The following is a 144,179-nucleotide window of genomic DNA, read 5'->3' as shown; positions in this document are numbered from 1 at the left end:
ATAGAGCTTCATCTGGCTTGGGAAACTCTTGCTGCATGATGAAACACACTTCAGTCACTTCGAACTTCCTCTTACAGTGTGTGACGTCCAGGCTTTCCAGTGCACTTCCCCATATCTAGATGTGTGAGGTCCCCTTGTCCTCAGCATTCTCGGCATAGCACACAGCCTCCTTGGCATATTCAATGGCAACTAGAGAAGGATAGAAGTGTCTCCTGGTTTGGTTACTTCACTTTTATTAATGCAAGATTGAATTTCTTGGCTTGTAAGGAAACTGTAGGTAACTAAAATTCCCAGGAGTTTTCCCTATAAACTACTATTAACCCAAATCTTAGTCTTACCCAATCTCAAACTTGTCACCAAAAATAATTTTTAAGTACCATAAATAAGTGTTGCCCTTGTTCAATCTGATCTGGAGTTTCCAGCTCGTCATTCTCATTTGCCAAGCTTTTTCAGAATTTACATTATGCCATTACCATTTGCTTGCCTTCTCAGCTTTGCACCAAATTCCTCTTTGTCAATGACACTTCCTTTGTCTTCAGCAAAGTAGATGGTAAAATGCTGGGCAGAGAAGCATTAATATGGAGCCCTGCCTTTGCGACATCACTAGGAATCTCCCTCTCGGTGTAACCAGCCACACGCCCACTCAACTCTCCTATTCTCCACTTTCTATATTTCTATTTCTGAGCATTTCAGTGGCAGTTTGTCACATGTCTTGCTGAAATGAAGATATCCAATGTCTATAGCATTCCATTTCATACCTACCTATTTAACCGATCTCATTTTAAAAAAGAAAATGGTTGGCATGGCTTGTTTTCATGTCCTTGTTGACCCATCTGCAGCCTCACCTTCTTTACCTTACCTCTAAAAGGAGGCGTGTTCAGGGAAAAATATTCCTAATTCAATCTATGTTCTGACCCTCTATCAGGATCTCCTGAAATCTTCTGGCAGAATCCAGGCATCCCCTCTCTTCTGCAATATGTCTTCCTTCTTTTTTGATCATAGCCATTACCATGGCAGTATTAGTTTTCAAACCTGACTTTGTATCACAATCACCCAAAGGGCTTGTTCAAACACAGATTTCTGCATTCCACTCCCAGAATTTCTTATTATGTCCGGGGTAGGAGCGATACTTTGCATTTGTAACAAGTTCCCAGCTGATGCTGTTACTGCTGGTCTGAGGACCATATTTTTGAGAACTACCAACCTAATATATCCCACCTCATTAAAAATATATATATCAATGGTGCTCTCTTCCTCCTGGAAGCATGGCCACTCCTTTCCCTTCCCCCTCTCCTTCCCCCACAGGCACGCATCTCCTAAACTCTAGGGGAACCCTCAAGACTTGCCACCGGGGGAGCAGTGGGCAGGGGCAGCTCATCCCAGGCAGACTCTCTGAACCTGTCCCCAAGGCCTCCTTTTTTTCTCTGACTCTCCAGTGAGCTGACAGCAACACCACCTTGGCTCACTTCTTTCCCGTGATGTCTCTAGAGAGGCAAAGCAGGCCCGCCGAGGCTCTCGCCTATTGCTTCTTCTAAGCCCTTCCTTGCTTCACTGTCTCCAGCTTTAATAAATGTACTCTCAAAAAACAAAACCCAAAACTCTCCTCTGATTTCACAAATACTTCCAAAGATGGTGCTCCAGTTCCTTCTTTCTCTCATGAACAGACTTTTTCAGATTATTATCTAATCTTACAATCTCCATCTTCTCACATCATATTCACTCTGACATCATGGGAACATCTTTTAGCAAGCTCACCAATGGCTTTCTTTCTCTCTCTCTCTGTCTCTCTTTCTTTCTTCCTTTTTTAAGATTTTATTTATTTGTTTCTAGAGAACAGGGAAGGGAGGGAAAATGGAGGGTGAGAAACCCCAACGTGTGAGAGACACATCAATCCATGGCCTCTTTGCAGGTGCCCAACTGGTGACCTGGCCTACAACACAGGCATGTGCCCTGAGTAGGAACCGAGCTGGCAAACCTTTCACAGATCAGCATTCAATCCACTGAGCCACACCAGCCAGGGCACCAGTGGTTTTTTTTGTTGCCAAATCCAAAGAACATTTCTCTGCCCTACTCTTACCCTGTCACTCTACTACATTAAGAATGATTTCCTTAAAACGCTTCCTTTTTCTTACTAGTTTCTCAGATACTATATTCTTTTATGTGTTGCCTCCTAATTCACCTGCTTCCTATTCTCTTTCGCTGGCTCCCCCGACTCCACCCCAACCCTGAATGTGGAGTGCTTCCAGTGCTTGCAGGCTTGGTTCTAAACTTTCTTCTCTATCGTATTCTTTCCCTTGGTGATCTTACCTAGTGCCCTGATTTTAAATAGCACAGTTTCTACATTTATACTTGTCAGCCAACACCTCTCTCCTCAACTTTAGACATATGTGCAAGCAGAGATCCAACATCCACTACTAATGTCTCTCAGTCATCTCAAAGTTAAATCTTTAGTTATCATTTTAAGCCTAGTCCTCTCCCAATTATCCCTGTAGTAGGAAGAATTATTGCCCTCCCAAAGATGTCTACTTACAAATCCTACAACCTGTGAATGTTACCTTAGGTGGCACAAGGGACTTTTCAGATGTGATTAAGATTAAGGACCTTGAGTCGGGAAGATTATTCTGGATTATCTGGGTGGACCCAGTATCATCCCAAGGTTCCCTAAAAGGGAGAGAGGATAGGATGGGCAACAATGAAAAAGAAAACTAGAGATGTGGCAGTGTGATTATCTGGGTGGCCCGATCTAACACTTAAAAGCACAGAAACTTTCCCAACTAGGGCTGCTCCCTGCATCCCCTAACAACCACTAACCACCAATTTACTTTCTGTGTCTATGGACTTACTGATTCTGGATATTTCTATAAATGAAGTCATACAATATGTGCCGTTGTGTCTGGCACCTTTGCTTAGCATAACGTTCTTGAAGTTTATCTACATTGTAACATGTATCACTACTTTGTTTTTTGTTAAACTGAATAATATTCCTGTGTGTGTGTGTGTGCACAGCAATTAGTTTTTTTATTTGTATTTTTCTATTACTATTTATCTCCCTTTATTCTTTACCCCCCAAAATCACCACACTGTTGTCCATGTCTATGAGTCCTTTCTCTTTTTTGCTCAATCCCTATCCCCCCTAACTCCGCCCCCCCCCCACTCCCACCAATAGCTGTCAGCCTGCTCACTATCTATGAGTCTGTCTCTATTTTGCTGGTTGCTCAGTTTGCTCATTAGGTTCCACATATGAATGAAATCATATGGTATCTGTCTTTCTCTGACTGGCTTATTTCACTTAGCATAATGTTCTCTAGGTCTATCCATGCTGTCACAAATGGTAAAATTTTTCTTCTTTTTTACAGCCAAGTAGTATTCTATTGTGTAAATGTCCCGTGGTTGTTTTATCCACTCATCTACTGATGGACACTTGAGATGCTTCCATATTCTGGTGATTGTAAATAATGCTGCGGTGAACATAGGGGTGCTTATGTTCTTTTGAATTAGTGTTTTGGATTTCTTCAGATGTAGTTAGTCCCAGAAGTGGGATCATTGAGTCAAAAGGCAGATCCATTTTTAATTTTTTGAGGTATCTCTGTACTGCTTTCTACAGTGGCTGCACCAGTCTGCATCCCCACCAACAGTGCAAAGGGTTCCCCTTTCTCCATGTCCCTCTAGCACTTGTTTGTTGATCTGTTTATGATGGCCATTCTGACAGATGTGAGGTGGTATCTCATTGTGGTTTTAACTTGCATTTCTCTAATGATTAATGACATTGAGCACCTTTTCATATGTCTATTGGCCATCTGTATATCCTCTTTGGAGAAGTGTCTGTTCAGGCCCTTTGCCCATTTTTTAATTGGATTATTTGTTTTTTGGTTGAGTTTTCTAAGTTCTTTATAAATTTTAGATATTAACCCCTCTTTAGACGTATCAGCGAATATGTTCTCCCATTCTGTAGGCTGTCTTTTTATTTTGTTGATGGTTTCCTTTGCTGTGCAAAGATCCTTTAAGTTTGATTGTTCTCATTTGTGGGTTATTACCGCTTTTTTGCTATTGTGAACAGTGCTACTATGCTATGAACAATCATGCACATTTATGTTTAACAAGTCCCATGTTGGCATTTGGGATGTAGGCAGTGATTTCTAGAGCATGAGCCATATTTAGTTCTTGCCTATTTCTGATGGTCTACATATCTCTCATGCCCCAGGATTTCTCAGAGTCATTGAGAGTAGATTTATGATCATACCTGCTTAATCACTGTAGAATTCCTAATCAGATTGTTTACTCTAGATTCATACAGCAGGTTCCATTCTTAATAGGGCTGGAGACAGAACTGGTGGTAGGCAGGAAGAAATTAAGAAGAGTGGGTAGGTGTAGTTAAAATGATGATTAAAAAAAATGCACATTACAAGATAATCAATGTGCTCATCTGGTGATAAACCCTGTTTCCCTGAGAAGTGCTAGTAGCTGCCAATATTTCCTGAGTTAAGCATTTGGAATCCCTTGGTGGTATGTTCAATGCCATCTCCATTGTTAGAAAATTTTAATCTGCAATTAGATATATATTAAGCCATTAAAATATCATTGCATTTTAATGATTTGAATCTATAAAAATATGTAAATTAGTAATGGCTTATTAAACTTTATAGTTTCGGGTTATTTTACAAAAAAGAGCTGTGGATATAAAATGTTAGGGGGGGTGCCTTTTGTGCGTTTCTTTACATCTGTCTTCATTGAGAAGGACAACAACGAAAGTGTTTGTGTAATTAATATTTTTTTAAATAAATATATTAGCTATTATGAACAGGAATGATTTCCCTGAAAGCTGAGTACCAACAGTTGTTTAGGTCTAAGCACCCTATCTCAATCCCTGGCACTCTGTTTTGTGCTTTGGAAAGCTCTACTCAATTCAAAACATAAGTTTGGAAAAGGCTTCCTCCCTGGCACCCTCTGAGAGCTGTCGTGATGGTGGTGACTTAAACACTATTTCCATAGCTACGCTGGCTTCTAGACACAGCTGAAATGCATATCAACAAGCTTGGTGTGAAAATGGGAAGGGAGGGGAGAAAGCGGAGACAGAGGACACTAATTTCCCTTCTTTGGAGTAGGAGGTATAATGTCTTTATAAGTAATAATTAAAAGAAAAACAATTACTGGAACCTTATCTGGACCATGCAGCTGTACTTCCTCCTTCTGCATCAGCCGTGTTTCTAAGGTTATGACAAACCATGAAAATTGCATCTTTAGAGGAATTTTATTCCTTTTCCTATGATTTGATTGAAGCAGACAGCTACATTTTGTGTATATATAATTAGGCAGTAAAATAGGCTTTGAAGGCAGGTTTCCATTTAGTATGTGAGTCACACGCTCAACAGCCTTTCATTCAACAGCCAAAGACTGATCTTTTTAATGCCTCCACTCGCTCAACATGTTTTCTGAATGCTACATCTCGCACTGAGGGGGAAAAAAAGGGAAAGGGAAGAAAATCTGCCTTTGCCCATATTTCTCTCTTTTTTCATCTTCTTTCCAAAGGCAAAACAATCTGAAAGGCCAATCTAGAAAGTCTTTGGTGATTTAACCTTACAATGAACTGATTTTTATCGTCCTTTTCCCAGATTGTGGTCGGGGGCTCCCGTGGCTGCTGCACCAGTTCTTGGCGTGTCTAATCCCCCTCATAAAAGGCCATTGTGGCAGCAAAACTGAGACCAATGGCTTTTTCATTCTCCACCTCTCGGCTCTCCACGGTAATGGCACTGGGTCTCCTCCTCGTGTTTTTCTTTCAGATGCATAGTTTCCCCCCTTAACAAGGTTTTTTGAAAAGGGAGGGGGACCAGAGAAGAAAAGGAACACCATCCCATTTTCTTAGTGCCGTCTCCCTATGGGGTACTAAGTGCTTCCCCCCCTCGCACCGGACTCAAATTAGGAAGAGTATTTGAGGTGCAGCCTGTTTTGTGAAAGAGGTTTTTCCTCTGAGGTTTCAAGTACAATGGGAACAACCCTGGTTGTACTTTTTTTTTCCTTGTAATAGAAATCAGGCCAACCCACTGTGCATCATCAGGCCTTATCTGATTAAAAAGCAGACGCCTATTAATCTCTATCCTTTCATCTCACTCTATACCATTTGCTATCTGCTGTCCCATTCTAGCAAACCCAGAGACGGAGAGAAATAATATCCAGCCACTTGGCTGATTTATGCAAGTGATAGTTTGTGTTTGTAGAATGCCTTTCATCTGAAGACCTCAAAGGGCTTCACGAACATTATCACGGTGCCTGGGCCCAGCTCCAACATAAAGAGCCTTGGACGGCCATCAGCATGTAAATCTGAGTGTCTAGAGTGATTAGTACCCTGGTGACCAAGAGCAATGAACTAGGGTCTGATTTTTGATGTGAAATTCGATGTCCATGCAGGAATTTCAATTTCCAGTTCAGGCCCCGTCACAAGATAAACCACTCAGTATTCAATTTACCTCCTGAGATGTCCCCCTGGGGAGTCTACTCCCCAAGATGAAGGGCTTTACATGACAGGCAGGTGTATATATTTCTTCAATTGGCCTAATCTAATAAAGCTGGACATGATTTATATGTGCAAAATGTTGCCGTGTTAAATAATTCAGAATGAAACTGCCTTTTCTAGTTGTGCTACAAATAGATGTCAATCTGCATTTGATGATGCCTGTATCCCATAGAGAATTTGGACAGACTAGGAGAAAATATATTCCTCGTGCTGGTCCTGAGGAAAAACCCTGGGGATAACACTCCTAACTGAGCCCCATGAATTTGGCCCAAACCCAGTGACATTTTTCAAAGGGGGCTCTTCTTTTCTGGTTCTGTTTGTGTGATGAGTAAGAGTAGCTTCCTTTGAAGACTGGGGCACCTATCAGGATTTCTATGTAAATCTAACACAGAGACTTCCCTTATTGTAACACATGTGTCTGTTCATGATCAAGGCCTCAAGAATAATCAGCTCCACCTCCTAAATTTTATATTCCTCTTCACATTTCTACCCTATTTCCTAACTCACACTCCCTCCCCATTCTAATCTCATTCCCCCAGCCTGTGGATTTTTAAAGGTTTTTTCCCCCCCCACAAAAAAAAAAAACAGTATCTTGAGCCAGTATTTTTTATTGTAGCTTCTCTCAAATAAGATCATAAAGTTTGCATTCATCATTTTCATATTAGTCTTACAGACAAAATAGGGGTCATTAGGTTGTAAAAATAAGACATCCACATTTCCACAGCAGTCTGCTTCCGAACTTCAGTGATGGTGTGCATTTACCATCGTCCTCTCTCGTCTGAGGGTTCACATTCCACAGTTTCATTAGTAAACAATCCAAAAATATTAAGTGGGAAATTCCAGAAATAAACAATTTTCGTTTCATATTGCATGAGGTTCTGAGTAGCGTGAGGAAATCTCATATCACCCAGGCCGTCCCCACCCATGATGTGAATCATACACTTTCCCAGCACGCCCACGCTGTACGCACGCCCGCACATGAGGCACTTAGTAGCCAGCTTGGTTATCAGACCGACTGTGGCAGTATCACAATGCTTCTGTTCCAGCTGCGTCATGGTGTCTACGTCACTCCCCTCACTTCCTCTCATCACACGGGCATTGTGTCATCTCACATCATCTCAGAGTGTCACAGGAAGGGTGACTGTGGTACGATAAGATGTTTTGAAAGAGAAAATCCACATCACATAAATTTTATTATAGCATGTTGTTATTGTGCTACTTTATCATTAGTTCTTGTTGTTAATCGCTTACTGATGCTAATTTGTAAGTTAAACATTATAGGTATGTATGCATGTATAGGGGAAAATGTACTATATATAGGACTTGGTGCTGTTTGAAGTTTCAGGCATCCCTCATGGATGAAGGGGGTCTCCTGTGTTCCATAAAGCGTAACAGGCATTATTTCCCAACTAGAGCATCTTTGCTGATGAAAATGAAATGGCAGCATTAGGAAAATGATTCAGTCAATATAGGGAGATTTTTGATAACTTCAGAACTTCAGCTTATAGCATCGCTTAGCCTAATTTTATCAATGGATATGGTAAGCCAAGGAAATATATATCGTGGACCTTTATTAGTGAGCTAACCAAACCCAGCAGTCAGGTGTTCATCCATTGTCAATAGCTGACTAGAAACCCAGCCTTGTGTTACATGAAAGAGGCTGCGGCCAGTGGCCGAGGGGAGTGAACCCCACTCCATGGGCCCTGTGGTCACAGAGAGCCAAGAGAGGACTTTTCTGGGGCTGGTTCCATTTCCAAGGGCAGTGCTTAGTTATTATTCCCTTTAATGCAAGCCCACTTTTTGTGCTTATTTTCAACAAAATGTAGAGAAATATTCTACATTTAGGAAAGGAAGATTTTTTTAATTTTTAATGAAGGAGTGAGGACAGTCAGTATTAAAATTTCTCCTACCCCATGAACTTCCCTCATGTCGTCCTTTTCTGTTTTCTCCTTAGCATTGTTTTTAGTTTCAATTTGCTGTAGCTATTTATTTATTTTTAAAGTATATTTTATTGACTATGCTATTACACTTGTCTCGTTTTTTTCTCCCCTCTATCCCCCTACACCTCACCTTCCCTCCAGCATTCCCCTCCTTTAGTTCATGTACATGGGTCGTACATATAAGTTCTTTGGCTTCTCCATTTCCCATACTATTCTTAACCTCCCCCTGTCTATTTTGTACCTACCAATTATGCTTATTTCCTGTACCTTTTCCCTGATTCTCCTTCCTCCCCCTCCTTGCTGATAACCCTCCATATGATCTCAATTTCTATGATTCTGTTCCAGTTCTAGTCATTTGCTTAGTTTGTTTTTGTTTTAGATTCAGTTATTGATAGTTGTGAGTTTGTTGTCATTTTACTGTTCATAGTTTTTGTCATCTTCTTAGATAAGTCCCCTTTAACATTATAATAAGGACTTGGTGATGATGAACTCATTTAACTTGACCTTATCTGGGAAGCACTTTATCTGCCCTTCAATTCTAAATGATAGCTTTGCTGGGTAGAGCAATCTTGGATGTAGGTCCTTGCTTTTCATGGCATTGAGTATTTTTTTTCCAGCTTCTTTTTGCCTGCAAGGTTTCTTTTGAGAAATCAGCTGATAATCTAATGGGAACTCCTTTGTAGGTAACTATCTCCTTTTCTCTTGCTGCTTTTAAGATTCTTCCCTTATCTTTAATCTTAAGTAACTTAATTATGAGGTGTCTTGGTGTGTTCCTCTTTGGGTCCAATTTGTTTGGGACTCTGTGAGCTTCCCGGACTTCCTGGAAGTCTATTTCCTTCACCAGATTGGGGACGTTTTCTTATTATGTTTTCAAATAAGTTTTCAATTTCTTGGCCTTCCTCTTCTCCTTCTGACACCCCTATGGTTTGGATGTTGGAATATTTATAGTTGTCCCAGAGGTTCCTAAGCCTCTCCTCATTTTTTTGAATTCTTGTGTCTTCATTCTGTTCTGGTCAAATGTTTATTTCTGTCTTCTGTTCCAAATTGTTGATTTGAGTTCTGATTTTCTCCCCTTCACTATTGGTTCCCAGTATATTTTCCTTTTTTTTTTTTTTTTTCACTTTGTGTAGCCTTCATTTCTTCCTTTATTTTGGATCCATATTCAATCATTCTGTGAGCATCCGGATTACCAGTGCTTTGAGCTCTGCATCTGATAGGTTCACTATCTCCTTGTCACTTACTTCTTTTTCTGAAGTTTTGATCTGTTCTTTCATTTGGGCCATATTTCTTTGTCTCAGCACACCTGTCATTGTGTAAGGGGCAGAGCCTCAGGTGTTCACCTGGGGAGGGCAACCCACTTCACTGCACCTGTGGTGCTGTGTGTGCAGGAGGTGTCAGAGAGGGAACAGTGCCACTTGCTCGGCTCTTGCCCCACTTTCAGTCACTTCCCTCACCACCCTCAGGCAAATTATGCCCTTTGAGGTGCTTCCCTGGTGCTGAGTCCTGGGTGAGTGGGCTTGTGTATATTCTAGGACCCTGTGGGCCCCTCCAATGGACTTTCCTGTGAGACTGGGAGTTTCTCCCACCACTGCCACTGCCACAGGTTTTTACAGTCAGAGGTTTTTGGCTTTATTTTCCTACAGTGGAACCCTGGGTTGTGTGGTCACTCCCCAGTTATTTCTCCTGGTTTATTTGCTGTGACTGTGGGGATCACCAGGTCTGCCAACCGCCACATATCCTTTCTGCCCCGCTGCCCAGCTCTGCCGCTCCTACCAGTCTGAATGAATGTTTCTTCTTTAATTCTTTGGTTGTTGGACTTCCATACAGTTAAATTTTCTGGCAGTTCTGGGTGGTTTTTGTTTTTAAATTTGTCATTGTCCTTCTTTTGGTCGTGGGAGGAAGTGAAGTGTATCTACCTGTGCCTCCATCTTGGCCAAAGTCTGCTCTCTATAGCATTTCTTATTACCTGAGATCATATTTATTTACCTGTTTACTTACTTATTTTTAAACTTCACTAGAATATAAACTATGACAGCAGTGAATTTGTATATATAACAGATATACCTGGGAGCCTGCAACAGAGCTTAGAACACAATGGATGCCCAATAAATATTTGTCGAAGGAATTAATGAATGAATATTGGTAATATGGTGAATATCTAAAAATAGATTCTGCTGAACAAATAGATCAACACTTGATAGATTGCTAATTTTTCAATTCTATTAATATTTAGTAGTATAGGAATGACCTTTATTTTGATTGTTTTCTTATAACTATCAATCCACTAGAATTAATTATAAGCTAATGTCCATTAATTCTCTATATCCACTTTATCATATACACTCTAAAAATGAAAAATAATATGAATATGAATGACACCAAATTAGTGCAACATGCTAAGGTGAAGTTGTAATTCTGAAACAAACTTTAAATGTAGGTTCTTGGTAGTTTATAGTATTCAAATGTACTGATTTTTGTGTGTGTGTGTGTGTGTGTGGAACTCATACCCTGAGCCTCTTTCAACTAGCCTATGAATGAGGGACTGGTGTTGCTAAAGCCAACACATGTCCTCATACTGTCCCTTCCCTTCTTTGTAGGTCATGGGCCACAGCAGTTGAGCATGTGGACTTGGAACTTATGCAGGCCAAGCCCTAACTCTCCCACTGTGCCTCCATTTCCTACTCCCCACAATGGGGTAATAGTTCCAATTGCAATTATATGTGTATATATGCATATACATGAGGGAGAGAGATTTTTTAAAAAGAACTATGTACAAAACCTAGCATTGTGCCTGGCACATAGTACTCCATAAAAGTTAGCTATACATATATTAGTAGCAGTAGTAGCAGTGGTAGTGGTATAGTCATTATTATCTTATTGCTTATTTCCAAGCACATTTTGGTTAGCCAGTCTTAACTTCTAAAACAATTTTCAATCTTTTCCATCTCAAGGCACACATAAACTAATTACTAAAATTCTGCAGCCCCCCAAAAAACATGTATTATATTTTTTGCCTACCTTACCACAAAAAGTAGGTATAATTTGGATTCATGCATACCAGATGGCTATTGTTGTGTTGGCTGTTGTCATTTCTTTACTTGGCAGTCTAAGGAAAAGAGGTCAGTGCCCCTGATTAATAGTCAGATATCGCAAGTTTTAAAAATTATTGCAATGCACCAGTTGAAAATCGTTGTTCTAGATTCTACTCTATGTCTACATTTATCTCCATCTCAAGGTCTCCCTTCAGACAGCCTGCTCTTTCCTTTGTAATTTATCTGGCCCACTTCTGCTCTTTTATTGGGCAAATGTGCCTTTACGCACGGTTGTCCATGAGCTTCATTTAGCCTCCTAGCTTTGCCATTATCGCCAGCATCATCCATTTTGCCCATCTCTGAAATCCCAGATTCTTAAGCCAGATACCACCTTGAGCCAGCCTCTCATTCTGATGTTGAGAAATGGTTTCAAGAATAGCCCTGAGTAATCATGCCACTGTCTCAGATGTGTGGTCTTGGACAAAACATACGCAAGCTGAGTTTCTATGTTTTCAGCTTCAAAATTAAGGGAGTTGGATTAAAATAGTCTCTGAGGTCTTTTCAATCCAAAAATATTTGATTCTATCTATGTAATATTTTCTTTACTCCCATACCTGCTTGGGTTAAATTTTCAAAGAATTTGTACTGTAGTAAAATGTTCAACCTCACTTTGTTTTATCAAATGTTAAACTAACTGATCTAGATGGCATATTCGCTATTATGTCTTCATCTCAACATGTCCCGATAGCTATCGGTTTCTAATAGATCAGTTTCTTAGGCTCATATGTATACAACTGTTTTGACTCCTCTACCAATTCATCCTGGAACTAAAGTTTGAGTGTGTAGTATTGGCACACCGATTATACCCACTTGTAAGATCCACAGCAGTCAAGATGGAATATCATCCAGCTACAGGTTTATTTGATAGTTTCACTAGTCAAGCTACAAAGTAAAAATGCACTGCATTTACAGATGGCTTGGCGGTTTGTAAGTATATTCATATACATTAGCTCCTATGACCCTCTCGAGAAACTAATGAGGTAAGTAGAGCAAGCCTTATTGTCCCAATTTATAACAAGAAAAACTAGGGCACAGCAGAACACTTATGTGGCTTGCCCTAGGCACCCCAGTTGATTAGTGGCATCTAGGACGAGAGCTCAGGATTCTAACTCTAAATCTAGAGTTTTTTCCATGGTGCCCGGCCCCATTCTCAGCCAGCTCGCTCATTCCACTAAGTGCAAGGGCAAAGCACAAAATTGGTCTGTGGCTGTGAGAGATCTGTTACCCACTAACCACATTGTTTTGTTTGGGCAGAATTAGTCAAGGAATTATTATACAAAAATAGAAAAGCATATATATATATATATATATACATACACACACACACACACACACACATACATGTCTAGTCACAGCTTAAGCTGTGTGAAAGAAACATAAGAGTACAAAGTACCATCTGTCCACCTGAAGTGTAGAAAGGCAGATACATGTAATGAAGCACCAGAGAAAACATGTGAAAATCTATGGAGCACTAGATCATGCAGTACACAGTACAAAGAAATAATGAAATCAGAGATGTGAAGATTTATTTGGGCTGGAAACTATAGTGTGTTTAGGTTTGCTTTTTTAACCTTGGAAGAATTGTATGATTTGGATTGAGGAAGCCAGTGAAAGGAATAGTGAAGTTTAGGTAGTCATAGGGTGTTGGTTTTAGGAAGACAACTTGGAATCATTAAAAAAAAAGGGGCGCAGGAGGAGGGGCTTTGGACTCACATAGACCTGGGTTCAAATTCAGGCTTGATATCATTGTAGCCTTGGTAATAGAAATGACCATTCAAATGTCTATTTGTGCCAGGTTTTATGTTACATGAATTATTTCATTTAACCCTGTGAGCAACCTTGCTACTCTCAGTGCCTGAGAGAATGCCTGGCACATAGCAAGAAGAGCTCAGTGAATGTTTGTTAAATTATTTAATACAAGAGCATGGTTCTTATCTTATTTATAAGGAAACACAGGCTCAAAAAAAGTTATATTACTTGCACTGAGCCACACAGCTAACAAAGAATAAAAGTGGGACTTGAACAAAATCTGTCTAATGTAAAAAGGGGGATAGATACTCTTCTGGGTTGGTCACGGGTTACATGAAATACTCTGGCGGAAGGCTGAGTAAATGCCTGGCACACAAAGAGTGCTTGAGTAAATATTAGGACAAAATATCTCGCAGAAGTAAACTGATATGGGCTAAATGAGGAACAATAAGGAGGGCAGTTGCACAACTATTTTTGGCTTTTCAACAGTTTAAGGCAATGTGTTCAAAGTTGATAGAATTTCAAATGACCCATGTAAAGCAAATATTTGATAAGATGTTTGCTTTCATGCTCAGCCACGGCCACTGTTACTTAGTTTTTTCTGCCTAATAATTTTAACCTTAAGCATAAGAGAGACAATTGAATGACTTTTCCTGGAATAGTCTCCATTTTCCATATTTAATAGTGATTTAAGAATATTTCCTATAGTGGTATAAAGTGTCACTTGATACTTCCAATTCATATAACACCTTAATAACTCTTTAAGGTATTGAAATAAAAAAATAAGCATCTTGTAGACAACCTACGTATCCAATGTTAGTCTGTTCAGGCTGCTGTAACAAAATACTGTACCCTGGGTATCTTATAAATAGGGGACATTTGTTTTCTACAGCTCTAGGGGCTTGAAGTCCACACCACTGGATTCACTGCCTGATGCAAACCCACTTCCTCACTGAGACTCTTCCTCATTGGTGGCTGTCTCCTCACTGTAACCTCACGTGGGGAGCAGGGCAAGCCAGCTCTCTGCAGTCTCTATTACGAGGGCACTAGTCTCATCCATAAGGGCTTTACCTAGGACCTAAGCCTCTCCCCATGATCTCATCTTCAAACACCATCGTATCAAGCAACAGAATTTCAACACATGAATTTGGGGTGTGGGCACATAAATATTCAGTCTACAGTATCCATCGATTGGAGAATTGACACAGTAATATACTATTTCCATCCTAAATATATTATATAGCCATAAAAATAATGAGATCATTTATATGTACCAAACTTGGTAGATCTTTTTCATTTATTTTTAGGTGAAAAAGTATTGACTAATTGCAGAAAAGTTGCAATAGAGCAATTCCAGTTGTAGCAAGGCAAAAAAAAAAAAAAGAAAAACTCCAAACCCTCTATATATCATGCATATGATTGTAAATTCATGGGAAAAATGTGTGGAAAGGTACATGGTAAACTATCAGGAGAAATAGCTACTGGGGAAAGGAACATGGTTAAGAGGATGTTGACAGAAAACATATGGCTTTTTGCTTTAGGTCCCTGTATTTTATCCTTAAAAAAAAACATTCCGAAATGACCATGATTATTTTTTATTTCTTTCATTTAAAATTCAATAGGAATTATATCAATATAATGTCCTAAACATACTTATATAAAGAATATAATGAAGAATAATTCTTGCCCTGGCTGGTGTGGCTCAGTGGGTTGAATGCCGACCTGTGAAACAAAAGGTTGCAGGTTTGATTCCCAGTGGGGGCACGTGCCTGGGTTGCTGGCCGGCTCCCAGTTAGGAGCATTTGAGAGGCAACTGATCGATGTCTTGCTCACAAGACATGAGGATGTTTCTCTTCCTCCCTTTCTGCTCCCCTCCTCCGTCTCTAGAAATGAATATATAAAATCTTTAAAAAAAAGAATAATTCTTTACATAACTCCCGCTCACCCAAAATCTCAGTGAAATGACAGAAAATCACCTTTAAGACTGCTACAAAACGTGGGTTACCATATATTTCGAGAAATTCCTGGAAGACAGAAACCAGTAGGAGATAGAAACCAGGATGAAAGCTACTACGAAGGTAAGATTGGGAATCTCAAAAATGGCGAGTGTGTATATGATGCAACAAGGGTCCCAGTGTAATCTTCAACGCACCTGAAAAACCACATTCGAAAACGTTTTTCTAGCAGGGCTCATCGCCTTGTTCCTTTGCCACAGCATCTGAACACCCAGAAAGAAAGGTTTTCTACTTTCAGATTATCACCCTAACGGCTTTTGAAACATAGTGAGAAGTGACTGCGTTCACGTTGGAGAGAAACGCTATGAAACACAAGGTCTCCTGCAGGGGGGATACATGTTGAATACAGTTTCCTTCTCTTTCTTTTTATATAACATTTGCTCCTAGGACAAAACCTTGAAAACAGGCCTCTGAAGTGGTAGTTGTTATAGGTGTGTGCCGCAGGCAGCCCCCCAAGGAACTTACAAACGCTAAGAGGAGCTCCCAACCTAGAAGATAAGCTACAAATCCATTCTTCCTTCCCAGATAGCACAATATCATCAAACATTTGAGGAAAAACACTTCAAAAAAGAGGTTCAAAATTTAGGATGCAGAAGAACTAAGGCCTGATGGAAAAGTCTTAAATTATGGAATCATGTATTTAAACTAGAAGAAAATATATTATTTTGAAAGATTTGTCCTGGCTGGTGTGGCTTAGTGCATTGAGTGCTGGCCTGCGAACCAAAGGGTCACTGGTTTGATTCCCAGTCAGGGCACATGCCTGGGTTGTAGGCCAGGTCCCCAGTAAGGGGTCACATGAGAGGCAACCACGTATTGATGTTTTTCTCCCTTTCTTTCTCCCTCCTTTCCCCTCTGTCTAAAAATAAATAAATAAAATTGAGAATATATATTGTATATACAAAAAATGGCTGATATTAAAAAAGAAACATTAACATTCAGAATTAAAATTTATGATTATATTGAAATAAAAATCTTCAATAGGAAAAAGAGCAAAATGGATATACTGTGATCCAATTAATGAGCAGGAAAATTGAACCCGGTGTTTTTACCAGAATATAAGTCAAAAGGACAATGTAGTGGCTGAATTGTGTTCCCCCAAAATTCATGTGTTGAAGCCCTAACCCTCCGCACCTCAAAATGTGGCTATATTTGGAAGATAAGGTCTTTAAAGAGGCAATTAAATTTAAACTAGGTCATGTGGGTGAGCCTTAATGAAATCTGAAGAGTGTCCTTATAACAAGAGGAAATTTGGACACACAAAAAGAGATAGCAGGGACGCATGCCCGCAGAGGAAAGGCCACGTGAGGACACGGAGAGAAGGCAGCTACCCGCAAGACAAGGGGAGAGGCCTTGACCATGGGCGTTTGGTCTCCAGAAGTGCAAAAATAAATTTCTGTTGTTTAAACCACTAAGTCTGTGTTATTTTATTAGGACAGCCCTAGAAAAGTAATATGGACAAAAGTCTGGAAGGTATGAGAAAATAGTTAAGGTATATCCAGAATTTTACACATTTATTCAATAAGATTTCTACAGAGGCAGAACAGAGGTAATGGAAGAAAGAATATAATCCACAGTGATTCCCAGCCCTGGCCGGTGTAGCTCAGTGGGTTGGGTGTCACCCCTCACAAAGGGAAAGGGTCACCGGCTGACTCCTGCCAGGGCACACACCTGGGTCATGGGCCCAGTCCCCAGCTGGGGCGCCTATGAGAAGCAGCGGAATGATGTTTCTCTCACACGTCAATGCTTCTGTCCCTCTCTTTCTCTGAACAATAAGCAAATAAAATCTTTAAAAAGAAGAAGAAGAAGAAGAATTCCCAGAACGGAAGACAAGTAAGAGCCTGCTAATTAAAAGACTTGCAAGTTTGCTGAGCAAAACACATTAAAAGAAGACCCATAAGGACACACATTTTGAAATTTAATAAACAAATCAGAAAAAAAAAGTAGTGAGAGCTTCCCTGTCTACGGTAATCTACTTGTAAGCTGAATGCACAAGGAATGTTGCAGCCCAGCAATCATTCTTGATGTCTTCACTGACTCCCGTGGAAAGAATCAAAGTTTAGAAATGGATCAGAATCTAGAAGCTATTTTCTAAAAATCTCTTATTTCTTTGAAATAAGGAAATTGAGTCTCAGAGAGATTAACTATCTGGGTATTTTTTAAAAAATAGTTTCAAGTGCTCCCTTTGGCGGCACATATGCTAAAATAGAGTTTCAAGTTCTTCAGTGCCCTCCCATAGACCCCCTTGGGGTGGGATCTATGCGCCCTCCCCTTGAATCTGGGTAGGCCTGTGGCCACTTCTACGATGTTTGCCACTGTTCTCGTGTTCCCAGGACTGTCTTGGATTTGGCACTGCAAATCCCCAAGGAAAGCAGGTCACCAGAAAGGTGACTTACGTGTCTTCCAATGTGGGATCACTCTGTTTACTGGAACACTCACATACGGAGTCTGTTGTGAGGCCACCGGGCTGGACTGGCCTTGTGTAGTATTTTAGTTGGCAGTCCCGGTGAGTTCAGCCCTGCAGGCCTCTCCCCAAGGTGCCCAAAATGTGCCCAAAGATGTCTTCCGCACTGCAGACCAGCCCTCGCGCCAGCCGCGTGCTACCACAGGGCTTGTGTTGACACTACGTGGGACAGAAGAATTCATCAGCAGGGCCTGATCTTATTACTGACCTTCAGAGTCACGAAATATATGAAATCAGTTGTTATTTTAAGCCACTAAATTTGAGGAGCTGCTTGCTGAATGGAGATAATTAGAAGACTGATTGAAAAGATGGGGATCCTCAGGTGTCTTCAGTTCTGGTGCAGAGACTGGTCTGCCATAGAAGAGCATTGTGATTGTTTTTTTCTTTCAAAATTAGTGTACATTTTCTTCTTAAGTCGAGCCATAGCTTTCTAGGGATTAGATACAATTATTGGTCTATATAGTAAGTCAATATTAAAATGAACTGTCTTTCGTTTAGGAAATGATTATAAAGATTTTTTAAAAGCAGGTATTTCTGGCTCAGAGTATATTTTTGTATGAGTTTTCATCTAATCAATGAAAGAAACCAAGTAGTAAGTTGAACAAGAAAGGTTTAATATAAATAATTATTAACTATAACAGGGGATTATAGTAATCAGAGACTGGCTGGTAAGAAGGTGAAAGGAATTTTAAGAATACAGGAATAACAGATACACATATAATATCAGAAATAACAATATAGTGTAGCCACTATCCCTGGTGTGGAGGTAAAGATCCAAGGAAGAGTCCCCACCACTCACTCAGAGCTCGGATGCAGACCTATCCGGAGGCGACACCACCTTGGCTCACCGGATGGCAGAGAAGCCACTGTGGCGCCCTGCCAGCAGAGCTGGTAAGAAATGGCCCCTCAGAAAACTGCAGGAAACTCACCCACGAGTGTGTTGGAGAAGGCTGTACCCAGGGATGTGTCTCAGAAAGGCATGAAGCTGCGATATGGTCAAAGGAAGCCCCTGGTCACTATACTCCACAGGAAATGGTGCCGCGCTGCAACAGGGGTGTCAACCCTTTGACATCTCCGGGCCACCCTTGGGAGAAGAGTTGTCTTGGGCTACACATTAAATACATCGTGACATGTAATCACAAAAAAATCTCATAATGTTTGAAGTAAATTTATGATTTTGTGTTGGGCCACATTCACAGCCAGCCTGGGCCCCAGGCAGCCTGGGGGCTATGGGTCGGCTGCAGGAGCTTCAGTGCTGAAAAAGCCACCAGAGCTGCAGGAGCCCAGCAAGTGCCTCTGCTGAACCAGGAGGCAAGACCTCCTCCTTCCACAACGGTTCTCTAGTGCTCTCCACTAACAAAGTGTAACCTTGTGCCGGTTGGCAAGAAGAAGTGCTTACCAGGATCAGATCCACTTTTACAAAGCAGGCAAAAAGTACGGAATCTGAGTTGAATAGCAAAACAAACAAACAAATAAACATGTCATAATTATTAACTATGTACATCAGGGTTTTACTTTAACATATCAGTCTTCCCCATATCAGGTTCTGTAAAGGATTAAGCAGATGTTTCCAAAAGGTGCATATTTTCAATTGTAACAGTCATGTTTAAGTATCAAGCGAATTTTCTGATTATAACTTTTACGTGTACCAAATCATTAAATGTTGCTCCTAAAATTATTAAAAACCCCATTAGTGACTATATATAGGCACAAGACTACTTCTTACTTTTTAGAATGATAGAAATATTATAAATTAGATATGATAGTTGCAAAATTCTGTAAAACACTAAAATTCTATAAATATACTAAAATTCATTAAATTGTACTCTTAAAATGGATCAATCTCATGGTATAAAAATTATACCCCAGTAAAATTTTTCTGAAAATCAGATACTAATTATATGACAAACTTTTCAAAGTTTGGGAAAATGGGAATATCCATGGGAAAATGCATATATATTTACAGGTCTGATTGAAACTTTAGGTGACCTGTTTTTCCACCACTAATTCATTTAATAGTTTTCATACTGTTTTCACATAGTACATGCATATCCATTCCCTACATTTTTGCCCTTGTATATTTTTCCACAGCTACAATATTTCATGACTTCCATAAATCTTTTCTCATCCCTCTCGAAGGTAATACATCGCTCCTGATTATTTTTTCCATTAACATATCTGAATGTTTAAGGACAGATTTTTAGAATATTTTTATAATTGTCTTTAACACATAGTTTGATACTGTTGGCAGCAAGATGTTATTTATCATCGTAGGAAGTGTTCTCTTTCTAACTATTTCTTATTTTGAATTGAAATAAATTTTCTGACAATGCCGCTGAGGTTACAGATGATTTTTATTTTGTTTTCTCCTCAAAACAGTCTTATCCTGGAAGTTATCTGTGACCTGGGGTTACCTGAGGTTTCGATAACCCAGGTCCTGGAACCAGACATCCTGGGCTCTGTTTTCCGATACCGACTTATGCCCCAGCTGAGCCAGCAGGGGCATCTAGCCCACAGCCCGCGGCCCACGGGCCACATGTGGCTCAGGATGGCTGTGAATGTGGCCCAACACAATCGCAAATTTGCTTCAAACATTATGAGAATCTTGTTTTTGTTACTGTTCGTGTATTTAATGTGTGGCCCAAGACAACTCTTCTTCTTCCAGGGTGGCCCAGAGATGCCAAAAGGTTGGACACCCCTGGAAGGGATACCAGAAGCCTAGTAATTCATTTGTTGTTTATAGAGTAAAAGGTTAATGACTTTGTAGAATTATGTTCATCTTAAGTGACTGTCCAACTTTAAAATATATAGTTGAAAGTAAAATATAAAAAATGAGTCCTTTTCAAGATTTAACCAACATTTTTTTTTGTATTATCAAGTCTAGTACAGTGTCTGGAATAAAGTATGATATTTAAGTGAATTAATAAAATAATAATACAGAATCAAGTATTGAGATTTTAATGTGAACAGCTCTACTTTGCCTCAAATGTGAATCAATGACAAACATTTACCATATTTTTCAGACTATAAGATGCACTCCTTCGCAAATTTGCGAGGAAAATGGGGTGGGTCTTATAGTCCGAATGTAGCCTACCTGGCTTGCTGTGTGGGGGGTGGCGGTGGAGTTGGGTCACAGGTTATTAAATATTTTACCATATTTTTTGCTTCAAAAATTTTTTTCCTCTTTTCCTCCTCTAAAACCTAGGTGTGCCTTATAGTCCTAAAAATATGGCACTTTTAGTGTATACATAGCTATTTGGGGAAAAAAACAAAAAACCTTTCCTTTAGACAAATATAACCCAATCGGATGTAAAGTTGGAAAGTAAAGAAAAGCCCTGAAGTTCCTCCTTATGTTTGTCATCTAAACCCTGTTGAGAAAAAGAGAGACTAATTTACATCAATACACCATTAATTTTCATACTTTGACAGGATAAATCTGTTCTAATATCCCAAGTCAAGTTTCTTTCTCCTTAACTCATCAGCTTCCCGGAAAGTTACTGAATATACGGAATTATTAAGAGCTGTAGGTGTTTGAATAAGAAATTCTAATTATCTCAGCCTTTACTCATGGTAGCTATCTCACTTCCATGGCCTGCTGAGACTGTTCTGAGTTTCAATGATGTAGGTACACGCTGCTGCCTGAGTGGCAGTCACCTGGCTGAAGCAGCTCCCTAGGTCTCCATTCACTTGCTCAAGTTTGAGTGTCCTGTGCTAGAAGTGACTGAATCTGCCCCTTTCCCAATATGCTCGGCTAGGGTCTTCGTTTGTCAATGACCCTCTTAAACGTCAACTACTCTCTCTACTGACTCCTTTCTTTCAGCAGGTATGTTGAAGGCTGTTTCATATTAGAAAAATACAAAACGACAAGACTTTGTTCAAATTACCCTTGTCTATTCTCTTTCAACAACAAACTTCTGAAAAGAATGAGCTTTATTTAATCTGGTTGCTCCCCAACATTTCAGTTTTGAGCAGACTTGTTTTTGCTACCATTTTACTTAACATTTCTCCCGCTATGATCAGTAAGTCTTTCTTCAAATAAAAACTAATGGAGGCTTTCAGTCCTATATTTACTTGATTCCCTGGTGCAACTGGAATTGTTGATCACTCTCTTCTTTTCAGAGGTACCACTTACCTCTAGTTGTTTTTTAGTGTTTGTTTTTTAATCCCTCTGTTCATCATTCAAACAGATATATTGTCTACTCCAAACTTGGATGTCGGTGTTCCACAGGGATCCCATTTTTGACCCTATGTTCTATTTGTTGACATTCATTTTTGCTTTGATTAACATGTTTTTGTTCATAAAGACCTATCTTTCAACAGGTTTTCATCCATAAAGACCTCTTCCTGCTCTGGATAGTTTATTTAATTTGGTTTAGACTATTCTTGTAGAATTTTTACTTTCTAAATAGAAGTTTTCTAAATTAAGAATTGGTTTAGTCCATGCTTATTATCATTTTTGTTCACTCTAGATATACTCGGTGGCTTGAATATTATCTCAGTGCACCCTGAGCTGCCAATTAACCACTATTGTCCCCTGAATTTGGGAGAAATTCTTTCTTCTATTCTCACATGTAGAGGTTCTGTATAAGTTCAATAACTTTACAAACATTTTGATCATTACAATTTACAAGAACTTAGACAGGTATGCATGATATAATTCACTTCTTTCTGGACCTTTACTCATATATATGTATGACTGTAAACAAACTTATAAAAGATTCAAGCATTTTCCATTGAATCTACTACAGCAAGTGTATTCATTGCCTTGTGATAGATTCAAACTCCTCATTATAGGGGATAAAGGCATTCCTTTAGTCCAGTCTGGCTGACTGCACCTTTGTGTCCATTATAAAAAACTACCCTTTCTTACGTTGATACAGCACAGAGACAGGGCACATAGCTTGGAGAGCAGAGCATAATAAGCTGGATGCCAGCTCCCATTTTTCCCTCACCAAAACACCTTTGTTAGGGCTCCTAATGGCCCTCCCTAAAATAAATCCTCTATGCATAGCCACCATTCCTCCCCTCCAGGGTCCCTGTGGTCTAGCTAAGCTGAACTAACACTGCTGCTCTCCTATTCTGGTTTTGCCTCTAAACCTGTGTTCGTGGTGTGTCCTGACCGGCATGACCTTCCGTCTTCATCCTAATGTGGCACAACAATTTAACCTGTTTTTTCTTAGAGCCTGTACTGATTCCTTATATAAACCTAGCTGGTCTTCTTCCAAAAAGTAATATTTTTTGTATGTATTATCACAAACCCTTTTTGAGTTTGTTAAGTATCGTACGTCAACTACAGAACTTGAAGCATCTCAAGAGCAGAGATGATGTTTTCTCTTTTGTATCTTCTGTGAATGGGTAAACACAGTAGAGTTTTGTTGAATGAATATCTCAAACTTAATCACAGGAAATGGGTTAATATTTGTAAAATGCTTAGCATAGTAACTTTCACAGAGTAAGTGCCATACAAATGTTTGTTAAATAAAATGAAAGGTTGATAGGACATGAGTTTGGGTTTGAGAGGACTATTGTTATTATAATGAATGATAATTGAGTTCATAATTTATTTATACACTCAGAAATACTTTCCTCTTTTATCACTAGACTTTTAGTAATGTGGAACCATGGATAGAAACATTGCTTTCTTTTTATATTCTATTCGTTTCTCTAATTATATAACATTTCTCTCACAGTGATAGTTAAATCTCATTATATTTAATGATTTATCCATTTTCTGCTATAACAGTTCTATCAGTGACTCCTTGTGCTATAATCTCATTATTTCACAAAATTATATCCTATTTGTTAAGAATAGTGACTATTACCATGATTTCATCTTCTTCAAATACTCTTTTTAGTTTCAATGTCATAGCCTTTTTTGTGAAAAGATTAAATATTTCTTCTCTTCAGTTAGCTTAATTCTATTCAATGTTGCTTAAGTCATATAACATATTTTGCTGTATGTTGCTATTTTATATAAAAATTTAAGTCTGTGTCTGAACTGTTGGTTTCGTTTTTACAACTCTTTTTTGAATAAGATAGAAAACATGCACTGAAGAAATCTAAATCACCTAATTTTTTCTTCCAGTGTATAATAAACCTGTAAAAAATATTGAATCTTCACTCCTTAACTTCTACATGAGATTGATTTTTTCCTTTCTTGATTGAAATATAGTTTGTATAAGAAACGTATGAAGTGTTCAACTGAGTCTCCTAAGTGCATGTTGAAAATATAAATAGAACATTATAGATTTTCACCATATACGACCTAGCAAGTGAATTTTAACTCAAACAAATAAACAGGTAGGAAGCAAGCTGAGTCTGCCCCTTGTTTCGTGTGCACTGCAATGTCCATGGGGACAAGTTCACCCTGTTGGGTTAATGCCAAAAACATTTGAAAGCCAAAGGGTAAACTGTGTTTCTGAATAGCTCCTTCCCCAGCTAAGACCTAATAGCTTTTCTCTTTCAATTTTTAATATAGATATTTCTAAATATATTTGTGTGTTACATGAAGAATATTATCCCAATGTACATACTACCAGTTTCAAAAAATGACCAGTTGTATGTCACTTTTAACCTCATTCTGCCACCCATTATGGTATTTTTTTAATGTTAAAAAATTTCCAATTGAACAATAACAAAAACTTATTTAGAAAAAATCCTGAGTCTTAGGTGCCACTTCTCTGCTTGGCATAATATTGATCTGTGGTAAAAAATGACCACATAGCTTTTCTTTGATTGAAAAGCATAAGTTCATTATTCTTTTGGGAAGAAAAGTCGTCAGTCTAGTGCAGTGGTCAAGCATCCAGGCACAAGCTAGACTTCCTGCATTAAACCTTGGCTCCACCAAAATTTGGCCATGATACCTGATCAAACTATTTGTCTTTTATGAGTCTCAGTTTCCTCCTCTGATGATAATAGTACTTATCTCGTGGGTGCACTATAAAGATTATATGAGTTAACATGTGTGAAAAAGTAAAAAAGTTTTTGGAACATGGTAAGCCACACCTATATGTCCCATTATTATTCACTTTCTTGAATTAAAAACCTCTTCTAAATTTGAAAGAGTTGTGCATCCGTAAGGTAGGTGTTGTCTTTAAGGATGATGATGTAAAGACTTAAAACGCCTTTTAGAATAATAGATAAGCTGTAACATCTTAATTATAAAAAAATAATACATTGTCTCTTTTGCTCCTGAAAAATAGTTCTATATGACTACTTTTCAGGATTAAATTAAAAGTGCTCTAATTTAATGTTTTAATTTTTTAAGTCTCAGAGAAAAATTCTAGTTGGGACAGGTAATGTTAAGAATACTAAAATTAAAGCATATGTTAAAGTAATTTGTTCATTTAACTTTTATGGGATTCTTCTAAAATCCAAGGAAATACCATGAGAACACAAATAAACAAAAAAATTAAAATATGGTCAGAAGAAGAGTCCCCAGCCATGGCCAGGTAGCTCAGTCGGGTACAGAATCATCTCTACATGCCAAGGTTGTGGGTTTGATCACTCCATCAGGGCACACACAAGAATCAACCAATAAATGCGTGAATAAGTCCAACAACAGGTCCATCTCTCTCTCTCTCCATCTCCCTCTCTCTCTCTTTCCTTCCCTCCTCCCTCCCTCACCCTTCCTCTCTAAATAATTATTTTTCTTTTTAAAAAGAAGAAATATCTCCATGTATCTTCAGTTGTTAGCAGATCCCCAACATGCTCATTATGTGTAAACGTGTTTTAAAAAAAATACAAGGTGCTTCTTTGGCTGATTTTAAAAATCTTAAAAAGGGAAGACAGAAGGAAAGAGTAGAGAAAAATGAAGGAAAAGAGAAGGAAGAAAGGAAAAACAATAATAAAAAGAAAAGTGCTTACACTAATTCGGAAGTAGAGGGTCACAAAGCGGGCTGGCATGGAGTGTATTTAAGCTATAGAAACCTTAATATAATGGCCCAGGAGTCAACCAATCAGGACCCTGAGAACCACATTTCCATAATGGTGATTGGCTGGTGGGCCGGAGGCTCAGCTGAGCTGAGTGGATGGGGAGGAAATGTTCGGCTGAGAAAATAGCAAAACAACTTTCTGGCTTTCTGTTGTTTATTACATATTTTCCAAATGATTGTGGTGATTCATCCTTTAGGAAAGTTTGTTTGGAAAACAAAAGAAGCACAGTTGTTCACAACAAAAGTGATATTTAGTGGCCAAAAGAGCTGAATGTAATGGTGCTCCTTTATTTTTCTTTAAAGTTTAGTCTCCTGATTTTTCCAACCAAATGTGTTAAGACCAACTGGGAGATTTATTAGGGTTGATTTAAGTTGCAAATTAGACGGGGGTTACTATTTCTGATAAGCCACTTGGCTTTATTAATGTGTTGGCTTTGTGAAATATGCATAAATGGAATGAAGCTTGTGAAGTGCAGGGAAATCCTTAAATTCTAGCACCAAGAGTATTCAGGTACTTCCACAGTTAAAGGGGTTCTGCTACTCTTCCACTCTTCCAAAAGAAGCTATATTAGCGGTTTTTTTTCTTACAGCTATAGATATGTGAAAGCTAGACCCATTTATCCATACATTTGGTATTACTCTCACAATTCTTAAACGTATATAAATCCACTGTCATTAAGTCATAGAGATTTCAAAAAATGACAAAAGGGGGAGCAGAGAAAATGAGGAAGAAAGAAAGAGCAGAACATCCGTATCCTGCAGCCCTTTGGCTCATTTCTGCTTGGTGCCTGTATTTTGTTGTGGTTGTTTTAATGCCACCCAGGGCAGTGACAAAATTTCACCTACAAGTTTTAAAATTTATTTTACAATCATTCTTTCCACAGACCATCTTTCTGGAAATGAGAATAATTCTGTAATGCAGATTAAGCAGAAGTATTTTTCAGTCTCTCCCAGTGACCATTCCTTGGCTAGCTAACAGACCAGCCATTCAGAAGCAATTTTCTTCAGGCTGAAATTATGTGCTGACCGTAGCAGATCACTTCCCATAATAACCCTTCCCCCCACCCAACGCTAAATACAATCTGTCTCCTACTCACTGTAATAACGTGCAAATGACTGTAATTTCGCAGACAAGAAACAGCCCAAAGTGAAACATGTCTAAACAGAGGTCGATTTGAAAAATCAGGGCTATTACCTAAATCTGTAAAATACATATTGTAATAAAACCAGCAATAGCAATCTCCAATAAGTAGTTTCAAAAAAAAAATGTAGCTTGTGTTTTGATCTTCTTTATGCACCCAGTCTCCACTGGCATAAAAGAAAAATCCTTTTCCTGAAATGGTTTCATTAGAGGCGATGTAAATGGCCTTATTTCACTGACCAATTTGCAGACCTTGCTTAGGCACCTATTCAGATATAGTAGCCCACACCACACCACAAGGGCCCGGGCCAAGTGGAGGTAGATTTCAGACACTTAACACTGACCTACATTGCAGTTCTCTCGATGTGAGCAGTATACAAATGTTTTCCTTTAGAAGAATGTGCTGGTTTGCAATATTTTGCTAGGTTCTCTAGAACTCCAGGGCATAAAGGGGACGAGATACACTGCTTCCCCTTGATTATTTTAATGTTGAGGATTGGGACAGAGGGAGAAGGACCTCCTTTCACTATCTAGTTCTTTACTATTAAAAGTCATTGTAGCCTTAAATCAAAACATGGGAAAGTTGCTTTATGTCATTTTAATCTGTTTAGGTAAAATCATGTTATAAAGGTTTGTGAAGACATGCATTATTCTCCTTCCCTTGGCTGCATGGTCCCTTTGTTATACTCTACAGAATTTAAATTGAAGGTGAGCTAATAAGGCATAGACATGACGTGAAAAGTCAACACAACTGTGTTATACAGTGCATGTAACTGTCCATATTCACAAAATGTATCTTCGAATGCCTGTGAGTCTTCTACGGCAGGGTGAATGAACACTGTGGGTGTCTTTCTTCCCTAACACGCTCCTCCCACCCGCAGCCAGAAATGTTTCCATGTGCAGGGTTCTCTCTCTTCACTGGACACTTTCTTCTTGGTACTTTATTTTGGTCCAGTGATATTTTAGGATACTGCAAAAATGTCCAATGTTTGATCAAGAACACTGGTCACCTCTTTTGGGTGACACTCATCTAGAGATGGATATTGTTACAAATACTCCAAAGAAACCTGAATTGGAATTAATAAGCAATTGTGAGAAAGTAGAGTTTTCTTCCAAGGGCCTTTCAGAGGTAGGAAGTTAGGATGGTACCTGTAGCTAAAGGCAGTGAAGTTCTTCTAGTGTTTGTGTGGGTGTTTAATAAATCCCCAATTCTATATTCCCTAAAAACCAGGGTGGGTCTCTTCATAAGCAAGCCTAGACAGATAAGAATTTTTCTCCACAATCTTTCTTGAGCAATCAGAAAGTTTCTCATTTTGTCTAAATTAAGTTCCTCTGTCCATAAATTAAGCCCATATCCAGGTAGGTTTTATGTGTAACTTTATTTTCCCCCTTTTCTCCTTGACCTTGAGTAAATCTATGTTAATGTTAGCATAGGTTTAGAAGAGCTAGGCCCAGGTATAGACAGAAATAAAAATCCCAGAAATTATTTCTTATCCTTAATAACATACCGAGAATCAGAGGAAACACACACACACACACAAAGACACCAGGGTTTCCCTGTGTTACTGCTGGAAGCAAAGTCCTCCTCAGCATTATGTAATTCTGCCCTTCAAAAGGAATACAAATCTTGTGCCAGGACCTCCTGATCACCTGGTAATTGATGCAGTAAGTGCAGGGGGCAGAGCTGCTGGTGGTGGTTATTGGATATGAAATAACACTCTTTACCTGCTCATACTCCTCCTAACCTTCTAGACTCATTTCCAGACAGGTCCTCCCCTCAAGCACATCCTGTGCTGACACACACTAAAATCTAAAATCACCAAGTGCACACGTTACCGAACAGTGTAGTAGGTATTTATCAAATATGTGCACATGGATATTAGTAGGGAGACAGGGGTATTCTGTTATCTTGATAAGAGATCAACATGAAACTGTCTTTTCTAAAATATAATTGAGCTTACCAATTTTGTGGAGGGGGTGGCTTCGATTTTCTAATCTGGTAATTATCTTAGTGTCAGTCATCAATTAGCTGATAGCCCTCTGATGTCTCTTGATGGGCCCTTTTGTCGAACAACACAAAACAAACACACGCAAAGCTAGGGTAACAACCGTGGTTTATTCAACTCTTTTGGAAGAACTTGGAAGGCAGGAGGTAGGGGTGGGTGCAAATGGAGTGTGGAGATGTACTGGGAGGAAAATGCATGAAGTTATTGAAATGGTTTGGTTAAATATGTGACTGAGCTGGGTGTAAGCATTAATCATCGACCAGCTGGGTTTGTCCAAAGGGGTTAGGTCAAGATCATTTGAGTATTAGGAAGCCTACGTGTTGTTTTTCCCAAGGGAGTATGTTGGAGGAGTGCTTTTATCCTTTTCCAGCTTTACCAGGCATTATTTTCTATGCTTTTTGAAGTCTAGTTGTTTTAAGAGCTATTGATTTGTTCAAACTGATATAACATAGGGGGTAGCCATGGACTTCCAAGGCTAAAATGTAGATGATATTTCAGGGACACAGAAAGTGTCCAAGAGTGATCTGGTCCTTTGAGGAATCACCCTTCCAAAAGAAGAAAAGTCAGAAACCACCATATGGTGCTGTATTACTGTCAACAGGACCTACACAAATTGTCAAAGCTGTACATTAAAAAAATATAAAACAAACATCAAGGCAAAAATGAAGGGTAAGTGGATATCAGATATCTAATTTGCCCCATTTTATTTGTTAATATACAACTTTGATTTGAATACAAATCTATTTAGGGAGATCTAGGGACTATTATAGTTTGCATCCCTCGAGTTAATGTACCCCAGAAAAGAGTGGAAACTGCTCTTTATTATTGTTTGCAGCACCAAATCTAGTTCCTGTTGGATTGCAAAACAACTAATTGGCATTTGTGTGTGTGTGCGAACTAAATATACTGAAAGGTAAAACAGTCAGTAGACATTACTTAAAACATGACAAATATTTTTATTGATCTACAAATTTATCACTGAATATTTACATCATAAGTGATCTTGTGCTAGCAGTAATTCACTCTATAGGTCCATTTGACTCCGTTAAGACAACTCTCTTAGATTGTAATTGTCATGTGGAAATATACAATCCCAGTAGCTCTGGGATCTTCAAGGCTTGGAATCCTGATGCTTTCTATTAAATCCAGAGCACCGTTTGACTTTAGAATTTCCATATTATAGCTCCTTAAGTACTAGAAAATAACAATAAAAATAAATAAAAGTGTTCTAAAGGCTTAATATATATAAATACATTAGCTGAAGTATATTAGCTGTTACAGTACAATACTGAACTTATTTCATACTAACCTCTCTTATCCTGTGACCTCCGAGTCCTATTAACTTGGTTGCTGGCATTTGTCCCACAATAAATTCTAAAATATTTCTCTATTCCTGGCGGATTGCCCTCTGCGTAGTCAGAGGGTTCTGACATCCCCCTTCCCAACGTAGGGTTTGGGGGAAGGTGCATGCTGACAATCCGTGGGGTTAAATATGCCGACTGGAACTGTTTAATAGGTTAATCTTCCTAGCATATTTTATCCCCACAAATCGATTTTAAAAAATGAGGCCGGCCCGATGTGTGAATATGGTTGGCTGGGTCCTTATTTTATTTTGTATTTTGGGGGGAGCTGGCTAGGGCCAGGTGGGAAAGATTTGTTACTAATTCCAGGGAAGAACCATTCACTTAGTGGTGGTTAAATGGTTGCCAGCTTTTGCACGCCAGTGCTGGTAGAGCAGAAGACTGGAAACAAAAGGGTTACTTGTTTCCCCACCACCGCCTTTACCCCCAGATCGATTTTTCTTATTTAATCAGCGAGTAAAAAGAGAGACACAGGGAGGGAAAAAAAATGGAAGAAGGGCAAAGTGGTGGGGGAGGGTTGAAACCCAGAAGCTGCTATACAGAAAAACAAGTCTCGGGAGTTCACGCTGCCGAGTCCTTGCAACAAGGAAGGCAAGGCAAGAAAACGCTCGCAGTCATTTCTACACAGCCAGCCCCCCTTTTCTCCTCGCTACGCGCTAGTGGCTCATTTGGCTTCCCTCTGCCACCGAGAGATCACATACATTATTTCCCCCAAGATAACACAATCAAACTCGTATTTACCGACATCCTCTCCTCTCAGCCTGTTTGAGATTTGTTTTAATAAATAAGTGTTTTACGTGAATGATGTAGTAATTGAAACGGGCACACCATTTTCCCCCCTTCTTGCTGCAGGAGGCTCTTCTACCCCAATCTGGATGGAAAATAAAACGCTTTGTCTCCACAACAACCCCCCACTGCACCCCCACCCGCTCTCAGTGTGTGTTTTATACGTGTGTATTTCTCAACCCCCTACAGTAGCCAAGAGAAAGCAGCTAGCCAATGAGAGAGCCCAGTTTCATAAAAGCTGCTCTCTGATTGGCCCGATGCGAAAGGGCAATGGGAACAAAGAAAAGTCCCTTTCAGGTATAGAGGCTGAGAGCTTCTTTTGCTCCACTCCCCCTGTGTGTGTTGTGTTTCAGTCCTGATTTCAGTGTTGCAGAACAAGCTTGTGTGTGTGTGCACCAGGGGGATTTTTGCTTTCTTTTTATTTTAATTTTTGCTTTTATAAAAAAATACACAGGACAGTCTGTGACATTTGATGGTCCATCTTCTTTAATAATAAATTTGTTGAAGAGATTATAATTTCCAAAATAAAGCGGCTGCAACCAAACACATTCAATGCAGTTAGAAGGAAAAGGTCAACTCGATCCAATACAGACCGTAAGTACGGTTGCGTGGTGTGTCTCTATATAGCACTTAGCGGGGACTTCATGCAGGGGAATGTGCGAGTTTTATGCATTGAAATGAGGAACTAGTTACAGGGTTTGGCTTTTGCATTGAGAACAACAACCCAAGAACGGTGAATTTTAGCCAGTGGAGGGTGAAGCATTTGTAACTTCACACAAATTAAGCTTGACTGGGCACTCGGGGTAACTTAGAGTAAATTACCTTTTGGGCTCTAACCCAAGGAGAATAAAAGTGCCACAGTTACATATCCTGCTCCGCAGTGTCCATTCTGGGGCTCACCTCCTCCCTCTCCTGTTCTAGCTGGGCAAGACCTTCCAAACCGAGCCAGGAAAATGGGGGCAAGCGCAAAAATAAGACGAGTTCAGTCTCCTGTCACATCTAGTGTCCAATAATTTAATACTAAACAAGGAAATAGTCACCCATTACATCTAATGGTTATAATGACCATTTTCCACCTTCTTAAAAAAAAAAAAAAACAAGCAGCAAAAACACCACTAAGAAAAGAAAAAGCCCCACCCAACCCAAACAAACCCACAAATAGTAACAATGGTGTGTTTATTACAGGACCTGGCTTGGGAGATAGTAAAATATTTTTCTTTGTTTAAGACAGGAGGGGTCCCCTAAAACCAAAGTAGCTTAGGAAGTGCCCTCCGCCTCCGACTACGCGTCCCTATCCCTGGCCCCTTGGGAAAGCCTACAAATTGGAGATAAGTTGAGGAAAGGTTTATAAGGTGTTTCTTTAAAACATCTGCTTGCTCTTGTGCTCATTACATTTCACTCCTTCCGAACTTCCGAGAGCCTAGATCTGGGAGAAATGTTTCACATTCATAACTTGTAGCTGCGCCCACTGCAGGGGGGGGGGGGGGGTCGGCGGCGGTGGGGGGAGTGTGTGCAGGGGGAGGGGAGAGACCTTCAGCTTTTTTTTTTTTTTTTTTTAAAGACCAGATCAGTATTTTCTTGATACGCTTGTCACCATTTTTGTTCTCACGACAACCAATTGAGCCCTTGATCCTCACGTGATGTGAAAGGCTAGCACTGTAACAAAATCGCTCCTTTTAGATGGTTGGTTGTTGCTAACTCGCCCATCCCCCCTCTCCCAGCCCCGACATTTCCAGCAAAGCGACTCTCCACTTCCAATCCATCAACAATTCATTACTGCTTTTAGCTTCCAAAACGCCAGCTAATTAAAAATACTAAGCCAAGCTCTGGGGCCATCTGACTAAACACAGGAGGGGGTGGGTGAAAGAGGAGGAGAGAAAAATAAATAAAAGGGAGACGCATCGTTTGCCGCGACTGTAAACCGGGAAAACTGTCCTGGAAAAGGTGGCCTTAAAAAAAAAAAAATCTTTTTTTGACTCTAATTATCGAATTACCGCCTGACTGATTGGCTTGAACGACCGCGGATTTTCCCCCCTCGGGGACTATACTAGGAACTCGGTTCCTTTTTCTTAAAACAACATAAAACAGGAAAACATCACATCCTTTAGGTTCCGAAGGCTGAACCAATTTTAAACGCCGTTATTTTCCCTTCCCCTCCCCCCGCCCCCCGCCCGGAGCGAAAGCTGTTATAACTGGTTTATCAGCTCGTGGACCATCTGCTCCCCTCCCCCCTCCGCACCTTTCTTTTTCTGCGCTGGCTCCGCTTCTCGTCCCTTCCTTTCTTCCTCCTCCTCCTCTCCTCTTCTTCCCCCCTCCTTTCCTCTTAAGTTAGTTCAAGAAATCAAATCTGTCAGGACGGCGGAAAAATGCCACTTCCCGACTAACAGGCGGAATCCAGCCCAGATTTTCAGTCCTTTCTTCTTCTTCTTTCTTCCCTTTCACTAATTTATCCCGATGTTAGCACATTCTGTCTTGTTACTAGCGGACGCCTGTAGGTTTGCTACATGGGATCATTACTTACTGATCACGGTGACTCTGAAGTCTGGAACTGAAGGCGGAATGAGAAGTTGGGAAAACTTTTTTCTCTAAACTCGCTCTTTAAAAAAAAAAAACTATTATTCTCGATGCTTGTTAAGAGGAAAAAAAACCTTTGGTGCTTCTGTTGTGAATGTGAAACATTATCTTCCAGCTGTACAGTGACACATTTTTTTTTTTTTTTTAAGGAGAAAAGGACTCCTGATCCGTTTGCCAAAAGGGGGGTGGGGAGGTGGAATAATGTTATCGAGTGATTATTCTGGCTGAGATGTGTTGTTTGGTTTCTTCCTTCTTGATCATTTGGTGTTTAAGTAAAATGAGGCACAGGCTTGTTTGCCGAGTGGAGTGGGAAAGGCATTTTGATTTGCTGGCCTAATTAAAAAATGATAAAGGATTAAAGGTAAGCAATGTCTGTGTGTGTATGTATATTTATTTATTTTTCTTGACAATCAACTGTTAAAAAGGGGCTGATCCCTTTAAAAACCGTTTTAACTGATCTTTGTCAAACACACACTCATTTGCGGTCATTGAGGCCACCTTGGCGCAGATCACTTAAAGTGTATGTCTTAATCAGCCTCCCCGTGCAGTCGGTAGCACCGTGCTTAACAGATTGAGCCAGTCTGTGACCTAGGACTGTGGTAGAGTTGTTTAGATGTATTTTTTCTAATTGAAAGGCAGATATTTCACTTTTATTTAACACTGTCTTTTCTATAGAGAAATGCTCTTAAAAGATGTGTATGTATTTCAGAAAAATTGTGTAAACTGTCGGGGAAGAAAAGATAGGAGGGGTGGGGATGTGTATGGGGGGGTAATTATTGCTTGTTTTTTTCTGTTCCTTACTGGGAACAAAAACCAGATTGCCCAGATAATTTGTAAAAAAAGAAGTAATACATTTAGAAATAAGGAAAATTTAGCCACATGATTCTGAAACTAGCCTCAGAGAACTTCCAGGGTCTGTTTTTTAAAACTGTAAGATCCAGGACATGTTCAGGGATGTTTAAAGCTGTGTCCTCCCTCTCTCTGGCCTGAGTGTTCAAGCTGTGTATCCGGGGCTGAGCTATCACTTGTATGTGTTAGAAAGAAAAATCTTAAGCTCTTTTCTTTCCTCTTTTTTTTTAAACCTTTCTGAAACTGACTCAGATCCTTAAGATAATTTAATACCTTAAAAAAGTGATTATCTCTGTGTTGTCGCTAAAGGGACTTTTCTTCTTTAGCTACTGTAAGATGCTTACTGGCATGGGTATGTTTTGGGAGTTTGGTTATTTTCCTTTAGACTTGATATTGGACTGTGGAGACAATACATGAGCCACCTTCCTCTCCATCCTTCCCTGTACCCTTTACTGACTCCCCAGTATTAATCGTTTTTTATTCTGGTAACACCCAGACAAGAAATATTCGACTTTTCCCCCCTTCACAGGAAAAGGTGGACCTGGACTGAAGGGTGTAAAATCCCTGGACACATTCCTGGGCAGGAAAAAGAAGAGGAAGATTAGAAGATTTTTTTTTTTTCCCTAAGAGAAAGCCCAGCGGAGCTAAACGAATGTCCCCTCATCTCCAAAGGAAAGTTCATCGGATTTTTATTCTAGAGAGCTCATCTTCAGGATGTCAGTGAACATTTCTGCTGCAGGAAAAGGTGTGGATCCAAGTACAGTTGATACTTATGACAGTGGCGATGATTGGGAAATCGGGGTTGGAAATTTAATAATTGATTTGGACGCCGATTTGGAGAAGGACAGACAGAAATTGGAGATGAATAATTCCACCACCACCAGCAGCAGCAGCAACTCGAAGGATTGTGGAGGTCTGGCTTCCAGTGGGGCCGGTGCTACCGCAGCCTTAGCTGATGGCCTAAAATTTGCTTCTGTTCAGCCTTCTGCTCCCCAGGGGAATTCACACAAAGAGACCAGCAAATCAAAAGTGAAAAGGAGTAAAACTTCTAAGGATGCTAATAAATCTCTGCCTTCTGCTGCCTTGTATGGGATTCCCGAGATCAGCAGCACTGGCAAGAGGCAGGAAGTCCAAGGGCGCCCTGGAGAGGCAACTGGCATGAATTCAGCGCTGGGTCAAAGTGTGAGCAGCGGCGGCGTCGGCGGCAACCCAAACAGCAATAGCACCAGCACCAGCACCTCCGCTGTCACCGCAGGGGCGGCCTCCTGCGGGAAAAGCAAAGAGGAGAAGCCAGGTAAAAGCCAGAGCAGCCGAGGAGCCAAGCGGGATAAGGATGCAGGGAAATCCAGGAAGGACAAGCACGACCTGCTTCCGGGCCACCCGAACGGCAGTGGCAGCCAGGCCCCTGCTGGGGGGCACCTCTATGGCTTTGGGGCCAAGAGCAATGGAGGTGGCGCGAGCCCCTTCCACTGCGGGGGCACTGGGAGTGGCAGCGGCGCCGCTGCAGGGGAAGTTAGCAAAAGTGCCCCGGATTCAGGGCTCATGGGAAACTGTATGTTGGTAAAGAAGGAAGAGGAGGAGGAGGAGAGCCACAGGCGAATCAAGAAACTGAAAACGGAGAAGGTAGGATAAAGTCGCCTTCCTAGATCTCCCACTTTCCTCTTTGTGTGCATTTGTGTGGGTGTGTGAGGGGTTGTGCCTTTGTGTGACTTTTACACTTTTCAGTTGTGTTTTCTGATTCCTTGAGAGATTTCTATTACGTGAATCCTTTCCTTGAAAATCTGGTGTTGGGGAACGTACTTGGGTGCAAGGTTGAGCTCTTGCTTGTCCTACTGCTGGTGCTGCTGGTGCTGCTGGTGCTGCTGCTTGTGGTGCTAGTGTTTGGGTCCCCAGCGGGGAGGGCCTGGGTGTTCTAAGTACCTTTTGCCCTGCGGAAGGGCTCCTGGCCAGCCAGCCAGTGGTGGTGTGCTTTTAATAGAAAACCAGTGCATGTACTCACTTGACTCTTGTCCTGGTTCCTCCCCTAAGGAGAACTGTCTTCTGTTTTAATTTACACGTCCTAGTATTTATGGTAATGTGTCCTTAGGTGCAGGGTTCACCGTCCCTCCCTGGTGAGGTATGTCATGGATGCTCACTTACAATCCAACCTCAATCATTTTTTCCCCCCAAAAGTCAAAGGATCTCTTTCTAGGATGGGTTGCATTTATTGGTCCTGAATTAAACCCCAGCCGTGGTGTTCCTGGGTCATTGGTTTCATAACTGGAATGAAGTAGAAAGACTGGAATGATTTTTTGGTGGCTGCTAGGTAGGACTTCAACCCTTGCTCCCTCGCCCAGTTTTTAGGTGGAGATTTAAGAGTGTTATTTAGATTTCTAGCTTGCCTGAGAGCTGAAAGGTTGCTTTAAAAAAAAAGTGAAATAGACTTGGCAGATTGGTGTTCCTGAAATGTGCCCCACATAGCTAGAGGATACTAGAGCTACACGTTGCATTTAAGCAGTGGGGATTGCGGACTTAGGTGATTTGGACCCTTCCTCCCATCTCTGTTTTTGTATTCAAGTCCAGTTAGGCACTGCCTTCGAAAAATCCCCCCCCCCCCCACCGTGTTCTGCTGCTTGGTGCTGGGTGCCTGTGACTTCCTGGTCTGGTGATTGTTGTGCGTTGAGTCATGTCCCAGGACTGAAGGTGTTCTGTCCACTGGGTAGGTTGGGGGTGAGCTCAGGGTGTGAGTGATGTTTCTATAAAACTTATCTTAAGATCAATTCTGCAGGTTGTATCGAAGCAAAATTCCTATCAAGTGTTTGTGGCGTGGTTATTTGGAAATACGCTTATTAAGTAATTTGATTTTTGCTCTTTCTCACTTGATCAGAATTGTAAGATGTCTTGGGGTAAATTTTTTGTGTACGGTTTATTCACTGCTTTCTACTTGAACCACTACACTTGTGTTCGCATGTGTATTCAAGACTTAAGTTGGAGTACAGAATGAAGTTTTGATTCAATGATTTTAGAAGTTGATGAAGGTACATTGAAATGTAGATTATGCCAGAATCACACAAAAAACGCTCTGAACACTTCTTTTTGTTCATGACCCCTTGATCAGGCAATATTTTCACATTGGTGAATTTCAATGGAATTTTTTAAATTTCAGGTTTTAATTCTTAAGTTTCAATGTGTAGTTTCACTTAATTTCTGCTAAAAGGCATTCTGAAATCTCCTTATTACTTAGTACAGTAGGGCATTTACTTTTGTTGCCAATAGTCTTCAAATTGCAGTTCTAATCTTCTCTAACTATCTAGATGAATTGCCCTAATCCAATGCTCACAATGGCTGTGGTTAAGGAGTCAGAGCCATTTGATTGGATTCACTGCTGCGTGGAATGTGGGAGGTACTGCCCTTTTGCATTCCCCTTAGCCTTTTAATCTTCCAGCCAAATGTTCACATTCAACAATTTTGTTTAGCTGGCAATCGGAACATTTCAGTATCGCAAAGCCCGCTGTCATGGCAACTGAGATTAGAGCGTGGTGTCGGCTCTCCAGTGTTTTGTGTTCTTTTCACTTTCCAGTCACAGAGGAAACTGGATGAAGAATGGGGAAATTACATTATTCATATCCATGTAACTCATCTTCAGTCAGCGCAGTGTAAATGTGGTAATATGAATTACATAAATGAAGAGCAAACAAGTCGCAATGGTTCTGCCATGGAGGAGGGGAGAGAGCTCAGTGCCTTGGGTCCGTTCACTCCACTGGCAGCCGAGGCACTGGGGTTGGCGCGGGGCGCTTCGGGGATGGCCCGCAGGGGCTCAGATCCTGCAGTGTGGGCCATCCTCTGTCAAACTGGGGGGGGGGGGCGGCTCAGGAGCACCGTTCCAGCGGGCTTTCCTCCCCACCCCAAGCCACCCCACCCCAGAAAGACTTTTCTTAAGAATGCTCTCTTGTCCTTGGCACACAGATATGGCACTCTCTGCGCACATGCTGCCCAGGGAATGGACACTTCATTCCCCTGACTTGTGGGTGCCTAAATTAGACTTCAGTTTAGAGGATACTGACTAATGGCCGGAGGGATACATATCTAGGAGGTTAGGAGGGAAAGATGTAGTGGGACGAGTGTCACCTGACAAAGACATTTCAACACTGAGGCATCCTGGAGACAGGTGTTTTGATACTAGGTGTATAGGGTTTTAATTTTGGTCTTGCCAGATTATGTGAATTTGTGAAGGGCCAGTACCTCAGAAGTGAAGGTGATTAATTTTCAGCAATCAGATGTGGCTCCTGATGGGCCACACATGAAAACCAAAGGGTGTGCGTGTGTGTGTGCGTGTGCGTGTGTGCGCACTTTTTTTTTTCTCTTCCTGGTTCACAGGAGATTCATAAGACTGGCTGTCACTGGTTAATTTTCACAGCATGCTTAAATGTCTATTTTTGGTGTGTTTATTCTGTTTCTTCACCACACCAAGTCATGTAAAACATGATAAATTGGACCTCATGAAACCTAATTAAATCAATGAGTGTTCTACTCCTTTATCTGGAAACCACAAGTATGTTGTAAAAGTCGCCACTCCCTTAATACGTGAACAAAATCAAAACATGCCATAATTCTAAGATGTTTGAGCTCTATTTCTATAGCCCATTTTGTGGTTAAGCCGCCAGTGACATGTCTGAATAAGTAGATTTGACGGGTTGGCTTTGGGTTGTTAAAGCCTGCTTCCCCACCGCCCCCCTCCTTTCTTTTGAAGCATAATAGCCTGTGTTGAGGCTCTGCTGCATGGATCCTCCTTAGCTGTCTTAACAGTTTTGACTTATCAGGCACAGGCATTTAGCTGGGCTAAATGGTTAGCATTACATAGGTTTATTTGATCGCTGGGAAATTCAAAAACACATAGGCGACTTTTTCAGATCAGCAGATACTTAGACGTGGTAGGCAAAGGAGAGCTTACAGTTGTGTCTCAGGGTTCTGACTACTCAGTGCATGTCCAGAAAGGAGAATTGTTTCTCCAATATCATACTGCTTTCACTAAGCTGATCCTTAACAGCCTAAAGGTGGTGTCTGCAAATGGATCTGTCTATAAAGGATATCATTCATTGTATTTTATTCTCTTGTAGAGGCCTTTTAACACTTCACTAGGGAATTCTGGCACATTTTCTGAGTGAGTGTGAGCAGTTTAAGAACTTATTCTGATGAATGGGTTTTGTGACGATATGCCTTTCCCCCCAAATATAGTGCCCCCTACAAATTCTGCTTAGAGAGTGCAGTTTATCTACTGTGAAATAAAAGGGCAGAAAGGTCACTTGCTATAATTGAAGAACAAAGTCCATTGTTGTTGGACAACAAACTGTTTTGAAAGCTTCACAAGGGATTTGGCTGTTAAAAACGTTGGTAACTAAGAGTGACTCCCAATCAGCATGGATCTGGCTCCTTTTCTGTGGGCTTCCTCCAGGGGTGATGGGGCTTTTGAGGTGGGTGCAGAGGGGCTGCCCTTTCCCCCGAGACAGTTTTCTGTGAGAACCCATGCAGCCTGGAGGATGTGTGTGACTTAGGCACATCACTGAGTCCTGAGCAGGGTATTTGAAACTTGCTAGGTTTAGAGAGATTTTAAAAATCCAGGCAACTGATCACGATTGAGCTAAAAGAAGATAAAGAATGTTTAGCAACTTTTAATAACTTTGCAAATAGTCTGTAAAAAAGGGGTGGGGAGGAATTGATTGTCCAGATGTCACAAGGTTAAGAATGCTCTTCAAGTGAAATTGCTTGGCTGCAAGATGGTTTTAATTAGAGTGTTATAAAGACTTATTTTTCCTAAGCAGCATTTTATAGTTAGTAAATGAAATGTATGCCGAAAGTGCTAAGCAGAAATCTCCCTAACCACAGAGGTGTTCAATAACCAGATTCTAACAACATAGAAAGTACCATCTGTTCTTCGTTTTCAGCATGAAAAACAAGGATTGAATGGCTGAGATTTGCCCCAATTTTGACTGTGTCTGTGTATGTTTTTTTTTTTAATTTAAAAAAGTTCACCTGGTACTTCATAGAAACTTGAAATTGCTGTAATATGAGCAACACTGTGAAAACACATGTTTCTACATTTATTTTAACTAGTTCCACTTTTATTTAAAAAGATTTCCAGAAGCCCAGCCATTGAACATTTTCTAATGGTTATTCAGTTCCTGCAGGCAATCACAATGAGAGGTCAGTTCTTCAAAGATCTCACCATTTAGTCAGTACCTGAATTATTCTGTCAATGTTCTCCCTGGAGGCAAAGGGGGGGCAAAGGCCCTCATAGGGGAACTCTGGTCAGCGTTTATCGGTTAATCTAATTGTAGGTGATAGAGCTGTGGACTGGTGTTTACTATACGGAGAACCTTACTCTCTTTAAGAGCTGTAGTCTGGGACTGTTGATAAGGAGGGATATATTCTTTTCATGATGATAACTTTTTGAGTCCTTGACTTGTAGAAGCTGAGCTTTTTGGTTCTGGTTTTAGTTAGAGCCCTTGACTTGTAGAAGCTGAGCTTTTTGGGTCTGGTTTTAGTAAGAGCCCTGGGTAAAACATTATCGAGCCTTTGTTTGAGGTATGTTATAGAGGCTAATGACTGGGCTTGTGCCTCCCTGAGATAAATGACATTATCTCTGAGAGGGTTGACAGGAAACAGACGTGTTAATGGTGAAGCTGCGGGGAGGATTTGCTCGGGTTCTGACAAAAGAGTGGAGAAGGGACCCCTGGTTGTGGTCATTAACACATAATGCATTCTTGCTCTTCCTAAGAGGCCCTTGATAATTGGAAAGCTATTTTAGTCACAAGCACTTAAATCATAAATCTACTATTCCTAGTTCCTCTACATTCTTAAGAGTAGCAAAATAATGTGTTTTTGTTAACAAGTGTGTTTTTTAAAATGGTGGCACTTGTGTGCTGGGTGGCAGTGACATTTGGGAGAGCTGTGCTCTTGTCTTTATCAGATGGGATCTCTCTTCAGTCTTTCATCATTGCTCAGGCATCCCTTTGCTTTAATAAAGAAAAAAGAAGTGAGCCCAAAAGCCAAGAAGAAATCATTTTCATACTTGAAGATGTCTCACAGGAGAGGGATAAAATCTATTTTTTGTAAGTGGGGGGAAAGATTTTGCTCAGTGATTTGAATTTGATGAAACCTGCCTTTTGAAGTGTATGTTTAAAAAGTCATGGGTATAATTGAGTTTCTATGCAGTTTAAACTCTGCTTCTTGAACGGAGATAATTGCCACGTTGAACACACTCTAGAGGTGTAGAAGAGGTGGAAGGATCATGCTATTCTATTCTTTAACATTGAACACGGGAAGTTTTTCATAGTAATTACTGTAGCGCAACCTAGTTTTGATTGCCAGCGCTCTTGAACTTGCCAGGGATCTGAACATTAAGGGTTTTGCTTGAATACTAAACAGTTTACTCCTAAATTACATATTTTTAGTGTAACATTCTCATAGAACATGGAAGCCAAAACTGAGGAATACCTGGCCGTCCTTCATAGCAACATTATGGTGGAAATAACCTTTCTTCGCTGGGTTTGTTGTCAATAAATAATAATTTCCTCTTAATCTGTACATTTAAGGTTGTAGATAAAGAGAACAGGAATGACTTAGGTCATCATTATAGACTAACATAGGGATCATTACTGGTGCTGTGTGACCCTGGTATTGCATAGGTGTGTTTATATAAATGTTACAATTGCATATATAGATTGCTGGGTTGGGAGTGGATTGAGAGTATTGCGTTAGTATGGGCTTTCTTCTTTTTTTTTTTAAAAAAAAATATCCCTGTTGATTTCATGTTCATTCTGCTGCAGGGTAAATGAGTCCATTTGTGTCAAATTCTCTCTCCCACCTGAAGTTCCACTAGTGACCTGTTCTCTGTTGCAAGTTCTTTTTAAGAACTTCATTTAAGACAAAGGTTTTGGTAACTGTAACAAAGTTTTTGCAACTGAATGAAAGATTGTTAAATTATTCAGTCCATTGACCAGCAGTTGGGCTTAGTAATGTTACTTTGAGAGGTCTAAGGATATTCAAGACAGTGAGACAGACACATTGCTTCTGAAGCTGAGGTCTGTATATTTTCGAAGGTTTGGTAGAACTACTTTTGGGTTTCACCTGAAAACCTGAAATGGTCGTAAAGCAAATACTTCTTACATTTGGATAAGTCAGTGGGCCTTGAACTACATGGTACTCATCTGATAGCCAGAAGGCTTCTCTCCCAGACCTGGCCACCCCTTCAGTGAAGCTAAATGAAAATTTAAAATATATATATTACAGTTGTGAAAGAGAAAAGAGAAGGGTGTTTTGGTTACAGCAAATGGGTTCGAAGGGATGAACACATAGTACTTCTGATTTTTCAAAGCTGCTCTCTTCTTTCTCCTCCCCATTTGATTATTATTCATTGTGACATGTAGCTCCACTGGGTGGGTTTTTTTTTTCTTTTTGCCTCCTGGGAATCCTCATTGTCAGCTAGCACCTTAAGAAAAATGTGCCTACAGGGACGTTTAGGCATATTCCAATAATGCCATATGAATGTAGCTTTTACAGTTTAAAAATATATTGATTATATTTTGTGTTGTACATAATGATTTTAGAAAGCAGATATTTAGGTTGTGGAATTGGCTTATTATGTTAACCGGAGAGCAGATGGCATGTTGCCACAGACGTATAATTTTACTTAAAGGGACTTTTAAGGTTTGATGTGTTTTCTTTTCCTCTTATTTCCCTGATGGCTTCTTTTTATTGAAGGGTAACTTAAGGAGACCTGGTAGCAATTTTACTGCCTTCCCCTGACAGTTTGAAATAATAGCTTGGTCTTTGGTTGCACTGATCTTCTACCAGTCAACTTGATTCTGGTTTTTGTCATGTGGCAGTGGATTTAAAAAAAAGAAGTGTTTGTAGTATGTTTTAAGAAATGGACTCTTTTATAGGCTTCAATTAGCAACAGACGACAAAGTCACAATCGGTCACACTTTCATAAACTCCTAGAAGTCACTGTTTGTGTGTCCTTTTGATGAGAGAAAACGCCTGGTTGGTTTCTTGGGAAAGTACATCTGGCCCTCAGGCTGCCTTAGGTGCACCTTTTTGTCTTTCACATTAGTCACCGAAGGTGCAAAGGTCACGTTTAAGTCGTTCCTAGTTAGGTTAGCAAGCCTTCCCCAATCTGAAGGGCTGTAGTCTTTGGTTGCTACATGCACCACAAGTTTGAATGCGCTTGGAGTAAAAGTATCATTTGTTTCTAATGCCTAGATTTTACAGTTTTACTCATTCTTCCCTTAGAACATCATTAGGATGAGTTGGAAAGCATCTCCTAATTTTTTTGCAAAGTGTGCATAAGCCAGACCAGATTACTTTTGGATTTCCTGTCACCTCCTTGGCTGATTTTATGGATGGCTCATGTTAAAAGCAACAATAATGTTTGAATTGGAAGGGTTGAAGCCTTGGGTTTTTATTCTCATGGAGAACTGTTTATTTGTGTGTGGTTCACCACAGTACATGGATAATGCTATCAAATCTGTGCTTTATTATAGGCTTATGCCTAGCACAGCAGCACTTGAGTTATGTGTTTCTGCGTTTCAGTTTTTTTGCCAATTCTTTTGTGATGGAAATGAAATTAGAACTGAATCTTTGCAGCCAAGGGGAAAATAGGCACAACAAATAGAAATTGTCCCTTGAGCCAGTTCAGAAGTAAGCAGTGGTGATTTAAAGAAACATTTTTTTTCGAAGTTAAGCAAAACATACAGAAAAGTGCTTCATTCAACTTTCCTGTGAGGATTGCTGGACGATGAGCCCACTCCGACAACTAGGCTTTATCCCTTTATATTCTTTCACATCTTAAGTAACTGATTGGAAAACAGCAATTCACATTCCCAAACACTGCAAGCACTTTGAAGGTGGAATCTGAGTAAGTAATATCGTTTGCTTCTGCTCCCCAAAGGGAACAGCACGATTTTAAAACAGAGCAATGGAGCTTTTCCGCATCAAACTCCATTTGGCCAATTGCATTTACATTCCTTGCCCAAATCCTTCACCAGCCTTTCCAGTGATGCCGCAGCAGATGCCAGACACTGAAGTAGAAAGCGAGCAGCTGTTCCCATTACTCCATTGCTGTATTATCCTCCACAATCTGCTTTCTTTTGCTCTCCCCTCCCCCACTGTGGAAATAAAGAAACCTCTCCCCTCTGACTTTTGTGTGCTCCAGTTTATCAGTCTGCAGGTTTATCTTATCTGCACCCGGGGTTTCCTTTGAGGGCCTAGTTTATTGTTTCCCAGCGGGAGCCTAAGGAGCCCCCGGAGCCCCGGGGGTGCAGCCCCTGAGCCGTGTGCTCCCTGTGCGGGGCGGTGGGGGTGCGCCGCCCGCGGCTGGGACGCGCCCTCCTTCCCTCCCCGGACCCGTTTATAGCCCTGAGCGCTGTAAATCTGTCAGCTCTTCACGAAGCCCTCACCTCTTTCTTCATTTGCTCCAGCTTCTAGTTTGACAACGTTCCCCTGAGGCGGAATTCTAATCTGCTTCCAATTAGTTGCAAAATGTGACTGAAATTTCCACATTATGACTGCTGTTTTACTTGCACGCACACATCTAGAAACAAATTAATGCTCTTGAATATTTATTTTTTTAAGCCGTTGGATTTACTTTAAAGAGGAAGAGTTTCCAACTGTTGTGGAATAACTTCCAGGACTTGTATTTTCCCCTCAAACCCTTGTTTTACTGGAAGTATATACCAGGCCTGTCCATAAAGTATCCAGCCACGCAGTATGAAAAAGAGACATTTATTGAAGAAATGAAAAGATACAAGAAACATTGAACATAGAACAGTGATGCCTCAGTCCCCTTCCAAGTAGTCACCTTGGGACCTCACATGGTTCTCCCAGTGGCCATCAGCTGCTCCATCCTATTTTCCTGAATCTCATTGGTGATCTGAAACCTTTTCCCTTTCAAAGGTCATTTTAATTGTGGGAAAAGTCAGAAGTCACAGGGTGCCAAATCTGGGCTGTAGGGGGGCTGAGTCTTTTGGGTGATTTGATGTTTCACCAAAAAACTCTGCAGGAGACATGAGGTATGAGCAGGCACGTTGTGGCGATGAAGCTGCCAATCACCAGTTGCCCATAGCTGTGGCCTCCTGGATCATCCAAATAATTTGTGCGCCAGAATGTTCAAGTTTAACACAAAATTTGATGTAGATTTGTGGCTCTACTTGCTCAGTCATTTTGAATGCCCCAGCCACACAGCACAGAAGTTCACTCAGTATCATCTACCTCCCCCACCGACCAGTACAGTGAAGTTGTCATTGTTCACACATGCTCATTCCAGTCCACTCTCCCTTGCTCCCTTGGGTGTTGCGCAAACCATTCTTATGTTAAGAATGGCTGGATTTTTTTTTCAGACAGAGTATATTTGTCCAAAACACAAAATACTTGTTGTCCAATTGTAAATTCTTTCATTGGATATTCGAAAGCTGTAAATTCAAATGAACAAATTGGGTGATTAACTGGCTTGCCATCTACAAGGGCCTCACACTATTAAAGATGTCATGATGGGCTTTAAGTGTGTTTAGCTAAAGACCACATCCTTTAGAGTATGCCCTTTGAAGCTATTGGTCTTCGGTTTGGGCTGCAGTAGTTATGGTGACTTGTATTCTCTAAGCAAAATGACCGGCTTTCTGTGACTTTACATAATGCACTGTTAGAAGAATGTGCTGGGCCCTGGGCTTTGGAGGTCATTCAGCTTTGAGGGAGATCATTACCCAACTCTGTTTCCTCCTTGTCAGTGATTTAAAAAAAATAAAGATATGGAGCCCTGGCTGGCGTGGCTCAGTAGATTAGTCTGTGAACCAAAAGGTCACCAGTTTGATTCCCAGTCAGGGCATGTGCTTGTGTTGCAGGCCAGGTGGCCAACTGGGGCGTGTGAGAGGCAACAGATCTCTTGCACATCCCATGTTTCTCTCCCTCTTTTTCTCCCTCCTCTAAAAAGAAATAAATAAAATATTAAAAAAATATAGGTATTGATCTGCCCAATTGTATGTAAATATTAGAGTTCTTTAAATCGTGTTTGCTGAGAAGGTCAAGTTTAGCTGAATTTACTACTTGTCTTAAAAACTTTTCTCATACATTGGCAAATTTGAGTGCAAAGGCAGTGGGTCTCTGGCTCAGTATTTGCAGGAAGGAGGTACTCTGAAGTTAAAGACTAAACATTCCAATGTACTGGTGTGTTTTGTAGTAGCAATCAGTCCTCACCATCTTGGGAGATTGATCTCAACACTCCTAATAGCCTCTAAGGAGGTGTGAAGAATTTTACTGATGGTCAAGTGGTTATGTTGATCACATTACTTCGTATCAGTCTCTAAATAGCACTTTCACATGTAAATAGATCAGTTGGTTTTTTTCCCCCAACATCGCTGTCACATTTCATCATAAAAGCTCTATAATGATTGATTTATTGTGTCCTTTGTTTACATGCTGTTTTCAACCTCTGTAACTCAGAGGTGTAAAGTAAATTTATGTCACTTTATGTAAAACAAAATATTTTACAATTATATTTATTATATTTAGGATTTAAATTAAATTATTTTCTTTGAAAACTTTTAGCTATGCCAAATTCCACAAAATTCATAAATAAGAGCTCTCTTTGTACCACTTCCTTTCTTACTCAGTGACGGGTAGTAGAAAAAATAGCCAGATTGAAACCCTTAAAAATTTAAAATGTGGGCCTTTAAGACTGTAGAGACCTCCTAGGTTTAAAAAAAAAAGGAACTTGTTGCCCCACAGTGAAAGGCTCACAATAGGCACAATTGTGCTCGCCCCGCAAGTCCTGGGGTTCACTAATTATCCTTTAATGAGGTCAGTCTGCCTAGGCTTTTTCCCTACCTTGGGAGGAAAATCACACAAGACAGTCGGAGTTCAAGTGGATCTTGCTGTATTTGCAACTTAGCATAACTGCTTTGAAGGTCCCCAGGGTGCTTAATTGGGGCTGGGCATTTTTGTTTTGGGGGAGACTACACACAGCTCCCCATTGTGCAAGTAGAAGCCACTGTGCATCTTGGAAGCATTACGGGCTTTTGTTGATGGTGCATAGCTTTATAAACTCCAAATGAGCTTATTGCCTTTTAACCATTGGGAGCACTAAATAATGGAAGAACCTAGAAGTCTCTGGGTTGGGTAGCTGCCAAGCAGTTCAAAAAAAAAAAGAAAAAGAAATGAATGGTTTAGTTGTAAGGCAGACCATTTGTTTACAGATTAAGATTTATTCTGTCACCAAGTCCTGTGAACCGGGAGGTGAAAGAAAGAAACTGTAAGGTATAGGAAATTAGTGCCCAATGTTATGTTTTGTGATCATGCTCAGCTGTTTTACCCATTTTTCACAAAAGAAGAAGGAATGAATGGTTTAATGGTGAGAACTGCCTGGCCAAGTGTACTTCTTAAGCTGTAAAAAGAGAGGGAGAGGAAGGTGGAGGCAGGTTGTCATTTCTCTGCTGCCCGGTCAGGAAGCTAAAAATGGGAGGTTCTTCCAACCGAGAGAGGGGCAATGGCTGCTGTTGAATTTTCCTGTTTGTTCGAATGACTGGGAATGGTGGTGGGGGCGGCAGTGATGGTGGTGGGGGCAGGGAGTGGAAAGTAGAAAGAAGATGTGCAGCAAAGAGGGTGGTTGGTGGGAGAGCCTTTGTTAAAATGGCTCTAGACAGCACACTTCTCGTGAGTAACTTGTGCCCTTTATGGAAATTCCTCACTATTTTGTTAGCTAGAGGCCCTGGCACTAAATAGAGAGGAACTCTCCAACAAGGACTGACTTGGAAGTTGTATAGCATGGGGGTGGGGGGAGTCTAAACAAGGGAGGACAGTTGCCAGGCAGCCAAAATTTCAGGATGCCTTTTTTTTTTTTTTTTAGGGCTAGATTCTACCTAACAATAGAAGACCAAAAGTCATAGCACTTGTTCCCAATGTAGTTGTAGTCTGCCCTTCCAATCCTTTTATAAATAGCAGGTTTAAGGAAATCACTAGTAAAGTGTTGTTTTCTGGAATTAATGTTTTCAACACTCCCCAATTTAGTTTTTATTTTTCCATTAATCTTGGGGATGAAACCCTTTATCTCAAAGGGCTCTTTTGTGTATGAACTGTCACCCTAATGATAACTCGGGATGCTCACAAGTATTGTTTCTCCATGATGTCTTTTATTCTGTTTGGCCACAAGAAAGCAGAGCCCATTCCTTCTGGAACATTAAAATTACTTGTGTGTTGCTTGATGCATATTAGATAAATAGAATGTTTTAGTATGTTAAATTGTCTTAACATGATCTCGTTTTGTTTTTCTCTTTACTAAACTCTAGTCCTTTTATTCGGTATCACAGTCCTGTTGAAATAGCTTGAGTTTTTAGCCTAAATCACGGCTGATAGCTTCATTTTATAGACCAGTTTTCTTTTTCTTTTATTTTTTTTTTTTGAGGCATGCTGGTGAGCAAGAGGTGGCTAAAAGGAACAGGGGAGCAAGAAGGGCACAAAGATTTAGGCTTAAATGGATTCAGCCCTGTCAAATGAGTGACTTTTTAATGGGCTGTTTTCCCTCCAATGGTTTTTTATTCATATTTTTTATATCAGTGAAGAAAGAGACTGGATTTGATTTGTGAGCATCCAACATAATTTTAAAAATTTCAGACTTTTAAATCTTACAAGATTTAGCACTTTTATAGCCATTGAGTAGGCTAAATTTCTGCAAAAATTTTTTTACTACATAGGAAAATCCCTGCCAATGCTCACCCAAATCTGACTTCTTTGGGTGTCGCTTGACTGTTAGTTAGTGTGGGCTCAACCGAGGTTTACTTAGCAAGCCAACAACAGAGGTGCCTAGATAGAAAGCATAGCTCATGTTAATATTTGGGAAGAGCCTAGAGGCTTTGCAAGCTTTTTTACAGTTTTAATCCCTCTGGGAAAGAAAGTTTTTGTTTTGTTTTTATCACATTGTCAGTGTTTCCACAAAGTGCATGTTTCAGAGGGTTCAGAAGACCACGTAAACATACCGTATTGGAGTGGGCGTAGTCCTCCCGGGCCCAGGTGTGTGTAAGGCACAGGGAGTCGGTGCTGCGCTCCCTGGGTGTTAACAAGGCACCACTTGCATCTGGTTCCTCCTCTCTAGCCTCTCTGTGGGTGCTATTGAAGGGGATGCTTTTTATTGCCCACATACAACATGAAGGGGAAAATGTTAACCTTATAAAGATGCTCTGAAAATGATTTTTATAAACCTGCTTACGGCCAAGTCTAGTGCTTTCTATCTTGGCTCATATTAAAGGCTTAGTTAAAGTCTCCTTTCAAAGGCCAGCTGAGGAACCTGTAAGCCTGCTATAAATTCACGTACATTACTTCCCAGTAAGCACCAGTGTTTCCCACTCATTCACCCAGAGTTAGTACAGCTCTGGAGTTAGCTTCCAGCAGAGAATCCCGTCCAGGTTTAGACTGATGGCAGTTCTGTGATAGCTACTGTTACTTACCGGTGATTAGTGACAACATAAAATCACTTGCCCCTGTTGCATTTTGGCTCTGGAAGCTTATTGAATCTTAAATACGTTGAATTTTCCTTTTCTAATACTTACGGTGAAATCTGAAGGTGTTCGAACACTTCTGTGCTTTAAAAACAATCTAGAAAATGCCTGGTTTGTTCAAATGACATTTGCGCTGGTGTTCAACCCATAGATACAGATCTCTTCAGATCACCACCGGATCTTGGGAGTACACTGGGGAAGTTAAATGGTGGTGGGAAAATGGGTGCTGTTTTATCTTTTGTCTGTAAAATAAATTCTGAAGGTTTTGGAAGAATTTCGTTTTCGATCTGTTGCGCCTCACTTTGGGATCTAGAGTGATATTAATTGTACAAATATTCTGTGCAGTGTGGTGTGGTTGCCTGCATGCGATTTGAGCCTGAATGTGCGTGTATAATTGGGGAGATTATTGGAAAGAGAGGGTTGGACTGTGGTAGATGTGGTTTAAATTCTAGCACTGAGCATGGCATTTACTTTCTCAGCTTACCCACAAAATCTGTGACTAATTTGGTGAATGTGAAGATTTTAGTCCAGATGGTTAGGTTTAATTGTAAAAACTGGAAAAATTTCAAAGTACCCTTTGGGGGGAGTGCGGGAAATACCAACGAAACAACAAAAAAAGAATGGAAAGTAACTACAAGTTACTAAATATAGCATATTTGTATGTTATGTGTTTATAAACACACATAGACACTTAATGTATGTATATATATCAGCAATTTTCAACCTTTTTCATCTCGTAGCACACATAAACTAATTACTAAAATTCTGCAGTACACCAGAAGATATATTATCTTTTTTGCAAGGGTAACAACAAAAGAGGTATAATTTTGATTCATTCACACTGGGTGGTTATCGTTGTGTTAGCTGTTGTCATTTTTTTTTTATTTTTGAAATTTGACCATCTAAGGGAAGAGAGGTCAGTGCTCTGACTACAGTCAGGGTTGTACCTTTTAAACAGTCTTGTGGCGCACCACTGTGTCCCTTGTGGGGCGTGGGCTGAAAAGAACTGGTACATACAGAAGTCAAGGAGAAGCTGGAAGACTGTTCTACTGGGTTGCATAAACAGATAGGGTCAAGAAGAAAGTTATTTTTAATGTTTAATGATTTAGTATGTCTGTTTAAAGTGATTTGGCCTTCCCTGGGCTCAAAAATAAGTTTCCTGTCAGGTGTGTGAAGAACTTGCCACTTTCCTGTCACCCACTCTCTGCTTGGTTAGAGCGTTGGCAGTTACCTCAGCAGACCTTAGGGAATAGCACCCTTGCCCAGGCCTTGGCTCACGTCCCCTATCTGTGATACTCTCTGAGGCCTGGGCCAGCCTGTTCTTGTGACACTGCAGCTGTGAGGCTCAGAGTGTGAGTCACTTTGCAGAGAGGGTGGTTATGTGGTGATTAGTGTTTTCGGAACACCAGCCTACTTTTTGGCATCCATTTATTCTTCACAGTTATTGCATTTGTTGGCCATGCTGGAGTGAGTACAATGATCCGAGCTGATGCTTTTAAAGCTATTCAAGACCTTTTGCTGGTTGCTGATAGAAATTGGGCCCTTGCCCTGGCTGGTGTGACTCAGTGGACTGAGTGCTGACCTGTGCCCTGGAAGGTCACAGGTTCAATTCCCAGTCAGGGCACACACCTGGGTTGTGGGCCAGGTCCCCTGTTCTGGGTATGTGGGAGGCACTGATCCATGCTTCTCTCGCCTGTTTTTCTCTCCCTCTCTTTTGCCTTCCTTTTCCCTTTCTCTAAAAATAAATTAAAAAATTTTAAAGAAAAATTGGCCCCTCTTGTCTTTTAGATGGGGACACCACTGACCTGAATCTTGGGCCAATAAACTAGATTTGAACTTGGTGGCCTAATAGGGCTCTGTACTGAACTGTATTTATACTACCTAGAATTATAAGGTGAAATGGAGGGAAGAAGAATAACATATCATGGGCAGGAGAAGGTTAGACCATGGGGCTGTCAGTAAGATCTGCTTTATTCCGGTGGAATGCCTGGGGTTTGTGGCACAGTGACGTACAAGACAAGCATATGGATACATTTCTTACACAGGAACGGGAATATGCCCAAATATTTATACATAAACACATTTCATAATATTTATCAAATGTAGAGAAATTAGTGAAATTTATATGTGTCGTATTTACCATTTATCTATTGCTTTAATATTCGGTTATCGAGTTCTCAGCATTTTAAAATGGTACTGGGAAGAAGCTGAAGCCATCTCTCGTGGTGAGGAGGAGGAGCAGGAGGATGAGCAGCGGGCCGGCTGTACCTGCTCCTGGTTTTCAGATGGTGGACGCGGTGCAATCTAGGCCAAGAGCAGGTGCTTCCCCATGAGCAGTAAGTGTAGCTCCGGGAGGATGTTATTGTCAGTAGCAAGGGAGAGTGAAATAAACAGAAGGTCAGCTGCCCCGAAGCGGACGTGATCCTTGCTTTGATCCCCTTGGCTAAGTTCCTTTTTATAAATATCTTTCTTTTACCTTCTGATGTGCCCCTGTCTGCTTAGGCTCTAATTTGTATCCGTTTGTCAAGATCTTTGTCCTCCATTAGCAGTTTGTGGAATGACCCTCATGGTGATTTTAAGAAGGTGCCACTGCCTCATTCGCAGTGGACTTTTGAAAGCTGAGGGAACGGGGCTCAAATGCGGGGACTCTCTTGGGGAAGAGGCAGGAGTGCTTTTAAATGGTGTCTTATATCACACCTTTTCTGCACCAGAATCGTTTTCTTTGTCAAGCTGGTTTTGGAGAGAGCCTTTTCTGTAGACGTTTCTTAAGATCTTTGAAGCTGGCAATAAGGTGTAAAGTGATGAGGTTGAAGCAGGGTCTGACATCACTTTTTTTTTCTTTTTTAATTTTACAGTGGATATTTTAAGGGACTTTTATAACTAACAGAAGGAATGAGGTTCCAGTAGGGACCAAATAGGCAAATGAGCCCCTGAAGATTGATGCTGCTATTAAGTTATGGGATGAATCAGACTTGAGAGTGGTATGATTGTCATACATTGCTATTTTCCTTCTTTATTAACACATATGTTATATAATATAATGTAGACATATACATTTATGTGAGTTGTTTCCTTCCACTGCACATTTCTAATATACCTGAATAATTTGATTTGAAGAATAGAAATAATAACAACAATGTATTAACTGAGAAGATTCTGTGATTCCGTGAGTGCACCTGTCAAGGTCAAGGTGGAATTTCAAGGATACAAGTCAGAAAGAGAATGGGTATGATACACCCACTGGTGTGCCTCTCACCTCCTCTCAGTTCACAGCAGCCTGGAGTTCCCCGCAGCAAAGGAGAGGGTTGTAGTGCTGAGAGAGCACACAGTTGTATAGTCTTTGTTTTGGAAATCTGGGCACATGTTAGGTAGCAGTGGAGAAGAAACTCACTGGAAAAACAGAGTGGAAGAGTTTACCTACTTGTTGTGAATTTCAGTTGACTTTTCTTTAAGACCTTGGACACGAGGAACTGGGTGTAACAGATAGGGTTGAAACAGGGTTTCATGTAGCTGTGGGTTTGATGCCCAATTATAGAGTACTGAGTCAAGTGTAAACCTGAGATGAGAGAGGAAAAAATACATTGAGCAACTGATGCTGACTTGAAGGGAATCAAAGCCTGGACTCTCAACTGATTGGCTATTTGCGCTTTTTTCTGGATGAGCTTCCTAGGCACCCTCTCGGCTGACTGCACATGCTGTTCTGTCCATCCAGGTAACACACTTGCAATGTGTTTTGGACAGGCCGTGTGCAGATTGGATTGGGAGTTGGGTGCAGGCCAGATCACGCAGGGCCTTTGTGGCCATGATAATGACTTTGGATTGTAGTTTGAATCTGATGAAAAACCTTTACAGAATTTTGAGCAAGGGAGTGACATGATATGGTTCATTTCTGTGCATTTGCTCTTGATTGCTGTGTGGAGAATTGATAATAGAGAGGCAGGAAGAGAAACAGGGAAGTCAGTTTTCAGACTTTTTCAGTAGTCCCAGAGAGAGGTCGTCAAGAAGTTGGTGAGAAGGGCTTAGATTGTCTAAGGTCATGGGGACAGGACTTGGTTATGTGTTGTGAGAGGGTGAGAGTTAAGGATAACATCTCCAGTTTGGGGAGTGGGTGGAATCAGCAGTTGGAGCACACTTTTGATGTAGTCCATGGCTGCCAGGTGACGATGCCCAGGTGGATGGTGCTGGAGGCACCAGATTGGGGGAGGTGGGACTTACAGCTTTGGGGCTGGCAGAGGTCACTTGGAGAGTATTATGGGAAAAGATGAGAACCCAGGCTGAGCCGTGGGGCACTGGGGGAGCCAGCGTTGAGTCCACTGTGGAGGAAGAAACCCAGCCAGTCTGGTGTTTCTGGCAAGCACACAAAGAAATTCTAGCAAGAAGGGTGTGATCAGATGTGTCAAGTGCTTCCAAAAGTCGGGTTAAGACCAGACTCAGAAGACTGTTGACTTTGGAAAGATGACTGTTGTTGTTGATCTTACTTAACATAAGTGGTTCTGGGTGAGAGTTGGGGGGGGGGCAATAAAAGTCTGATTGGAGTACTTGGATTTTACATGGGAGGTGAGGAAAACGGAAAATGATGTATAACACACATTTTCTATAAAAGACAACGTGAGGTCAGGGAGTATCTATGTCATTTTTTAAAGTAGGATACTCTAATAATAGCCTATTTATTTGTTGATGGGAATGATACAGGAAAGCTCTTCCTACCAGAGACAGGGGCTCAGGTGCCTTGCAGTAAGCACAGGGTTTGGTTGGCTGGCCCGCCCTGGGGGCCTCTGCAGCCAGGGTGGGCACTCTGTTATAACAGGACAGAAGTCAGAAAATATGAGCAGATGCAGGAGCGGTGGGAGGTTTTGTTGGTGGAAAAATAAAGTTTTCATTTTTATCAATTTTATCATTTTTAGGATATTGTTGGTATGTTAAGGGATTCTTTATAATACACAATTGGGGACAATAATTAAATGTCCATTCCTTTGTGTAGTCCCTGCCTCTTCCTGCAGTTTAGGGTGCTTTGACTCTCTTGTGGTCTCAAGATAGACACATTAGAAAGGGGTAGGTGTCAGTGAGGGTCTCAGTTCGTCCTTCATTCATCCCTTAGCAAGTACTTTTTGAATGCTCACTATATGCCAAGCGCAGTATGGGTCTTGGAGATACAATAGTAAAACAAAGTCTCTGCTCTCATGACACTTATATTCTAGCTTATTCAGGAGAAATGAATATATTTTGACAGCAGTTAAGTGCTGTAAGGGAGAAGCAAGCAGGCGGAGGAGTAGAGAGAGATGGTGGGAAAGGAGAGTTTGTATTTTGTTTATGTTTGAGCGGGAACCTGGCACTCAGTCCGGTGTCAGGGGTGCATTCTGAGACAGGCGCCATCAGGCACTTGCACTGCTGTGCGCGCATCACAGAGTGCACTTGCGCAAACCCAGCCGGCACAGCCCGCTACTGCAATTGCACGTACCGTACTTTTTCACAGGACTGGCCGTGCAGTAGATTTGTTTGCACCAGCACCCCCACAAACACAGCAGTAACGCATTGTGCTGTGATGTTAGTACCGGTACAGTGGTGTCGCTAGGTGACAGGAATTTTTCAGCTCCATCGTAATCTTTCAGGACCACTGTTGCATAGGTGGACCGTTGTTGACCGGAATGTTGTTACGCGTGCCTGACCCTACGCGTAAGGAGGCATTTCTCGACCCAGGGAAAAGCCTGTGTACAAGCCTGGAGGAGGGCGTGTGCCTAGTGTGTTTGAGAAGACATCAGGGTGGCCGAAGCTGAAAGAGGGTGACAGGACAGGTCTGGGAGATGAAGTCCAAGGAGGAGCACGAGGCCAGGCTTCGGAACCCGAAGGGCCAAGGACACTCAGCGGTGGGAGGGGCTGAACGATTTTGAGCAGGGCGGCACCAGGCTGCGAGTGATGGTACCGATGGAAGGGTCTCGGTGTGGGGAGCCTACCCGAGGCTTTCCTTCCCGCTCTGTCCCCAGGTCTTTTGATTTCATTCCAGTTTCTAAGTGGTTAAGGGCGATGGGGGTGTTATCTTGTGTGAATTATATCAACTGATTTCAGGTGCAAGGTCATAATATTGTTTTATTTCCCCAAAGACAAAATGGTATCTTCCTCAGAGAACAACAAAAAACAGGCTATTACTTTCCCAGAATGATGTTTTCCAGGTGTCTTCTAATTGTGTGCACAGCACATACACACACGGTGCATGGGTGCTGTTGTGTTAATATACAGTTGATCATTACTGAAATTATGGACAACAGAAATTGCAAAGATGGGGAAGTAGCATAAACAGAAACGTCCCCTCTTCTCTCACCGCACTGGAGCTCTTGCACAGTCCCCAGGCACTTAACACGCCTCCTGCTTTGGAGTCTGGTCCAGAGTCCTGAGAAACTAGTTGCATTGATTAGAATACTTTTTATTTGACTTAAAATTTTTTAAAGCAGTACGTAAGTTGATAACAGTTTAAATTAGACTAAAATATTATATAACGAAAGGTCAGTTTTACTCCCCCCTTAGAACTGCTCCCCAGAGCCAATGACTTTTAACAGTTTGGTGTGCCTTGAAATAGTCTCCATATATTCAAGCATTTATACTGATATTTCTTGTATTGTTTCACAGATCAGAGCATGTTAAAGAAACATCCGCACCTTGTTTTTTTCCTATCACTGTATGTCTTCGATGTCATATGTTACCTTTCTACCTTCGATTCCATAATTTGTTTAACTGATCCTCTACTAGTAATATTTAGGTGTTTTCCAGTAACCAAGCTATTTTGGTGAATATCATTTTGAATGTATTTCAAAATTTAATTGTCCCTCAACTTGATTTCATCCATTGCATTCTCACCAGACAATGGAACATGAATTGCCTGCACGTCTACAGTCTAATACTGTGAATTATAATACTTTTGGTTTTAATTTGGGCTAATCCGAGAGTTTTAATTTTAATTTTTAATTAAATCATTAAAATTTTTCCTTTTTATGTTAACAAGTCACCGTATTTTTTAATTTTCCTACAAGTTGACAGTTTCTAACCTCTAATTTTCTTGTGAGTTGTTGGCCATTTCTTACTGATTTTAAAGTATTTCAGTATGTATAATTAAATCACTTTTTCATGTTTTGCGGTATTTTTTATGTGCTTGCAGATTTTTTCCTCAGTATTTTTTATTTTGATTCTGTTTATGCTAGCTTTCCCCACTATGTAAATATCTTAAATTGTGTAGTCAGGTTTACAATTTATTTATTTTTATAGCTTGTGGGTTTTGTATTGGTGTAGAAAAACTTTTCTCCAAGATTATTAAACATTTTTCCTTGTTCTACTTTGATGGTTGTTGACTATTTGTAAAACTTTCAACTTGGAGGTGAGTATGATTTTTATCTTAGTGGCTTTGGAGTTATATTTCAATACAAATAATTTCAACCCAATCTCCAAAATCATTGAACCCTTCATTTAAAGCATTGTTTTTCTGCATCTGAATCACTTGAAGAGTTCTTAATGTTTTTCCTTTCCCCAAATACCCAGTCCCAGGTTCCCTGCCCCCTTGGGATTCTCTGCTCTGCAGGGGGCCTTCTTTGTGTGCTTTTGGAGAGGCTTCAGATAACTCATTTGATGATCTCTTTTTTCTCTCTCCCTCAAAGGCAGATGTTAGGAATAGTTAGTAGAATTTCCTGGGTTTTTTCTAAGGTGCTTTATAGAACAGTCACCACCACATTGCTTTAAATATGACTTCATTAAGTGTTTTACAGGTGGTTAATTAGTGTACTTGGTCAAATGGGAGGTGGAGCAGGAAGGTCTAATGATTTGCAGCTCCAGCCCTAGGAATATTTACAGCCAGATAAGTACCCTTAGTAGTGTTTCCTAGAATCCTAGAGCAGAGCCATCCTGCACCGTGAACTGCTGAAGTAGTAAAGATGAGCAATGGCTTTGCTTAGTTAGCCATTTGGTTTAGTAGCATGTAGATAATTGTCTTGGAGGCAGGCGGAAATGTTCGGGAGTGCATAAAGCATGAAGCTTTTAAGTATTACCGCCATGGGTCTGAACCCATGGTCATCTCGTCTGGTCAGCTGAACTTCAGAAAAATTGCCAGTCTGCAGTCATGCCCGCTCGGTTGGCAGACCAGGGCCAGTGTACCCTGCTGAAGCTGGTCACCTGCGGCCTTCAGGTAGATTGATTGTTCCTGAAGCAGACCCCCTGACTTGTATTCCTGCCTCGGTTGTGGTCCAGGGGAAGAAGCTCTGGAACTGGGAATTGGGTGGGTGTTCTGGCTTTAACTTCTTTTACAACCCTGAGCAGAAGCCACTGTTTCTACACCTTAGTTTCTTCTTGGACTACATTTTCTGAGTGTCCTTTCAGTTTCAAAAAGAGTTGCGATTTCCCCCCATTCCCACTTATTGCACTGGAGACAAGTATATTGTATCTACATCTCTCTGGTTTTGTGCTGTTGTCTGTGAATGCATGTTTCCCTGCCAGACAGTGACCCTGCAGGGCATGGGTGCTGGCTTATTTATTTTTATCTCCCTAGCACTTAGCCCTGCGCCTGATTCTAGGTAATGCTCAGTAATTAGGTGCTGTGTTGCAGGGAAGGGAGGGCCTCCAGGCTGGCTGCTCCTGGCCCACATCTTCTGTCTTTCTGCCCCGTAGAGATCATAGGCAAAAAGCATTGCTGGGAATTATCTGGATTTCACCTATCTTACATTTATGTGGCATTTTAAATTCTTTAAAGCATCTGTGTAATTGGTTATGTTGCACCTGCTTTCCTGGGTCTGGTGGAGCATGTCTGTTGAATTTTAAAGAATTAAGATAAAGATGCTTTACCCAGAAGGGTTCTGCTGTGTCAGAATAACAGAATGTAGTGGCATCCTGTTTGCGGCCTGATTTTTGTCTGATGATTTCTCTGCCACCCACGAAACCCTCAGGGCTAAAGTGGAAGGCTAGTCTTGAAAAAAAAGTCATTACCCAAGTAAGGGAGAAGTGCCTATTATAACTTACAGCTTAGGTGTGACCTTGGGAAAATTGTCTAAGCCAAGTTAACAATCTAATTTGTTTAAAAAAAAAGAAAAGCAGCCAGCTCAGGTGTTTGGCGTATAATGAGATCTTAGGAACTCAGGGATGGAATTTGGCCCCTTCATCTTTGGCGGAATTTGTATAAGAATTTGGAGCACAGCCCATTCTGACAGCTCCGGTCTATCGTCATTGATTATAATCATATGTCATTAATAGTCATAACTGTTGTTAAACACAACAGTGGTTTGATTTTTACCTTGAAGTGGCCCATTAAACTCAACATGTTATTAAATACATTTAAAAAATACACTTGCCAATATACATTTAATAGATTGAAACTCTACGTGTTTATTGTGAAAGCCTTTTGCACCCGAGCTGGAGCTTGCTGTGTGCGATGGCAGGGGCACCATGGCGGCTCCTCTAGAGTCTGTGGTGCACAGGCGCAAACACATGGCCCTCCACCTGGTTTTGTCTGCTCCGGCACCTTGTTTCTTCTACCTGGAAGCAGCGCCAAGCTCTCGCTGAACTGTTAAGGAGCAGTTACATTTGTACTTTCCTAAAATTATAATCGGCCCTTTGAAGGCAACCACGAGGCTGATGTGGCCCCTGTTGAAAATGAGTTTGACATTCCTGCTCTAGTGAGTCATGAGCTTTTCTGACGTTGAGAGAGCTTTTGCTGGGAAAAAAAATAGGGAAAAGAAATCTTATAATCGGATGAATTGTGGAAGATGATGATGGCGGCGGTGCCCGTTAATGAGAACTCGAATGTTGTTTGGAGGGCAGTGTAGCACAGCATGGGATCATTGCCGTCTGAGGTCACCCCCCAGAGTAAGTTTCCTAGGTTATTTGCTCCGAAGGCTATTTCCTTTCTAATATAAACAGTGTATTCAGTAATTACTAATCTAGCCTCTAGCTGCCCAAGGAATGTTTGTTGAATTCATTAACACTGTAAATTATGTGCAAGTATTTCCAAAGCCATATCCTGTTGATGATCACTTCAGCCTTCGAAGGTTGTCAGAGAACATGTTATTGCTCTGGTTTTACAAGTGGGGAAAACGAGGTGTAGAACTAATGCAGTGCCTTTACTTAACAAACATGTAGAGAGTATGCTGTACGATGAAAGAGAAGCACCACTCTGCCCTTGACTTTATCACCAGGTCCATGCTTCCTAACTCTGTTTTAGGGTAGGATTTTATTGAGCATCTATGCACTCTTTCTCTCCGGAGAAAAGAAAAAAAGGAGTATGCCTGTTATAAAGCTTTCCTTCTATAATTACATGGTTCCTCAGACTCCACAAAGACTTTGAACTCTGGTAAAGAATCTTTGATTTAACAATTGCTTGTCAGCCAGCCCTCGAATTAAGTGACTTACTTAGGGGCCAAACAGCTTGACTACTGAGAAGCAACAGGAACCCTGTGCTTCTTTTTCTTCCCCTAATGTTTTTCTCACGACCCCATGCTGATTTTGAAATGATGAACAACAAATGAGATGTTAGGAAAACATTCTGTATATAGCGTTCTACAAATAAAAATGCGAAGAGATGTCTAAGTGTTAGCAGGGGAAACCCAGCCTGTGCACCGTGCAGTGTGGCTTATGTCCATGTCCTAGGGAACCTGCTGGAGCCCTGCGAGGCCACTGGTGCCAGCTGTTTGGTTTGATCGGATCATTTACCAAAACACAGCAGTCCTCACCGGTATGTATGAAATGAATGCTGTGCCTGTGGCACCTAGTGGTGCAAGTGCTTTCTCTATGTGGGTTGTGAGAGCTGGTTTAATTCTAATTACAGAGCTATCAGTGGGGATGTATGTCCGTCGTCCTGAGATGGTTGGAAAGAAGGAATTTAAGTACTTAAGGTTAGAGGTCACACATTTTGATTTTTGTTCTACATTGGCACAAACCATATTGACTTGAAGAAACTAGTTAATGTTGCAGGTTAGTACTCAGTCACTTTTAGCTAATTAAACTTTTCTGGGTAATGGAAATATAAGCAATATCAGAGGTGTTATAAAATTTCTGATTTTGAGGGTGGAAACAAAGCCAATGTATAGTAATTTAAAAAATAATTCAATCTATGACTCCATTTGTTTCATTCCAGCGTTAAAAAAGGGGTATGAGGAAGGCTTGCCTGTCTTTCTTCACCAAATAGCAGTTTTGCAGACCCTTACAAGTTCCCATATGTTAGTGAAAAACATTTTCCAAGAAATTGGCAGCCCTGCACTTTGTAGCTGATGCCAGCTTCTTCCTTGGGCCAATTTAACAGAAAGGAGAGGGGAAAAATGCCTTGTTTTAGTGGCTGAATTACCCTGACAAGCTCTCACATCGCCCCTCCCCTTATTAATATTCTTTTTGATGTGAGCTTGTAAAACAGAGGATTGGCTGTTAATCTCCACGATCTCAAGGGCTTTTGGCAGTGGCCCATAATTGATGTGTTCACATGGCTGTTGTCTGACTACTAATGATTAGACAGCAGTGTTATCTACCAGCTACATCAGTGTTGCTTATAAATCACACTTGATAAAGTGCAGCTTCATTTCTTCAAAGAGTCCGTACATGTCTACATACTTTGATAGAACTGCCAGAGGCATTTCATGATTCTATGACAGCTTAGATTAGGTTTATTTTTCATTTCTGTTTGACAAAATATTAGACTTTGTAATGCTTGTGAAAGAATTTTTTTGTTCCTCTAACAAGGCACTCGGAGAATGATGGGCAGAGAAGGATGACCTGCTGCCCACAGGCAGGTGTGCAGTTGGCCGTACCGTTCTGAAAGAAGAGCGGAGGCCATGGGGTGGGGGAAGTTCTGAGAATGTGGGTCTGCACTCAGATTGTGACGTGGCTGGGGCAGGCCGTCTAGAACCCTGAAACTGCAGCTAATGTTCAGTGACACTGTGAGCTGATCCCATGCATCAGGGTATGACTCCGCTTTACAGAAGGGCAAGGGCAAGCAGGAAGGTTTTACAAGAGGAGGTGGTAACCACCCCAGAAATTGTATCTGTCGTCCTACTTCTGTGCCCACATGGGGACACTTCGCTGGCTACAGACCCATCCATCTGCCCAGAATTCTGGGCACTGCAGAGACGAAACCAGGTCGCACATTGCATTTCCATGGTGGGCTTTGACTGGGAACTGCTGAGTCTTGGGCCTTTATTCTAGTCTAAACACCGTGTCCTTGAGCTAACTTTCCTCATCGATAAAATATACACAAAGAGAGAAAATCATTCTGCTGCTCATCTCCTTGTGCACTTTTGCATAACCTTGGGGTGTGTTATCCCAGAGCCCGTCTGTCTTCTTGCTAACATTAGTTAATAATCTTCAGTTATTTTTTTCTAGGCCAAATGGTAGATGTCAAAGAAGTGGTTACATTATTCGATTTCAAGAACTGGAAGTTTTTGCCCTGGCCGGGTGTGGCTCAGTTGGTTGGCTGGTGGGTTGTCCCAACCAGTGGGCTCGCTGGTCAGGGCACAAACCTAGAGTGCAGGTTCAGTCCCTTGTCAGAGCGTGTGTGAGGGCCAGCCAATCAATGTTTTTCTTTTACATTGACGTTCCCCCTGCCCTTCCTCTCTCTCTAAAATCAGTAAAAATAATAATAAAACCTATCCTCAGGTGGGGATTAAAAAAAAGAAATGTAATTTTTTAGTAGGTTTTACATATCGCTTTTATAAGATGTTCATATATTTTAAGGTATGTCAGAGGTTAAATATTTTATCAAAATATACAACTTTCATATAGAATAAGATTATATGGCAAAGATCGGGAGTTTTGCTAATAAATTGTTATCATTATGAGTTCCTAGAGTTCTAGAACATAAGAATGCAGAGAATGCATTAACACCAGGGTTTTCCGAGACAAATCTCCTTTGTCCAACCTGACAAAAGAGAAGTTACAGGACATCTCAGAGTGCTTCCAGGTTTTTATTTAAGACTTAAAGTTGTTAGTTAAAACAAATGCTTGCTAGATGTGCCTTTTTTATAGTATTGGTCTTTTACATAAATAAAACTGTTTTTTCCAGTTTAGCTTGCTACTTGTATAAGTAACCTCACTTCTAGGTGCCAGATTGATTCCTTAACTGCCTAACAGTGTCTTTGACATGAGTATTCTTTTCCCCTAGTAAATTTTAGGGCTGTAATTAAAATAAGCACTATAATGAAGTAATAAATATTTATTGATAAGTATTAGCATTGAAGACCAAAGGTACTTAACTAAGCTGCTTATCTTAAAATGATTTGTGGTTGAAGAAAATGCCCTCCCCCTTTTTTAATTTAACAAAACTATTTAAAAGTAAGTTATTTTGGTTATGGTTATTGGATTTTAATGCAGTGTGGAAAAATATTCATGATTAACTTAGAGAACACAGTCTTTAAGTGATGTAAATGGAATCTTCATTTAGTTTTCATACATAAAGCAACTGTATTAGAGTTGATAATGTAGCTGTAAAATATGAAAAAATCTATTAAAAGATTGAGTATGGTTTTGATTTTATAAAATATGTGTGCACATGTAAAGGTTGGATGGTACTGTTAGAAATAAAAAATTGGAATACTTTAAAGGATTTTTTTGCCCTCTTTAAATAATCTTTTCTCTGAAAAAGTACTATATGCATATGTGAGTTTTATGAAATGCATTACCATCATGGGAAAAATAGGTAGGCAGCCTTCAGTTTTAAAAAGATACCAGTTCGTGACTGATGATTTAAACCACGATACAAATTAAGTTAACTTAAACTTAGCTCAGTCTCATGCAAACACTGTTTGCAGTTGTTTATTGACTAACAGGAAATTACAGTAATATTAAGGGAAGCACAGCAAAAATATTCATATAAATGTGGAAACTTTTGCCCACAGGATGCATTTAGTTTGATGTTAGTATATAGAATACTTCCTCTACCATCTGCTTTATTTATTTATTTGACAAGTTATAGTGTTATATTTAACAGGTTATATTTATTTATTTGGAGAGGTTATAGTGTCCATTTTAAAAGTTGTGGACACCCATTTATTTTGGAGCTGGCCTCTTACATTCGATGTGACCAAGCTTTAGAGTAGGTTTTATTTAATAAGTAAGGGATTGGGTGAATTACCCCTAATATCAGTCTTAATAATTTGTGGTAGCTGTCTAAAATCTGTTCTGAAACAAGACAGTTAAATGAGATATTCTGGAAATAGGGCTGCTCAGAAAGTGTGGCCTGTGTCTCACCCTACCCCACGCCAAGCCCTCATTCCTTTTTGACCCTAAAGAGTGAATAACTAAAATGGATTAATGACTATATAGTAAAAATAGTCATATTCATTTTTATTTACTTTTTGTGCATTCTTTTGACACCATTTTCACAGTGTTTAAGTTTTTGAAATAATCCCTATGAAATAGCTAAGACTAGCATTCTTTAAAAAAATAATAAAACAAGGAACATATTTTATTTTTTTAGGATTTTTTATTGTTATTCCATTACAGTTGTCCCAGTCTCTCTCCCTTTAACCTCCTTTGCCTGGCCTGCCTCTGCTCCCACAGTCCGTCTCACACCATGGTCCATGTCCATGGGCCCTTCATGCGTGTTCTTTGACTTGTCCCTTCCCCTTCTTTCCACCATTAACCTCCTCCTCCCTTCCCTCTGGTCACTGTCGGTCTGTTTTGTGTTTCCATGTCTCTGGTTCTGTTTTGCTCATTAGTTTATTTTGTTCATTAGATTCTTCTTATAAGTGAGATCCTATGGTATTTGTGACTGGCTTATTTCACTTAGCATAATACTTTCCACTTCCATCCATGGTGTCACAAAAGGTAGGAGTTCATTCTTTCTTTCTGCTGCATAGAATTCCATTGTGTAAATGTACCACAGTTTTTTATCCACTCATTTACTGCTGGGCACTTAGGCTGTTTCCAGCACTTGGCTATTGTAAATAGTGGTGCTATGAACAAAGGGGTGCATTAAGTTCTTTTGAATTGGTGTTTCAGGATTCTTAGGGTATATTTCCAGGAGTGGAATTGCTGGGTCAAAAGGCAGTTTCATTTTTAAATTTTTTGAGATTTCACATGGTTTTCCACAGTGGCTACACCAGTCTGCATTCCCACCAACACTGCACTAGGGTTCCCTTTTTTCCACCTCTTTGCCAGCACTTCTTTGTTGATTTATTAATGATAGACATTCTGACCAATGTGAGGTGATATCTCATTGTGGTTTTAATTTGCATCTCTCTGATAGCTAGAAATATTGAGCATCTTTTCATATTTCTCTGGACCTTCTGTATGTCCTCCTTGGAGAAGTATCTGTCCAGGTCCTTTGCCCATTTTTTAATTGGATTGTTTGTCTTCCTGGTGTTGAGTCATATGAGTTCTTTATATATTTTGGAGATTAGACCCTTGTCCAATGTGTCATTGGCAAATATGTTCTCCCATATAGTTGTTTCCCTTTCGTTTTGATGATAGTTTCTTTTTTTTAAATTTTATTTATTTATCTTTAGAGGGTAAGGGAAGGAGAAAGGGAGAGAAATATCAATGTATGGTTGCCTCTCATGCATCCCCTGCTGGGAACTGGCCTGCAACCCAGGCATGTGCCCTGACTGGCAATCGATCCGCAATCATCTGGTACGCAGGCCCTGCTGAAACCACTGAGCTACACCAGCCAGGTCATGACGATGGTTTCTTTAAGTCTAGCATTCATCATGCCATTGTGCAGGTACTGACACTATATGATACTGGTCTCATTCTGAGGGTAGGATTCTTTCTGGGACACCAGCTTCTGGAGGAGGAAAAAAAATCATTGTTTCCCCCAAATAAAATCTTGCTGTATACCTGATTCTAAATCACTATAAATCTTCAATTCTAGATCTGGATATTTTGAAGTTTTACATTTCATTTGAAAACCAATCTTTGGTTTTCAGAGACCATAGTAGCATGATTTCAATGTGTTGGTTTAGCCATGTGGCAGGTTCAACAAGGCCTGTGAAAATATGCTATTCAGGCCGGTGGACATAGTGCATGCTGGAAATGATGGTCATGGCTAATGTTGGTTGAGTACCTATTATGTGGTTGGGAAGAGAAGGGCTTTATATGGATTATCTCATTTGATGTGTCTATTACATTAAATACAAATCAGCAATCCCCACTTTGGGTAAGGAAACCGAGGCTTAGAAAAATTGTGAAAATTTAAGATTATAGAGCTAGTAAGCTAATGATCTGGGAGTCAAATACAGAGACTGCCTTCTTATTTTTTAGACACCATTGCCTGGTTCTAAAGCATTACCAGGACACGTGGCATGAGACATTGGCCTGTGTGTCATTACTCTCCCTGTGAATGAGCTCCTGGGACTGAAGATCTTAGTTGTCCCGTTTATGACTAGACTTCTAGGAGGAAGAACTCCAGGTGTCTAGGACTGCTTGACTTACAAGGGAATTAAAACATTTCAAGGTTAAAATGTTACCCAAAACACCTTGCAAGTTACACGGGATGCTTCAGTTTCATCTATTCTTATAGGAGCAGAGTTGTAATTTGTTGAAAAACATTTAAAAAAAAACTTCGTATGTACGCTCTGTGAAGGCAGAGATCTTGTCTTGGTTATCATTATATTAGTGTCAAGCACAATGGCTGGCATTATAGACAGATATTGAATAAGTATGTATTGAATGTTTTATGTTAGAATTAAAATATGCCTCCTTGTGTCTCTTTTCCAGGTTATCACTCCTGGGTTTTATTGGGGAAGCTAAAAAGTAGTGGGTAATTAATTTTTTTCTCTTTCCCTCAATCAGAAATGGATATGCATGCTTACTTCTTATTTCCTATACTTCTCCCCTCTCCCTGCTTCCTTTCCCCCCTTTCTTCCTGCTCTCTTCCAACACCCCTGCCCCATCCTTCTCCCCATCTCCACCAACTTACACCAGAGGCCAGGGGAGGACCTACGTGAGCTATTGAAAGTAGAGTTGCCCCTTGAACAACATGGGGTTAGGGTTGCCAGTACCCTCTGTGCCGTCAAAAATCTGCATATAACCCTTGACTGCCCTAAAACTGAACTACTAATAGCTTACTGTTGACTGAAGCCTTACTGATAAAACTTATAATGTAACTAATCAGCTAATTACACCTATTACAAAGGTGTATTTATTACATACTGTATTCTCACAGTATATATATTTACCTTTGTGAGAAGGTAAATATACACAGTATGTATATTTATTACATGCTATATTCTCACAAAGGTAAGCTGGAGAAGAGAAAAGGTAATAGAGACAATCATAAGAGAAAATACATTTACACTATTTATTGGGGAGGAAAACCTTAAGTGGACCTGCCCAGTTCAAACCGATGTTTTTCAAAGGTCAATTGTATAGGTATTTGCCACTAATTAGACCGGGCTCAGCAAACTGTTTCTGTGAAGATCCCATAGTAAATATTTCGAGCTTTGTGAGCCCAGGTACAACAAGGATATTATGTAGGTACTTATACGATGAGGGAGAGAAAACAATTTCTACAGCTTTTGATGAAAATTAAAACCTAATGATAGAAATTGAGTACAATTTGTAATACAGGTCTTCTAATGAGAAGAGTGGGATTCTCTTTATTGGGGGGGTGGTGATATCATTTCACTTAATATGGGTTTGAAGTTAGTGGTTGCTATTATTAAATCGATTGTAAAAATTCATTTGTAAGAAACATTCTTAGCTTGTGGGCTGTATGAAAAAATGGCAGTGGGCTGGATTTGGCCCAAGCACCTTTGCCAACCCTTGAACTAGACCATGGGCTAAAAGACATCCCAAGCAGGTTAAACTGCCCTTGATGTTCTTCTTCAGTAAAGGCTCATCGCTCCAAGACCGGGAAGGCAAGGTGTTCACATTTGATGGAAATGGAATAAGTACCCTGGGAACAGGAACACAGAGAACAAGGGAACATATATTTAAAAACTATTTATTTTTAGAGAGGGGGAAAGGGGGGAGAAAGAGAGGGAGAGAAACATCTGTGTGTGGTTGTCCCTTCCCACCCCCCACCCCCCCACACCCCTAACAGGGGACCTGGCCCACAACCATGGCTTGTTCTCTGATTGGGAATGGAACCAAGAACCTTTTGCAGCCCTGCATTCAGTCTACTAGGCCACACTGGCCAGGGTCCAGGGAACATAATTTTAAAGGTACAACAGTAGCAAGAGAGAAGGGAAGGAGAGAGTATCTCTGGTCAAGGCCTGCGGTGATTCTCCAGGGAAGGCGCCTTGAACAGGGCCAGGTGGGGTCAGTTTGAAAAAGCACATTCAGGATGCCCGTTGGTTTTGCCATACAGCCTCCCGAAGCCTTCAGAGAAGGTGTCATTTTCTTACTGGATGCCCATCACATAAAAAGGTGGATGGAGCAGGCATGCGGGGGTGGAGCCTGGATTCTCAAAGATCAAGTCAGCTAGTGAAAAAGATTCGGCTACAGCCGAAGAAATTATTTCTTCACGTAAATGGTAGCAGAGCATTCCAGGGAGGTGTATGGGCCACACTGTAGGGGTTGCCAACGGCTGTTAGGGTGAAACCACAGGTTGCATTAGGAACTACTAGCCTTGAAAAATACCTGCCCTTCTGGTGGGTGGAGAGTAGGCTGGGGCTCTGCACCGCACTATTTGCTGCTGACCTTTCTGTGGACCTTTCTGTGGGGCGTTGACTGCAGTCTCTCCCGGTCTGCCGGGACCTCAGCAGCCACCCTGCGCCACCACTGCTGGGGCTGCAGGGTTCTGTGACCGCTCCTAACACCCTCTACGTTTCCCTGCGCTTCTCTACACCGGGATGGCCCTCTGGCCCAGATCCTGGAGTCCCACACAGTTCTCCCCACCTGCCCGCACGTGCTGCTGCCTCACCAACGGGAATGGAACCCGGCTAGGCCCGGAGCTCACCTCCCGCCCCCGCCCCGCAGCCCTGCCCTCGCTCCCACCGCTTCCCAGGACGCCTGGGCCCTCCGTCCCCTGCACCGCGGCCCTCTCCGCGGGCTCCAAGGGGCGCCCCTGCGTGAACGCCCCCAGTGCTCCCTCGTGGCCCCACAGTCACCCCGGGGACCGGGCCCTGGCGAGGGCCGCAGCACTGGCCCCGGCTGCCCCTCTTGTCCCTGACCCTGCCACCTTGGCTCGTTTGCGCGTCCGTCCAGCTGCCCTGGCCGCGGCCCGCCGGCGGGGCTCCCACAATGCCCCGGGCCCAACCGCCGGTGCAGACCCGGGCTCAGCTGCTCCCGGGCCGCAGCTAGTCCTCGCCGTCGCCTCGGGGCCCGGCCGCTGCTCCGGAGGCGATGCTTGGCACCTCTTGGCATCTGGCAGAAGTTTGTTGGATGATGAACCAACTTCCCGTGGTGAGGCGACGTTAGGCAGCAGCCCTAAGAAAGGGGAGGACATGGGATCTGCACACTGTCCGCCGCCCTCCTCCCCCAACGACCCCTGTCGTGGAGATTTCAGGGCCATTGCAGAGGAGTTGAGATAATAGTCTTAATTACGGGTCTTCTCCTTTGTGCATTAGCATTTGTTTACTTCTATTCTAAAGTGGACTGGCTTAGCATCTTTTAATTAAAAATTAGTGTTTAAAAATGATGAAAGTAGCACGTGTTCATGTTCAAACTCATGCAGCACAGAAGGCTGTAAAATGAAGTGATCCCTTTTGAGTGTTTTTTATGGATAAAATTTCTAGAAGGATGAATAAGAAGAAACAGAAGAGAGGTTCTCCCTGGAGAATGACCTATATTGGCTTTTGCAGTCTGCTCTGTTTTCAGGAGGGAAAACAGAATTCTGGATCTGCAAACAGCTTTTTTGGGGGGTTGGGAGCATATGGGAAGAAACTTTCAAGTTTGAGTTATGGTGAACTTGGTAGAGGTCATGGCAGTCCCTGCTAGGGGTATCCTGTGACCCTGGGAAGTGATTTCTCTCTCAAGACCATAGTTTCTTCGGTTTACAAAATCAGATGAGAAAACTCACCCTTGCCTTTCATAGAGCTGTGATTAAAAAAAATGAATGTGTCTCCAAGGTGTCCTTGAAAATAGGTATGTAGATGGCTTTAGGAGCAGGACCGCTGTGATTTTCTCTTTGTGTAACCTTTTATCTTGGTGATAAACTATGGAGATCTTTACTGAGTTGTTTGGTTTGTTATGAAATTAAAATTTCAAAGCTTTCTGTAATTTGTACAGAGATGGACTGGTATTTAGGATCAGCATTTGGGAGGTCTGGAGGGAAGGGGGACAAGACGTTAGTTAGGAGCTTCTTAGACATGCATTTACGTGAGCAATGTTTAGATTTCACAGGGAGAATCAATGGTAGCAAGATAGTGTGCTGGGATGGGGGGTCAACATTGCCAGCCGGCTGTGGCTGACCCACTGTGCTTTGGAAAGGCAGGTTTTTTCCCCTTTCCAACACCAGCTTCGTTCCCATACAGCGTGACTCAAGTACTTCTTGTTATTTGTGGGACCAGCATGTACTGTGTTGATAATTCAAATGTCTAAAATACTCTTTTTAGTGGGCTCCCTCTTGGAGCTGCCTTTCCCTCCCCTCACTTCCTCCCCCGAGGTGCCTAACCTTTGCCTTTCTCTCTCTCAAGCTCCAAGGGCCCTTCTTCTGCCTCTGTAAGTTGTTTCCTGAGCCTAAGCAGCACCCCCGCTGGCTCACTTCAACTACCTGTGTACCTTTCTGAGTAAACTTTCTCTTGTAATTTGAAAATAAATAAATAAGTATTCCTCCTTTTAGGTAGTTACAAGATTTCATAGTATAAGGTAAAGGAGTTCTATTAGTAGAGAAGATCAGGAATAAGGTGATTCTGTTGCCTCAACCCCCCACCCCCAACCACCAAACAGGCTTTTCTTTCCTCCCTTCTTAAAATCATGCCTGTGTCCAGAACAGTGAGGACGAGAGGCCTCCAGTCTTCCCCTAAGTTAAGGGAAATGTAGGTTATGAAAGACCCAGCAGTGTTTTGATGACGAGGCTCTGCAAAGGTACTCAGTATTCAGAGGTTATGAAATCGATTTGTTAGTATCATTGCACCCATGTTAAGCCAGGTCCAGAGTTAAAAAAATGCTGAGTTTTACCATTGAGATTCTTTTCTAAAAGTTACATTCTTAGGGTTTGGGGACCAGATCTATAGAAATGGGGTTTGTATGGAACTTTTGAGGGATTCCCCTCTGTGCAAAGTAAAGAGACTCATGAAAAGGATTAAATTCAAGGAGACAGGTGTTTTTAGTCCATTTATGACGGTCTCCTTTATTTGTGGGTTAATTATTTATTTATTTTAGTGTCTTTGGAAGTAGGCAGGACGAGAGGAAATCAGACGACTTTTATGAACAAGGTGTGAAAACACCGACCACTTACTGCTGCTATTTAAAGCACACCCAGCTCTCTGAGCCCTGGAGGATGTCAGCAGCACCTCGGAAACAGATGAAGAGTCTGTGGCTCAGCAATAGGACAGGCTTTTTCTCCCAAAGAACACAAACGAGGCTGAGTATGTGATAACCGATGTGGCCTGGTGGAAATGTCCCCTCCACCTCCGAGTGCCACTTTTCCGTGGAGATCTCCACGTAGTTGAGGGACTTCTAGGGGAGAACTAGTTTGGCTTCAAAAAAAAGAATTAAGACATGGAATTGAGCAGATTCATCATACTCTTATCTTTACGTACTTGGTACGTTTTCTTTTGCTTTGAAAAGCTGTCACTATTAGAGAATGAAATGAGAAACAGTCCCTGCTGCTGAAAGCACATTTTACGCACGCGTCTGGCCTGTCGGTGCCTCTGCTTTGGGACCTGCGTGTAGGGCTGTTTCTGGAGTGAGGCACTGACAGAGACTCCCCTCGCTGCCTGCCCAAGCAGCACTACAGAGCCCCTGGATTGGCCCTTCTGAGATTTCGGGGTGGCAGGAGTCCTGGCTGGAAATGGAAGCATTTGTCTTGGCCCCACTGGCTTTGGGGCCAGAGCCCTTCCTGCTGCACCCCCAGGCCAAGCTCTACCAGGTCAGAGGCTAAGCCTCTTAAGAGCACTTGAGCAGCTACTTTTATATAGGACAGTCTCTAGTCTTCACACCTGGGAAGGAGAAAACAACATGGTATAATTCCCGGTCATTGTACGTAGTTGTAACTTGTGGAATTGGATGCTTTAAAACAATAACAACAAAACATACCTGAGTTTGGTTTCAGCAAAGTTTTGAAGTGAGGCTACTGAAAGGATTGCAGTGTTTGCGTGGGCACTTGTGATGCACGGTTCTGAATCCTGTGCCAGAAAAGGTGTGTGTGGCTTCTTACATACAGAAAAGGGTAAAAAAAACTACCTTGGCAGGAAGATTTCTTTCCAAGTCATGTTCTGTTTTACATATAGAAGAGTTTGCTTTTGCTGTATGTCACTGTGGGTTTAAGTTCTGGCTTGGCCACTGACCCTAAATGACCTTTTAAAGTAACTTTTCCCAAGTTTCTTATTTCTTATCTGTAAAGTACTTTCCTCACAATCTTGTTGTGAGGAGAGAATGAATTGAATTGAAAGAACGCAGAGTATAACCTAACTCCTCCTTGCGGTGTTGCAGAGGTTGAACAGTAGTTGCTGATATTGTTGCTCTTTTTATAAGAAAGCTCATGCACTTTGGACTCATAGGGGGTTGGCCTTCAATTTCAGCTCCTTAGGTAAGTTGACCATGCTCCGAGTTCTTACAGTTTCCGCCTCTATAAAATGTGGGATGTCGTGAGAGTTACAGGGCATAGAAAACGCATGGAGCCTGGTACACGACCCTGTGTGAAGGGATGCCCGTGTCGTTCCCAAAGTGAGCCGTAAGGCACAGGTCCCGTGGATCGTGGTTCTAAAGGGAGAAGTCCTCCCTGTAGGAGAGGCAGAGTTAGAAACAACTGATACAGCGGTTCCAGGTTTGTTTTTCCAGGGATGGAGAAAAGATCAGTGCTTACAGAAAGAGTTTTTAAAGAAAAATTTTTTTTAAGATTTTACTTATTTTTTAGACAGAGAAGCAGGGAGGGAGAAAGAGAGGGAGAAAAACATCAATGTGTGGTTGCCTCTCACTCACCCCCAGCTGGGGACCTGGAGTGCAACCCAGGCGTGTGCCCTGACTGGGAATTGAACCAGTGATCCTGTGGTTCGCAGGCTGGTGCCCAGTCCTCCAAGCCACATTAACCAAGGCAAAACCTTCCCTTGCTTTGCTAATGAGGCAGTGATGGTAGGCAGGAAGGGTGGTTAAATGCACAGTGAGACTGCCGCAGCGGTCACCTTTAAAGGGCTGTGATTTCCCTACATGAAGTGCAGTCTCCATCTAATGCTTTTTGAATTAAGGAGGTGACTGTGGGCAATCTCCTAAAACAGCCAAACACCAGGATATAAAGAAAACATGAGCATTAAGTAATCATGCTCCAATGTGCTCATAGGACGTAAAAATACCGACTAGAAAAATAAAATGCCCTTCCCATTCCGGTTGTTGGTGATCTGAGAACCCCAGGACTGAGAGGTTAGAATCAAGAGGCGTGTGGAGATTTGTGGCCACAGATGGAGGAAACCTGGGCAAGCAGCCCCCACCAGGGCTCGTACCGTCTGGGGTGTGGGTGAGAAGCTTTCATTGGGCTTGTGTGTCTCCCTGGCCTGGAGCACTTCCGGGAGCACTTCCCCTTCTCCTTTGCCTGGCAGCACTTGCCGTCCTGAGTCACCTGACTGTCGCTCTGTTGGGGCTGAGCAGAGCAGGAGTGCCCAGCAGGAGTGCCCACTGGGGACCCCCAGCCTGGCCTTGGTGACTCTTCCTTTTTTGCTGTCCATTGTCTGAGTACTGGAAGAGATCACTGGCTGATAGAGCCCCCGCTCAAGTGATGCAAAGCTGCCGCCACCAACACTCCAGCTCTGGAGCTTCCTTGACTCATCAGCACTTGGAAAGCCCTTGAAATAAGGTGAACAGAGAAAATATCACCAGAGTCTCTTCCCCCCACCCCCACCCCCCCAGCCGTCTGATTACACACACTAAGTGCCGCTATCTGTGTAAATAATCTTTTCTTCCCCGCCTCTCTCTCCTCTCCCTGCTCCTCTACTCCCGGGCTCTTGGGCTCTCTCTAGTGATAAATAGCCAGGCTACTGCTCAGCATGCACCAACACCTGGGAATAATCATGCAAAAATAACAGCGAGAGACTGCCTCGAGTCTGTTCTTGACATTAACTTTCTTCAGTTTGACAGGCTGCCACCACCAGCTGTGAGACTTATGGGTCTTTTATATTTCCCTCCCCCCCCCCCCCCCGTTGGAGATGGCTGCTTTCCTCTTTGGGGCTGTAATAGTTACATCAGTGTCCCATCAAGATGACAGAAAGAAGCTTTGACAAGGGAACCATTGCTAAAACTGTCCAGTTCTCTGTTCTGATCTTTTATTCCAGTTATTAGTGTTAATTGACTACTAATTCCCTACTGATTTCTTAAAGGAATATCTGATTATTACTATTCTGGGGTAGCCCCTAAAAGGTATTTATAACTGCCTCTCCTTTTTTCTTTTTTTCATTGTTATTCTACTACATTTGTCCCAGTTTTCCCCCCTTTGCCCTGCCCCCTTCCTGCTCCTACCCACAGTCCATCCCCGCACTGTTGTCATTCACGGCCATGGGGTATTCATATGTAACTGCCTCTCTTGAATTGCTTTTGAATGTGGCAAAGCTCAGCATTTGGCCTTACAGGACCAAAACACCTATTGATTACCTATTAGTTCAGGTCTCAAGTATGTTCATAATAATGATAATATTGACAATGACAGTAGCTTTTATATGTTGAGTTCTACCAGTGTTATTCTGTACCAGGCCATGAGCTAACACTGTCTGTATGATCTCATGTAGCAGTCACGTTAGCCGGGTGTCACTCCCATTTTATAGGTGAAGCCACTGAGTCCCACAGAGAGACTCTCCTAAGGTTACGGAACTAAAGGTAGAGCTGGATTCCAGCTCCAGAGACTGACCCCGAATCACACCGTCTGCCTCTACATGTTGCTATTTGTCCTCAGGCCACCATGGACAGCCCCACGGGTGCGTTTTCTGCAGTAACAGTTGTAATTTTGCTGTGTTCGTATGACTTTATTTGATTAGTGCCCAAGTTTTGCCCACTCTTGTTTTGCTAGCAGGGCGCACAGTGCCTGGCACTCAGCAGGTGTGTGGAGATTATTTACTGGGTGGCTGTGTGATTGCGTGCAGGTGAGTAAAAGGGGACTTTGGAGGGAGCAGTGTAGGAAAGAGGTGCAATGAGAGATCGGTGGACAGGGTTTTGCAGAAGTGCAGGGCCCATCTGACCAGCGGCCAGGTGCCAGTGTGCGAAAGGAGCACTTCCCAGGCTGAGCTGCTCTGGGTTCAGTCCTTTTTCTTGTACTTTTAACACACTTTAAGTGCACTTAACCGTGCATTTGGAGGGGATTACTGATTTATGTTAAACATACAAGGATATAAAAAGGAGCTTTGTAAGTTTTCTCGAAGGGTTAGGGAGCTGTAATATTAGACCAGGGACATTTCTTTCCCCCAAGCCATTGTTTACTGAGCTAAGCACTATACTGAGCCTTCATGGTGCATGCGTTAACCTCATGGAGTCCTCCCTGTGACCCTGTGTGGGTAACATTATTCTTACTTCCACTTCTTAGACCCAGAGCAGCCAGGTAACTTGCTTAGGGTCCCACAAGTACCAATAGGGTCAGGAGTTGAACTCAACACAACCTGAGGTCCACCACTACCAAGTTCAAGTGTATGCTGCCTCCACTCCTGAGGGAGTCCTTATGAGAACTGTTGCTACCCTCTGTCTTAACTTCGTTAGTTGAAGAAATTATGGTTCAGTATAGGGGAATCAGTGACCTGAGAAGTCAGGGTACAGTGGAGCCGATCTTCTATATAAGGCAAAAATAACTATTAAAAACCCTCTGAAGTCCTGCTTTACATATGGTACATGTGGTTTTGTGTTAGACACCATGAGATGCACAAGAGAACTGAAACCTCTCGGGGGGAATATCTCCCGCCGGGGCGTTCACAGCAGAGAGGTGGCTCGGCCACACTCCGAACTATTTCCCATCTACCCTCCCCCTCTCTTTTTTGGTTTCTGCGTGTCTGTTGAAACCCTGCTGTCAAGTTTCTGCCTGTGGGAGGCTGCTCTTTCGTTCTCACCTGGGCTGCCATAGCTTACCCCCTTGGTACACGTTCTCTAGAATTGGTAAACGGGGCCAAGGACCTGCTCCCCAACAATTTCTGCAGTTGTCTCAGGGGAGCCGAGAGCCCAGACCCAGCTGCCTGTGCCTGGCCAGGTCTCAGGCCGAAGGGGGGCTCGGCCCTGTCAGCTGCCGCCACAAGGAATACAGGCCCAGCAGCGCACATTATTCAAGTATTATATCAAGAGAGAGTAGAAATTCAAACATTTTCCTAGTTTTTTGTGTTGACCGAAAAAAAAAAAAAAGGAATGTTTTAAAAGTAGCCTACCAGCCCGGTAAAAACACCTCTGGGGTGTGATTACTTCCCCCTCTCCCACTGGCGCCCTCGGGGAAGAGGGGCTCCCACTGGGGCAGGGGCGGGGTGGGGGCAGGTGTGTTCTTCGCTCCCAACTCTGGGGCTCCCAGTGGAGAAAAGCGCCTTTTTCTCCCCTCGCTGGTCGTGGTGATCCCGTGCCTGTGAGAATGAGAATTTTGAGCTACTGTGAGGAAGCCAGTGCAGTGGAAAAACTAAGAAAAATTCCCTTATGTAACAAAGCGTAATCTTTAAAATTATATTACATACTGGATTTTCCTATGAGGTTTAAGGGTTTTAGACTGTTGTCGCATTGGCGGACTGTTTATGATTAAGCGCATCCATGTAGAGAAACTCTCTGAGCTGTAGCTTTCTCGTTTTGAAATATGTATGGACAAGGCTGCAGGGTCCCTTCTATACATGTCGTCAACTAAACTCTTCATTGCACTTGGATTGTATGGATGGGAATAAACACAGTTAACTTGCTGGTAGGTCCAGGATACCAGAGCCTCTCTTCTCAGGCCATCTAGATTTTGTAGTAATGTAATCTTTGGGGTTACATATGTGTATCCCAATAGTGGGTGAGTGTGTGTATCTGTATGCAAATATATTTGTAAGCAGAGTTGCATGGGAGTCAGGAGTTAGTCTGGAGATTCCTTTTGGATAGGATTTGCCGTCAATATTAGAAGGCCAAAGAATAATACATCTTTCAGTTGAGGACAATGAGTCAGTGAGGTTAAATGGTTCTCCAAAGTCATAAGCTTAATGAGTGTGTCAGAGTTGGGGTCCAAACCCTAGTGTCACATGCCCTGTCCCTATAACTTCTGTTGTATACTTTGTCCTGTTGTGTCCTAATCAGAGAACTGATGCTAAGACCCCTTGCCTCTCCTATTTTATTTCATTTTCTTGTTTATCCAATTGAAGCTGTGTTTCTTCCCCTTGAAATTAATGTAGGCTGCCCATCCAGTGATACAAAGAACAGTTTGGAATATTGTTGCACTTTGTCCAGTTTATATGCATGGCATCAAGTTTCAGTCAATTCACAACTATATAAATCAAGGGGTTGTTGGGAAATGGGCACAAAAAAGTATAGTGGCTGGCTTATAACTTTTCTTTTAAAAAATTCTAGAAAGGGATTCAAATCACATACAATCTTTTAGTTGTAATAAAGACTACAAAGTAGCACTGGTTCCCCTCACCCTTAAATTTTCTCCCTCAGAACCTCTTTCTTCATTTGTCAGCTCAGTTTTAAAATAGGAACTATCAGTGTGAACTTTGATCCACATTAAGCTGCATTTACACGAAAGCATAAATCACCAGATCTGGGACTTGGGGCTGTTAAGTGCTTTACTTTCTTGGGCTCTGTGATCAAGAATGAAGAACAATAAAAAACCGTGGAGCGAAAGAAGTTTTATGGCAGCTTTGAGAGCAGGAAATTAAGTTTCTTTAACATGCAGTTGGATGAAGGGGCTGTTCTATTGCATCTTGAATCACTCAGGCAAGCGAATGTCAGTTTATCATTTCAGTGAAATGCAAACTGTAGAAATAGTTCCTACAGTGCTGTGAACAAGGAGCCCACACAGATGACTGCTTCAGCTGTTTGACCAGGGAGCACGCTTCCTCATGTGACTGATCTCAAAATGCACTCCTGCATTTTTTAAAAAACAACAAAGACTATTTAATATTACATCTGTAGCCAAGTGTTGGTTTCTTGCAAAGGTTAACTGGGGCTGTGTGTACAGCAGACTGTGCTGGCATTTTACCAGCGCAGCCTTCTATTTGTCCTTTGACACAGTTTGCTAGCCCAGCTGATAAAACATGCAAGGTGTTGTGCCTTGTAGGTAGATGGTGACTGTGTGCAGAAGGGCCGTGGGGGTCTGTGGTCCTGGTGCAGGCGTGCTTTTGCATTTTGCTCTTTCACATTTGATAACCTGTCAGCAGGGCCAAAGCTGTTGTGTAGCAGTCACAACAGTTGTTAAAGTGGGTCCGGTGAGTGAATGAGTTGGTCCATGATCTACCTATTTAGTATGTACATAGCTTTTTGTTTCATTTTGGCCAGACTCCTAAACCTTTCTAGGTGAAGGAGGACTCCTGCTGCTCTTTTCGGGATAGGGGTGCAAAGGAATTACAGCACCACAGGTCTTGTGCTGGCTGTCAGTTTAATTTCCTGGGTTTAGCGAGAGGGCTGCTGAGTCTTGGTTAAACTCACAAGGGATCTTTACAAGTCCAGCCACTTAAGGACTTGTGCAGTGCAGAAACTCAGATTCTGTTGATGTTGGGCACATTCATTTATTTCTCCACTTATATGAATTCTGGTAAACTTTACAGTAGAACATTTAATTAGGAGTTGATACTTAATAAATACATGCTAGTAATATCCAATTTATGGGTTTCAGTGTGTGTAACCAAGTTTATGTATTTTATATATTCAGCAGAATAAGTTAGTATAGTTTAATAGTGATTTTAATTCATTATGGTTTATAAAGTACTTTGAAAACAATTTTAGTCCATCTCCTGTGCTTAGATGTCCAATGGTGCATATATGGTGTTTATTCGAGTTTCTCCTTTGGAAAATACTGTAAATTTGAAAGTAAGATTTTATTACAAGTGGTAAATAGTCCTAATTTTGCAAAGCATCTTTTATTTACATCTACCGAGGCTGGAGTTTGTGTACGGGTGAGTTTAGAAGGAAATTAAAGGCCTGGCTATAATTCAGGAAGCCAGAGCACTAATATTTGCTTTTTTCGGCATGGAAAAATAAAATGCTCATTTCTATTCTGCTTTGTATTTTGGCACCATTAAAACACTCAAAGCCTATTATAATTGCACATGGATTTGGGGGCGGTGATGTATTCTAGAAGTGATGTAAACAGATTGCATTAAAAAGAACTCGCAGAATGCAGCCCCACTGCAGTAAGCCTGTCTGTCTTTCAGGTCGACCCCCTGTTTACAGTGCCAGCACCGCCACCGCCGATTTCCAGCGGCCTCACGCCTCCGATTCTGCCCTCCTACTTTTCCCCATCTTCATCCAATATTGCAGCACCGGTCGAGCAGCTTTTGGTTCGGACTCGGTCCGTGGGTGTCAATACCTGTGAGGTTGGAGTAGTGACAGAGCCCGAATGTCTTGGGCCCTGTGAACCTGGGACCAGCGTGAATTTGGAAGGGATCGTGTGGCATGAAACAGAAGAAGGTAAATACAGTTTATTTTTCATATATTTCCTTGTGCCCTCTTTCCCCATGATATATTTATGCCCACCTGTACGGGGAATTTGCTTTGCAGTACTCAGGAGAGGAAAGAAAAGTGGTTTTTGTGCTCTTTGGATTTTTGTTGAAATGCTGTTTGTCTTTTGTTCGTGGCTGCTTTTACTTTCAGAATGAATCAGGTGTCCCTCGAGGTGGTTTTCCACGTTAGGTACCAACACGAAGGACTGTGAGAAGCACAGTGAGGGTTGCGCTTTCCTCTCAGAGCTGTCATTGAAATGAGAAAGCAACAGATCTCAAGTTCATTTTCTCCTTGGCGTGCCAATGGATCGGTCTGTTTGCATGGGGTGATTTTTGTGTTGTCGAGGCTTATATTTACCTTCTGAATTGAGCCAGGGCTCTTGCATTTAGTGAGGGCCAGCACCATGGTGTGGCTCTAGCTGTTCAGTGCTCAGAGGTAATCAGGCCAAGGTCAAAGGCTTTAGCCCCAGGAGCCAGTCAGTTCTCTTCTATGGCTGAGTGGAGACCCCTTAAGTCAGCAGGCCTTCTGGCAAATGCAATCCATTAGTTACAAGAGAAGCAAGGTACAAGAGAAATGGATTAAGATTGATCTGTGATTGCTGTTGGAAATATAGATCAGCCTATGGCTTACTGATAATGTATCCAGACCATGGCTGGCCACATCTATAGAACGTGATCCTAAAGTACTGCATATTTCAGATGACCTGTGTGTTCGATGGAGGCCAACAGATCATTGAAAACTAAATAGAAAGGAGAAAGCTGCATTGCTCCTTTGGGGATGGTGGAATAGAAAAGGTAAAAAAGATGCATGCCCCAGAGTATACTGAGAGAACAAAAGAAAAGGAAGAACACTGGGGAAACTTTTTTCCTCTAAGCGAGACTGGTCAAGGACAAAGGAGGTGACAGTTGTTAATATCATGGTCTTTTGGGAGAGGAGAAAAGACAAGGATTAGGGGGACAAAAAGGGTCTGAGACCTAAAGTCGTTGTTTAGGTTTCCCTGTAACAAGGCGAAAGTTGAGGGCTGAAACTTAAAGGCAGAGAATAAAATATGCACGAAAGAGGCTGAGTGGATGGGAAAGGGGACTTACTGTATTGGGAGGGATCGTTGGGAAAGAAGTCATCGGGAGAAAATGGTTAAGAGTAGTGACCAACTGGAGAATGAAAGGCGAGAATACAAACAAAGAATGGAAATCAGGTGACGTGATTTTCTGTAAACATAATTATCTGAAGGTGCAAATATCATTATCTGAAGGCAGAAAATAGTTTAAGCTGTGTTAAGGTAGAAAAATTCTTAGAAAAATTTTTTGGCTTTACATATTGCATTAAATAAACTCTTACAAGATGTATTTCATAATTAGATGAAACATTTGTAAATAGTATCAGTAAAGAAAAATAAAGTTTAATTCTAAATGACGGAGCCATAGAAAGGGAATGAAAGCCGTAGATGTTGGGGGGGGGCGCTCTCTGGTTTGCTCCAGTGGAGGTGATGGTTCACATTTACTTCTGAAATACGGAAGTATTTAAAAAATGTTGAAGTCTTCAGAAATGTTGGCCATTTGGGGGATCTTCCCTCTGTCCTTTTAACTGAGAAGCCATTTCATACAGTCCGCGGCAACCTCACTGGGAGGGCTGGATATGAGAGGGGCCGGAATTACGATGTCCCCATCTCTGGCTTGTTCAGACGCCGTCCGGTGTAAGGGTTCCGGTGGGGCCCAAGCGTCTCCCTCACGGACTCTCTCGGGACTGCGCACAGTCGGCCTTCCCTTAGGTTTTTCCCTTGAGCAGAAGTGATGTCGAAGGGCTTCAAACTGGTATCTCAGTGTAAATGTATAGAAAAGGACTGAAGACATAATAAGGTTATGGTTAATTAGTGTCGGTGCCAATTTGCAGGAACAGAAAAAGATTTAGAAAGAGTAAGGGTTAATTTTGTAAACATGAAAGTAAGATTTTCTTGTATGTGGATAATTCACTCATTAGGGTGAAGCACTATCTCCCATTTCTTAGCTGTGACTTAGTGCCGGTCAGTTTATCGCTTGTCATTATTTGACTTATTCCAGTGTGGGCGAGGATGGAGTTCCTGCCGCGTGACCTCCCCGGGTGGGGGATGTTGTAAAATTAGCCACAGACTTTTTGCAGCAGCTGTAAGCCTGGGTTATTTTCCACTTTGCTTAGAAGTCTGCTGGGTTTTGACTTTTAACCTTAGCCTCTAGTAAAAGATGAGATTATTTAGAAGAAATTCTGTGTTGAAAAACTTGGTAAAGTTGATACGGAATCCTGATACTCTGCCCATAGGCTTGAAGAGCTGAACACTGTTTTTATTGCTGTTGTCATTGTTATCAGGTCGTGATGTATGTAAAGCCTCTCTACGTTCACCCTCTTCTCTGAAAATCAACCTCCCGAGTCTCATGTACCCACTTTTCCACGCTGCACCCCACCCCTCCACCCCCGTGGATGTCGTTCATACATTCACGCCGCAGGCTGAGGGCCTCAGAAAGAAGCTTTTCACGCCCAGTAATGGAGCCTTGGGCAGCTCCCACCTTATTTTAACTGCCTCCCGTTTTCCAGGACTGGAATGTGGGATGTTTACTGTGGTGACAAGAGGTGCTGGAGCTGTTAAGAGTCATTCTTGCTGAATAAACTAAACTCCTGACCTCCTCCGTGGAAGAACTCGGCTCAGTAGAGGCCCGACTCCTAAGATGTGTTTAATGTGCAACCATTTTCAAGAGCATTCCATTTGCATTTTTTTTCTCAGTACAGTGTGTTTTTAAGGCTCTTGTACCAATTTAAAAATTAAACCCACTTGACTGTTAATTTTTCCCTTTGGGGAGGACAAAGAAAGAAACAGAACCCATTCGGAGAAACACATTTAGAGAGCTAGAAGAGGGGGATTTGGGGAGCAGGGGAGGAGAAAGTAGGCCGCAGTAGGGTTCTAGTATGAGCTTCTATGAACAAAGAGCAAGTCATGCGGTTATAAAACTGTCAGTAGCCTTTGACTAATGTCCTGTAGATTGAGTTGAATAAAAATCTCTTTCCTGCTATTTTCATTTTGAGGGTATTGTATAACCTGGTAGTGTTTTTCACAAACCTAATTTATGTGCATTCACGCGTGCAAAGGTTGTGTGTGTGTGTGTGTGTGTGTGTGTGTCCAGATCCTAGAAATTTTAAGAGCCCTTATCTTTAGTCTTCAGGGAATATTGAGTGTTCTTGCTATTTCTTTGGATGGTGGTGGAGAACAGCCAGGCGGGAATGTGGAACTCCCCACTGAGCACCTCCTTGTGCTTAGGCTTCTTCGCTCGAGGAGGGGCTTTCGGTCACAGACTTTCCCTTCCTGGCGCTGCCGGTCCGCAAAGTCTGGTTGCCTGAGAGCCAAACTGTGCTCAGAAATAACATGTTCCAGAGACATTTCCTCTGGAAATAATTAGTGGGTTTCAGATCATACTTAATAGGAGAGAAAAACTATGACTGCATTTGGATGTTTAGTTATTCTACTCTGATCTTCCTGCTTTAAGGTGCATGCGTAGGAGCAGTGGTGTATTGTACAAAATTACTCGCAGGTGTTGGAAAGAATTTCCTTAGCACTTCATTCCTGACATTTGGGACACACATGCCTATGTATAGTTATTTGTTTGAGAATTTGCTTTGGCGGGGGTGGGGGGGTGGATAAAACAAAACAGACAAAAACATGGTGTATACCGCAGTGTGTGTAAATACATATGTATTGAACTTGGCTTTTTAGGTCTTGTGAATGTATTTCCCTTTTGATTTTTATTGAATGGTGTTTCTCATTGGGCTTTTTTTGGTTTTTGCTTCCCGAGAATATACTCAGTTTGGCGGTGTCCGTGGTTCATTGTTCAGGCTGTTGTTTACCACCGCTCTGCCGCTCTGTCATCCTTGTCCCCTACACTCTCCTATTGGTTAAGCAAAGCCACTGAAGAAAAGGAAGTGAGAGAAAGAAAACTAGTATTTGCCAGTGACAACTTTTAAAACACCCCTTGGGTGCAGGACAGTGGATCTCCGCTCTGTGCCTTTGAATTACCTGGGAAGCTTTCAAAACATACTGATGCCCTGGCACCGCTTTCGGGCATTTCCTGGTTCTGGGTGGGCAGTGTGCCCTGTTCGGAGGCTTGACGTTGGTGTAGTTTTTCAGAGCTCCCCTAGGGGCTTCTAACGTGCAAAGTTGAGAACATCTGTCTCGGAGGAAAGAGGGGATGTCCTGGTCCTGTGCAAGCTGCTTGGTCTTCTCCCTGTAAGGATGTTATGTGTGTTACTGCCTCATTTTCTTGGATACACAATGGACAGACACCCGTCCCGCTTACCTCACAGGTGCATAGAGCCTGTCAAGATTCTGCAGCGTGGTAGTGAGCATGGTTGTTTAATCACGGTGCTAATGAGAAAGGGTCCCGCTTTGATCCTGAACTTGAACTCCACTGAGGTTTGGGAGAGCTTAATGAACAGCTAAGTGGTTCCACTTCCTAATTTATCACTGTAGTCAGGTGGACCTTACTGTTTGCTTCTCCAGTGAGCCAGACACAGTAGCTTTGTTTCTGTGTGGTCTCCACTGAATTATTTTTGAAATAGCTCAAAAAACAGGAGTATTAAAGGAGTTAATGAGGTAGCAAATAAAGGATTGTATTTAGAGAATCACTGGGGTGTTTCAGAGGAGACAATGGAAATATAAATGGCAACTTATGATATAGTAGTGAAGTATGGTTTTCTTGAAAAGACGTCTTATTAACACCTGGTATGGGAGGAGAAATGTTTGTTTCTGAGGTCCTTCACCTGATATTCTGTGTGTTTTCCAAGGGAAAAAAAGTGCTCTTGGGAATTAATGTGTTAAAAGTAATTAGTCAGAGAAGTGAGCAGTGATCTTTAAACCACCAGAGATGTTCTTAAATTCTTTTGCTTCTCCGGCATCTCTAAAATCATACAGAGGGTCAGTGTTTGATTGTGCAGGATTGGGGGCTTCAGGAGAATTCATTAACTGACAAATGGTTCTATGTAATCAGTGATAAATCTAACCGATGGTATTGTTATTCCTACTCTGCAGTATTTACTTACCAGTCTTATTACTTGAATAGAACTTTCCTTCTTAAATCCCTTGATTGGAGGAGAGATTAAATATCAGTCCAGGCTCACCTGGTATTTTTAGTAACTGAGCATTGAGTTGGCACAAGACTTACTAAGTGACTTACTACTTATTGATTGTATAAATTCAGCTTTGACTCACAAAAGGCGGGTGAGATGCCCACTTTTGCTTCTGCATTTCGTCACCTGCCTCACCAGTGATGACTGTGTGGGGGCAGTAATGGAAATGAGCTGCCTGTAAGGATTTTGCTAAACGAAGATCAGTCAGCTCCAGTGCGGTAGGCGAGTGTGTTGTTAGTCACTGTGCTAGTGAGAAGAAAGGGCCCAACTTTGATCCTCAGCATGAACTCCACGGAGGTTTCGAAGGGCTGAAATAACCAGTAGCTAGTGCTACTCCATGCGTTGGCCATGAACTCTGTCCTCAGCTTTCTGGGCCATCTTGCCATGGAGGTTGCCAGTGAAAGAGCGGATGTTTTTTTGAGATTCCTCGCCATTGGTGATTCCTTGAGGTTTATCACTGTTGGTGGCAGAGCCACCTGAAGGATGTACCGTCCAGACTGCACAGGTGCTGCCTGTTTTCACGGGCCAAGGGCAGCCCACACAAAGTGAAGTCTGGGTCTTGCTGACTGTACACAATCCTCCTTACTGCTGATGATTCTGTGTGCAGTGGCCACATTTCCTTTAATGAAAGTAAAGTTGGTTTAGGATGTATATTGTAAATAACTATAAAACTGTATATCATGTAAGCATTGTCTCTTTTAAGGTCACTGAGACTAATGTTACTAACGCACAGAAAAATCATAAAGTAAGACTGGAGGGTGGGTATTCACATAGTGGACACTCAGAAAAGATTTCTTGGATGCAGGACAGAGTGAGGAAGGGGCAGGGGGAGGCTTCTCTGTGTCCTTGTCCAGGGTTTTGCTTTACTTTTACCTGCTGGGGTCATACGGCCCACATTTAGAGGTGAGGGGTGACCGTGTGCTGTACTGGCAAACAAGAACGTGGGCAGTCACTTCACCTCTTGTCAGTTTGAAAAATAAGCTGCTGTTAGGTAGGATTCGGCTTGTTGTTAGACCAAACATTTGTTCTTTTGTGTCATTTGTGTGTATATTTTGGTGGTGGCATTAAGTGTTAAGGGGTGAGGCAGTGAGTTTTAAACTGCTGTGTTTTGTGGCCCTGTTTGGTTGGTTGATGCTGTAGCTCAACTTATGAGACATTTAACCTTGACCTGTGTGGCTGAGTTGGTTGGGTGTCTTCCTGCAAAGCGGAAGGACCCCAGTGCGATTCGAGTCAGGGCACAAGCCTGGGTTGCGTGTTCAGCCTCCATGGGGAACTTACGAGAGACAACTGATGGGCGTTTCTTGTCCTCTTTTTCTTCCTTCCTTCCCCCTCTTAAAAAATAAATAAAAATCTTTGAAGAAAATGAATGTAAGGCATTTAAAACCAAACTTTTCTTCAGACTTAGGTGTACTAAAAGATTTAAGAAGTTCCCTTGTAAGATTTGTTTATGTGGTGTTGTCACGTCTCCTTGTTCTTTTCCCTGTAAAGAAATTGGTAAGAAACTCTTTTTGAAAGACTTTTAATATTCTTTGCACTGATAATATATTTTCTAATTACAAAACACCAGTGGTCTTATTGGTTGCAAAGAATAGCTGTTGGCTCACCTGAACATATTGATTGAAGTATTTCATTGACTTTTTTATAGCAGTTTTATTGAGATATAATTCACATAATATACAACCCAGCCATTTAAAGTATACAATTCATTGGTTTCTTAATGTGTTCAGAGATAAGAAGCCATCACAATTGACTTTAGAACATTTTTGTCACCCCAGAAGAAATCCTGTCCCCATTAGCAGTCACTGTCACAAAACCTCACCCCGCATGTCATTGATTTTTACATCTTTCTTCTTACCTGATTTTTCACAATTTTTATGTGTAAACATGAATATTTCAAGAGAAAGGACGGATTGATTTGCCGAGAACTTGACTCTGTGGCTGGCATTGTGTGAGTCTTGCTCACCAACTAATGGTTTTCTTAATCATAAAAAGCTCCAACATGAACCATTCCCATCCATGTTTTAGTCAGAAGACTCAGGGGGACTCATCTGTGTGAGGCAGGCAGCACACCTGGGGGGTGAATTCGAACCCACGTTCTGGATTTCTGTCTGATCACCGCTCAAAAGTTCATGAGTGTTTCACAAAATGCGCTTTGGAAAGAGGAAGTAAGATATGGCATAATAACTGCAGTTTTTATAAGTACCGAATGATAGGAAATTCTTTACAGTTCTAGCATCTGATTTTGGCAGGAGGAATGGAATCAGCTTCTGCTGGGGTGATGTATACAAACCCCCCCTTTCAGCCCACTCTGCTGTAAGCTTCCTAAGTGCACAAATCCCATCTGTTTTACTCACTTTTGGATCCCTGGCGCCTGGCACAGAGTTAAGGGTGCCATACATATTTGCTGAATGTTGAATAAATTCATGGAACAAAGTGATATGGTTTTATACCTGTTTAGGTTTGAGTAGTGTAGCTTTCTAGTCAGGAATATGTTACTTTTAAATGAAGTTTGGCCAAGACAATCTGGAAAATACAGTTCTAGAAATCTGCTTTGTCGTTGATTTTTTAAAGCCATTATAAAATCTGATTGATTATATTTAAGCTTCCAGCCTTGCTATTATTAGCCCCCCCAGCCACAAAAAAAGTAGAAACAAAATATTCAGTATGCTTTTTTCCTTGTCATTCCTACCTTCAATATGGTTTTTATTTGCTGATTATGAAGAGGATGTATGGTCATTTTAGGACATTTTGCAGTGGAGGTGGGGGGGCCAAGTAGAAGGAAAAAATCATCTATAGTTTCATTGAATAAGCAGTAACTTTAATTTGTTAGTTTACTTATTTCTCTGCTTTTTCAATATGCATTTAAAAATTAGTTGAGATAATCTGTTAGATAGACTTAAAAAAAAAGATTTTATTTATTTATTTCAGAGAGATGGAGAAGGAAGGGAGAAAGAGAGGGAGTGAAACATCAGTGTGTGGTTGCCTCTAGCACACCCCACACTGGGGACCTGGCCTGCAACCCAGGCATGTGCCCTGACTTGGAATCAAACCGGTGATGATTTGGTTTGCAGGCCTGTGCTCAATCCACTGAGCTACACCAGCCAGGGCTGAGTTAGATAGGCATTTGAATATTGCTTTCTCATTTAATCTTAACATTAAAACATAAGCATCTCTGCTGTTTATAACATTTTCTAAGAAGCATTTTTCACTGATAAATATTCCATGGAATGGACACAAAATTTAATTTAAGTTCCTCTCCCGTGACTGGTGTGACTCATTTGGGCATGGTCCTGCAAAGCTAAAGGTCGCTGGTTCAATTCTCAGTCAGGGCACATACCTGGGTTGTGAGTGTAGTCACTGGCTGGATGTGTGCAAGAGGCAGCTGATTAATTTTTCTCTCTCACATCGATATTCTCTCCCACTCTTTCTCCCCACCATACCCTCTTAAAAAATAAATTCCTCTAATGATGGATACACAGAGGCACTACATAATATATCTGTGCCCATGAAGTTTGTGTAGTGTTAGTGAATTTGCCATCATTATGCTAGGATCCGTTTTCAGGGTGCGGAATTGCTGAGTCACAGGACACACACGTTTTTAATGCCCTGGAGCACATGCCACTGAACTGCTCTTCCTCAGGTCATGCCATTTTCTACTGCCCTGGGTGAGAACACCCTTCTCACTTACCCTTCCTGACATGGGACTACTGACGTTTTGATGACAAAGGGGATGCGATTCTAAATCTAACGCATAGCTTGAAATATTCATAGCCACGGTAGATAGAGAGGGAATGAGACTCCCCCCTTAGTAAAAGCCAGAATGGTTCAGCCAGAGAAAGCAAGCGTGCAGGTGATGTTCTCGAAAGAGAGAACTCATGGCAGGGGCTCTGCCCTGGTGGGCGACTTTGCGCTGAACGATAGAAAGGTTTAGATTTCTCTCCCACTTGTGTCTACAATGACATTTTACAGCTTTCCTCCCAAGTAAAAGAAGTTGAAAGAGACTTTTAGATATGAGGAATTCAAACACCCAGGGGAGGAAATTGGTCTGTCAAGCATCCATTCTGAACTGGGAGGAATCAAAGCCACTCATGTTTCTGTCTCTGCAAAGTTTGGGGGGTTTTGCTCCTTCAGGATAAGGCCTGACAAAGACAGGATCTTCCGAGAAAACCTTTGTGCCTCCGAATTTGTTGATATATATATAATTTGTCACTTGACATACTCATGCAGTTTGCAGCCTCTTCCCGGGTACCCCCAAGCCCTGCACCAGCCCCGCCCCCAACATCTATTTCCTCTCCGGGCCTCTTCCCTGGGCCGCTTCTGTGTAGCTGCAGCAGGAGGAACTATCAAGGCAGTTTTTAAAAGTAATATCTACCAAAGCATTCCCATATGTACCCTTCCCAGCCCTTATGTTCTCAAATAAGATTGGCTAATATTTCCCTGGCAAAAAGAAAATAAGCTATAAAGTGGGAGAAGGCATACCGCAGGTTGCAAAAAGCCATTCTCAGCAAAGAAAGTTGGGGGAATTAGGCTCAGGGGCACCATTGCAGAGTATCCAGCCAAGTCTGATATAACACTGTCAGGAGACCCAAAGGAGGCTGGATAAAAAGTGATATGTGAGGCAGGCAAGACCCTCATTGCTCATTTGATCATTAATTGCTTATAACTGAATAGTAAATTGAGCAATTCTGTAGACACCACACCCATATGTATTCATTTCATAGTTAAGCTTTCTGGCCCATATATTTATTTCAGATACTTTCTCAATATTTCAGTCCTTGGACTTTGGAACTGTGGCTATTTCCTTTACACGACCCATGACACAATTTGGTGTGTCTGAGCAACTGAACAGTTGGCCTGGGAAACTTCACATCGTTCCGCCAACACCATCTAATTAGCATCTTCTCACTTATGTGGGAGATTCCCATAACCAGCTTTGTTACTCCACGGAGCAACTGAGGTACCGCCAGTGTACATAAAAGGGCTGTGTGTACTTTGTGGATTTCTGGTTTCTGCCTAAAATGGTCAACCTTTCCAGCTTTTAAGTCTGCATTTCTTTGTGTGTGTGTGTGTGTGTGTGTGTGTGTGTGTGTGTGTATGAATATAACCAATTCTTTTAAAAATATGATAAAGGATAAATAAACACTGGCTTGTCAACTTGAAGTTCTGACTGAAATGTGGGAACTTAATTCAGCGTATAGAGGGAAATGTTTTTTTAAATGTAATATTCACCAAATAGTTTTACAAAAATACCCAAAATGTTGTTCTTAACTACGTATTTCATAACAAGAAAAAAAAAAAGGCCGACCACTGCCCAATTCCCGGGCACCCAAGTGGGTGCTCCAGGTTCCTCTGGCTCAGTGGGCAGCCTATGTCCCACTGGCTCTACAGGGACTCCTTGTACGTTGGCACAGTGTGTACGTTGTTGTGTAGGCGTCTTCTTGATCCACGTTGACAGACGACTTTTGAAGTAAGTCAAGCTGAAAGAGCTGACTGGGGACATTTGATGGGTCTTGTTTCGCCTGAGCAGCAGCACAGGCAACTTGTTTAAAGAGAACCAACAAAGACTGCTTTCCATCACCTACCTCAGCTTCGTGAGAAGACCTGGGAGCGTTTCAGAATGTGAGAGGCCCGCCAGTTCCCGACAGCACTCACAGTGAGCTGCTTCTTTGCAGCACCTTGAGCGTACACACGCACAATTATTTCTTGTCTAAACAAACATACAGGGGTGGATACTGGAAACACAGGAAAACCATGACTGGGCTTGGGGCTTGGCTCGGCGTTCCGAGCTTGGAACTGAGCTGGCCATGGCAAGCAGGCATGTGAGAGGCGCTTTGAGTTTAGTAAGCTTTTGAATAGTCACTTCAGGGCGGACAGGTTAGGGGGCCGTAGACTGGCACTGGCTGTCTTTAGCATTGGCACCATATTGAACTTGTCTCTTCCATGACACCTCTCACTGCTTGGTAAGGTGACTGAAAGGCATTATTACATTCGCAGAGAGTTCTAAAAAAAAAGTAAAGTTCTAACTTGATAGAGGGACAAATGAGTGGGATTATGGGAACAGCAGGCCACTTTTCAAAGAACCAGAATATAGTGAGCTACTTAAAATCATATTGACTGCACATTAATCTTCAGAGATTCAGAAGGAGATCATTAACCACGAAGTCCTCAGTTACCAGAGACTCTCTGAAGTGTACACCCTGTAGGACATATCACTGGATATCTGGCTTCTGAATGAAGTATCTCCTTAAAATAAACCTCATCATTCATCCCAGTCTTCCTGAGCTTAAATTTTCTTGCAGTAGCACATTTCCAAGGCTGGAATTTCAACAGAGCATGACATAAGTTGAGTGTGACTGTTAAGTACTTGAGACTGTGGTTTACATCGCCCACCCTATTTTCTCTAAGCAGGGAAAGGGAAGTAGGGGAATGTATGACTCAGGTGGAATCCAAGGCAGGGTCTAAAGGAAGAACAAATGCTACAAAACTCTTGTAGCTTTAGTGAAGGTTGGAAGGGATCTAGTTGGTATCGCGTTGTCGTGTCCACATTTGTTCACCTCAGGGTTTCAGAAGAGGGTGGGCTGGACCGTACTGGCTCCTCCTCTGAGGAGCCACTCAGGCCTGGCGGCTAACCCAGATCCCCTGGGGTCTGGGTTCCTGAGTATTGATAGGTGTCTCCGCCCCCACCCTCACCTGCGCTCAGATTTGACTCCCGCCCTGTCATTCTGATACACTGAGCCAGAGTTTTTACACTGCACTTTACTGAAGGGAGGTGGGTGTTCTTAGCCAGAGGGTATGCACCCTTGTGTGCAGTCACTTACCGTAAATTGTTTGTCTGCTTCGGAAATTAGAAAATAGTAGTCTGGTGTTTACAGAGGACTGTCAGGGGCCTGTCAGGGAGCCTAAATTTGCATTGTTCTTTCACTCCACAAGTTCAGGCAGCTTCAACTTGTTATGGTTCATGGTTCAGTGTCATTAGCCCGTTCATTTCACTCTGATCATGAATAAAAAATGAAAAGGGGTAGCAAGAATGCCAGGTCGGTTGGTAAGCATAGTATGATTGATTAGACCCCAAAATGGAAACATTGAAATCGCTCAAAGGCAGCCAGCAGCGCGCTCCCATTGCATGTGAACTGTTTTGGTTACCTGAAGAGTGAAAAGTGTCTGGAATGACAGTCTCTGACTGCAAAAGCCTGTGAAGAACTCTGCCCTTTGTAGTCAGTTCCCTGTGCTAACTAAGCAAAGGAGGCATTTTACATTTCATACAGAATATTATGTTTATTAAGTTCTAGAAGGGCATGCTTGCATAAATCAAGAAGCACCTATAATGTTTTTATTAAAAGTTATCCTTCATCCTTTTGGTGACTATTCTCTAATATTTATTCATCAAGCAGATTTTTAAAAAATGTATTGTTACAGAACCCCCAGGAGTCATTGGTATTCTGGTTGCGACCGCTACTTGACAAACTTCTTGAGAAAAGATGTGTGGCTACACCATGAGAAAAACCAAATTAAAACAAAACTATGTGACTGCTGTAACTTTGTAGCTATTGCGTATGGACAGTGACAGCAGGGAAAGGGGAGACTGGTTGAAAGAAAAAGGAAAAGTATGTGACTATTAAACTTCTGCTGGGCACTCCCACACCCAGTCATTCCCACGTGTTCTCAAAGTATATGTGTATATATGACCTAATAAGCTCTTTAGAATCTTCGGCTTCCTCTGCTTTTGCTGACATTATCCCTTGTTCACTATGAAAGTGAATGCATTTTGCATAAGCTAAATGATATGACATAGTTCAGAAATGCCTTTCGGTGATGGGTAAGTTTGATAAGGTGCAAAGGAAACGAGAACCTTAGGAAAAAGCACTAGACTGTTGTAGAGAGGGAGGCTGTCTTCCTGCTGTTCTCACCCTCCAGCTGTGTGTTCTTGGCTCTGAGCCTCATTTTCCTCATGTGCAAAACGGGGGTGGGGGTTTTGAACATATAACCTCTTGAAGGTACTTGAAGTTGCAGGGGGCAAAGAAGTATGAAGATCATAAGGGTGTTTTGCCAGAATCATTTAAGACTTAAAGTCAGCCTTGATGGTGTTACCCTTTATATCACCCTCTGGGTTAGTGCTAAGTCCTGTTGAACACCAGGTAGGTGTGACTGGAATATCTAAAAAATTGGTCAATTTTTGGAATTCTTTGTTTACTCAGATCACACACTGACCTAGAAGCAGCTGTGCAGGTGAAGTGGAGGCTGGTCTCAGTAGGCCGACGTTTACTTTATCCTCCCATCAGTCCCAGGAAGGAGGAGCCATTGAAGACGTTAGCTGATGCGGTTCCTAAAACGTAGAACTACGAGTTTCACTAGCAGGTTTTCAGACCCTTGGTCTAAATCCCCTGCGCAGGCTCCAGTGACTTCTGGTGCTGCTGTCTCTACCTCGTGTCCAGACTCGTTGTTCACACAATGTTATTTACCAATGTCACCCGAGTAAAGTTAATTTAGAAAGACTCACTAAGATTTCTCTAAATGCCCAGAGACGACTGAAATAGAGAATTGGTTGCATGAGACTTAAAACACAAGTATAGTTTAAGAAGCCACAGAGTTCTACAAGTTCTAATGAAAAATAGTAGTTTCTTATTCCACCTTTCCCTTCTCCCAGTCCTACTCCCCGGAGGCAGCCAACTTCTTTAAACTCTTTTAGCTGCTATTTTTCTGTATATTTTGAAAACATGTTTATACGGCTATTTATTTGTGTACGTTTTCCGTTTTAGGTATTTTATGTTAACTTGTTGTTGTGGAAAGTGATGATTTAGCTCTTTCACTCCCCTGCACAACACACACGTATTCACTGCCTCTCATTCCCCAAGTGCAGTTAGGGGTTGTCTATTGCTGTGTAACAGAGCATCCCAAAATGTTGTACCTGAAAACAGCAATATTATCTCAGCATTTCTGCAGGTCAAGGATGCTAAGAGCAGCTTAACTTGGTGCTTCTGGCTCAAGTTGTCCAATGAGGTTGCAGTCAGGCTACAGGCCTGGTACCACAGGTAGCTGAGGATTTGACTGGAGCTGAAGGATTCACGTTGAAGTTCACCTAACATGGTTGTTGACAAGCTTTGATTTCTCATGGGCCCTAATTCCTTGCTATGTCACATGAGTCTCTTCGTAGGACTGCTCATGACCTGGCAGTTTGCTTGCCCAGCAGGATCCAAGAGGGAGCAAGCCCAAGGTACTCCAGAGTCTTTGTATATAACTTAATGTGGATCCTGACAGTCCATTACTTCTGCATTCATTCTATGCATTAGAAGTCCATCTAATCCAAACTCAAGGTCAGGAGGCCATCACACCAGTGTGTGAATACCGAGCAGCAGAGGTCATTTGGGGCTAATCCAGAGGCTGCCTACCATAAGTAATTTTTATTTTTATTATTTTGGGGGGAGGGGAAGGGAAGGAGAAGAAAAGCGAGGGAAACATTGTTGCAAAGGAGGAACATTGATTGGTTGCCTCTCATACATGCCCTGGCTGGCCGGGACCAAACCTGCAACCCAGGCATGTGCCCTGATTTGGAATCAGACTGGTGACCTTTCTCATTGCAGGACAATGCCCAACCAACTGAGCTACACTGGTCAGGGCCCTAAGTAATTTTTAGTTTGATCAGTATTCATCATGAGTCTGTTGTTTGTATGAAAAATAATGCAGTATTAATAATAGTACAAAACTAAATGAACTCTGTCTTGCACAATTATAAACCTACACTTGCCCCACCCTGTATTATTCGCAGCACATCCATATACCTTTCCTTCTCATTCAATTTTCTCCCAGAGTGAATAGTGGCCTTAATTTCTTGTTTGCTTAGTGTTCTATGTATCCATCACTAGTTGATCATAAGCTATCATGCCAGAAATACAAATTGCTTCTCAGTTTGTTGAAATGCACCAAGCAATCTATAGATTGTAGCTTTTGAAGTCATCTCTGTGGAGTCCTCTGATCTGCTCCCATCTGGACGGATAGCTCAGGCCGTGCGCTGAGCTGTGAAAATCTGAGCTCTCGCTTCTGTGTCATCCTGAAGACCCCACTGGCCTCTTTCGTTACATACCCTGTTTCTGGAGCTGCCTCTTGTTTCTCTCCACCCCTTCCTTTTGGTGGGGCATTGTCTTCCACTAGCTTCCTAAGAAAGTGTTCATGGGAAGTGAGAATTTTGAAATCTTGGATGTTTGAACGTGTTTTCCTTCTACCTTCACACTTGATTGCCAAAATGGCTAGATTCAAGAATTGGCTAAAATTGTATTCTCTCAGGCTTTTGAAGATGTGTCCATTGCTTTGATGAGTCCAACGCTGTCCTGAATCCTGATTTGAGATCTTGTGTTCGTTACTTATGTGCTTCCCCCATCTCCCAAGCTGTCACCTTTTCTTTGTCCCCAGCATTCAGATGTTTATTTCTCAGTGACACCCATTGCTATAGTCTTCTTTAATCATTTGCGCTGAGCCTGGTCCTCTCATTGGAAACTCAGGCCTGGTAGTGTTGGAAATTTTGTCGGTGTATTTCTTTGGAAGATATAATTTCTGTTTCCATAGTTTTTCTTTCTGGAGTTCCTTTTATTTTTAGAAGTCGAAGCTCATATATCAATCTTCTACTTTTCTTATCCATCCCATCCCTTCCTTTCTTAAATCTCTGGCTTACAGGTTTTTATACATTTTCTGATATGGAGAGAGTTTCTCAACTTTATCAGTTTTTTTTCATTGAAGAACATTTGTTCTCATATAGTTTTCATTTCTGAAAGCTCTTTTTGTTTTTGGAATTGTTTTCTTAAAAACAAACTAAGCAAACAAGCAGCACAGAGAGAGAAGTATAGGTATGGGAACATTGGGGTAGTAGCCAGTGGGGAGGGGGGCCTGGAGGAATGAGGGGGAAGGTGGAGAGATTAAGAAATACAAATTCGTAGTTACAGAAGAGGCAGGGGCATGTTATGAACATTATAGGAAATGGAATCACCAAGTAACTAATATCCATGACCCACGGACATGAATGAAGGAGGGGGGATCACGGGAGGAGAGTCGGGGGTGCTACGTGGAGGGGGCAAAGGGGAAAATTTGGGATAACTGTGATGGCATAATAATAAAAAGTAAGTAAAATTAAAAACCTTAAAAAATAAATTTAAAAACTATTCTGGTTTCATGAGTACAGTGTCTCCTCATTTCCATAACAATGTTTTTCCTCTTGCCACCTCTCTGCCTCCCTCTTTACATCATTGTCTTTCTTTTTCTTTCAGCATGGTTTCTAAGTTACTTTTTTTTTAACTATGTGTTTGTTTTGGCACCTGTCTTTGGTGTTGGAGACTGTCCTCGAGTGCCTGATGACCCTCGGCTGTCTGCATCAGAGTGATAATATGCGGGTTTGAAGTTCCACATGCTAAGGTGGACCATTTTAATGGTACAGGGCCATCTGGGTGGGCTATTTCTCTAGGGGGTCCCCCAGCTGGGCATTTCCATATGCCCCTTTCTCTTGCTTTAATTAGTTTCCCCAGAAAAGCATTCTCTGATTTCCTGGCCACTAACATTTTTATTTTAATTCTGGGGAGAAAATAGGTAAAGGTTTCACTCTCCATTGAATAAAGAAACTTCTTTTTTTTTTCATTAACCATAATATCTCCAATATGAGAAAACTCCTAGGGAGCCTTAATTTCCATTGTTGAGTTTTCTTGGTAGCTACCATTTATTTCATGACCTGAATCTGAGGTGAATTCAGTCGATTTTGAATAGGCACTTCTACAGAGAAATGAAGTCATTAATGTATTATTGTCATAGCTTATTTGGCCTCTGTTTTTCCAAATTTGGCTTTAGTTATGCTTGGTGTTCAGACATACTATCAGCTTGGGAATTTAAAACAGTAGCATATAAATGAAACAACCAAAGTGCCTTTTTTGTTTGGATACTGATTATCTGAACAGAAGAAATTCAGTAGCTTTTGGAATGGACAGACTCCCTTACCTCCAGCTCTGCCTGCCTGCCCCACAGGCCCTGGCCTGATCCTTATTTTGGATTTGAACTCTGTTTCTTTTTATCTTTACTTAAGCAACATGAGTTGTTCGCCAAGCTGGTTTTTCACAAATTCCTTTCAATGTTTGTAGCAAAATGCTCATCCACTTGGTTGCTGACACATCTTTTAACACCTGCATCTCTAAGAAGGAAGTTGAGACAAGCCTCACAAGCACTTCCTTCTACAACACAGAAGGACACACAGAAGCATTGACTACACCTCATTAAAGCTAAGGTCCCTTCACCTTGTTTGGTGGTAGAATCAGGCCCTAGGGCAGGGTGTATCTGGAAGTACTCTGCTCACTTAACCAAAGTACACGCACTTACAGTTGACCCCTGAACAATGCCAGGGTTAGGGAAGCTGGCCCCTGACGCATAATTTATGAAGGCCCTAAGCGCCCTGCACACAGGGATTAACAACTGCAGGTCTGTTTTGGATCCGAAGTTGGTTGAACCCTTGTATGCAAAACCCAGGACATACAGACGGCCAGCTGTATTTTACTTGATAACCATCCGCACGTAAGTGGACCTGTGCAGTTCGAACCTGTGTTGTTCAAGGGTCAACTGTACTTTCATTTTCAAGTTTTTCTTCTCAGCCTAGAAGGGTGCATTTTCTTTAGTCCACCCAGTTTAGTTTAATAGAGGATATTTACCTTCCTTATTAAATATAAAGATTGTAAGAGATGGTTATAAATAATAACACCGATATCTTATTCTGAAGCATTCTTGTCTGTCTGATTCATGCATGTATTGCCCATGGCAAGCACCCGGGCAGCTACCAGTAAAGAAGTGCTGTCTGAATCGGTGAACGGGTGGGTGGATGGGTGGATGGATGGTGAAGGGAAAGGAGGTCAAGTTAGTTAGCCCGTGGCTTTAAAAACTACAGCCCCTCCTCCTGTCGCCTCCCCAGGTTGCTCAAGCTCCTGTTGGTGCCCAGGGAGAGCTTGTGCTGGTTTCACGCGATTTTGTCGATGAGATCAATAAAACGACAGGCAGTAAGTTGAAGGGAACTTATATCCTTAAAAGTGTTACCAGTGAGGAGCACAGTTAGTATTGCTGGAGTGAAAAAAAGCCTCCTTTCACGTGGCCACCTTGATGTGGGAAAAGCTGCTAATTTGTTTTCAGCTTCAAGGAGATTTAGAGCCTTGGCCTCCTTGGCAGTAGCTCACGGTGGAATTGTTTTCCTGCTCCTTCATCTAAGCCTCCTGCCCGGCATAGGAAAGGCTGGATGTTTGCAGAACTGGCAGCACCAGGTTCTTTTGCAGACAGACGTGGAGTTTTGTTGCCAGGGACTTTTTCTGACTTAATGGTCTGTGCTTGGGAAAACACACCAACTCTTCTTCGTATCTGAGGGCAACCACAGAACCTCCCTTGGGAAGGCAAACCAGAGTCCAGTCCCTTACCTGCCGGGAAGGGAAGCGTCAGAGTGAAAGTTCCTGCCTTGCTTGCCCGGGCAGAGCTGTCACTGATGACCCCGCCTGAAGTCATCGGCATACAAGGAAAACACACATGGCAGCGAGAGCACAACCTCAGAAAGTGCCAGTCAGCCTCAAACCCCTGGCAGGTCGTACTCCCGGCTCTCCTGCCGGTTCGAGACGTGAGCACGAGAACTGAAACCGCAGCCCATTGTGGTGGGGGTGGCGGTTCCAAGGCGCCCTTTCTGGTGGCTGGTTAAGCCCCCAGCCTGTTTAGACTCCATTTACAGGAACCTGCCAGTGGCATGTGTAAGGGGAACGCAGAAAAAGAAACTCTGGTAGGTGTTGTGTTTGTGCATTCTTGGTCAGAACTTTCATTATTATGTAGATTTCCATAGTTCATTAGGTTCACTTTGGTCTTTTACAATTCAGTGAGTTTTGTCCCAAAGTGGAGGCGTTTAGGTACTGGGAGTTGAAGTTTTCACATTTCCTGGTAATGCCTGGATCTACATTCTAGGAATTGCTTCACTGCCAGCTTTTCTCCTTTTGGCAATGGAAACTGCATGAATAATGCCTGCTTTGAAGCTCTAAGGCACACAATAAGCTAAGAACTCTAATTGAACTTTACAAGCTGAAGGGGCTGACTTATGGGCAGCATTTGAACAAACTTCTAGTCACCATAATTTAGTAAGGGTTAGCTGCCAAAAGCCAGGCAAGGCTTTATTTGATCCATTTATGAATTAAGAGCCTGCAGTAAATTAATTACCATATATTGGGGCTAATAAAATCTAGCAGGATGAGAACGCCTTTGGGTCTCTCTGCAGAGGGGAACCAGGACAGAGCTGCTTCCTGGTATCTGAGTGCTTCCTGGCCGCAGGCTGTCCGCAGTGCTAGGGAAGGATGGTGTTCATGCTCCGTGTCCGTCCAAGAGGCATTTGAGCCAGCTTTTGGCCCAGTAACTGCTGGAAGGCTTTGCTTTATTGATCATAATAAGCTGTTCGGTCTTATTAAAGTTGCATCATGGAGTCTGGTTTTTAGGAGCCCTATTGAGAATTAGTTGCAGAAGAAGTGATTTGCTTGTATTTTCCGGCAGTTAGCAGGCCAAGCAGATGGGAGAGCAGACCTGAAATAGTTGGGTTGGCTGCCTGCCACCGTTATATGAATTTTGATTTGCACAGATATGTAATGGTTTTATTTTTCCCTTTTTGGGAAGTTCTTGTCTCGGAACTCTGGGAGAACGGGTCCTTGGTTTTCAGTAAAACGCACCCTGGTGAGCCCCTGTAGCTGCAGCGCGCCTCCGAGAGCCCTACCTGGTGCTGGGGAGAGCGGGAGCGGCTCCAGGCTCCCGGGGCTTCGCAGGGAAAACCGTCTCTATTCGCAGTGCGCCTTGTGTCCTCAGGTTGTTCCCTTCTCTCCAGGCTGTGTTCGCCAACACATTGGATAAAGGGAAGAGAGGGTGTGAAGTTGATGATTTGAATAAAGCATGTGGATGCAAATGCGACATAAGACAGACCAGCTTTGGGGTGAAGATCTGTGTTCTCCCTAAATTAGTTTTAAAGGTTTGTTTAATGAAGTATATACAAAGGGCTATTTTAAATGTATGTGTAAGGTGTAAAGAACAAGAAAGTGGACATGGATTTCCCACCACCCGAAGGAAGAAATGCGGTTGCCGGACCAAGACCTGCGCAAACCCCTGGGGACCCTTCCTTCCTCCCAGTCTGCTCCCCGTCCTCCTTTACGAAGCCAGCCTTTCGGGTTTTAGTCCCGTGTTCTGCTGCCTGGGATCCCTCTGAATTTTTAAATAATTCATCGTTTGTTTTGCCTGTTTTTGAATGTCTTATAAATGGAATCATGCACAGTATATTTTCTCAGCTTGCTATTTTCACTCAGCATTAAGCTGTAGTTCATTTTCACCGCTGTATCAGGTTGTTTGAATCACCATCATAATATATCTATTCTTGCGCCTACTGTCTTTTGGATTGTGGCCAGTCCTTGGCTATTTTAAACCCTGTTCCTGTGAACATTCTTGTACACGTCATCCCCTGGTATCCAGGCCCATTCTCAAACAAACCAATCCACTTTAAACAGTATGCTGCTTTTTTTTTTTAACATTTGTTTTGCTAAAGGGTACACCACAAAATATGTCAGGAATTATAGATTATAAAATGACCACTTATTACACACTTGAAAGAAAGGCTCATATTTACACAGCAATATAAAGGAACAGTAGCCTAGTTTCTCTTCTCTTAATAGTGGTACAGATAAAAGTCATCGCTGCTGCAAAATGCACTTCATTAATGTTTGTTAAAATGACAGCTTGAAGAGTCACATGGGGTCTTAAGATCAAAAAGGTAAATATTAAGAAAAGGAAACCTCCAACCTGAAACTCCTGCCTCCTTTATAGGAGCTCATTCCCCTCCCCCGTCTGAGTTCACAGAGCATTTACTGTTCACTGTGTGCACTGGCCACGAGGCGTGCTGGCTGTGTTTCTCCAGCGGCATTCACTTCACTGAAGGCCTTTGATGGCACCTCTTTAGCTTCATGTACGTCGAGAACACACTAGACTCTCCATAAATATGGACCACTCTTGAAGTCTGTCTTCTAAGAGAATGCGTGTTGAATAAGTAGAACCCGACCTATCTCCCGCAGCCTCATCTTGCTGCCCAGAGCCCCGCACCTGCCTTTTCCCCTCTGCCTGGTGCCCCCCAGGTTTTCTGCATGGCCAGCAGTATCACATCCTTCAGGTCTTGGCTCAGAGATTACCTCCCCAGAATTCCTTGATTCCCCCAAACTGGTTTCTCTCCTGTCACTTCCTAAACCCTTATACTACTTTATTTTCTGCAGGGACTTTGTATCTAAAATTACAGTTGCTTGCTTGGCCATTATCTGCCTCATCTGATATGGTATGTGATCATGGAGTCTGTCTTGTTCACTACTGTGTGCCAAGCACCTAGTACTACCTAGCACATGGCTGGGGCCATAAAAATATGTTGAGTAAATGAATTTTCCTTAAATAACAGATAGATTAAGGATATTTCTAGATACAGGATGGCTGTAGTCTGGTGGTATGTATCCTAGTAGAGACAAGAGACTTTCGAGCAAGACATCGAACACCACAGACCTTATTTTTCTCATCTGTGAAATGTCGTTATGGATGTACTAAACGTAAAAACATGAATAGGTATACAATTGCTTTTAAGTGTTGTTGACATTATATAAACTGCCCTTCACATTGTTGAAGGGAACTTGGATTGCAGTGTCTTAGGATTTTCCTGTCTTTGAACATGAACTTGCCGGCCTGGCTAAGAGGCTCCGGGAGACCCCATTTCTCACGCCAGTGGCTCCGAGTCTGCCTCGGTAAGTTTCATGAAGAATCCGTACACGTTTGGGTGACATGTGCACCTGGCTGACATGAGCTGGAAACGTGCTAAGAACATTTGTGTTTTCTGCTCAACAGTTAAGAATTCAGAATCTATAAATTTACCCTTGCTGATATCTTATAAGAACATTGTCCTGTTCTTTCATTATTTATCTGATCAGCTGAGTTGTAGCCTTCAAAGGAGAGACTTTCATTTTTTAATGTGTTATTTATTCTACTGGACAAGAATAGTCATGTGCTGGACAAAGAAAGATCATTTGGATAAAATCTTACGTTTAAATATTTTTGTTAACCTTCGAATCTCGTCGACCTGTTTTTCTCAACCCAGGCTGCGCGTTAAAATAACGGTGGGAACTTTGGGGAAATGCCTTGGCATTTCAGATACTCTGACTCGGTTGATTCAAGATGGAGTCGAGACATTTCGTTTGTTTGTTAGTGTTTGTAACGTTGTACAGGTTACTCTGGTCAGCAGTCAGCGCTGAGGAACCAGTGCACAACAATAGTTCACAGACGTCCAGTGGGATCGTCGGGGGAACTAGACCATCCTGACGCTGCTGCGCCATTCGCAGGGGTTCCAGTTTAAACCGGCATCGGAATCTTTAAAATTTTGACCACTTGGGATTCTAATACGGAGCAGTTTTGAACAACCGTGCGCTCCTTGGACACTGAGCAGGACACAGAAATGTCTGTGCGGTGCTGCCTGCTCCCTGACACGCACACCCCCTCCAGAGTCACCGAGGAACCCGGGGCTCCGAAGGTCGTTTTCATGACCAGGCAAGTTTGGGGGACACGGCCCTAGGCCAGTAAATACCCCACTTCTTTCTATATTATGTTTGTGGGTGAATTTTCTCATAACTTGCCTGGTCTGCCTCTGAGCAGAGAAACCTGCTTTATAGGCACTCACTGTCTTATGAATAATTTAAACAAAAGTCTTTCATATTTAGGAAAATGTATATGAGCAGCAAAAGGTCTCAATTATGTCCTTTCAGAGAACTGTTACAGTTGCTCTTTCTGTAGTTAAATCATCATAAACTACGTGCTGAGTTAATCTTGACATAAGAAACCTATTCAGGGATAAACATTTGTCCAATGAAATGTAGCAAATTCTCAGCTGTTTATTATAACGAGTAGGGATATCACCTGTAATTAAAAGCAGAAACCAATGAGCAGGTCTCACTGTACTCGAAGGTCCCCTCTCTCCTCCCTGCCCTGCCCCACGTGGGCTTTTTACACTAAGTGGGGGCAGGGTAGCTATTCCTGGTTTGTGTTTCATTCTATTTCATTTTCATGATTTTGAGCCTGTGGAGATAATCAAATATAGTGGTATATTAAAAATAAAGAAATGAACAAGCAAAGGTGAAAAGCTGAGGCATTCAATAGAGCTGACCACATTCTATTATGTGCCTAGCATTGTGTCAGCCACGAGAAATGAAAAGTATCCATTTTGTGGTTGGAGGATAGATGTGAAATGTCGCAGTGTCTGAATAATGCAGAAGTTGTTTAATCTGCTAATTGGTTAGTCAATTGCACAGTAATTAAGCAATGGGATATATATATGTAACATTATACTGCCTGGTATTTCTAATCATTTATAAGAAGCTCCCGATCGTTTGCAGGGGGAGGATCTTCCCCACCCCCACCTCGGTTAAGAGACCGTGTTTTATAATGACAGGCATTCCCAACTTCGTGCTGAACCCATTTGGAAGAATGCGGAACTGCGCTCACAGTCCTGGTAGAGGATGGGGTGTGGGGCCTTTGTGAGAGTCCTGTAAGGCCACGGTCAATGAGGGGTAGGGGCTGCAGGAACGTTAGCAACTGCCTGTGCTGTTGGTCTGTCATGTTGCCTTTTTCTTACGCCATTTGAGGAGCCAGTCCATTGCATCCCTCCTCTCTTCCTGGAGTATTCACAGTCACCTTGATTTAGTAGGGCCTTTCCATTGTCACCGCGTACAGACTACGAGCCTATAATAAACAACGTGGCTTCCTGCTTCTTTCTGATGAAAGAACTTTTAGGAGACATACTTGTTTTCTCTAGGTTTCCTCTGAACAATGTCAACATCTGAGATATTTGCCTTTTAGCATTTGAGATGCTAACATCAAAAGGCTGCTCCTTCAAAGAACTTCATGTTGCCATTTAAATGGTAATTACTTTTTTTCTGGTTTAGCTCTGGGCTTGGTAAGTTTAACAGGCTCAGTATTACTACTTTGTACTTCTTGGTACTGTGAGATGGGAGTATGAATCAAAACCACAAAGTTGGGTTGGGAAGACAGTTGAACACCTGGGTGGGAGATCTATTCCAGTGTTAGTTAAAATCTTAATTAGCCTCTGTTCCAGTGGGAAGAGATACAATGTGTCAGCTTCTTAGCCACAGTTTCTGTTTTTCCATTTTGCGCACATTTTTCCTTTAGTCCCTGAAGATAGTTTTGGTTTTCCCAGTCAACATAGCCTACAGATGTTATCGAGGGTATGGTTCGATTAATTTTTTTTTGCAGATTCATTATTTTCATGAAGAGTATTAGAGTCGTGTTTTGTAAAGAGTGGGGGACCTAGAAGGCAGATCAACCAAATCACAATATTTAGGGGCCAGAGCATGGTATGGTTCCCCAAATAACGCCCCTCCCCCAATTCTAACGTGTAACAGCACTGGCAGCCACTGATGCAGACAGTCCAATTCCGCATTTTATTTTTTCGAGAAAGAATTATGTCGAGCTTACTTCACTAGGTGTCTATTAATATGTTGTATTTCTCAGAGTTTTTACAGAAGGAAAGTCTTTCAGCTTTTTTATAATTATGCTTGGTAACTTCTTAATTCGTTATTTAATGCTTTCCCTGTAAAATGGGGCTTCTGCAATATGAGGACTGTTACCTCACTGTGCGCCCTGTGATAAAAGAGCCAGAGGACAAAACAGTGTGTCTGTTTCTTAGACACGATTTCTATTTTCTTATAAAATACTTTTGGTTAAGGGCAAAGAGATAAAAAAATTTGACTATTTAGGTCCTGCGTGAGTGGAGGCATTTGGGAGAGAAGGATGGAAATTGGATGTGTGGACCTCACCTGTTCTGTAGTCGTTATTAGAAGCTTAATGTGGAATGAGATTTGTTTTTGTGGTTTTAAATGACCTTTTGGTTACCACAAGTTATTTAAAACCCCAGGTGGCGAGGTATGTCTTGGCATATCACCGACCTAATAATTGAGCAGGAGACATACGGGCCAAAAAGACTTTTCTGGGCTTCTCTTCATATTGCGTATCTCTGTTTCCTGACCATTTAGTTAGAGCCTCCTTTGAATATTTTATTATCTACTTGGTTTATAATCAAGACCACCCACCTGATTTTAGCCTGCTGACTTTTTTTCCTGCCTTTTTATTCCCTCAAGCCCACAGCGCATGTGTATTCATGTTTTTGCTTTCCATTCACGGAGGTCTCCAGCTGGGAAAATATAGTGTGTACAATACTCTCTGCCTTCAACTGACATTGCTCATAAATTGCAAGAGAAACACTGCTATCAGCAGCTTAATAGCAGGTAGAATGCGGCTCTGCATATCAAGTCTCAGCAGGATACAGAAACTATGGTTACCGAATTTCCAAAGGAGAAGGGGAGGGGATAGAAAGTTTTCTGTCTAAGAATCACTGAAACAACATTGAAAATTGATTCACTGAGAGCAGCTCTTTGAAAATGACTTACCAGTGCTGACTCAGGGGTCACTCTGCCATCACTTTTTCCTGAACTGGTTTTTGAAGACCTCACCAGAGGGTTTGTGTTGGAGCAGCGTGGAAAAGGCAGGCTTATTTGCTTCTCTCTCTTCCTTTCTTCCTTCTTTTCTTCTTCCCCTCCTCCCTCCCTTCCTCCTTGCACCAACCCCCTCCTCCCTCCCCACGTCCTTCTGAAAGAAGAAAAGCCCTGCAAAAAAAAAAAAAAAAAAGAAGAAGAAAAGCTCTTTGATAAACTGAGGAGAAGGGTCCTGGGCGACCCCGCCTCAGTGATGAGGTGGAGCTGGGGCACCCGTGGGCGCGCTCCGGGACCCACTGGTGTCCCAGCCAGAGGGCTCCTGCCTGTGCCATTGCAGAAGCCAGCCTTGCCGTTAGTCTGTCTGGTCTCGGGGCCACAGTTTAGGTTTTCTTGGCAGGTGACCTGTTCAGTGATTTGGCTTTGGGTGAAAGTACACACAGCTTTGTAAATATCAAGATGTTAATATTTTTCGCTAAGACGTAAAAAAGGATACTTTTATTTTCAGATCCTTTCTGTTAAAAAGAAAAAAGAAAATAGCTAGCTGTTCCCATGTGAGACTCTCCAGTGCTTTAGCCCATCATTTCATCTTAATAAGAGAGCTTATATTAGTATTGGGAGGAGCCCCTAACTCCCCTCTGCTTCTGTGAGTAGCCATAGCAGAATTCTGCCTCTTACCAGGAGAGATTAGTGCGGATGGTGAAGTAATTCTCTCTTTAAACCAAGCTAAGCTGCTGTGTTAATACTCCTGTCAAATGGTTTAGGTAGATGAAAAGTTCCCAGCCTCATTCCAGGCTCCGTGGTGATTTTTCCGAAAGGAATCACATAATACCTTCTACCCAACCCCCCGCAGGCCCGTCCCCCAGAATGCTGGAAAGTAATTAGTCAAAGTCTTTATTCCCCACTTCTTTCCTGGGAAAAAATCGTCATGGTTTATGTATGTCTTACCTCGTAAGATGTATGTTTTTCTTTAAAGTCCGTTAGCCTTGTTGGTCTCAGAATTGTTTAGGTGCTTGGAGTAGAGCTAAAAGTCAGTATTTTTAATGAGCAACCAAGGGGATTTTTATCCCCCAGCGAATGTGGGGAAACATGAAGAGTCGGATAGGCCTGGGTTTGAAAACCACATGTACCATCTTCTTAGGGACGTGTATGTCTTCAAGAGAAGAGCTTCAGATTTCTCTGTAGTTCGTCCAGGAACCGAGGGTCAGAAACCTGCCCTCTGTTCCCTTCACAATTGGAACCCCAATTCTTAACGTTTAGCAGAAGCTGGAGCCTCAAGGCCTGTGGATTTGCCGTCGGTGTCGCTGCATTTGGGCTGGGTGCTGTCTGTGTGTTTTCACCCCTGCAGGCCGGGTCGCTTGGCCAGTACCCTGGCCGCTGGTCCAGGAGGACCCGATGACTGAGCACCTCTTCCAAAGCGAGTGCAGCGAGTGCCCGGGGATGCAGCCCCTGGCCTTTCAGCCAGCGGTGGCTCCTTTTTGAGCCTCATGCTAAAATGAAGCTAGTAGACCACGAGGCTTACAGTGCCGGATCAGATAAGCTTCATTTTGTAATGTGATTTCTTACAGTGCAGAGATGCGGGTGCTGTGTCTTGGGGGTGGGAGGAAGGGGAGTCACCGAGCTCTTTCTCTTATCACCTGCACCTGTCTTACCAAGGCGCTGTCCCAGGGAGTCTATGGTCATTCACACTGAAGGCCATTAGAGGTACTGGTTCATCCACTTTTTTGTTGTTATTGTTTTGTTCTTGTTCTTCTCAGTGCAGGAAGGAAAGGGGAGGCCCTGGTTCCTGTGTTTTCTGCCACAGGACTCTGGTTATTGCTCAGTGCTGAGCTCTTGTTTTACCCAGACGGCAAAGAAGCCTTTTCTTGGCCTCCTCTTCTCCGTAGCAACTTGGGTCACCTGGACATGTGTCAGTCTCACTGTGCAAAAATGCCACAATGGCTTCTGGCTGTAGGCCGGGCCTCCCAGCTGTGTGGTGGGCTCTACTGAGAGACTGTTAATCAGTGTCCCGGCCACCACCCACCCTGGGTGCCGCTGTGTGCACAAAGGATCATTGGAACCCCTGCAGCCTGGGATGAGTCATTTCATCTCTCTGGGCCTCCATATCCTTCTTGATAAAGGTAGTGAGTTTAGGATAACTGATTCCCATGATTCTTTTGTGCTTGAAAATTATATGATTTTTTAATGTGTTTTTAATGGGAATTCTGGATATGATATAATGAAGTGTATTGTGTAAGTCATGGACCTTGTCTTAGCTTTAGCACCCTAACATGTTAAGGCAGAGGGCAAAGGGCACGCCTTGCATGGATGGCCAGATGTGTGTGTTCCCTCGTTGGCTTGTGTACACGGGAATCCTGGGTGATCGTCTCAAACTGGCACCGGACCCCAGGCTCCAATTCCCACTTACAGCCTGTGTGACCTTCTGCAGGAACTTACGGCCTGCTTTTATGCCTCAGCCCATCGTTTGTAAAATGGAAATAATATAGTACCACCCCCCCATTGGATTGTTAGGAGGATTAAATCAGTTAATGTTTGTAAGACATTTTGAATACTGCCCTAGACATAGTCAGCACTAAATGTGCTTGTCAAATTAACACACAACGCAAGTACCATTCCCAGTGTTCTAATACTTGTTCTAGGCAAAGATAGGAGTGCTTTTCATTAGCTTGCCAGTCTATTCTCTATAGTTCAGGAGACCAGCCTAGAAGATAGGAAGACGCTCATACTTGTAGATACTCTTGGAGTTACGAGTGGTATGTATGTCCCTTCTGAAAGCCGCATGAAGCCATCTTGACTGCAAGTTCTTCCAACAAAGGTACCCGTGAGGGGAGGGGGAATGAATGCATCGCAGGATCTTCAGTGAACAAACATGCTGTCCTAGGAGTCCGGTGCAGTGCTCATCAGAAGATGCTTTTCTCTGAGGTCACAAGGACGGTAAATGGGAGGAGGAGGTGTAGTTGTGAACAGTGCATCATGTGTAAATGCTTTGTAAAAACTATTTATTGGTCCCTCTACAATCCCCAAACCCACACTGGTAAATTTCTTTATTTTATTGGGATGACCAAAAGGTCTATATAATTGTTTCCATACAATTAAAGACACATTTTTCATTTTTAACCAGTAACTTCATTGATTTGGATATTTTGAGTATGTTGACTATACCATGCTATCCCCCACATGGTATAACATGATGATTGTTTTCACATCTTGTCTCAATTTGATCACTATCAACTTCAGCTGGTCTACTGGACCGTGGAGCATTGTCCAGCAAGAAATCTCCAGCACAGACTTCACAAACCACTTTTGACATGTTTGATCAGTCACAGCACCTTATCCATACCCTGCACAAATCTTTCTTTTGGCATGTCAGTTGCGTTTTTACCTTTCTTGAATTAATAAAGCATAATCTGCTGAAAATGTCACTTATTTTCTTCCATCTTCAATATTAAAATGGCTATAGAAAAATTTGCCAAATTTGATGTTTTTTTAATGCACACTGATATGACCGCTGTCAAAATACAATCCAACAAAATTATTATGAATGAATTTAAAGACAACTAAGTGCTATTAGAGCCATTTAGGAAAAAAACCAAATGAACTTTTTGGCCAACCCAATATTTCTTTTCCAAGATGCTTGGGGTTGGGAATGCATTCTAAGTAGAAGTAATCTTGAATGATTGATCCTAAATTCCTCGTGCACTCAGGCAACTCATTTTTACTCTCAGCCGAATTGCTAACTTATATTAAGTGAATGGACGTTTAGATCTCTGCAATCTCCTGGCAACTATATTAACCATATTTACTTCCATGTTGATCACTGGCATTTACATGGTTGCTGTTATGGCTATGTTTTTTTAGAATAGGAATTTTTATAAAATCTTTTGACTCTTATACATGTTAGATTGTTTGCCTGCACTGTGTGATTTATGCATATTTACCACATTCCTATTTAAAAATATGCTACAACATAATAATTAGATGAACTTAATCAGAATTAAACATTAAGTGCCACAATTTGTTAAATGGATTAAAACACTCAGGCACAGCAAACACAGTTGACATTTTGATCAGTTGAGTTGTGCAGGGGCTAGTCAACATGAGTTACCAATGTTGTGGGTAAAACAATGCCTGGACTACATTACGAAGGCAAGGATATGAAATAGTGTCCTTTCCCCTCCTTCCCTTGAATTAGGAGCCAGGTACATGACCTTTAATAGCCTAAAGACCTGACATTTTTAAAAAAAACTAATCTATTTGTTATTGGAAGAGCATGAGCTATTCTAAAGCCCATTGGGAAAGCAAACCTTTCTGCGTTTCAGCTGGCAACCAGAAAGGTCTATTAGAAGTCACAGGCTACTTGTTGAGGGCAAGCAGTGAATGCTCTTACTTCCAGTGCTGCCGACTCCCAGTCAGCGTGCCACCAGCCAGCACCAGTTCCAGCCCTAGCACACATCCAGGGGCACGTTAACCAAAGGGCAGGTGAAACAATCTGTGCCAACAAAGGTCACAAGAAAACATCACTTCAGACTTCATCCGAGTTTTTCACTGTCAGTAATCACAAGAGTTATCACCTAGGATTTGCATTGCTGAGCACTGTTAGATAATTTTGTATCTCCCTGAAATCAATTTCTGGTCACCACACATGCAGATTGAAAACCATGGCTTTAAAATTGACATTGAGCAAATAAAATTTATGTTTCCTGAAAGGCAAAGAAGGCTGTCATTTCATGCTTCCTAACCTTCACCGTCTATTTCCCTTTGGTACACACAGGCAGCCTAGGATGCACAAATGGACGTGGCCATTATGGAGAGATAGCTTTCTGCTCTGTCAGCTTTGTTTTATAAAAGCTCTGTTTTCTTTATTGCCTTTATCTATTACATCTGTAAAATTTATTTAAGCAATGACAAATCTCTCTTTGGGGCCCAGAGTCTGGGAGAATAACCACGGGCAGGCAGTCAGGAGGAGATTTGTTGGATATGACTGTTCATTAAATTGCAGAGTGGTGAGGGAGGCCAACAGTCCGGATCTGCCGTGGCCTGGCAGGCCATGGTCTGTGTTCAGAGCTTCTGCATCAGGTGAGCAACAAATGCACCTCACCAGTTGCTCTTGTGAGGGTTGCATAAAAGTGGATGGCTTTTGCAATCCTGGAGGAGGGTTCGTGGTTTCTGTAACTTGTGAGAGTGCTTATTTTGTAAAAATTTCTAATAAAAAATAGAAGATACAGAAAATGAACTTGCTTGCATCTGTGTGGTTACCAAGTGGAGGGGATCAGCTGAGATGGGTGCCTTTTACTTAGGAGGTATCAAAACCAAGTGACAACCCTCTGTGCTGCCACAGTTTTTACTTTTATATTTTGATTGGTATACATAATTGTAATACTGAACTTCTATTAGAGTTTTATTCATTTTAATATTTTATTTGCCTCTAAAAAAAGCATTTATTGAGTACCTGCTCTTTGCCGCGCATGTTGAAAGACATGCTGCTTCGTCTGCTGTGCGAGACCGGCAGGTAAGGTCAGGTGTCCGGGTGTCCTGAATGCTGTGGCAGGTCCTGCGGTGGAAATATGCACAGGGGCACTCAGGTACTCAGGGCTGCCTGCGGTTCAGCACACCTGAGCTTGGACATTTAAAGGCACTTTGAGGAGTGAGGCAGGTGGAAGTTAAGCCACGAAGGTAGAAGCATAACCGAGGCCTGACTTTGGAGACCAGGGGGGTACAGAATTGGGGATTTAGTAAGGAGTCAAAAAAGGCATGTTTTTGTGCCTGGTTAGATGTGAGTGCTTGAACAGAAGAAGTCTGGAACTGTGAATCGTGTCTTCTTTGAAGTGACAACTCAAATCATAAGAAGTTGGAACTGTAGCCTAGTGAATTCCAGAATCATCCCTCCGTTTTATATCGTGGGTACTTTCTAAGCAGTTAAATATAAATATAGGTTTCCAGGTTTCAGGCTTTTTCCAGACCACTGTTTTCTCCTACAAGACACATTACTGGGGAGAAGACTGGTAATTCAACAGATTTAGGTGTTCTGGTAAATAGTTAACAGCTGGCTCTGAGGTGGGGCTGTGGGGTCAGGGAGGAGGGGAACCCTGACTCCTAGTGTTTGCTCTTTTCTGTGGTGTACACAGTACACTCACCATGGTCGATTCCAAGCTTCCAATGTGACGTTCTTGGATGTGAAGTTGGGAATAGATGTGCACGTCTATGGCACAGGCCCACCTGGGTCGTCACTTAGATAGTGTTACCTATGCTTGTGTCCCCCATCCCTGCATGTATAGCTCTTTCACAGAACTGTGCTATTTATAAACTTAGGTTTATGGAAACTTCCATACTGCATTTAGGAACATGGCATCAGAAATCAGACCGGCAGTGTTCAAATCTCTGACTTTGTAACCTGGGGCAAGTCAGTCAGTCACTTAAGCTTTCTTAGGGTTAATTTGCTCATCAGTAAAACAGAAGTAATAAAAGAACCTGGCACGTAGGTGCTGAGAAATGAAATAATCTTTGTAAACACACTTTTTTCTTGTCGCCTGCATGTAGTGAGTAAAGCACTCAGTTAATGACCCTTATATTTATTTTCTGTCTACACCCCCTGCGGACAGTGACACATATTATCTGCCTGTTGTGTAAAGAAATGCTTATTTTATTTGTTTTGAATTGCTGCCTTTGAAGTATAAGAAGAGACCCTAAATTTCACAATTTTACCAAGATTCAGTGAGCAGATCTTGAGTTCACTTTGTCCACAGTCGTAAACATTTCAGTGATACCTATTTTGGCCCCTTACAGTTTCCGTCTTTATTGGCTCAAGTCTTGTAATTTGTAGTCTTTGTATGCAACAACTACTTGAATATTTTAGCTGATTTTCTTTGAATCTTTTACTAAGTTATTTCTGCACTGTAAGAAATAGGCCTACCCAAGGAAGTCATTTTATATAAGAATAAGCTACACATTCAGTTTTTTTAAAGTTAATTTACAAAAAATTTGGGCCCTGGAAGCCCATGATATTTATGAGTTTAATGTGCTTTGACCATGCATTCTTGGTTAAGTTAGAAAGTGCTAATTTTCTTTCATATTAAAGGTGAGTTGTGCTGAGTGGCATCAGAAAATGTCCTGCGCTGTACCACGAGGCTCTGTACCACGAGGCTGGCTCTGTTTCCCAGGGTTGACAGCACAGTTTGTTCTCAGAATCACCACCCGGGTGGGAAGCTTGTCAATCTAGGATTATATTCACATATCTCGGGGTCACTCCACTATCAAACACACACACACAGGACAGAATTTAATGGAAAGGGGGCTATTTACTTGTTTGGAGAAGCGTATACTAATTCATACATACTAAATCATATGCTTGGATGCACTAAATAAAGTAGCATAATCTCTTGGCTAAATGGTGAAGGATTTTGTGGCTCAAAATTTTTGAATCAAAATCTTAAGTAAAAAAAAAAAAAAAAAGCCATTTATTTTTTGAGCCAACCCCATGCCCTCCCACCCTCACAAGTAATTCAATTTCTGAAATGTCAACACGTGATTTCTCCTTTGAATCATTCAGCTCCTAGCCTGTCGCTCCACACTTTCAACAAGCGTACTTGGAGGTGAGGGCTTGCTCAGTGGCTGGCAGGTCTGGACACCCCTGGGTGCTCTGGTGTACCAAACCACTGCCTTGCCCCTTCCCCCCATTTTTTTTGAGAGGCCTGTTTGGGTAAGAAGAGACAATAGTTTGCCCAGTTTTTCTTTCAAAGGAACCGGAAAGTCTTTGGACCAATAATTTTGCAACATTTTTAGAGTGCAGAATTCTTGAAACAGAGCCTGAGTGGAATTTTATACTCTTCACCCTGGGGTCCTCTCATTGGTTATCGGCTGCTCACAAATACAGTTACTGGCTTCAGCTGAGAAAATCCTCAGTTATTTTAAGCAAAGGACAGCAGAAGGAAATAATAGGTTCCTACCTTATTTCTCTATCAAACGTTTTCCTGCCCGATGTACTAACCCCCGCAGGTATTTGCCAACTGCCAAGTGTTAGCATTGGCCAGCCAAACATTCTGTGTTTGCATTAGTATTGGATTTAGCAATTCAGAGACTGATTGGTACAAATCAGATTTTTATCCACAATGTTTGTGCGAGTGTGACCTGGAAAGATGTTGAAATGTTGAGTTAGCTCTTCTTTCAGTGAAAAGCGGGGTATAAAACACACCCTGATGACGAGCTGCAATTAACAGTGCATTACTTTCTGGAAAAGACTTCAAGCTGGCTGCCCTGCAGGTCAGAGTCAATAAAGACCGAGTTACTAACAATAGCCTTTCTCTCTGTCTGAAGCCTTGGACTTAACCCTAACTTCATCAGACTAGAGAAGAAGAGAATAAAGCGAACAATAGGAGTCTTGGAGGTTGACTGGGCCTAATGCTCAGAGGCCGTAAGAGCTGTCAGAGAGCTTGATTGATTGGCTCTCATGCCTTAGTCCCCAGTGCAAAGCACTAATGTTCCAGCCTCTTCTGAGAGGGTTGCTGTGCCACCTGAGGTCAGAACATACCAGCCTGTGGGGCTAATGTTTCGGATGAGGCCAAAGTGCAGTCAATAATTTATACAGAAATCTGTGCTTAGAGTCACAAGGAAAGCAAGTTTTCACTTGAATTCCAGTCTGTCCAAAAAAGAAATCTGGGTCAACCTCAGAGCTTCCCACTTACATTGTAGTGTGTGTTAATAGCACTTAAGACAAGCTTTAAAGCCATCATGGAATATTTAGCAGTTATCATGTGGAAACAAATTTCAAGAGTTTCAGAATTGATAGGTGAAAAGGGGAAAGGAAACATCAGCGATTTTAAATTTATTAAAAAACAAAAGTAGATCACCTCTGGAATGTAAGAACCAGGTCAGGTTAAATCAGTTTGGAAACTATGAAGTGTTCATGGGGAGCGTCCTGTTCCAAGTTCTGAAATCGAGGTTTGCCGCACTGACAACATGGAGAGAAATGTTAGGTAATATCAAGGACTGGAAGGGATACAAGTATCAGTAGGAGGAATTAGGTTTCACTTAGATACTTGGAACAACACTTCATCAGGTTTGCAGAGAAGTGCAACTAAAAGTCAGCTTAGGTGGCTGCGTGCCACCGTGTGTGGGAGTGTGTACAGAACATCTCTGTGTCTAAATAAGCACATGTATTTATACACACAGTGTACAGAAATAGACAGCAGAGCAGTTGCAGCCAGCAAGGCCGGTCACTCAATAACTAGCTAAGTTTTTGTTCTGCTCCAGCGCAACCAGGACTTGCTCCAGTAAGTGCTAACAAAGCCCCCTTTCCCTCTGCCCTGCTCGGAGAGCACTATTAGTCATGCTTCATTAGGCTTGTTTACAGAAAAGGGCTGGTTTCTAAGCAGTTATTGAAATACTTGTAACTCTGTTGGGCTTTTTTTCTTCCCTGAAAGATAAGAACGTTGGAATGTGGGGTGGGGGAGGGTGGGAAGGTAGTCTCTGACCATTGTCAAGAAAACCGGTCTGTTCAGATGGGAATTGCAGAGATGAGTTTGCGTTTAACCTCCTCTGCGACCCCAGAGCCTTGCTGCAGGCCCTCATTTTCTGTTGCCCAGGTACTGGGGACCTTTCATATCGCCCTTTGTATTTTAGACAGATGTCAGCTGTTCAGGTCAGTTTACTGTTCCTGAAAACTTGACTGGAGGTTTCCTTACCCCAAGTCTCCAGAGAAAAGGCTTCAGTGATTTGGAGTTGCATTTCTCAGGTGGCTTTATTATGGAGTGGTGACATGAGGGAATGTTTGCTTTAAACAGTGGGTGAGTTGGGAAGGACAGCTTTATATTGGCTGAAGTTGGTGTTGGGTGTAGAAATAATAAAAAGTCTCTAATGTTGGAATTTGCAGCCCTGAAGATACTAAAAGATAGATATACCAAATGCACAGTTAGCCTGGTGACCAGGGATACAGGACAGTTAGTGCCAGTGCCCCTATCTGTGGGTGCTCTACCTGGAAGGAATGCAGGGGCTTGCCGCTGGCTGTATTTGGGAGCGAGGAATTCTTGGTATTTTGGCACCTCCCTCCATTCCTCAGCTTGTGACCTCTCTGATGGGGGAGTCTGGAAGATGAGGAAGCTGAAGTTCATTTACTGAGCGACTCTTTTGTGCCAGTGCCTGTGTTAAATGTTTTACATAAATCACACCTTATTAGATGGTGATACTCTCCCTATTTTATTGATGAGGAAACTGGGGCTAAGAGAGGTTTAGTTCAAGGTGAAGCAGTTGTAAAGCAGGCTGTGAGCCAGGTGAGTGTGTCTTTAGAGCCATCTTTTCAGGCACTTGGGGGGCTCCTTTTGATCACCAGTCACACTTTTATTACTTCTTCCTCCCTAGTCCTGAAAGTAAAATTGAGTGCAGACTGAGCTTGATTAGAGTTAATTCCTTCAGCTTTCCTTATGTTCTGAACCAGAGCCGTAATTATGCGGCTTCACTGCCAGGGCGTGTGAACTACCTCCCACACTGCTGTAGGGCCGGGCCCCTTCCAGGTGAGAACAGAGGTCTACCAAGGACAGAAACCTCACTCGCCCCACTGCTTTTTATTTCATTGCTTTCTATTTCAAGGGTCCTGACTCTGGTTTCTCTGACGCCTACCTCCCTTCTTTCCTCTTTAGATTTGCAAAGATGGGGACTTTCAGGTGGCACACAAAATATACACCTCTGTATGCCATATACACGCAGAGCCTTCCCATGCACACACACACACAGTTGAGAGAGGCTGTTCCATGTTTTTCAGGTGCTGTCATAAATTGCTATTTTAAATTTCAGCAAGTGAAATAATAGCAGAGTGATCATCTCTAGTAAATGCTGTTGGCCTTTGTAAAGAATAGCTTGTTCAGAGGCTTTATGATTCACAGGGACACAGCTGGTGGCCAGCAGAGCTGTAGGAATGAACGTGTGTTCTCCTGGGCCTGGTAGAGCTAGAGATGAAAAGGGACCAGAGCTGGCACAAAAGCAAATAAGCGCTCTCACTTTAAATAAATCATCATAATTTATATGAAGCCTGGTCCTTCCGTCCCAGTGAGATACATGCATCAGTAGCAGCTTTTTGATGTGAGCTTAATTGTCAATTCATTCCCACTGTCCCCTTGTATCTGAAGGACTGGGGATGATGAGAAATTACTTTAAAACACACTCCTATAATCTAGAGTTATATTACACATGTTATGACAAGCAATTTGCTAGCATTGAAACCTGAAACTCTGCTCATCTCCCATCTAGATTGCTCTGCACTAGGTTGGTGAGGAAGACTAGAGATAGAGGTGGAGGAGGCCTGATACCTCCTCAATGTTTCAGAGCCTACCCACCGGACACTTTTCATTGCTTTTAGATAGACAGGGAGGGAGGGAGAGAGGAGATGGGGGGAGACAGACAGACAGACAGGCACACACACACACACACACACACACACACACTCTGATGCAGGAGAGAAACATCGATTGATTACCTTTTTGTGTAACTGGCGATCAAACCCACAACCTGGACAGGTGCCCTGACAGGGAATAGAACCCGTGCTCTTTTGTCTCGGGATGACGCTCCCATGAACTGAACCGTGTGGGCCAGGCCCCCATTGCATCTTTTATTTTCATTCATCTCAGTAATGACTTTGCTTCCTGGCTGCACCCCGCTCCCTTGGTCCTGCCATGGGAGGAGCATTGGACAAGCAGCCAACTGCTGCCCGAACTGGGAAGTAGGGGGGTGGCAGGTGGTGGTTAAATGACTTTACTAATGTGCAGTATCTTATACCCTTCCTCCCCCTTTTAGCCCTAGAGGACTTTCATGTAGGAGGAGTGGAATAGAGGAAGAGGTTTTGCCCTGAGGATACTTGCCCCTCCCCAGGTTTTGCTGTTCTCTTCACTCATTTTTCCAGTTGAAAGTGACAGCCTTGTGGAGACACTGAGTGTATAGAAGTTGGTAGCTCTCGTAATTAATATCAAGTGCAGGACACCACAGGGTCTGAGGGTGTGAAGGCCACGTTCTCTCAGCTGCATCTCTCAGCAGCGTGCAAGTCTGAGTGCACGGAGGCTGTTTCCCCCTCTCCTGGGGGATCCTGGCTGTGTGCTTTGTGCCTGGGCCTGGTGTACTGCGGTGTCTCCAGAAATGACACTCTTAAAGGGATGATGTGGTAGGAGATAATGACTATGTTGTTATCGTGGCTCCATAGGAGTCCTGGTTGAGTGAATACTTATCCAATACCTTTCCCAAACTTTTGAATGTTTTTAGTCAAAGGATGAAGGAATAATCTCTAATGAACTAATAATTAAAGCTTGTGAGACTGGATTGGGGGAGCTGAGTCAGTTCTGTTATTGTTGGCATTGAATACTGGTTTGCTCATGGAGAAAAGAAGGGGAAGGAGAAATTGCTCTGCTTCTCTAATGAGGAAATTGCAGGCACCTTAAAAAGGAGAGAGGGCTTGAGGAACCTGTTGGCACTAGAAATCAATCATCTGATGTATCATATTTCAGATAAATTAATATGTGCCTGCAAAGGAGCAGAGAAAATTCAGGTTTACAACTCGGCACCAGGAATCGGAGTGGGTGCTGTTGCTTGTCTCCATGCCGCCAAGCCTCAAGGAAAATGTAGTGGAAGGCAAGAAAGGAAACCTCTGTATACAAACATAAATATATATACATATAGTCCTACATATACATGTTCCGTTCATGCATTTAATTCCCTCCAGTTGTCTGTCTCAGAAGGCGTATTTTTTGTCCGTTCTGTCTCCCCTTGTCCCTCTGTCTCCCTTCCACCTTTTCCCCTTCTTCACCTTTTATCCTTTACTTGAGCGTATTGCCTCATCATGCTGTGTGTTGGCCGAGCGTCCACGGACCACGGCCTGAAACACATCCCCTTGGAGGTGGCTTTGGTGCAGCCTGGGCTAAGTGCCCATGACTCGCTGCTCTTGTTGAATCCAGGTCAGGACTCCTGCCTTCCTCCCTCTGGCTACCCTCCCAGCACTAGCACCTTAAACCTGACCTCCTGCTTATCCCCCAAGGGGGCACCCTGGGCACCTTAGCAGAAACTATCAGAGGAACTGGCAAAGCACTAAGGGCTACAAGATTGGGGCGTGTATTTTTTTCAAAACTAGTTTCAAGCCATCGAGGACAATGTTGCTTTAGTGTATATATCTGCTTAACTTAAAAGCATATGTTTTTTATTACTGATCATGTTTAAAATTACTTTCTGAAGACCTATGTGATATTTTGTCATTATGTTCTGTGTTCCCCAACATACTGACATCTGCGACATCCTGTGACTATGAAACTTACTAAACATATGTCCTGATTATTTGAAAGATATAAAGCATCTCTTTCTGCAGTAAACATTGAGCTGGAATGATTTGCTTTGATTTGATTTTTTAAAAAGTTATATCTTAAGCTATCAATGTTCTTGTTCACGTTTGAACTGGTAGAACAGTTGGTTGTGAGAATACTGTCACCACGCACACACATGGCACGGGCTCCCATGCAAATGTGTTGGACAGCAGCGTGGGGTTCCCAGAGGTGCCTTACAAAAGCCCGATTTCCGTTCCCTCTTCTTCCCCACAAGACTTCTTAACAGGCTATTGTGTTTTCTAGAAGTGGGAAAAGGATAATGTTACTAGGGAAGCAAGAAAAGAAAAGCAGCAAGAGCTTCTTTTCGCTGACCAGTCAACTGGATATTGACCACCTGTCTTCATGGGAAAGAAATAGATGGCAGTGAATAAGCGAGAGTCTAGTTTTCCAAGAAGCTCAATGATTTTCCCAAATCAATACAGCTCATCAGGCCTCAGAACAAAGGCTGCAGGGGAGGTGACAGTGATGGAAGTGCCTCTGTGTTCTTTTGTGTATTAAACCGTAAGACCCATGGGGAAACAAGGTTTCTTTAGCCATAGGTCCCCCCCCCCTTTTTTTTTTCTTTAGGGCTTATTGGGTGTATTTAGAGGGGGAAATCCTTTCGGATTTTTTTAAAAAACCATTTCCAGAGATTGTATCTGGTGATCAGATGTACTTTTCAAACAAATAAGGACAGTCAAGTAAGAAAAGAACACTGTCTTTTAATGCGTAGATTACAACAGCATTTTGCCATTGCATTTTGCTTTTTGGTGTTGGTTTATTATATTTATTTGGATTAAGGCTTTAATTTTTTTCTTGGTATTTATGGGTAGGGATTAGATGAACCAAAAAGAAATGCCTCAGTGTCCAGATTAACCCCTGGAAAATAAAGAATCATAACCCTCCTCCCCTAAACAGACCATGTTCCTACTGTCCTGAAAAATAACACCAAACCCTAACAGGAATGCCGAACTCTCATCTGAAAGGTTATAATTAACGCAGATAGAGTGGTGCCAACATATTCCAGCCGCCGACAGAGAACATCCATCCAAACCAGCAATTTTTAGCCCTTCAGTCCTTTAATCTTTAAGCTCACTGTGCTTTCATAAAGTAGTACATTAACACCGGAGCAGTGTGTCTCTGGGGTTAATGGCTGGGGTGGCGGCACACTAGGGCATCAAGTGTTTCATTACACTTCCCTTTGTTAGTGCTGCCCTATCTCCCAAGCTCCATTGCCATGCGCTGTTTGTTCAGATGCAGCCCAGTGTTCAGGGTGACTAATCGCAGCGCCGTGTTCCAGATGGTTTGATTACAGGATGTGGTTAAAGGGACTCCTCAAACATTCGGCCCAGCAGCAGGGCTCTGTAAACCAGCCCTGCGTTTTCTGGTCACGTGACTGCACTTTTCTAGTCCCGGTGCTCCATGTGTACTTGACCTAGGTACTAGGAAAGTCCCTCCATTTCTCGACTGTCCGTTATTTCACCGGCAGCCTTAGTTGTAAATTTAGAATTTCCCCAAACAATTATAAACTCAGCCTTGTCCTATGAAGAAAGACCAATCTGAAGGTCGGAAGCTCTGAAGCCAGAAAAATGAACAAATGTGCTACACAAGACTCAGCTTCTTAAGCAGCCCCAGCATTGGATACGACAGAACCATTGGAGGGGGTTCAGCACAGAGGGGCAGTGATAAATCACATGGTGTACAATAGTCACATTGTATAAAAATATAAGGTAATGTGATACCTTAAATATATGAACTTTATGTTGTACTCATGAAACCCGCATATTGTGGCATTTTTATTGTTACTAATGTTTCTACTAGAAAATGTATAAAAGGAAAGAAACGTGTAAACTTTAAAAAAAGGGTTGTGGCCTACGTGGGTTATATTTCGCTGTCATTAGAACAGGGTTTCTGTTTTCTGCGTGAGCGCATGCCAAGTCCCTCCAGATGTGCGGTCTGAATGAGAGTTCAGAATCAACTGTGTCTGCCGCCACGGTCGGCATCTGTGGTGCCTGGCAAAGAATTTCTGTCCCAGGGATAAGGTACTTGAAAGACTCTGAAACAGTCTTTAAACAGTAATACAAACAGAATGCTGATCCACTGGGAAATCAGCCATTTGCCCAGTTCTTGAAGAAACATCGTCACAAATACCAGAAAGAGTAATTCATAAACCATATTTATAACATTTGGAGCCAAATCTCCCTGCGGAGAATTTCTATCATCTATACACTAGTGGAAGATTATGCTTATTGGAAAAGTATGGGAATGGTGAAAAGAAGTGACTAAGATTCAAATCTGGAGTCTCTTCAGTCACCACCTGGTGGTTCCTAAGTGCTGAACGAACCCTCCCGGGTGCTGGGCACTGTGCTCAAGGGGCAGTGGGTGCAGACACTGCTCCTGTTTCCAGGGAGTGTAGTTTAGTCGGCAGAGATATATTGCGCATAAATGGTATAAAATGTTAAAGGGACCTTGCATTAGGGAAGACAGAGAGTATCAATATTGTTTAAACAGGGAAGCGTTTTTGCTGCTCACCTAATAAACTAAGTCAGTGCTCCTGTCTGCTGAGGGCCCCCATGGTCATTCAGGTTCCAGGCGAAGGAGACCCTGCCGTCTTCTTCGGCCCCCCGGGTTGCTGTGATCTCGCCCCAGTCATCCAGAAAGGGGAAGAGGTGAGAAGGACACACATGGGAAATTCTCACGGGCCAGGCCAGGCCTGGAAGTGGCACTATTAGTTGACTCACTTTCCTTTCTTGGAACTGAGGCGCAGGGCCACATCTAAGTGGTAGAGAGGCCAAGACATGGCCAGCTGAGGGCAAACATGGACTCTGGTGGGCATTCCTTGGTGGGAGGACTGTACAGAGTGCAGTGAGGACCCAGGAAGGCTGTTGATGGGTGGTATGCATGGTCTGTGTGCGACTGGAGAAGACTTTATCTTTGTTTGGTCCTATTTCAATAAGAACCTGAACTTTTCTTGGGAATTTGGACTAGGATAGCTTTCAAGTTGAATTCATGGGAATGCAAAGTGACATGAAGAATGGTTGAGGAAACTTGTTTAAGCTGGATGAAAAAAAGTATGAACTGGAGGTAAGAGTGTGAGCATGGGCACTGTCCTTTCTGGGTCAAAGGCTGTCCAGTGGATGATGGGGGACTGTCTCTCCAGAGCATCAGAAGGCACAGTGAGGACCACAGTGGTCAGACAGATTTTAGTTCAGGACCAGGAACAACTTTTAAACAGGGAGGCTGGAAACATGAGAGGGCAACCCTGGGTGCCGTTAGTGGTGGAGAAAGGGGACACACACACACACACACACACACACACACACAGGTGTTGGCTTTCTCATTTCACAGCTGTTGCATCGTTGGGGCTTTGGCCCCCCACAGTCCTCTCAGCCTTCAGTCCCTTGTGACCTTCAGGTTTCTACACTTATCATCACCTTTGCCTTCCATGTTACTATTTTCAGATTCCCAAAGTAAGTCCCTGTTATTTGCCTCCGCCTCGGGTACTCACCACCGGAGCAGGCTCATGAGGCCAGGCTTAGGATTGCTGGTCTAGGAGCCTGCTCCCTGAGATTGCTGTCTGAGTATGGACTGTGGGCAGAGCACACGCTGTGAAAATCACATCCAGGATCTAGTTTGCTGTGATGGATTAAGGAGTCTACTCCCTAAGTATGGGTAATATGCCAACTATCCTTCCACTTCTGGATTACAGAGTATGCCTGTGTTGGTTGTTACAAGTTTGCAGACTCTTGCAGTACAGAATTTGGATGGAGTTTCAGCCAGAACATAATCTGATTCCACAGCACCAAAGAAGTATCTACCATATACTCCGTAGATGCATAATAAATGCTTAATGGGCCATCTCCCTGGGATCACTCAACTGCTAAGTATTGACAAGAGGAGAAATAACAGAACACTGTGACTATGGAATCCTTATGAGAGCTCCGGGCTCTTTTGACTTGTAGAGGGAAGGGGCTTGGGTTGTAGAAAACAGACCACGTTCTTATTAAGTGTCCTATCAGTAATATGCTTTATGGGGGGCAGCAGCTTAGATTCTACAGCAGTATCTAAGTCAAAGCCTTAATACAAAGAAGAAAATCCTGTGTGTTGAGCACACTCACAAACCATCCATTGTTCTCTTCAGCTGTGTCCTTACTTTATTGGTAGTAATCGTCAGATATTTTTCAAATATAAAATGTTACAGGGCAGGTGTTACTAGAATTTGGGAAAGACCATGCCCAATCCATGACTGGGAGGGGAGGATAGTGAACCTGTTGGGACACTTGAGAGCGTAAAGACGTTAAGGACTTGTATAGGTTGTCCCCAGCAGCTACCTGGCTCATAGGATGGACATTTGAGAGAATAAGTGTGCATTAAAAAATATTAAATCCTTTTGGAATAAATGTACACATATTTCCAATATACATAAAAATTAAGGCAGAAACATAACCATACCCAGATTTACAAAATTCACATTTGTACTTTTAAAGGACTGATTTTACTTGGGGCATTTATGCCTTTAAAAATAAGTAGAGTTTGCTTTCTCTGACCATGGGTTACAAAGTAAGTGTTCAAGATGTTCAGCAAAATAATAAACCACGTACCTCTTTTACAGCTGAAACACCACCTTTATACTTGGCCTCTCACAATAGGATGTTGTCTGAACAACTCATAGACTTCCTTCCAGAGCAACAATACACTGTGTAGTTTATGAGAAGCATTCAGGAAGCCTTCCTTCCAACCTAGAGCAGCAGGTTTGGTTGTGTGAACATGGGCGTGTGAATGGTCTCATTACATTCTAGGTGGGTGTGAATACTCTGTGGCATTGTGATGTGGCTTGTACATATAAACAAAAACAGACACAAGCCCACATGTTGAACTAGCACTGTGCGACGGAGACAGTTCAGAATCTCCCTGGGAGGAGAGCATTTATTTTGAGCATTTTAAATATGGAGAACTTCTAGAAAAATAAAGCCGACCTATTGAGGCCCTTTGAAATTGAAAAGGGACTTAAAGGATTTTCCACCCACTACTACTACTACTAATATTGTTTGTGCTTAGCGGTCTGCTTGTGTGGCTTCTAGAAATAGTGTCAAGCAATGTGAATAGTTTTACAGTGTGAAAGTTGCAACTGGAGTTTAGTCTTTGTGACAGCTTTAAATAGTAGCCACCCATAACCAAGGATTCGTTTGTTTGGGGTCCCTGCCTTCTCCCCGCCCCGTTTCCCTTTGTCCTTTTTGGAGACCAGGAATAGGGTTCTGAGGGTTTGGAACTGCGCCGTGTGGGCTGTAGTGGTAAATTAGCACAATCACGGAGACGTAGCTTTCATCACACAGACTCGGCCACGGTGATCCACCGAGCGTGGTCATGTGGGCAGCCGGCTCTGGGAAGCCCGGCTTGGCGTGCAGGACCCCCGCCTGGCCCACCAGCCCGGCCACCGCTGGTCGCAGCCTCCTCCCTTCGTCAATCTCCTTTATCCTTTGCCGCTGCCTTGCTGCTCCCTGAAGGAGCCGTGGGCCCAGCCAATCAGACGCGAGCGTTCCCAGCAGGCGCTGACCAATCAGTGGCCAGCGTTTGCTGGAACCGCGAAACCCTTAGGGGAAAAGCAATAACAAAAGCCTTTCACTGCAGACAAATGTTAAGTGTCTGTGCAGACTTTTCCTGTTTTTAATTTTATTACTGCAAGAATGGAGGGTTTGTTGTTTCTTTCATGTTTCCTTTCAAGCAATTTTAATTATACATTTGTGCTACATCAGGGACTCTGGAACGCCGTGATTCAGCCTATTGCATCGAAAGCTGAAATGCAGTAACCTTCTGGCAATACAGATATATTCCTGCACTGTAAATATAGCTGACATGCTAAAGAATTTTAAGCAGCTGCAAAGGTCTTTGACACCACACACAGTGCCCCAGAGAGCAAGCAGATGATGAGAAAACCAGCTTTGTCTTCCCCTTAGTCTCCTCTCCCACCCCCTCCCCTTTCCTGAAGGGATGTGCTCATAAAGAATCCTTTCCTCCAATTGTTGTCTTGTGCAAATTTTGACCAAATGCCTAATTACCATCGATTCTCATCCCAATGTGAATTTTTATACTCAGTGGTTTAAAAAAAAATTTCCTGAGGAATTAGAATGGAATCACCCGCGATTCGAGGAAATGCTTGCTTTGCTCATGCTAGCTTTTCTCTCTCCTGCTACAGGATTGCTAGTGAGTAAATTCAGCTGTCACCTAAATAATAGCAACATAGACCATATGGGAAACAATTTTTAAATCTCTTTCTGAGACTTCTGAAAGAAATCCTTTCTCACTACTTAAGTCCCAACCATTCAAACATTTTACCTACTCTTAAAATGCTTCCAGGGAAATGAGTTTTACCTTGTGAGGTGTCCCTCACCATAAAGGAATCCAATATGGGTTTTCTGTAAAATTCAAAATGGCAATGAACAAGTGAGGAAAACAGCTAGAAATAGACTTTGAGGTGATGTCTCTTGTGATTGATTCCAAGAAAGAATGGGAGGAGAGGGGATAGGTACAGAAAAGAAAACAAAGGCTCACTTAAATATTGCATTTCTTTAATATTTTATATATGTCTCAAAATCTAGGTCCTTGGAAAAATATGCTTTAAAAAAGTGATTTAAAAAATACGGCTCTTGTCCTCTAGTGAAATAAAGAGGAATATTATATTTTATTTCCCTATGACATTTGGTATACTAAGTGCACTTAGGTTTTGTAATTCACAGATGCAGTGCTAAATTAAATTGTCTGTCTGCAAAGCAGTAGGGAAAAGCAGAATGGCTTTCAGGAAACAAGTGTGCTGGTTTGAGGGTTTTTTTTCTAATCTTCTGTGGCAAATGCTTACTAAAGTTGATTCTAAAGATAACCCCAAGAGCAAACCTATTGTGCACATTCATTTTCTTAAGAGGGCTATTTTAGGAGTCTTTAAAATGAAGCAAAACCTAACAGCAAACCAGATAGTGTACCAAGGCTGATTCTTGTCTCACGAAGCCAGAGAGGAAAGGATTAGGAACGAGAAATCATAGCTAATTGCCTACTGTCTGGACTCCAAGCCCCTGCTTCCCTGTGCTATACATATATTTGTACACCAACATAATTTTTTATAAGTAAAAATCACCATTATTTTATATTGTTGAATTAGAAACAAAACCAATTCCTTTCAGTCACCTTCTGGTTTAAGCACCGGTAACTGGCATTTAGTTTTTGTTGGCTGCTTGCCAAGCGAAAGCAATTACGTGTAATAATAGAAAAATTAAGAGGTGAGTGTTGCTATTTTACAGCAGGACATGGCAAAAACCATTTCCTCCTGTCAGCAGTATGTTGATTACACTCTCTCACACGGCCGAACCCCTTTGTACTGCGTGCACATGAGCACTCACACACGTTTCCTGTGGGCTTTCGTTTGAGGTCACGGAAACCAGAAAGAGGAAGAATGCAAACCACAGCTTTTGAAAGCAAATGAGAGTAGAACTTTGCTGGTAAAATAATAACAGTAATAATAATTAATGAATAACAAACTGGACAAAGAGTCATGGGTGCTAACCATGCTCCTCCTTCATTCCCCACGCCTGCAGGTGTCCTAGTGGTCAATGTCACGTGGAGGAACAAAACTTACGTAGGGACCCTCCTGGACTGCACCAAGCACGACTGGGCTCCTCCCAGGTACGCACAGGGCCTTTTACGTCAGGCTCTGTTTTTCCTCCTCCCCCTCTCCTTCCCTTCTCCTCTGTCCTCTCTTTGCAAGGAAACTATATAGAGCGATGAATAATACATAAAAGTCTGCCTGTAATTGAAACCAAGCATAAGGGAAATGAGCAATTCAGGATTGAACACAGTAAAATGCAGATGCTGGATTGCTTTTCTGTCAGGAGATCGTTGCTCCCTGCCCCCCTCTCTCTTCTTTGTTTTCTTCCTTTCTCAAAATGGGAATTTGAACTAGATTTGAACCTGGCTACCTGAGCTGTTTTTCTCTGGTTTTTCTGAGGAAGACGGCAGGCAAGCCTTTGGTAGCCTGTTCTTTTGCAGGTGTTGAAATTGTCAGTGGAGGAATGGGGTGTCTTTTCCTTATCTGGGCTCAGCGCTCAAGCTGTTGGGGTGGTGACTGCTCTGTGTGGCATTGTGTGCCTTGTGTTTTCACGTGGTTCTTTGGGGGCTGCTCATTTTGATGTCTGTTACTTGCTTCCCTAGGTTCTGTGAGTCACCAACGAGCGACCTGGAGATGAGAGGGGGCCGGGGCCGAGGGAAGAGAGCCAGGTCTGCTGCAGCTGCCCCAGGCTCGGAGGCCGGCTTCGCTGAGTCCAGAGGGCTGCAGAGCAAGAACAGAGGGGGGGCCAATGGGAAAGGGAGGCGGGGCAGCCTCAATGCCAGTGGGCGAAGGACGCCCCCAAACTGCGCCACCGAGGACATCAAAGCCAGCCCCTCCTCCACCAACAAAAGGAAAAACAAGCCTCCAATGGAGCTGGACCTGAACTCCAGCTCTGAGGATAATAAGACTGGGAAGCGTGTCCGCACAAATTCTAGAAGTACTCCCACCACCCCTCAAGGGAAACCGGATACTACTTTTTTGGACCAAGGCTGCTCCTCTCCAGTGTTAATCGATTGTCCCCACCCAAACTGCAACAAAAAGTACAAGCACATTAATGGCCTGAGATACCACCAGGCTCACGCACACTTAGACCCAGAAAACAAGCTGGAGTTTGAACCTGACAGTGAGGACAAGATCTCGGACTGCGAGGAGGCCCTGAGTAACGTGGCACTGGAGTGTGGTGAGCCAAGCACAAGCGTAGGAGCTTATGACCAGGTGAAGGCGCCGGCATCCCCTGGCTCGGGGAACCCCCCTGGGACCCCCAAGGGGAAGAGGGAGCTGATGAGCAATGGCCCAGGTTCTGTGATTGGATCTAAAGCTGGGAAGAATTCGGGCAAAAAGAAGGGCCTTAACAATGAATTGAACAACCTCCCAGTCATCTCCAACATGACTGCCACATTAGACAGTTGCTCAGCAGCAGACGGAAGTTTGGCCGCTGAAATGCCCAAGCTGGAAGCAGAAGGGTTGATTGACAAGAAAAATTTGGGAGATAAAGAAAAGGGCAAAAAAGCCAACAATTGCAAAATGGATAAAAACCTCTCTAAACTGAAGACTGCCCGGCCCATTGCCCCAGCCCCGGCCCCCACTCCCCCACAGCTAATTGCTATTCCCACTGCGGCCTTTACAAGCACCACCACGGGGTCAATACCCGGACTGCCCTCCCTTACCACGACTGTTGTTCAGGCCACACCAAAGAGTCCTCCATTAAAACCCATCCAACCAAAGCCCACAATTATGGGGGAGCCCATCACCGTGAACCCAGCTCTTGTGTCGCTCAAAGACAAAAAGAAAAAGGAAAAGCGAAAGCTCAAGGACAAAGAAGGGAAAGAGACAGGAAGCCCGAGAATGGATGCAAAGCTGGGTAAACTAGAGGACGCCAAGGGCGCCGGGAAAGACTTATCTGGGCATTTTTTAAAGGACCATCTCAGCAAGAATGAAGGGCTGGCTAATGGACTGTCGGAGTCTCAAGAGAGCCGAATGGCCAGTATCAAAGCCGAGGCTGATAAGGTTTACACGTTCACGGACAACGCCCCCAGCCCTTCCATAGGGAGCGCCTCGAGAATGGAGTGCAACACTTTGGTGAATGGGCAGGCGCCGATGGCGCCGCTGCACGTGCTGACACAGAATGGGTCCGAGAGTTCTGCAGCCAAGACGAGCAGTCCCGCCTATTCGGACATATCCGACGCTGCCGACGATGGTGGTTCTGACAGCAGGTCAGAAGGCATGAGGTCCAAAGCCAGTTCCCCGTCAGATATCATTTCTAGTAAGGATGGTGTTGTGAAAGGGCATTCTTCAGCTGCAGCACAATCATCTCAAATGAAAGAGTCCCACTCTCCCTATTACCATGGCTACGATCCTTATTATTCTCCGAGTTACTTGCACCCTGGGCAGGTCGGTGTCCCTGCAGCTGGGAATGGCGGGAGCACACAGAGCATGAAAATCAAGAAGGAGTCCGAAGAAGATGCAGAAAAGAAAGACAAGACAGAGCAGTTAGATGCCAAGAGAGCGGACCATACTTCGGCATCTCTACAGCCTCAGCACCAGTCGGTGATCACACAGAGACACCCTGCCCTGGCTCAGTCACTTTATTATGGCCAGTATGCCTATGGACTGTATATGGACCAGAAGTCTCTGATGGCCACCAGCCCTGCCTACAGACAGCAGTATGAAAAGTACTATGAGGACCAGAGGCTGGCAGAACAGAAAATGGCCCAGACTGGGAGAGGAGACTGTGAAAGGAAAAGTGAGCTGCCCTTGAAAGAGCTGGGCAAGGAGGACAGTAAACAGAAAAACATGCCGTCGGCCACAATCTCAAAAGCTCCCTCTACTCCAGAGCCTAGCAAAAACCATTCTAAACTAGGGCCATCAGTGCCTAGTAAAACTGAGGAGACAGGTAAATCGCAGCTTCTCTCCAATCACCAGCAGCAGCTCCAGGCCGACAGCTTCAAAGCTAAGCAGATGGAAAACCACCAGCTTATTAAGGAGGCTGTAGAAATGAAGTCTGTCATGGACTCTATGAAGCAGACAGGTGTAGACCCAACCTCGAGATTTAAACAAGTAAGATTGTGGAGCATGGCCCCCACAGGGAGAGCGCCGTCTGAGACTTGTACATGTCTGGGCTTGGCGGTTAGCACGTCTTCACAGGAAATAAGCCAGGGGTTCGTTAGGGCTTATTCCTCTTCTCTGGAAAGATATTTTCAAAGACTGTCTCAGGAGTTACTGTGTACCTCCGAAATGTGCCTTCCTCACAGTTTCCTAAAGAGAACTGTGGACAGGTGCCTTTTGTGTTCCGTGATGCTGTTCACTGACTGAATCTGACATGGGCCCTTGATTTGTTATTGAGTCCAGAGCGAGGGAATCCTGCAACGTGGCCACGGAGTTTCCTTCTGATTCAATTAATGCTGAGATTCTGAGTCTGATCTCTAAAATATGTGTTGTTCTACATTTACAAATTTCTACAGGCATTTTTTTAGGAATATTAAAACTGGGTTCCTAAATTCACATCTCCCACTAAACTTTGTAGTAAAACTTGGGACCCAGATGTCTTTCCCACGGCGTCTGAGATGCCTGGATTTGGGTTTTACACCTGCGTAAAGTGCCCCAAAGCAGAGCTCAGTGCCGGGTCGGTGTGCCTCGGGCAGTCATCCCAGAGCCCCGCCACCTGAGGTTCCATGTGCACACACCGGGAACTCAGTCCCTGTGAAATCACACATGTGCTAGCACTTTCTGTCACGGTGCCGACGTCCTGACTCACTGCGGTCCCGTGAGTGTCCATTCTGGAGTTTCCCAGCACCCCCACCCCGCTCCCGTGCTTAGATGTCCTTGGTGAAGCACAGCAACAAAACCCTTTTTTTCGTGTTCATTTCTGCCCGAAAGTCACACCTCAGGCCCGATTTTGAATGTTCACTTAGGATCTAAATGCCCAGTGGGTTCAGGTTGTGAGCGGATGGGGTCACCAAGGGCCTTCTTGTGGCCTGACTTAGGCTGTGGCTTCATGGGGCTGTATTAGAACTGCACAATTTTGAGAAGGGGGTTTATAAGTGGCTTTGTTTTGTAACAGAAAAAGCATAAGGTGTGCCATTACTTTGAAACTTTGTTTTGATTAAGGTATTAGCCTGCAACGAGACGTGAGCCAATATACTGAGCCCCAGCTGCAGATTAAGAAAACATGTTAGGAAACCAAGACTTTTCCCCCCTAAGTGATATTAATTGCTGTAGTAATTTCTTAAATTTATTACTACCAGCTTGAGGTGTAGTTTTAAAAATGTAAGATAATGCTTACCTATGTAAGATACTAAAGAGAAATGAGCGTTAGATTAAATACCTGTGAGGATGTTATGTAATGTGGAGAAGCGACATTAAGGGCCCACCTCTGAATTCCCTCGGACCTAAGTGTGAAGCCCACCCCTATACACGGGCGGCAGTGTGACCATGGGGTTACTTGGAACTTTAAAAGATTTGGTCCTGTCTTATATAAAAATGATCAGTAATAATGCCTACCTATTACCGTATTTTGCTGTGTTTAATGCGTACTTTTTTGCCCAAATTTTCCAGGGAAAAATAAGGATGTGCATTATACATGGGTAGTACCTGAAACACCTTGTCCGTTCTTGTGTTTTGTAATTATTGTTCCATAAAATTTCTTGTACCATAATATGTTCAAAAATCAATGCTAAAATTCCTTTATAATGCAAAAACAAATACCTAAACCTAAGTACAAAATTAAATTGAAATATTAAAACAAGATTTTTATCCTGAAAGTTTGGGCCAAAAACATGGGCGCGCATTACACAGGGCACGGTGCAGCGTGGGAGGTGAAGCTGGGTGCAGCGCTGGCGCGAGGATGGATGTGAACTTAGTGCGAGAGTCACAGCAGCAGTGCTGTCGTAGTGGTTGGTGGGTTTTCCTTAAAAATCAAAATTTTAAAACAAACCTTTTTCTAAAAAATCAGGATCCAGATTCAAGGACATGGCATCATTACGTTTACCAGCCCAAATACCTGGATCAGCAAAAGTCAGAAGACCTTGACAGGGAAAAGAAATTAAAAGAGGACAGTCCCAGGAAAACTCCCAATAAAGAGAGTGGTGTGTCCGGCCTTCCTGTGTCATTAACCAGCATTAAGGAGGAGCCCAAAGAGGCCAAGCGTCCTGACTCTCAATCCATGGAGGAGAGCAAGCTGAAAAATGATGACCGAAAGACCCCCGTGAACTGGAAGGACTCTCGGGGAACAAGAGTGGCTGTGTCCTCGCCCATGAGCCAGCACCAGTCCTACATTCAGTACTTGCACGCTTATCCTTACCCACAGATGTACGACCCCAGCCACCCTGCCTACCGGGCTGTTTCTCCGGTCCTGATGCACAGTTACCCTGGTACGTGTTGTGGCTTCTAACTCGATTGGAGGGAAGAGGCTGTGCTCGAATCTTAGCTATTAAAAACTCAGAATGTGTGATTAGACACTTCAAGAGGGCCATTTGTTTTGCCTGTTTTTATGCTGCTTGAAGTCCCCCAAATGAAACTGATTTAATGTAAGAGTTCTCTAAGATGAAATGTCAAGAGTCCTCAGCTGGTGTCTCCATGGTCTCTGATAGGCCGCTGTTCTGTTAGACTGACAGATACTTTATTGCCTGTGAAAACATTGTAAGTACTTACTGTCATAATCATTATAGTTACTATTCCTTTCACTTAAGCAGGCACATAAATGTATGAAATGGCTATAAGCTCAATTCTATGTATAACCTCCCTTCATCAGGATGAATTAACTGGGGGAAGAAAATTGGAGAACCTAGACACAGTTTAACAATGATGTAGCCCATTCTTAATGTAATCCCCCTGTTGAGATCTATGATTCTTATCCCAAATTCATGTAATACAAATGATTTCTTTGAAGATGTAGCTCATAACTTGATGTGGCATTTGTTGTTTATCTGCAGGGGCCTATCTCTCTCCAGGATTTCATTATCCTGTTTATGGGAAGATGTCAGGGAGAGAAGAGGCAGAGAAAGTCAATACCAGCCCTAGCATCAACACGAAAACCACCACTGAATCTAAAGCACTGGATTTGCTCCAGCAGCACGCCAACCAATATCGCAGCAAGTCCCCTGCTGTAAGCCTCCTTTTGTTGTCATTTAAAAGTGCTGTGTTTTGAGGGGGCTGGGGGGACACACTAGAGAACAGCCTTAAAATATAAATGGTTTTGGAACCCAGCTGTGATTTCTGGATGCTGGTTTATTCTAATACATAAAGAGTGGAATGTTCGAAAGTGAGATGGTTTCACATGGGAGGAAATAAAATTGTTAAAGCGTGTATAGTATCACAAGGTTTTTTCTGTTGCAAAATCTGTATCTTGCCTTCTCAGGAGGATGCCTATTTAGGTGGACATCTAAATTCATAGGAAGCAACTTTTATGCAAAATATTTGTGATGCGAAATGTTTTGGTGCGCTGGCGTGGCAGATGGCGTCACTTGGCTAAGGAGTGGTGGCCGCGCCTGCTCTCGTTCAGCCTTGACTGGCCATCCCGTCCCTATGACTCTGCTAAGTAACGCAAACGTGTGTCTTTGTGAAACATGCTCTAACGACACCACTGCCCTGCTCCCACCCCCAGCCCCCAGAAGGACTGTTGTGAGGAGAGACAAAAGAAAGGTTGTGGTTCTTGGCAAGAAAGAGAAGTGTGGACTAAAATAAAGTACAGGGTCTGTGATAAGAATGGTCTGTGTATTCAATGGAACAGAACGAACAGAGATGGTTGAAGTCATGGGATAGGTGCTCCCCCCAAAATGTGCGTGAAACAGAAGAGTAATCAGAAGACTTGACTTCAAGAAATTTCTACAGCTACTGCTCTTCCTTGATCCATATCTTAGAGGTGTTTCTGGGAAGAAGTTGGGGTAGATTCTAAACCTGTAATTACAAGCGAACAGAGAGAGAAGCCCTCTTCAGTCGTTTGAGGAAAACATTGATGCTGCTTTGGGTGGACCAGTTCTTTAGTGCTGACTTCATTCCAGTGGGAACTGAAGCATTTTTTTGAGTTGATCTTCAACTACCAAATAATTCTAAGTTACTTTTGAATCATTAACGCATATTGCAGAAGGGGCAAAGGTGGTACTCTTGCTACTTTTTTCCCCGAGAGTTAACAGGGAAATCCCTCTTTTCTATTCCAGCCAGTGGAGAAGGCCGCGGCCGAGCGGGAACAGGAAGCAGAAAGGGAGCGGGGCCGCCACTCCCCCTTCGGCCAGCGGCACCTGCACACGCATCACCACACCCACGTTGGCATGGGTTACCCACTGATCCCTGGTCAATACGACCCTTTCCAAGGTCTGCAGTCTGTCGTTACGGTGCCTCTTCATTCTGCTTTGGAAAACAGTTGCCCAAACTGCCTTTCATGTCTTCAAAGATAACTGAGCTTTGAGTTAACATTAGCCCTGGGCAGGACTTTTAACTCGCACTTCCTAGTATTTCCTGGTGGCAAAACTAAGGCTGTCCCACATCTTTGTATTCTATTGAGACACACAATTGCTACCACTTAATAATTGTCACTTGTTGATGTTATCAGCGGCTTACTGTTATCTCACAGGCGGAGGGGTCTGGGCACTAACTGTAACAATGAGAAGATCAGATAGTTACTTGAGGGGAGTTGTGGGCAGGAGGGAGGCCTGGTGGGAGGCTTTGGTGAAACTCCTTGTCCTGAATTTCTGTAGGCCTTTTAAGTTGCTCTTTTCCCATGGAAGTAACAGAAGAAATGTGATCAGACTCAACACTTTTTATAACCCAACTCAGGGACTCTTCTCAGCCCTTTGCTGCTTTGACTCTCCCAAAAGATGGAAGAACATCTTTTAAAACTCCATACAACTGACATGCAGGGGCCTTCAGTTCACGGTGTTTCAGTTGAGCATGTGCCATTTGTCTTAACACTATCACCTTATCACAGGTGGGCCATAGCACCACTTCTACCAACAGATCACCTGCTGGGACCTTGCTGCCTTAGCTCAGGCTGCCATAACAAAGTGCCACAGTCTCCATAGCTTTAAACGGCAGGAATGTACCTTCTCATCGTTCTGGAGGCTGGGCGTCTCATTCAGGGCGCCAGCGTGGTCGATTTCTGCTGGAAGCTCTTCCTGGCTTGTAGGCAGCAGCCACTCTGCAGTGCACTCATCTGACCTCTTCTCTACATCTGGGCCAGTGGGGAGGCGGGAGTTACTGATGTCTCCTCATATGAGGACACAAGTCCTGTTGGATCAGGGACCCACCTTTATGACCTCATTCACCTTAATTACTTCCATATTAGTCCTGTCTCCAAATACAGTCACATTGGGGGTTGTGGCTTCCAACCAGGAATATTGGAAGGACGCAACTCAGACCATAGTGCTTGCCAAGTGTCCTCTTAGTCTGCTTGCGTGAATGCAGAATGATGTGTTTGAAGGTGCTTGCAGAAGTGGGAAATGCTCACCAGATGGGAAAGGGTCATTTTCATTTATTCAACTCACCTTACTTGGTGTCAGCTAGGGTGTTAAAGAGAGAACATAAAGGACATAAAGGAAGAAAGTGATCTTTCCTAGGTTTGTTTCCTCTATTTTTTCCAGAATTGTTTTTCATAGAATTAAAAAGAATTTTCCGTTGGCAACCTCATGACATTTGGAGCTGCCACATTCTCTGACTGTTACCATTCTCTTACACAGTAAAAGTTAAGGCTATTTCTGAGTTTGGCATTGTGTTCCATCCCTGGGGAAAGTGTTAAAGTGATCAAAGTTATTACCGAAGTATTGTATTCTAAGCAAATAGCATGTTGCTTCTTTAATTCACTGTAACTTTTGATTCCCGTTGTTACCTGGCACCTATTATTTCTCCCGAGCTTCCTATTCAGGAATGCATGGAAACCATTGAGCACCATGCAGAGCTAGACAGATGGAATGCTGTATTCTTTCTGAATAGCTGTTAAGAAGACCACAGCGTATTTGATACAGGGATAGATATTGGTTAGGCCAAGGGGTTTGTACTCTGTCCTTGCTGCATGAAATGTTTTGTGTGTGTTCAGGAAAGGACATATCACCGCTATCAGGCCTGCAGCCCTTCACCACTGGGCCTGTCTCTACTCTCATCTCTCTGAGTGTCACAGAAACCCTGCTTTTTTCTTCCCATTAGGCTTGACCTCTGCTGCCCTCGTTGCCTCTCAGCAGGTGGCTGCCCAGGCATCTGCATCAGGAATGTTTCCTGCACAAAGAAGGTAAACATTTTTTTACGTTTTGAATCAGTTTTTCAGATAGAGACATCTCAGTGGGTGGGAGGAGGCGAGTATAGGCATTTTAGACCCAAAACTTAGGGCTGAGGATTTTATGTTAGTGTTATGAATATGCTTTTATTCCACACTATGCTTTACATGCAACTTCTTTTCCATAAACCATGTTCTGTAGCTGGACTGTAGATTAGTATTTAATTGATAAGGTTTTTACATAGTTGGAAAGTTTCTTACATTATTCTCATAGCTCTGTTAAAATAATTTACTAAGGCTCCCTTTGTGTTATTATGTTTAAAAATAAACTTGCAAATGGGGAAGTTTATTTTCATAATGCTAAAGGTAATATTGGTTCTTCATTTTAATTATCCCTCAAGTGTTTTCAAAAGGAAAATAATATATTTTCACAACGTATATCATTACCCTTGTGTTCATTCACTTTCTTATGGAATTCAATTCCATGAATTGAATAGAACTAAAATAAGCCTATTGGTCTTACGGTTTTCAGATTTGCAGTGTCAGATGTGGCTAGAACTCTGTGCTAAGGTTGTCTTTTCTTTTGCAGAGAATAACAAGATTGGAAATGTACGTTGTCATGTGACTGGATCACATGGGGAAGCGCTTTATACAGACATCAGTTCCATGGTGTTGATTTGAAATGCCTTAATGGCAGGCAAAAACCAGTCATTTCATTTTTGTAAATTACAGATTTTATCACAGAGTAACAAATGTTGCTGTAATTAAACTTCTGTTTTATATATATATATACGTATACATATATGTATATATACATATATATATTCTTTACTTTTTGTATCAGTAACCAGGCTCGCACACACAGGGTCTGCTGCCAAGTTGCAAACCACTCAGTAAAGGAGATAAAAAGTGTATTTGTCATGTTGAAAAGTGTTAGCCGCAGAAGGCTGCTTACTTTCTTTTCCTTTTCCTTTTAAATTGTAAATAAATAATGTTATGTATCAGTGTGCCTGAACCTTGCATACCCTTCATATATTTCCCGTAAGCCCCTCAGAAAGGCTAACTGTGATGATGACACTTGGTACAATTTAGATGTCTATTTGGTGGCTCCTGTTAAAGACGCATCAGTGTAAAAATGTTTCTGTAGTCACTGTTTGTACTTGTGTATTGTGGAAAAATACTTTTGGAAGGCATGGGGTTGCCAGTAACACACACAAAAAACTGTGTTGTACATAATGTACAGATTAAAATGGGGAAATAGTGAGCATCTGTGAATAATGAGGTGTCATTTTTTGATAATCTTGAATGGCAAATAACCCAGTAGCCTGCACACCAGAGACATCTGTGATTGTCTGTTACTTGAATAGTCCTGCAGTCCCTTTTTCTTTTTTTTTAATGTTTACAATGATCCAGTTTTAGGAGAGAGAGACTTTAATGCCATCGCCTGGTTACTTGTTTTATGCTGTAATCTAGTTTATTTTATGTAAAATGTATATTGAATGCTTTCCTTTTTTATACCTGCCTTAAATAATTTGGCAATCAGAATTAAAAAGTTTTTTTTATAATGGCTTCTTGTCTGTCTCATGTTATTGCCAGCTGGCTGATAGTGATTCTAATCTTCATAGAAAGGTTTCCTAATACTATGCATTTTCAGTGCATAAGATACAGTCCACAGAAAACTTTCCTTATAGGGTACACAGGTATGACAACCAAATAGTATATTTAATTCAGCAGATATATGCCTGTTTGCTGAGCATGTACTCCAAACAGGGAATATAATATTACCTGAAGTAGGTAGATACAGGTTTCTTTGGTATGGAATGATATTCCGTGGGGGTAAGTCTTGTGCCATATGGACAGTAGATGTGTGAAAAGTGTCAGCCATTTATTTGACATGTCATTAAATTGTTTTACTAGATTATTTTAGGCAAAATGTACAGAATTAACTGGTTCCTTACTTGCTTTCTTCCTCCCTCCTTTCCTTCCAATAAATACTTTTTGAACATCTACTTTATCTCAGGCCTTGTAAGATGCCAGGGTGTAGCAGTGAGCAAAGCAGACAAAATTTCCTGTCTCATAGAGCTTTCATTTTCTAGTAGGTGGGCAGACATAAAATATATTAGTAATAAGCAGAGTACAGCAGGTCCTCGAATAATGTTGTGTTGAACTTCTTTTGGTTATAATGTTGATTAGATAAACTTTTACTTAATTAGCCTGTGGCAGAATTGATTTTCCTATACATTGTTTCACTTAAAATCACACATTACTGTGGGTGTTAAGTGGGCACTTCTTAACTGCACATTAGCTGGTTGGTAAATGCTATGGAGAATCACAGAGCATGGCTGTGAGCCCAGGTAACGTGTGGGAGTTTGTAACTGAATGGAGTGGTGTGGGAGGCCTCACCAAAGGAGATGAGGAAGCGAGCGGTAGGTGCACACCTCTAGGGCCAAAGCATCGCAGTGAGCTGGAAAGCAAGAGCCCGGGCCTTAAAGGAGTGTGCTTCCTGTGTTTGGACTGGTTGATTTCAGTGCTTCATTCCAGCTGTAAGTTTTTAGGATTTTACTATAATTGCTAATGACAGTCTTACCACTTGGTTTTCTAAAAAGTTCCTTAAGTTGACAAAATTTATCTTGGTATAATTTGCTTAGCTCCCCTACTTAGAGGACTGCACTTCACAAATGAATAGATTTCTGCAATCAGAAAGAAATGCTTCCTGTGGTTTGGGAAAACCACCGTGAAGTGTTTGCTTCTGCTGCACGCCTTGTGGGTCTGGTCCATGTTCTCAATGCATTTCAGAGGGATGATCTTGCTCCTAATTCTCAGTGTCTTTTCTTTTGAATTTCATCCATGTTGTCATCTATAAAAATATTGTTTATGGGGTTTCTTGTTACACGTAAGAGTATTTCACATGCTTTCATCATTTTTTGTTATCAAATGCTTTCAGTTCTTACATCATATCCAGATGTGTCCTTGAAGACTTGATCTAATTGCTCTTATACCAGTTAAACAAGTGTGTTTCTTCTGTTCAGAGTATGGTTTCAAGTGCGTCTGTCGGTGTCCTACATGCTGACCCAACAATTCAACTGTTGAAACTCAGGAGCAGAATTAGGGGCGATTTCCATCTCCACCAGCTGAGTTACTGTGTTTCTGTTGGGAGCTCAGCAATGCTGTGGATTCCTGATGCCTTTTCTGCTTCGAGTAATAAGTATTTTGAGAAATCATAGAGAAGCCAATCTTGCCTTTCAGCTGCAAAATGACTGGTTGTATGCTTATTACATACCAGACTCGTAATCACTCCCGGTGCGTGCCTAAACAGATAGGGTATGAACGGGGGCATTAGACCATGCTTGACCCTGCTACTATAATAAACGAGCGCTGATAAATATGGAGAGATATATGACCAAAAGGATGATACAATTTAGATACTGGCTCCCCCAAGGCTTTTCTGGAACATTATTCACGACTGGTTTACATTAATCACTAAATGAAGTTGTTTCTTCCCCTTACTGTTACGGTGTTTTGCTGATGACAACATGAATTGCCAAAGGCCATAGCTTGTTTATGTTATGTGTGCCATTTCTGTAGCCAAGTACATAGTCACTACTGAATAGTAAATTAAAGATTCCCGAAAGACAAGCCTGCTCGGCTCCATTATATTACTATGATGAATCTGTCGTTAATACAGTTCTAATTGTTTTACTTTTATAGACATAAAATCAGTCCCCTTAGCGACTAATAATAGGGTTTATTGATTTTACTAAACATTATTCATTCCAGGCCTGCTCCTATCAGTGTATCCTGAACATATGCAGAGAGCCTGCAGTGATGATACAGTGCAAATTAACATCACGGAGACACGAGACTGAAGAGTTGTTTACAGCTGTAGTCCCATCGAATACAGAATATTAAAACAAGGTAATAGGTGCCATATAGAACCATTTGTTCCTACATTAGGATCTCTGATGGCTTCTTCATGGAAACTTGCCATTGCCGGTCTGCCCAGGTCATTAACAGTTGCAGAGTGAAAATGCTGGCCTTATGTATTCACTGGCTGTGACCCTGATTTAGTGTGGTTTCAGCCCAAGAGTCTGGGAGTAACCAGAATGAATAGCTCTGATTGATACAGGATAAAACAGCCGTTTCAATGATCACTACTGGTCATTTCATTCCCTCCCTGACTCTGAAAAAAGAGAAGACAGGCAAAGCCATTTATTATTGTTTTGTCACTAACCACAGCCATCCATTCCCTGCTTCCTGCATAAGCCCCGGTCATAAATGTTGTTTACTTTCAGTTAACTTCGGGAGGGGAAACAGCGTGGCCCTCTATGAGCAGTGCTTTTGTCATGGATTTTTTTAAAAATTTCTTAACGAAATCACTATCTAAAGCAGAGGTTTCCAACCTCTGCATTCTTGACATATTGGACCAGAAAATTCTTGGTTGGGGTGGAGGAGGGGTGCTGTCCTGTGCACTGTGGGACATTATAGCCAGTCTCCACCCAGCAGATGCTAGTGACAACCTCTAACCACAACTCCCACTCTAAGTTGTGCCCGCCAACCGGTCATGAAATTCAGATCGCCTGCCTGGCCTGTGCCCCATGAGGAATGGCTGATTTTCCTTGTTCTTTGTTGCTTCAGAAGATAAGTTAGGCCGCCAATGGCTCCTGGTAGCCCCGTGGAAATATAATATAATGGGGGTGCTCATTTGACCAACGTGGATAAAGTTGAACAGAATCTAGCTGTTTAAAAAGAATTGGATGGACCAGATTTTAACATAATAATTAGTAGTTTTTGCAGACTGAAAATGAATTCAATCTGCCCTGGCTGGTGTGGCTCAGTGGATCGAGTGCCGGCCTGTGAACTGAGGGGTTGCCAGTTCCGTTCAGGCCAGGGCACATTCCTGGGTTATGGGGGAATCCTCAGTGCATGGTGCCCAAGAGGCATCCGCACACTGATGTTTCTCTCTCTTCTTCCCTCCCTCCCCCTCTCTCTGGAAATAAATAAAATCTAAAAAAAAAAAGAAAAGAAAAGAAAAAAATTTTAAAAAGCCATGTTGTGGGGGTGAATTTATCTCACAATGTGTCAATTAGTACAATATGCTTTGTATGGTTTGTTAAAAATCCTCACACTAGCTCTCAAAAATGCGTTTTGTTTTTCTTTGGAATGAAGGTTTTCAAGTTGGAAAACCTGGAACAAGGTCATTCATAAGTGGGCCTCTGGGACTGCACTTACTTTCTTCTCCAGGGGGTGCCATTCGGGCCGTGTACAGGAGCAAACCTGGGAGCTTCTCAGATGCACTCTATTTCCATTAGACATTTGAAAATAAAATGACAGGAAGCATGACACACTCGGAGGTTCACAGCACATAGATCTCCGGGGCCGTCAGGAACACAAGGCACTGACAAAGCTCATGGGCATGTGCAGGTTCGGAGTCCAGGTTCATGGTCTGTTCCAAGTGGCCAGGCCCTGGCCTGCCTCTTGTCATCCTCTACCTGGGATGGTAAGTAGGTGGAGGCAGACCAAACTTACCTGTGTCAACCTAAGAAACGTCCAGTCGTGTAGAGAACGTAAGAGTTGATTTAAGCCACACTGATGGCATGAATAAGTTTGCAGCTTGTTTTATGCATTTAAAATTAAAAAGGAAGATTACATGGCGGTGGGAGAAAGCAAGGTAGGGATTGGATTCCAGGATAGTTAAGGTTACCTGCCCTCTTGAGGGTGGAGTATTTCAAAGGTGTGGTAACTTAGATGCGCAGAAACCCTGGACAGGGCTTGCTTAAGGCAAAGATGAACCTTTTACTAAAAAGTGTTATGCCCGGGGCAGTGACTACCCACCATGACCTGTCCAGTTAGGAATTTAGGATCAGATCGCCCTGCGAGGTTACTTTCCCTTTCTTCAGTCCACACCTGAGTGTGTAACAAATGGCTAATCGCTGCAGCTCTCTCCAGCTCAGCCCAACTCTCCAGGTGGCTACTAAAAATAGATCAAAGTTGACATGCAAAATGAAGCCTGTTTGACATCTTTGAAAGAAACACTTCTTGAGAAATGGAATCACAACCTTGTATTTCTTTTTCAAGGATATCAGAATTCCTTCATTTTCAAGTCAGGAGACTTAACATGGTACCATTCTTCCCACTATTAGAAAATTTAGATGTTATTTTATTTACCTTCAGCATTTTACAAACAACTGTTATTCCTTTAGTCAAGAAAATAGGGGAACCAGAATCATTATTTATTGACTCATCTTTCTATTAATTTATGGAGGTGTTTACTTCCTTCTTTTTTTTTTTTTTTTTACTTCTTTGATTATAGTCCCTTTTACACTCTGCCTCCCTCTTAGGGGGATCCAGGGTAGAATTGGCCCTACCCAGATAAACCAGGATAATCTCCTCATTTCAGGGTCAGCTGATTAGCAATCATTCCATCTGCAATCTCAGTTACCCTTTGCCAGGTAACCTAGCATATTCACAGGTTCTAGGGATTAGGAAATGGACATCTTTGGGGGGTTATTCTGCTTAGCACACCACCTGACTCCATTTCCTTTCTGTCTGGGCAGTAGTAATTGGACAATAATAATAGCAGCTAGTATTTATATAGTATTCATTATGCACTAGACACTGTTCCTAAACACTTTGCATATAACAACTCATTTAATTCTCATAACAATGGGATTAATATTCCCATTTTAGAGCTGACAAAGCTGAAGCAGTGAAGTAGTTAGGAAAATGACTGTTCCTGTGCTCACCCCGCTGGGTAGGTGATGGCAGGCTGCATGACTCCTGTGCTCCCCGGCTTCAGAAGGAGACTGTAAACTCCCTGGGTGACGGACAAGACCTAGCCAGCTTTCCTTTGCTAAAGTATTTATTACTGGGGAGGGGCAAATGAGGGAAATACAGTTTAAATCCCTAGGTTTTATGAGACAAAACCCCCATGTAGCCTTTCTTGGAGTTGGACATTAATCCAGACCCAGGAAACTGAGCCAGGAGGGTCCTCAGCACATTGCTGGCAGAAGTTGCTGGAAGATTTACATTCAAGAGGTTGTCATAGTAGTCGTTGCCACCTCTATCTACCACATACATCTGACAACTAGAAGCTCAGAGCACAAGAGCTGGGCTTGATGGAACCTGGTGCGCGGGTGTCAGGGACTAACAAGGAAACTGGATGCTCTTGTGATTCTGGAAGAGACTACCGTGGAGTCCAACAAAGCATCGTTCCTGTGCTCTGTGTGAGGTCTCGAGTTTGGACTCAGTTACCTCTGCGTGGTGTTATATAGTGCCAGAAGATGACGGTCACGCCAGAACGTTAAACTCACTTTTTATGACCCAGTCCTTTTCTAGTTCATTTTGTGTGCACTGAAGGGGCTGGGGGAAGATGTGTAGAACATTTATTTGCAAAATGTGAACATACTTCAATTTCTGTGACCTGGTATTATAAAGGAAGCCTTAGAAAAGTAACCTAGATTTGTTTGTTTGTTTGTTTGTTTGTTTTGCCTCTGAGAGGACTTTGTTCCAGATACCACGTGCTGGCAACAAGATGTGCTATGTGATTAAACAATTCTTCCTAATATGGGCTTCAGTGGGCAGTGGCTCAAGGCCCCTGAGCCTCGTGCAATCCATTAAAGGACTTAGGCTGAAACAGAAGGTGGTCCCATCTCCCCATCACTCTCCGTAGAAGGTGGTTCAGCCACCCACCCCATCCTCGTAGGTCAGATTCCATCTGCCAGGGGTCTGCCAGGGGAGAGGAGGGACACAATTCCCAGCGTCACAGGGATGGCTTCTCAGCGTGACGATCATGGAGAGGGACAGCTTCTCTGGCAGGATCGTTGCAAAGTTAGGTGTTTTCAGCTGCGTATAACAAACACCGTGACTTAAATTGCCTTTAACCACAGGGAAATTTATTCCATTACATGCAGCTGAGAACGGTGTGACTTCCAGACAGGGTCCCTCCATGCTGCTGGTTCTGCTTCTCTGAAACACTCTTTGCTTTGTCCTCCTCCTGTTCCCTCATGTTCTGGCCACAGGAGTTCCGGAAGCCCCATCCAGAGACACCGGTGTCCACGGGACAGGGCTGAGTGTTTTCGTGTCTCTCTCTCAGGAGGGAAGAAACTTCTCAGATGCCTCCGACCGACACCCTCTCTTGTCTCCTAGGCCAGAACCAGGCCACTCCTGAGCCATCATAGGCAAGAGGAGGAGATGGTCATGACTGCCCCTGCTAACAGAGGTGAGACTGTCCCTGGGCCACGCAGGAGAGGGGTGGGTCGTGCATTGTATTAGGAAGAAAGAAGGGGTGGGATGATGTTTTGCTGCCTGAGAACAAACCTTGAGGTCAGTGAGACTTGGGAAATTCTCTTGGCATACTCTCAACTTCTGGGGTATAAATCTGCATATCAGCTAGGGTGTGGGAAGCAGGCAGGTGTTTGCTCTTAGAGTGTGGGGAGGTACTGTCCTTGAGGAGAAAGAGAAACCACACTTTAGCCCAGGGTCAGAGAGCTTTAAGTTGACTCTAGGCTGCTGTGGTTCAGTAGATTGAGCCCTGGCCTGCAAACCAAGGGGTTGCCTGGTTTGATTCCCCATCAGGGCATATGCCTGGGTTGCAGGCCAGGTCCTTGGTTGGGGGCATGCAAAAGGCAACCAATTGATGTTTCTTACACAGATGTTCCTCTCCTTCTCTTTCTATCTCCCTTCCTCTCTAATTCTTTAAAAAGAATAAGTTCAGGAAGAGCATTGACCAGACTGCTTAAGTGGGGGCTTAAGTGGCAGGGAGAGAAAAGGTGACCCCCATGGAGTTCGGGGCAGTGGGGGCCGTGGGGGCAGCGC

At 42.5% G+C, this 144,179-nt stretch overlaps 1 protein-coding gene across 5 annotated transcripts; it reads left to right on the top strand.

Annotated features, from left to right (window-relative positions):
- Nucleotides 1-31,320: 31,320 nt before the first annotated feature.
- Nucleotides 31,321-136,930, top strand: ZNF608 (zinc finger protein 608). 5 transcript variants are annotated; one of them, XM_037138230.2, is made up of 10 exons: nucleotides 31,321-31,587; nucleotides 34,946-36,039; nucleotides 79,274-79,529; nucleotides 126,156-126,243; nucleotides 126,769-129,223; nucleotides 131,118-131,535; nucleotides 132,097-132,269; nucleotides 133,321-133,474; nucleotides 135,299-135,380; nucleotides 135,955-136,930. In XM_037138230.2, exons 2-10 carry the CDS (start codon nucleotides 35,131-35,133, stop codon nucleotides 135,959-135,961), a joined length of 4,542 nt encoding a protein of 1,513 aa, XP_036994125.2. In that variant the 5' UTR covers nucleotides 31,321-31,587; nucleotides 34,946-35,130; the 3' UTR covers nucleotides 135,962-136,930. The 5 variants fall into 5 exon arrangements, with proteins under 5 accessions (XP_036994125.2, XP_053521277.1, XP_036994127.2 ...); XM_037138229.2 differs by lacking the exon at nucleotides 31,321-31,587 and adding an exon at nucleotides 33,641-33,928; XM_053665302.1 differs by lacking the exon at nucleotides 135,955-136,930 and having other exon boundaries at nucleotides 135,299-135,384.
- The last annotated feature ends 7,249 nt before the right edge of the window (nucleotides 136,931-144,179 follow it).

This window comes from Artibeus jamaicensis, unplaced genomic scaffold (genome assembly GCF_021234435.1).
Source record: "Artibeus jamaicensis isolate MK-2021 breed Jamaican fruit bat unplaced genomic scaffold, CSHL_Jam_final contig_402, whole genome shotgun sequence".
NCBI classification, from domain to species: Eukaryota; Metazoa; Chordata; class Mammalia; order Chiroptera; family Phyllostomidae; genus Artibeus; species Artibeus jamaicensis.
Note: the sequence above shows the minus strand (reverse complement) of the source record. Positions and strands in the feature narration are given on the sequence as shown.

Excerpts from the sequence above, each read along its gene's own strand:
- ZNF608 (XM_037138230.2), top strand. The coding sequence starts at position 35,131 with ATGTCAGTGAACATTTCTGCTGCAGGAAAAGGTGTGGATCCAAGTACA. Across the intron at positions 79,530-126,155 it reads GTGGCATGAAACAGAAGAAG|GTGTCCTAGTGGTCAATGTC; the intron begins GTAAATACAGTT and ends CCACGCCTGCAG. Across the intron at positions 132,270-133,320 it reads ATCGCAGCAAGTCCCCTGCT|CCAGTGGAGAAGGCCGCGGC; the intron begins GTAAGCCTCCTT and ends TTTCTATTCCAG.